Source organism: Schistocerca serialis, chromosome 1, assembly GCF_023864345.2.
Source record: "Schistocerca serialis cubense isolate TAMUIC-IGC-003099 chromosome 1, iqSchSeri2.2, whole genome shotgun sequence".
In the NCBI taxonomy this organism is placed as follows: domain Eukaryota; kingdom Metazoa; phylum Arthropoda; class Insecta; order Orthoptera; family Acrididae; genus Schistocerca; species Schistocerca serialis.
In genome coordinates, this window is record NC_064638.1 from 1,010,377,294 (window position 1) to 1,010,521,472 (window position 144,179).

The 144,179-nt window shown below is 42.1% G+C and overlaps 1 long non-coding RNA gene and 1 other non-coding gene across 3 annotated transcripts; both read right to left on the reverse strand.

Annotated features, from left to right (window-relative positions):
- Nucleotides 1–31,091: 31,091 nt before the first annotated feature.
- On the reverse strand, nucleotides 31,092–31,166 carry Trnat-ugu (transfer RNA threonine (anticodon UGU)). The gene has a single exon. It is a non-coding gene; the product is annotated as a tRNA-Thr (tRNA).
- Nucleotides 31,167–47,819: 16,653 nt separating this feature from the next.
- Nucleotides 47,820–117,885, reverse strand: LOC126458681 (uncharacterized). Of its 2 annotated transcripts, none has more exons than XR_007585685.1 (3): nucleotides 117,774–117,885; nucleotides 111,301–111,408; nucleotides 47,820–48,029 (listed from the first exon to the last, which is right to left on the reverse strand). It is a non-coding gene; the product is annotated as an uncharacterized LOC126458681 (long non-coding RNA). The 2 variants fall into 2 exon arrangements; XR_007585680.1 differs by lacking the exon at nucleotides 111,301–111,408 and adding an exon at nucleotides 110,347–110,495 and having other exon boundaries at nucleotides 117,774–117,884.
- Nucleotides 117,886–144,179: the final 26,294 nt, after the last annotated feature.

Below are 144,179 nucleotides of genomic sequence, written 5' to 3' on the forward strand. Positions count from 1 at the left end.
GAGCCACTCTGTAGCAATTCTGGACGCGTGGAGTGTCGCATTGTTCTGCTGGAATTGCCCAATCCGTCGAAATGCACAACGGACATGAGTGGATGCACGTGATCAGACAGCATGCTTACGTATGTGTCACCTGTCAGAATCGTAGGGGTCCCACACCAAATGCACACGTCCCACACCACTACAGAGCCTCCACCAACTCGAACAGTCCCCTGCTGACATGCAGGGTCCATGGATGCATAAGGTTGTCTCCACAGCCGTACACACAATTCCAAACGAGACTCGTCCGTTTCCAGTCGTCAACAGCCCAATGTCAGTGTAGATGGGCCCAGGCGAGGCATAAAGCTTTGTGTCGTGCAGTCTTCAAGGAAACACTAATGTACTTTCGGATAGAATGGATGGCACTCCTTTTCACCATCGGAGCTATGGAAATGTAGAGAATTTATATGTTTAATTATGTCACAGACAGAATCATATTCTTGAAACAGAATATTTCTCTATTTAACTCATTAATATCTTTTTCCGATTTACAATCGTGTCCTGGTTTTGTTAAGAAAAGCGAAGTGCAGAAAGTCTTCTTCTTGCTACCGCTCCCCTCTTCTGACCACCAAGCTATTAGGTCATTTGTTAGGTTCCGTACTCTTGCTTGAATAATAACTAATACAGTTTTAAATATATTTTCGTTTTTTAACCATATGCTTGATCCCTTTTACTAATATTGTATAAAACATTTATTAATGTTTCAGCTTGTCAGTATCGTTGGAAGTGGTTATTTAGCGCATTATCGTTTAACCATTTTCATTTTTATAAGTCGAGCCTGCACTCTTACATTCTTTACGAAGTACGATTATCACTGATATTATCACGCACATCATGTTGTTGCCGACAATGACTTCTGGATCTAATCAGACATTTCAATAAAGATGGCATGTATTTCATCCCTTAAAACTATTAGACAACGCAGGATAACATGGTTTCAGATTATTTCCAAAACTTAGCTTTTCGTACTGTTACTGTCATGAATGAGATGTAACCTCAATTCACAAGCGTTTTACTTTCAGTTCTAAACATTTATAAAATTCACACAGGATGAACATAAAGCTAGCATTACTGAAATTCCCTTACATAAGACGGGAAACGAAAAGGACACGTAGAAAGGCAGACCCACGATAACCACATCATTTTTCCTTTGACAGTTCACATTAATTTACAGAACACATTGCACTAACAAACCAAATACAATATTAATCAGGCCAAACAATGAGCAACAATACTATTAATTTATTCTAACAAACAGTCGATATAAATCACTAATAAAATGGTCGCAAGCCACAAGCAAGAGATCAGTAATAAATACGAAGTTGTGAGATTATTAATTAAAGAAATTTACCCTTGGAGTAATAAAAGAATAATTCACCCAAACTTTAAGAAAAATTGCCACTTACAATTATTAAAACGGTTTTAAAAAACTTTAAATTACTTTAAATATTAATCAAAATAGCCTTTGAAGGAACATCTGTAGCTGTGATTACTAAATACCAAATCACAAGTCCAGACATTCAGTTTTCAGAACAGACCATCCACGAAAGTTAAGTACCAACAGTTACAATTCAGCAAAATTTTCTTTTACATTTCGGAATGAATACAATATAGAAGTGATGGAAAAATAATTAGCAAACATTGACACTAGAGCAAGTTAGTTCAAAGTTTCCAAACAGTATTAGCACAAGAAGCACAGGCTGAAATAACTTGATTTAGGAAATTTGAAGGTTAATCATATATCGCGTAATATTATCCATTTAAGGAGAGGCATAAAATATTTGGCGGAAAATAGTAACACAAGATCTTGTAAATAACAGCTTAGGCTGCTAAACAAACTTAAGAAATACGCTGCTGGCACGAATATCTCCTCTAACAAAATGTCAGGCAGCCACGACTACTCCCTAAGAACACCATGCTATTGCGTGACTGCAACAGGTCCCTGCAGCCAAGTGTCGCCCCAAACAGCGGACCTGCAACTCGTAAAACTAAGAGCTGATAACAAACGCCACTCAGATTAAACATGAGTCAAGAGAAACAAGTTAAGAATATGAAATTCACCCAAGCCTTAATAAGTTAATGGCATAAAACCTTCAAATCGGCCATAATAATCAAACAATATACTCAAAAGTTGACAGAGCAAACGATAAACAGTAAAATTTAAGGGTGATTCATGCCACCTAGCGGGGCGCCAGCAAATGAAGAGCGGGGTAAAGATGAAATGAAACTTCCAAAGGTCAATTACCCTGGTGACACAATGACTGGACCAAAATTTTGATCCAGTCTATGTGTCACCAGTCTAATGGTAGTTGAATATTCACCCGCGGAAAAAAATCTCAGCACCAAGAAGGAATCGTGTGACTTAAACGAAAATAGGCAGATGTATTTCAACATCAGAAAGATGACGTCTTTTCAAATTTCGCAACAGTCAAATAAGAGTGCCACTAGTAGCACCACGATGAGGATACAACTTCCGGACGGGCTGAACAGCACTTCACTCTCAGTGGCAGAAGAATTTTTGCTGTAGGCCAATCAGCTTCAACATATCACTCGAATCAGGACGACGGTTTGGACACATGCATCGTTTTCTGATGGCGAGTGTGTCCACGCATTGAGTGCACAGGGCACTTGTTACTCAGAAGCTACAACAGCTTGTATCGAAAAGAAGTGGTTCTTGTATGGCTCGAAAGCAGGTTTCACTGTAACGTGCTGATTTACGGCCACTGTGTTGAATCTTACTTTCCATGTTTTGTGATTTATGAGAAAGCGAAGTTATAACATTTTGTAATCCACCTGGTGAGGCAGGTGTTAGTGGCTGACATTTTGTGTTTAGTCTAAGAATGCTTTATTTGTACTTTAAAGCACCTCTTGATGTTTTCGAACAGCATCACTTGCTGCACCTCTTGATGTTTTCGAACAGCATCACTTGCTTGTTCAACTGCATTCAGTTAATATTCGCCAGGCCCAGTCCTGGCTACAAGTTAATTATCTTTAATAAGATTTATTGGTGTAAAATTATTTTGTTTATTATTAGAAACTTTTTTAAATGTTTAGGTCAAGGTTGGCAAACTATTTTTAGACATTTCTGTTATATCATTTAATGATTCTGGCCTGTTGGTTTTTAATTATTAAGAAAGTACAAGGTTAATCTGTAGGGCACTCATTGTGGTAGAGAACTTGTGTTCAAGATTGTTTTAAGGAAATAAATAGACGTTAAATCGTGATCAAAACTGTTACAAACACCTCTCGATCCCAGTACTATGACTCATAAAATCGTTACAAGAGTTATGTAATTAGTGATATTGGTACTTTTGTTGCAGGAGGGAAACTGTGACTATTACTATGTAATTGACCAAGTAGTCCTACACTGGTTGTATAAGTCAAATGAACTGACTACTAAGCGTTGTACTGTCTGTGTTAATAGAATAGTGTTGCAATGTACACCTAAACGTTAGTTGTTAGAAATGCAGAACCAAAAGGAATTTTGTGTTAATATGTATACTAGTACTATATTGACAGTACCGTAAGATAAACAGAAGCTACATGCTGTGATTCTGCACTACTTGAGAAGAACAAGTGTTCTGTAAAGAGAAGGAAGACATTTGTACATATATAAGGATAGGCTCCTTACTGTGAAAATAATACGTTATACTAACTTCCTGGCAGATTAAAACAGTGTGCCGGCACGAGACTCGAACTCGGGACATTTGTCTTTCGCAGGAAAGTGCTCTACCATCTGAGCTACCCCAGCACCGCTCACGCCCCGTCCTCACAGCTTTACTTCCGCCAGTACCTCGTCTCCTGTGAGGACGGGTCGAGAGTAGTGCTTGGGTAGTTCAGTTGGCGCCGGCACGGTAGCTCAGCGTGTTCTGCAATAAAAGAACTGAGTAAAGGCATCAACGATCAACTTGAACGGATGTTATGTGACGTCCGCCCAGACCAAACGCAATGAGCAACACTGAACAAAAAAGAAGCAAAGGCCCCGAGTTCGAGTCTCGGTCCGGCACACAGTTTTAATCTGCCAGGAACTTTCATATCAGCGCACACTCCACTACAGAGTGAAAATCTCATTCTGAATACATTAGACTGTTTGAAATAGCAATTATTTATTGGAAGTAATGTTCCATTATATAATTTTTTCAGTACCTGTAGTAAAAATGAAAGGAAAGACTAGCACCAGAGAGGCATGACGTCATTAGAAATTATATACGGATTTAGTACATGTCATGTTGCTGTATGATAGGGACGGGGAGTTTATTTACTATTAGCAGTATTCAAAGCGAATGAATAGTAATATTAGCCATGTAAGCTGGCTTTGAATTATTACAGCTGTCCTAGCATCTCATGAGTTCTAAGAAAGATGTTCTGCTCTGCTTTTAGCGTGTCTTTTGTTCTTTCTCTATGTTGTGCCGTATTTCGTGTGTGGTTTAGAGTTAATCGACAGTCATATAGAAAGGCTAAGTTTGCCCAAGTACAGGCAATGTTGTCCTAGCCTGCGTGAATGATGATTCATTGAGAACGCTGAAGTTTTACAAAATCCAACCTTTCGTGTAAGAAAACAATTTTATTGACTGCAAATTCCTGTCTTTTTGGAAATAAGTCCTACAGAACGATGTACCGCTTGGTTCTATAATCGCTTTTAGTTGTAACTTGCTTTACTAAAGGCAACTGAGATCTTTGGGGGGACACGAACTCTTGCTGTAAGTAATTTGTACTGGTATGTTGTGATATAGTGATTTCACTTTCGAAAAGGGCATTTGTGTTATTGACTACACGACGAAGGTGTGGTGCCGTGCTGAACAGTGGTCGTGAAAGGTTGTGGAACTGTCAAACTAGCACTGTGTTAGACGTCACGGTGAGCATATGGCTGTCAGTTAACCCCTACGTTGGCGAATTGTCACCTGGGTAAAATTATTGAAATCATAATACGGGCGTGGTAGGTGCTGAGTCAATACGAACACCCTGCCGCAGTCCAAGGTTAAGTGGGCACTGGTCGAAGCCAGGTGCCACAGGCGAGCAAGCGAGCAGTGCATGAAAAACTTGGTTTTCCTTGGCCCTAGACGACAGGATAATGTAATGTAGTCAAGTTAGCTCTGATGATGCTGAGGGAATTAGATTAGGAAATGAGACACTTAAAGTAGTAAATGAGTTTTGCTATTTGGAGAGCAAAATAACTGATGATGGTCGAAGTAGAGAGGATATAAAATGTAGACTGGCAATGGCAATGAAAGCGTTTCTGAAGAAGAGAAATTTGTTAACATCGAGTGTAGATTTAAGTGTCAGGAAGTCGTTTCTGAAAGTGTTTGTATGGAGAGTATCCATGTATGGAAGTGAAACATGGACGATAAACAGTCTGGACAAGAAGAGAATAAAAGTTTTCGAAATATGGTGCTACAGAAGAACGCTGAAGATTAGATGGGTAGAACACATAACTAATAAGGAGGTATTGGATAGAATTGGGGAGGAGTTTGTGGCATAACTTGACTAGAAGAAGGGATCGGTCGGTAGGACATGTTCTGAGGCATCAAGGGAACACCAATTTAGTATTGAAGGGCAGCCAGGAGGGTAAAAATCGTAGAAGGAGACCAAGGGATGAATGCACTAAGCAAATTGAGAAGGATGTAGGCTGCAGTACGTACTGGGAGTCGAAGATGCTTGCACAGGATAGAGTAGCATGGAGAGCTGCATCAAACCAGTCTCAGGACTGAACACCACAACAATAACAGAGGACAGGGATATGACGGCTGGCTTGTGAGCTGCAGGTGTGAAGAAGACTCCAAAAACCGCGGCTGTAGCAAATGGCCGACTATGACTACTTAGTAATATTTTAAAATTAAGTAGTAATTCACTGATTCATCAGATGACAGAACCAATCATATCAGCGTAATCACAGAACTGAGATGGGTGAGCTGACACTTTATTGTCATGTATATTTTAAAAACTATAGAAATTGCACTGGCACTAGAAGTGGATATATCACATAAACCTCTATAAATCAGTAACTGTTAACCACTTCATGCAATCTTTACAAACAAGGTATTGAATGATGGTAAAGGACATTGGCTGTTATTACAGGTAGATGTCCGTATATATATTATTTATTGAATTATACCAGGTTTTATTCCCTTTTAATTATGTAAATGTGACAGAACATCACATTCTTTACACTTACTCAATTCTGTCTGTAATTAAGATACTCGTCACTTCAAAGTGGATCTTTGAATGTAATATGTGATACTACCATTGAGGGTTTTATTGAACAAGTTATCTATACTGTTCATCGTATATTAACAACAACTCCTTTGTCATTTATATTGAGTGTATGTTTGCAAATTTCATGTTATAATTAATTCTACATAAACTATTACAATCTGTCTCTCAGGTGAGCTGACATGTGGGTACTTTTAAAGAACATCTGCCTCTCAGTAACCCTAAGACACAGAGCACTACTACAAAAACGGATTTTAACGCAAGTGTTTATAAAATATGGCCCTTGTAGTGAAACTGAAGACGACACATTGTACTTCTTACTGGAAGACTACCCCCCCTTATCTCCCACATAAGTAAATAAAATAATCAAAAGTGATGATGGGATCTTGTGAACTAGAATGATAGGCGGAATCAAATACCATGACAGATTTATTCATAAAAACATGAGTTCAAATGGAATATGGGTCAACATAATACGTCGATTATACTCTATCTCAAATTCGTAAAGTAAAATGATGAGATTGGCAGTTGACCTAGTTGAACCAAGAGTGATGACTCGACTTTAATTGTGACTTTCAATGGATAACACCATCTGACTGTGTGAACTGAAGCCTAGAAACCAACTACTATAATCCACTTGAATCAGTCAACAACTGCCGCTGCTACGGGTGCGCAGTACAGTAAGAGAATTCACTCTAAAAATTCATAGTACTGGTGCTGCGAAACAATCACCATACACATGTTGAAAACTCGAGATAGAATGCCCAATATGTCTCGGTGTCGAGTCGGACAGTGGGCCGCCGTCGCCTCCTCTCAGATGAATACGCCTTCACTCCCAGACTCCAAGTAAACCAAATCTCCTTTGGAGGACTCGTCCGAACTTCGTCTACACTCGTAAGTGGGTCGCCACCGAATTCGGTCCCCACTCTTCCATGGATCGCGACGAATTCCGCTGCCCCTCGCACTATCTGCCAGACTGCGGAAAAGCTCTGCGTGGAGTTTTTACCAGCCACCTAAACCCGGAAACTCAAAACTCAGAAAACACTCCTATGCAAATTGCGCAACACTTCGCATACATTACAGGCTCACTCCATAATATCCAAGAACAATCGCCGCTCTCAGATTTCTACCCAACTCTACGGAAGAAGTGACCTGTCGAAGCCGTGTCTGCCCGACAAGGAACAAGCGCTGAGCGCCTCCACCTGAAGTAATTGCATGTGTCTTCCTGTGATTGAATTCAGCGTTACAATCATTGTCACACCTTTGTAATAACCTCATTGACGATACATCATGTGATTATCATTTTTATTGAGTAAAAAAAGTAGAAGAAAGGTGGGTCAAAAGGACCTGCTTACTCGTACTTCGACTTAGGATGTTGTGTATGATCTGATGGGGACTAGGAGACAATGCCACTTCTTTCAACATTTATGTTGTGTTTTAGAATCATGTATATTTTAACTGTTGGTCCATATTCTGTAATGTTTGTTGATTGTAAGATCTGGCGGGCAAACAGATGGCTTCTAAGCTCTAGGTTTCTGTGCTGGGTGCTTATTGGCGTAACATGTGTGTCCGCGGGCTGTTAGCCTGATAGATTTTGTACGGCAATGGCCAAGTGATTACTTCAACATTCGTTCATACGTGGAAGGATTTCGGGCTGACCGGGACTCGGAAAGGGAGAACCAGTTGGAAACTTACTTTTTCACAAGTGTCAGGTGATGAGAAGCTTTGAATTATGATCTATTTCAGCTGTGCTCCAGAGCTATTACTGGTTAGCCTGTTTGACTTTACTCACGATTGGGCGAGTTATAATGAACTTGATTTATTCTGGCAGCCATTTTTTACATGGTTTAACAGAATGGGGTTCTATTTTAAGTGAACCAGTGGTGTTTAATTAATATTTGGAGAATCCACTCCCACTTAATTACACAAACATGCAATATTTACTCCAATTCATTGCTGCTATTTTATTTCGTGCTTAAACACATATTTGTATCTCCACCATTTTAATCCCATGTTTTATTTTACTGATTGAATAAATCATCAGGTCGTTCAATCTAAATCCTTTGTTGTTACCAATGATCAATTATTCAAAAGCATGCAACTCTTTTATCCCCTTCTGTTGATATTTTATTTATTTCAGTTTTATTTTATTTAAATTCATATATGCTACTAATACTTAGATACTTCAGACTGAAGGATCAAGAGTAAAAGCAACTTTGCTACGAGTTTAGGTGTTGAGCATGAAATTAGACAGTACACCACTCAACACTATTATGATATCTAGTTAATACTATAAGTACATACATGCATTTTCCCAACTGCGTGTGCGTGTGTGTGTGTTTGTGTGTGTGTGTGTGTGTGTGTGTGTGTGTGTGTGTGTGTGTGTGTGTGTGTGCGAAGCGAATCATCACACTAGTAAGTTGCAACTGATTTTCTGATCTGGATAATGATTTATTGATACAAAGAAAGTAGCACAAACCAATAAACTCACAACTGGTTTCTCGCCAAGAATATGAATTCCGCTCCTTCCCACTCACAAATGAAGTTCTAATTAGCGTTGCTACTATTTCGTGACCTTCAGTAAGGGGCAGTTTTGCATGGAGGCACCAAACTAAATATCTTTCAGTATTTTTCAGCAGTTATGTGTATATTTCTAGTAGAAGTTAGGCATGGGAGAATGAAGTGCGTAGGGAAAGGTGAATTTTCATGAAACAATGGCTATTAACTGAAGCCTGCGACATATACATCTCGAATCTGCATACTGTAATGTATCACACCAAGTATCGGTAGCTAAGATAAGAGTATATTTTATAGGATATATAAACGTTTTCTGAATGCTTACATAGTTCCCGACTTTCCCTACCAAATGGGGTAAATTTGCCAGATCTTCGCCACTATTCTCAAATAGATTGTTTAGTTTTAAAAGATGGGTAGGCTTACAGTTTTTACTTCACCATTGACTATTATTAGGAGAACAATAATACAAAAGAGTGAGATGATGTTGCAATATATCGTTGGCACAAAAATTCCTAATGATATAAATTGAGAAATAAGCAATTATACATGGGTTATTATTTCAGTGTAAGTCATTCACAATTTATCCTCTAAAAACAATATTAAGTCATATACAAAACTCGTTCGTGAAGTTGTGGTCGTCCTCATCACACTCAGCGCACAGTCATGAGCCCAGCGTTTACAGCTCCGACATCTTATAGGCCCAGTTCTTGCCCGCCATTTCAGACTCTTCGTTGAAATGGTGTGGTATTTTGTTGTGCTCTCCCAGCTGGAATGCTAATTAGGATTTATTGCTCTTGCTCTTCGCTGAACATTGTCCTTAAGCTGCCCACAATCCTTTTACAGCCAACTGCACCTCTATTTTTCCGTAGAAATCTTCGTTTTAGATTATAACCTCGAATACTGAATTGTTTTACTGCTGTTGAAAAAGTTATCGTTCCGCATTGCTTCAATTACCTTTTGCATCGCAACAGGCCCCACTGTTATTGCTCTATTTTCTACATGAATTTTCTTGGCATCTTGAAGCTGTTGTAAATCCATGCAGAAGAGCGGTATAACAGATACTAGTTTTGTGTATAAAATGGTTTCTAATGTTTTAATTTCAGTTCTTATACTATGCACAAAATATGGAATCAGCTAATTCTCATTGAGACAAACAAATTGAAAATGAATTGTCGGGAATAGTATTCGTTTGTCGGGAAAAGTGGCCAACTTGGCAACTTTTCCCGAAGTGTAGCGTGGTCAGTTTTCCCGATCGAACTTCATTTCTGTATCAGTGGCTCACACGCGAAACAATGCAACCGAAGGAAACGAAAGTGACTAATATTTGTAAGCCAAAAGGCTTTGCGTGAACCGTGACATCGCAAAACCGTATTACTCTCCATAAAAGTGAAGCAACTAAAGTAATAGTAGTGACAATCGAAAAACCTAAATGTTTTGTCTACATCTACACCCACATCGATACTCTGAAAATCACATTTAAGTGCCTGGAAGAGGGTTCATCGAACAACCTTCACAATTCTCTATTATTCCAATCCCGTACAGGGCGCGGAAAAAACGAACACCTATGTCTTTCCATGCGGGCTCTGATTTCCCTCATTTTATGATGGTGATCGTTTCTCCCTACATAGGTCGGCGTCAACAAAATATTTCTGCATCCGGAGGAGAAAGTTCATGATTGAAATTACGTGAGAATATTCCGCCGCAACGAAAATTGTCATCGTTTAAATGATGTACACCCCAAGTCCTGTATCATTTCAGTAACACTCTCTCCCATATTTCGCGATAATACAAACCGTGCTGCCCTTCTTTGAACTTTTTCGATGTACTCCGTCAATCGTATCTGGTAAGTATTCCACACCACGCAGCATTATTCTAGAAGAGGACGGACAAGCGTAGTGTAGGCAGTCACTTTAGTAGGTCTGTTACATTTTCTAATCGTCCTGCCAATAAAACGCAGTCTTTCGTTAGCCTTCCCCACAACACTTTCTATGTGTTCTTTCCAAATTAAATTGTTCGTTATTGTAATTCCTAGGTATTTAGTTGAATTTACGGCCTTTGGATTTGACTGATTTATCGTGTAACCGAAGTTTAACGGATTCCTTTTAGCACTAATGTGGATGACCTCACACTTTTCATTATTTAGGGTCAACTGCCAATTTCTGCACCACACAGACTTCTTTTCTAAATCGTTTTCCTCAATTTGTTTTGATCTTCTGATGACTTTACTAGTCGATAAACGACATCGTTATCTGCGTCGGCTCAGATTGTTTCCCAAATCGTTTATATAGATAAGAAACAGCAAAGGACCTATAACACTACCTTGGGGAACGCCAGAAATCACTTCTGTTTTACTTGCTGACTTTCCGTCGATTACTACGAACTGTGACCTCTCTGACAGGAAATTACGTATGCAATGACATAAGTGAGACGATATTCCATAACCATCCAATTTCAGTACAAGCCGCTTGTTTGGTACAGTGTCAAAAGCCTTCCGGAAATGCAGAAATACAGTATCAATATCAAATCCCTTGTCAATAGCACTCAACACCTCGTGCGTGTAAAGAGTTAGTTGTGTTTCACAAGGACGATATTTTCTAAATCCGCGTTGACAGTGTGTCAATAGACCATTTTCTTCGAGGTAATTCATAATGATTGAACATAACATATGTTCCAAAAACCTGCTGCGTATCCTCGTTAATGATATGATCTGTGCAACTTTCCAGTCTTTGGGTACAGCTCTCATTAGGCGAACGATTGTTTATAGTTGTTCAGTATGGAGCTATTGTATCAGCATGCTCTGAAAGGAATCTAACTGATACATAAATCTGGACGGGAAGGCTTACTTTTGTTAAGTGATTTATGTTGCTTCAACACTCCGAGGATACCTACTTCTAAGTTACGCATGTTGGCAGCTGTTCTTGATTCGAATTCTGGAATATTTACTTCTCTTCATAGGTGAAGGAATTTCAGAAGGCTGTGTTTAGTAACTCTGCTTTGACCGCACTGTCTTCGATAGTATCTCCATTGCTATCGCGCAGAGAAGGTATTGATTGTGTCTTACCGCTAGCATACTCCACATACGACCACAAGCTCTTTGCATTTTCTGCCAGGTTACGAGACAAAGTTTCGTTGTGGAAACTGTCACAAGCATCTCACATTGAAGTCCGCGCTAAATTTCGATCTTCTGAAAAAGGTAAAAAATCTTGAAGATAGTGCGTCCGTTTGAATTTGGCAAGTTTTTTCGTCGCTTCTGCAACAGTGTCCTGACGCGTTTTGTGTACCAAGGAGGTTCAGCACCGTCATTTGTTAATTTATTTGGAAATCTCCCAACTGCTGAAGCTCTGGTACTTTCCCAACATGTCTAAAACAATTTACGGCTGTTATAATGTGTGTGTGAATTCCTAATGGACCAAACTGCTGAGGTCATCGGTCCCTAGACTTACACACTACTGAAACTAACATAAGCTAAGAACAACACACATACCCTTTCCTGAGGGAGGCCTCGAACGTCCGGTGGGAGTGGCCGAGCTGTTAAACCGATAGTTCCTATATCTACGTTCTTTCTGTGTTCGGCCTGCACCCTTCGTGACTGAAACCCTTTTATTCTCCTGATATCGTCTCAGAAAACGATCAGTCCACGCCACACAGCCCCTGCTACCAGTGTAGCCGCCTCCTGCGTGTAGTGGACTCCTGACCTATTCATGAGAACGCGAAACCCAACCATCCTCTGGCGCAAGTCGAGGAATCTGCGGCATAGATGATCGCAGAGCCGTCAGATCCTCTGATTCAGACCCTCCACTCGGCTCTTTAACAGAGATCCGCAATCGGACCTGTCGATGCAAATGGTGAGCTCTGCTTTCATCTCGCAAGCAAGACTGGCAGCCTTTAACATTTCTGTTAGCCTCTCGAAACCAGACACAATCTCTTCCAATCCAAAGTGACACACATCATTGGTATCAATGTGAGCCACCACCTGCAGTTGGCTGCACCCTGTGCTCTTCACGGCATCTATTCCACGTCTGGCATGACTCCACCCAGTTTGCACACGCAGTGTACACTGGTTTTGTTCCCCGCCTTGGCAGCCATGTCCCTAAGGGACCCTATAATGCGCCTAACGTTGGAGCCCGTAACTATCAATAATCCCACCATGACTGCCCATATCTTACAGGCTGAGAGGTTTCCTCTGAAACAGAACGGACGACTGCATGTGGCTGAGCAACAGTGTCACCCACAGGCAGCACCCGGACTAAGTCAGATTATCTGGGGAGGCCTTACATGCGGCCCCTGGGAAGTCTTTCGCCGCATGCCACGCCCTGAAGCGACCACCAACTCGACCGCAGGTGAGGGGTGAACCTCAGTGCGAGTAGTAAATGGGCTGGCCACCAGTGAGGACCTCTCAGAGGACTTGGACGTTCTGGACATCTATTGGATCCCCTCAGCTGGCCCATAACAGTAGGGCCCATCTGCTGCAACTTGAAGCTGTGTAACCAAAGCCATCACAGCCTGGAGCTGAAAGCGAAGTGTCACCAATTCTGTTTGAATTCACACACAACAATCACAGTCCCTATCTGTACTGAAGAGTGTGGAAAACTACAGTACCCAGGTATATGGTGTATTGGCAGGTGCTGAGGAACTCTACTGTAGACACTGACAAAAATGCAGAAACTGTATCTAATAACTTAGATTAATAAGCAGAGATTCAAAAATCGAACTACCGAAGCACTCAGGCGAGACTAAATAATTCGCCGCTATTTAGGAATTTTTAATCCGACACAAACGAAGACGTGAGAAATGTGGCTATTATATATTAAATTATCAGGCGGTAACTAAAGGACCTTAACTATCGAAACACACAGATGAAATTATACAGTTCGTTCCCTGTTAGGAACTCGTAAAAGTCACAAAATCGGTTACTTCCCTGTTGCTGCGTCTGCCCTGGCCAGCTGCTGCTGCCTGGCTCACAGAAAGTTAACGGAGGAATCTTCTTTTGTCGACGTTACTGACGACACCAATGGTGTCGATTGCAGTTAGTCTGGCCATTTCTCGGTAGGAAATAGCTCTGATAAAGACATCAAATAAGCAGTGGTCACTTTTCCCAAACTGGCCACATGACCCTTCTGCCTATGATGCGATCACAGTGATTTGTTGTGCATATGACTGAGAGCAGCAGCGGAGACATACATGGTGGCTTAAGCATCGACTGTAGCACCAGGGCCTACAGCAGTGACTCTGGTGAAACTCAACTATGGCATTGGCAGAGGTGTTCATTTCAGCAACAGCAAAAGAGAAGAGGTAGCCAAAATGACTGACGAATCAAGTACTGACGTCGAAAGAATTAATGAATGTTAATTCGCAGATTTGACATCAGAAATGGAGGCTGGCGTTATTAACCAATCACTGAGTTTGTATGTGTCTAATTATGCTAGTGGGCCATACCCTCCGAGATCAAAATGTGGCAATGTTGGCATAGAAAATCAGGTAGTAAAGTTAATACAGATGTTTTCCAAATTACAAAATTGTTAAGGCTTTCGTGACCACTTGTTGACTAACTGCCTATTGGCTCTAACATTCTGCATGGTGTCTGTTTGTTCTAAGTCGTGTCTCCCTACCACTTTCGCGCAACGACGCTCTGAGTGTGTTTTTTTAGGGAACTGACTAGTTTGAACCTGGGACCTGTTCCTAGTAAGGAGACGCCAGACCACACATGACATGTAGAGTTCAGAAGAGTTCAGTGAGACTAGCGATGATATAATCAAATACTTAATGATTTGAGCGTCAGCTCCACTGCACTCCCTGTAAAAGAATCTTAATACTAACTAAATTTAGTGGAAGGAGTTCAAGGTTTTCTTATTTTTAGTTAGGTGGTAAAATAACGTCGAAAAAGCAGTTAAGTTTACCATTGGAATTTTTATTCTACTCACAAAACATTGTTTATAAATTGCACTATTGATGAAAGGAAATATTTTAATATAGAATGATAAAAACCAACTGCGTTCAACAAAAATGTAAACTAATATTCCCTGATTGGGTTTCCAAGTTCTATAATGAATCAAAGGATGACCTATGCCATATCACATCTATAATCTAAGTCTGCAGTGACCCTCACTTATCTTTAATTACGTATTTAACTTGTCGTAAATTACAGTGGCTGATGTGGCTTCTCAATAATTATACAACAGAAAAATCATCGCGTTTCAGATTTTTACTTCAAGTAGCAAATGTGAATACCACGAAGTTTAATTGACGATCGACACTAGTATTACGTAAAAAGAGGATGCAACAGATGAGACTTCTGCAGCTCTGAGTGAAGCCTTATGCGCTCTTATGCGGCATCGCGTGCGTTCATTACCTTGTCGGTGGTTAGGCAGCGTCAGGGTCGGCGGGCGGCGCAGCTCCACACACCTCGTCGTCTTGGTAGCAACTCTCTAACTTCTCTTTACTACAATTTACTGGAGTGGGTTTAAGAAAAAGGTATCTGGCTGCGTTTTCAACTGACCAGTCAGGGCCTCAACGTTAACCTTAAGCTCTCCCTACAAAAATTCTGTCTATCCAATGAGCAACGGTATATTTTTCGTGGTGGGGCAATGTTTTTAATGTTTGTAATGTAACAGAGATGCGTGTAGTCTCACGTTAAAACTTGCAGCTGGTGTGGCCCTTTTAGTGTTATCGTAACATCTATAATGTTCTTCTGGAGGGCTCTATCTTTTAACATGGGCTGGGGGCTGCTCTTGGCGATTGGCCAGCGATGTGGGTGTCCGTTCATTATCGTGGGGCCTTCTAGGCTACATGGCTCTGCTCTCAGCTTCTGTTCTCGTTTCTCCCCTCGCAACTGCGCCTGTTTCACGGTGGGAAGGTATGACATGCATTTAGGCGTTCTTGTGTTAGTCTGTGGTATTCTATTTTCTCACTTGTTGATCGTATTACTTTGGTTAATTTAATGTCAGGATTTATTCGGAGCTATGTGACATACTGCCGGATTTGCTATCGCGTCCGGGTTTTCATGGAAGGTGTTGGATATGCCTGACACCTTACATGGCTTCTGTCTCGGGTTCTTTGGCCGACGTTCACCTATTGATTTTACTGATGTTTCGCCAGCACGAGCGGTTGGCATTGTCAAAGCTTCACCCTCCATTGAAGGGGGTGAACTGGAGCCAAGCTCGCGGCCGCAGTCTATATATACCTGGTGCGCCAACGTCTGAGGGCTCCTCCGTGGTCATTTCCGGTGCGGTTCTCCTCTTGATACCTACAGAATGCATCGAGATGACTGGGACAAGATCGACAGCATCACTCACAGCAGCATGCAGAACGAACTCGAGCGCTGCACCGAGCGACAGAAGAAAAAGTTTGAAAGATGCTGAAAGCAGACCGACAAAGCGATTACCGACATGTCACTCACAGTGGTCAACCTCACTGAACGACAATTGACCGAAGAGGAAGTGTCTGTTCTTCAAAAAGGAGGGAATTTTGCTATCATCTCGAGAACTGTACCTATGGAGGACATCATTGCCAACATCGAAGCAGCGATTCGGGCCCATCTTTATGAAAGGGCAGTGGAAATACGCACTGAAACAGCCAGGATACTGCGCCGAGCAAAACCACCGGCTTGCAACCTGAAGAAAGAAGAGGAACAAGCCATTAAGAATCTCAACGCCGACAAGAGTATATTGGTACTGCCTGCCGATAAGGGGAATGCGAGCGTCGTAATGAAGACCGAAGATTATGAGCAAAAGATCCGAGACCTATTAGATCCGACGACGTACCGAAAACTAAGCGCAGATCCGACGCAGCGTATCACATGAAATACGAATCGATTAATCAAGGCGTCTTCTCTGCCGGCGGACACACAGAGAAACCTGCGCAACACAGAAGCCCTACCACCTCGGCTGTATGGATTACCCAAGATCCATAAGAACAACGGTCCATTGAGACCGATCGTTAGCGCTCCTGGCTCACCGACGTATAAACTGGCAAAGCACTTGGCCTCTCTGCTCCAGCTACACGTTGGGAAGATCAACACATACATACATTTCATTGAGAAGCTGAAGAAACTGAAACCTGCACCAAACGACATCCTGGTGCGCTTTGATGTTGTTTCGTTGTTTACGAAAGTGCCAGTCAGTGACGCTCTGGAGCACATCGGTTCCATTTTCCCGCAAGACATCAAAAAGCTGTTCCATGCATGTCTCACCACGAGCTATTTCATGTGAAATGGTGATTTCTACGAACAGCTGGAAGGCGTCGCCATGGGTAGTCCTCTTAGTCCAGTGGTGGCCAACTTCTTCATGGAACAATTCGAAGCACAGGCACTGTACTTGGCGACTTGCAAACCTAAGGTGTGGTACAGGTACGTCGATGATACTTTCGTGGTGTGGAGCCATGGTGAAGAACAGCTCGGTGACTTACTAAGACACCTGAACAGCCTCCATGCCAACATAACATTTACCATGGAAGTAGAAAAGGACAAGAAACTGCCATTTCTATATGTGCTGGTCACAACCTGGGACACAACGTGTATCGAAAACCGACACACACGGACCGATACCTGCACAAACTATCAAACCACCACCCGAGCCAAAAAACAGGCATGATTAATACGTTCGTAACGAGAGCAGGACGAATATGTAAGCCGCAGCACCCCAGACGAGAAATGCAACACCTGGAATGTTTTCTGAAAAGCAATGGGTACTCCACAAGTTATATTAGAAGGATAACGGAGCCAAACCCTCGGCGGAGTAAGGAATCAGAAAAAGAAATGTCGGGTACGGCCTTTCTGCCATACATTCCCAGAGTGACGGACAGAATCGGCCTTATATTGCGCAAACATGGCATAAAGACGATTTTCAAACCGACAAGGAAGATCAAAGTGTGTCTTAGATCGGCGAAGGAGAAAAGGGTCCCACTCGCAATGTCGGGAATATACCATATACCATGCACATGCGGAAAAGTTTATGTCGGAATAACTGGACGATCAATTAACACCAGGATCAGAGTGCATAAGCGACGTTGCAGGTTTGGGGAGGTGGAGAAATCGGCCGTGGCAAAGCACGCACTGAGTGAGACCGACCACGTAATAAAATTCGCCGACACGGAAGTTCTGGATATAGAGAAGCACCATCACACGCGCTTGTTCAGAGAAGCTGTAGAAATACAAAAACACGGGAACAGTTTCAACAAGAAAGAGGAAAGCCTTAAGGTAAACAGATCCTGGCTTCCCGTACTGCAGCGAACGACCGTCGCAGGTAACAACAGGAGAACCGCACCGGAAATGACCGCGGAGAACCCCTCAGACGTTGGCGCGCTAGGTACATATAGTCTGCGGCCGCGAGCTCGGCTCCAGTTCACCACCGGCAGTGGAGGGTGAAGCTTTGACAATGCCAGCCACTCGTGCTGGCGAAACGTCATGAAAATCATTAGTTGAACGTCGGCTGAAGAACCCGAGACAGAAGCCAATAGGCAGTTTGTTTTCAAAATTACTTCGAGATTTAAATGCTAGGACTGCTAATGGAAATGTTAGAAGTACTGCTGATCTCTTTTTCACATCAGTGTCACAGAGAAGGCTCGCACCATTGTAGCTCCTCCTTTAAATCAACGCACGAACAAATACAACGACACATTCTGAAATAAGTGACCAAGGGACAGAAAAGCAACTGAAACCGCTCAACAGGGGAAAGGCTACTAGGCCTGACGGAATGCTAATTCGATTCTATACAGAGCATGAGAAAGAACTTGCTCCTCTTCTAGCAACAATGTGCATAAGGTCTTCTGAGGAGCTATCTTTCTAGAGGGGAAAACATGAAGATAAAATTAGAGATATTTGAGCCCACAGTGAAGCTTACCAGCAATCGTTCTTCCCCTGGATTCATTGCTGGAACAGGAAAGGGGGAAAGTGACACTGGTAACCGAGGCAGTATCCACCTCGCACAGTACGTTTGCTTGAGATGTATAAACGTAGATACAGATTAGAGACGGAATTTAGAGCTAACATTTAAACAGAAAATTCTAAATTTAATTGAAATATTGAGGAGCTAGAATCAAATACTGAAAGGATAAAAACTGAGGTGTGGAAAATTAAAATCAATATTGAAGAATGATAGATAGCAAAATGGGAAACATGCGAACAGAGAAGGGAAATATTTCGGAAGATAATGGCCTCGTCAACGACAGAGTGGACAGATTTCAAAAAAGCGTTGCAGGAAAAGACTGAAAAGGTACATGATGAGCTGAGTAACAATGTAAGAGACTGTGTGAAGAGACAAAATACGCTCGAAGCGGAACAGATAAGCATGCAGCAATTTGTCTGGGAGAATTATAGATTCTTAGGAAGAGAACGTAAAGAACAGGAAAGTTTTGAAGCAGTGATCTATGACGAGGCAACGCAGCGCGAGCAGCAGCTTGCAGATGTACGCACTGAACTAAATTCCTTAGGAGCGGGTCACGTCGCTACGGCCATTAATGTACCATGGATTGGGTAAGGAAAGGCGAAACATTTTGCAAAAGATGGTAGATACCATCCTGTAAATTTTTTCAAGGCTTACAGAAAGATTTTGCAAAAACAGACATAATGTCTTATGGGATAACAGCAACCAGTGATTTTATAAAGTTACTTTAAATCCGACTTGATTGCAAAATTTTTTTTATTATTCATATGACCGGTTTCGGTTCATTCAGAACCATCTTCAGATCTGTAAAAATAATTATACTAATTTACTATTTCACGAAAGCAAATCTTTTTCATCCTATCTTATCAACATCAAATGTACCAGAACGTACCTGATATTTAAGTTACAGGAGTAACCCGTCCAATTCAGCAACTTTCACATGCTACGTCACATAAAGTTGGTTGGCAGAATGCACGTCATTTATATTAATTATAACACTATTACCGACAGGTGGCGTCTGGTACATTTGTTACATTCCATTTACACAAACTTTATTCAGTAGATCTTTTTTATATTAAAAATATTTAATTAAAATATGTAGATGTCAAAGCTAAAATCTGTACTTGTCAGAATTAAAAACCATCTTCAGATCTGTAAAAATAATTATACTAATTTACTATTTCACGAAAGCAAATCTTTTTCATCCTATCTTATCAACATCAAATGTACCAGAACGTACCTGATATTTAAGTTACAGGAGTAACCCGTCCAATTCAGCAACTTTCACATGCTACGTCACATAAAGTTGGTTGGCAGAATGCACGTCATTTATATTAATTATAACACTATTACCGACAGGTGGCGTCTGGTACATTTGTTACATTCCATTTACACAAACTTTATTCAGTAGATCTTTTTTATATTAAAAATATTTAATTAAAATATGTAGATGTCAAAGCTAAAATCTGTACTTGTCAGAATTAAAAAACAGTAAAATTATCATTTTTATACGATCTAACAGGCATAGGGCGATTTATATATCTATGGTGCTGGTGTGAACTTGTTTTCTTCTACGGTCTGCTTCCGTGGTTCCCGCCACTTTGGTGTTGTGCCGCGGTCCGCTCAGTCGTCTGCTGTCCATCGCCGCGGGCAAGAGGGCCGCACAGGAGGGCCCCGTCAACGACGCCAGGCGTTGCACGCGTCTTCCGGCTTCTCCACCGCGTACCATCTCTCATCCCTCGGTCTGGATCTCCATACGCAACAGTTGTCATCTTAGTAGGTCGTCATAAATGCTAAAATAGGCGTTATGATTGAATTCCTAATAGAAGTCAAGAAAGATCCAACCAAGAAATTTCAAACAGAAATAAGGAAACAAATAGATAACAGTGTGTTTCTATTCACAGAGGAAGAAAAGTTTAAACTGAAAGTAATGAATCCGCGAATCCCCGAATTACGATCACAAATAAAGCTCCATAAAGTTGAAAAATCGATTCGCCCGATCGTTAATAACACCAGCAGCCCAAGTTATAAATTAAATAAAGAGCTAAATAACAGATTGAAGGCGGCATATACATATCGTCGGACTTTCAACATTAGCAACAGCTACGAATTTGCCGAGCAAATTAAAGACGTACTTATGCCTCAGAATGCGTCACTAGCTTCATTGGATGTCACCAATCTGTACACAAACATTCCCGTAAAAGAAACGATTGAGATCATTAAGAACAATCTCCTCACTCATGGTAAATTGGCACTGGGGGAAGTGATTGAACTAATGGAAATGTTGGAACATGTTTTGTCGTTCAATTACTTTACTTTCAATGGTAAAATTTATCAACAGAAAGACGGGCTGGCAATGAGGAACAGTTTAACTGGGACGCTGGCTGACATTTTTCTAAATCACTTAGAAAACAAATTCTTTGATGAAAATCCTAATATCGCTGAGAAAATTATATATTACAGGAGATATGTGGACGACTCCATTTTATTATACAAAGGAGATAAAAATGATATCGAAAACTTAGCACAAAAAATGAGCTCTCAACACCCGAAAATTAGATTCACCATGGAATTTGAAGAAAACAACCGTATAGATTACTTAGATTTAACACTAATAAAGAAAAATGGGAAGCATGAATTTAGCATATTCAGAAAACCTACGTGTACAGATCTAGTTATCAATGAGCGCTCTTGTCACCCACCGCGATACAAATGGGCATATTTTACTTCGATGGTATACAGGCTACTAAGATTGCCACTAAGCCAACACGAAGTAGAAAAGGAGTTAAGTATTTTAAAACAAGTGGCCGTAGCGAACGGATATACGTGTAAGCAGGTGATGAATATTTATAGGAAGATAAAGAAGAGGCAAATGGAACAAACAGAAGGAAGGCAAGTAGCAGTTAAGAGGAACAACAAGAAAAAATATGTAGCTCTCACTTACAATGGAAGAATTGCAGACAAAATTGAAAGATGCTTTCGTAAATCCGACGTTAGAATAGGGTTCCGAACAAATAACACGTTAAAATTGAAGCTCCGGCATAGAATATGTAATAGTAGGAATAAATTTCAGGATTCAGGTGTATATAAAATCAAATGTAATGACTGCTGTAAACAATATATAGGGCAGACTGGTAGGAACTTTGAAACCAGATTCAGGGAGCACACCTACTCTCAAAACAAAACAGCTTTTGGGGCGCATATGGCTGCGACAAAGCACTCAGTCACGAATATTGAAAACAACTTAGACATCCTGCATAGAGCTCACAAGGGACGGTTCCTTAACATTTTAGAAGAGATCGAAATATACACCCATAAAAATAAATATCCGGATTTAATCCTCAACGAACAAAGCGAATTCAATCATAACGCCTATTTTAGCATTTATGACGACCTACTAAGATGACAACTGTTGCGTATGGAGATCCAGGCCGAGGGATGAGAGATGGTACGCGGTGGAGAAGCCGGAAGACGCGTGCAACGCCTGGCGTCGTTGACGGGGCCCTCCTGTGCGGCCCTCTTGCCCGCGGCGATGGACAGCAGACGACTGAGCGGACCGCGGCACAACACCAAAGTGGCGGGAACCACGGAAGCAGACCGTAGAAGAAAACAAGTTCACACCAGCACCATAGATATATAAATCGCCCTATGCCTGTTAGATCGTATAAAAATGATAATTTTACTGTTTTTTAATCCTGACAAGTACAGATTTTAGCTTTGACATCTACATATTTTAATTAAATATTTTTAATATAAAAAAGATCTACTGAATAAAGTTTGTGTAAATGGAATGTAACAAATGTACCAGACGCCACCTGTCGGTAATAGTGTTATAATTAATATAAATGACGTGCATTCTGCCATCCAACTTTATGTGACGTAGCATGTGAAAGTTGCTGAATTGGACGGGTTACTCCTGTAACTTAAATATCAGGTACGTTCTGGTACATTTGATGTTGATAAGATAGGATGAAAAAGATTTGCTTTCGTGAAATAGTAAATTAGTATAATTATTTTTACAGATCTGAAGATGGTTCTGAATGAACCGAAACCGGTCATATGAATAATAAAAAAAATTTTGCAATCAAGACGGATTTAAAGTAACTTACAGAAAGAGTTTCGTGACAGAAATGCTGGACGGTGCAAAGATTAAATTCTCGAAGAGGGATTCGAATTTGGTGAACAATCCTTGATAAATATGATGAAGAACTCCCATACTAGTTATGAAGCATTTTAGAAGCGGTTTCCGAACAAATTTTGGAGTGAAGAAAAGCAAACTCAATTTTATAATTAGTTCTTACGGATCGTATTATAACAACGGCGGTATTCTTATTCGGGAGATTTTTGTGCGAGCTTTTTGGACAATTAATGCACAAAAATCGGCCTTTGCGGGTACGAACGGAAATTACGAAGCATAAAAGACGGTTGCTGGGTTGTTTACTGTGATACCTGGTACATAGTCTAACAAATTCTACAGACAAATTCTTAGGTTTTATTGAGAAGCTGGATCAGATGCCAGAATTCAAATCGAAAAATTTCAATAACAGGCAGGGAAATGGAAATTAGAAAATAAACCACAGTAACTGTCATAAACTTGATCAAAATAGTAACTTTCACAGAAATATTAATGATACAATTTTCAGAGTTGTAAAAATCACGATGGGAACATTTTTAGAAACGAAATCGAGATCAGGATCGAAAGCTTGAAGGGTCGATGATTCACGGACGGCAAAATCAAGAAAAGAGGTCTGGAAATAAAGATTCGCCACATCTCAGGTTCTAAAATGGCAAAATAAGTCGACTAAAAGTTGGAAAAGTGTTGAATGGAGATTAATTATGTTTAATGATGTGACAGATGAGCCTAAACTGTCGATGGATATTGTTAAAAAGGCAGATAAATTTTGAAGCGGCACTGCAAAACCGAGAGCGCGCCAAAGGTAGAAAAACGTGCTTTTGAGTTGCATTATGGGTATCTGCGGCTGAACATTTTATTTAACTTAAGGGAAGAAAAATGTAGCACGAATGAATTAAAAATGAAACAATATGTGTCTAAAATAGAGGCAGAAGTAAATCCATGATACAGCTAGATGAAATAAATTTAAAAACGCAGAAGCATCATGTTAAATTTTCAAGAAACGGGAAATTGTGAGATGAAAAGTGCGCTTGACATATGAGGACTTGCAGTAGGCTACCCCCATATTGACCACACAACCCAGCGTTATTGTTCGCTCAGGTAGAGGCAAATTTTCTCTGCGCTGAAGTGACTATGGACTCCACCATAATAACTGTGGACTGGTGATCAGCCATCGTTACGCAGAAACGTGCTAAGACGTGATAACTCTGTCTTCAGATACGGAAGCTTACGCAAAGTTGGAGGTCAAGTTAATTCTTAGAGGTCAATTTCTCAAGAAGAACGAGTGAGACAGGTACTGGAGACGGAAAACTATCCCACGATGCAAAGTTGACCCCTGCACGGTGCGGGGCACATTATTGCGTGCATTATGTAGTCGCCTGCCACCGTAGATAAAAGCCATTACGTATTTCAAGCGGAAATGTCACTAGGCGTCGTCGCAGACCTGGCAGACAGGATTCAGGTCGCAGTTGCGTCGACCTGCTGCACTGCAACAGCGAAAGCAGGCCACAGCACTTCGATAGTGATGCGCACAGTTTACAACAGCCTCAAATCCAAGATCGACGCCCTGAGTAAACAGATCAGTGAACTACTCTTTGACTAGTAAGCTAAGGGGCGTTTCCGTAAATGGTCGAGAAGCCGTACCTCCAAACCTTCTCACCAGCGGCGTCGTACACTTACTGTTATCACCGAAAGTTCTGAGACCAGGCCGACGAGTGCACTTCGCCGTGCTCTTTCCTCAGTCGCAAACTACAGTCAACTGGCCGCACACGATTGTCAGTCGCCGCCTCTGGACCTATTCATAAAATGCCGCAAAACAAGACGAAAACTTTTAGTCGCCATTGGTTCTGATCTATGTATTCTGACGCAAATCCTGTTACAAAAGTATCATCGTCGACCTTCATGCATCTTTCTGCGACTGACAACTTATCCATCACAAATTATGGAACACAGCACGTAGAATTATATCTGGGACTACGACAAGAGTTTACGTGCATTTCTACTGAGCAGATTTGACGGAAACGATTAGGGCCGAATATTTAGAGTATCATCGCCTACTGTCAGACTCGTCGATAGTATCACTGGCCCCTCGACAGCGCAGCAGTACACGACGCCAAAGTGATCCCGTCAACAGGTAGGAGATACCCTGAACCACTGCAGCTGTTCCCAGATATCATGCGTCCTCCAGTCGCCCCAAAACAGGTACATCACAGCACCACTCTTTTTAATACTACCACAGGCCCACAAATTTCATGTAGAAACACACGCCTAGCACCAGACCATTGCGCATGGTGTCCATGCGGAGATTATTGTGCACTTAATTCTCAGACAATACATGATCGTTACCCCGTAGCGTTATTGAGAGACTATGGCCATGCTGCACGTGGCACAACATGTTTAGCGTGTTATAGTACGCAAAAACTATATTCAAATTCCCATAGCTGAGAAAGATATAGCGAAGACGGTTGATATCATGCCGTTTGACCTTTTAGAAAGCCGGTTTAGGTTAAAAAATGCCGCCCAGGCATGGGAACACGTACAGCACTTACTCGAGGTTTCTAGATGCCTAGACAAATACGGTGTCATGTTGACCACTGCCAAGTGTGTTTTTGGGTAGGCAGAGATCACCTTCTTGGGCCACTTTATATCACCAGTGGGATCGTTGCCGTTATCAGAAAAAGTCGAAGCCATGTTACGTGTTCCACTCCTAGAGAACGTTAAATAACTGCGAAGATTCTTAGGAATTCTCAATTTTTATTGGCGCCATCTACCTCATTCAGCAGAACTGTAGGATCCTCTTACTGCAGCATTGTCTGGTCGTAAAGATAAAGGAAGAACACCAATACAGTGGACAGACGCAATGAATGCCGCTTTCGAATTAGCTAAACAAAACATGGGAAACGCAGCACTTCTTGTACAACCGGCATTAGGAACAGCTTGTGCGCTTGTACAACCGGCATTAGGAACAGCTTGTGCGCTTGCAATGGACGCCAGCCAAACCGCAATCAGCGCCGCAGTACAACAACATGCAGGCGACGCCTGGCAGCCCCTGGTGTTGTGTTCACGTGAACTCTCCCCAGCACAGCAAAATTGGAGCTTGTACGACCGCGAATTACTCGTGGTTTATGAGTCCATAACATACGATCGTAATCAGCTGGAGGAGTGGTAATTTGCAATCTATACAGACTAAAACCCCTCGTCTAAAGTAATGGCAAAATAACGAAAAGAGCTCGCCAAGACTGTATATCCAATTGGAGGTCATGGCACAATTTAGCACTGATGTGCGATATACGAGATCTGTTCAAAAAATTCCGAAACATTCGTAATATCGCACGAGGGGTGTGGTGGACCGAAATGCGGTTCGCATCCCATCACACGCCTGCGTTCAACGTATAACTGCCGGAAGTTTCATTACTGTACGTCTCTTAGTTATGCTGTACTGAGTAGAATTTGGAGATGGCAGAGTTACAGGAGCAAAGCATCTGCATTAAATTTTGCGTGAAACTCAAGAAAACCTTTACAGAGAGACACCAAATGATGCAGAAAAGCTTACGGTGATGAGAGCTGAAGCCGATCTCGTTGTTACGAATGGTTCACACGGTTAAAAATTGCTGTACGGAAGTTAAAGATGACCTTCGTTTAAGACGCCCTTCGACGACGCTCCTCCCAGAAACGTCAACGAAATTGTGCATGATAATTGCATACTGACTGTCCGAGAGATTGCAGAAGAATGTAACATTTCAGCTGGATCATGTTATGAAATCCTGACACAGCATCTTGGAATGCATCATGTTGCCGCCAAGTTCATCCCAAGGCTCACGAGTCAAGACCGAAAAGACCTTCGCTTCGCAATCTGTGAAGGGCTTTTGTATCGCGCAAATGAGAACTAGATGTTCCTTAAGAAAGTCATAACTGGTGATGAGATGAGGGTTTGCGATTATGATGCTGATGCAAACGTTAGATGCTTATAATGGGTCGGAGAAAGTTCTCCAAGACCAAAAATGCTTGTTAGGTCAGGTCAAATGTCAAAGCCACAGTGACAAACTGTTAATCGATGATACTATCGGGACGTATTGCGATGCTTGCGAGAAAATGTGAGAAGGAAACGACCTGAAGTGTGACGAAACAATTCATGGCTTTAGCATGACGTTAACGGATCCCCTCATTCATCCCTATTTCACAAAAAGCGAAATCGCTGTGCTGCCTCATCCTCCTTACTCTCCAGACCTGGCCCCGGCGGACTTTTTTTATTTAATTTCCAAAGCTGAAAACCCCGTTGGAAGGAAGAATATTTACAACGATAGACGAGATAAAAGAAAATTCGCAGACGGGGCTTCGCGCGATCCAGCAAGAGGCGTACCAAGACTGCTTCCGTAAGTGGAAACGGCATTGGGAGCGGTGTATCAATTGTAGAGGACAGTATTTCGAAGGAGACTATGCACAATAAGTGAAAGGTAAGTATAGAAAAATTTTGTGGACAAAGTTCCGGAATCTTTTGAACAGACCTCGTATATCATAATCGATAACATAGTGGCGGACTGCCTTTCCCGCGTGAGCGATATTGCGAAGGCGGTAGACATCACGTAGCTAGCCAAGGCACACGAATCTTACCAGGAGCTACCTGGAATTTTTAATAGACAACACATTCTATCTTCAACTGAGACTTAGCGTCGTTCGGGGACGAATGCCAAACCATATTGCAAGGTTTCGAATGGCAGAACTCGTCCTTTCGTACCTTTTGTGTTCTCAAATGTGTCTTCGATTCTTACACAACTTATGTCCCCCCACTGTCATGGCAAGAACTAAACTAGTAACCAACCGCTTTGTATGGCTACGAAATACGAAAATACTGTCGAACCTGGGCTCACGCATGTCCGCGATGTCAGTGCAGCAAGATTTCTCGCCATTAGGAGATTTTCAAGACTCAAGAGCATGTTTTGCAAATATTCACATTAATGTGGTACGACCATTAACCCTTTCAGATACCTTTTGACAGCGATTCACCGTTTTACTTGATGGCCAGAGGCTATACCAGTGGACAACATGTGTTGCATTGGGTATCCCGCTTCGGTTACCCACTTCACATTACGACAGACCGAGGTTTCAGTTCGAGTGCGAATTATTTGCCAAGCTGTGCAAATTTTGCGTCGCGGTGCACCACAAAACAACAAGCTACCACCCTGCAAGTAATAGTATGTTTGAACGATGCCATCTGTCGTTAAAAGTCGCACTAACGTGCCCTGAGTCAAAATGGACAACTGCGTTATCATTAGCCTTACTCGACCTGTGCAACATTTGCATGCCTGACCTAAACTCTTCGCCGGCTGAGATAGTACACTCCTGGAAATGGAAAAAAGAACACATTGACACCGGTGTCGCAGACCCACCATACTTGCTCCGGACACTGCGAGAGGGCTGTACAAGCAATGATCACACGCACGGCACAGCGGACACACCAGGAACCGCGGTGTTGGCCGTCGAATGGCGCTAGCTGCGCAGCATTTGTGCACCGCCGCCGTCAGTGTCAGCCAGTTTGCCGTGGCATACGGAGCTCCATCACAGTCTTTAACACTGGTAGCATGCCGCGACTGCGTGGACGTGAACCGTATGTGCAGTTGACGGACTTTGAGCGAGGGCGTATAGTGGGCATGCGGGAGGCCGGGTGGACGTACCGCCGAATTGCTCAACACGTGGGGCGTGAGGTCTCCACAGTACATCGATGTTATCGCCAGTGGTCGGCGGAAGGTGCACGTGCCCGTCGACCTGGGAGCGGACCGCAGCGACGCACGGATGCACGCCAAGACCGTAGGATCCTACGCAGTGCCATAGGGGACCGCACCGCCACTTCCCAGCAAATTAGGGACACTGTTGCTCCTGGGGTATCGGCGAGGACCATTCGCAACCGTCTCCATGAAGCTGGGCTACGGTCCCGCACACCGTTAGGCCGTCTTCCCCTCACGCCCCAACATCGTGCAGCCCGCCTCCAGTGGTGTGGCGACAGGCGTGAATGGAGGGACGAATGGAGACGTGTCGTCTTCAGCGATGAGAGTCGCTTCGGCCTTGGTGCCAATGATGGTCGTATACGTGTTTGGCGCCGTGCAGGTGAGCGCCACAATCAGGACTGCATACGACCGAGGCACACAGGGCCAACACCCGGCATCATGGTGCGGGGAGCGATCTCCTACACTGGCCGTACACCACTGGTGATCGTCGAGGGGACACTGAATAGTGCACGGTACATCCAAACCGTCATCGAACCCATCGTTCTACCATTCCTAGACCGGCAAGGGAACTTGCTGTTCCAACAGGACAATGCACGTCCGCATGTATCCCTTGTCACCCAACGTGCTCTAGAAGGTGTAAGTCAACTACCCTGGCCAGCAAGATCTCCGGATCTGTCCCCCATTGAGCATGTTTGGGACTGGATGAAGCGTCGTCTCACGCGGTCTGCACGTCCAGCACGAACGCTGGTCCAAATGTGGCGCCAGGTGGAAATGGCATGGCAAGCCGTTCCACAGGACTACATCCAGCATCTCTACGATCGTCTCCATGGGAGAATAGCAGCCTGCATTGCTGCGAAAGGGTGATGTACACTGTACTAGTGCCGACATTGTGCATGCTCTGTTGCCTGTGTCTATGTGCCTGTGGTTCTGTCAGTGTGATCATGTGATGTATCTGACCCCAGGAATGTGTCAATAAAGTTTCCCCTTCCTGGGACAATGAATTCACGGTGTTCTTATTTCAATTTCCAGGAGTGTATATGGAGAAGCTCTACCACTAATGGGTGAATTAATTGACCCAAGGGCAATCATGATAAATATCTGAAATGAATCAGATTTCGTTACTCACTTAAGGGAACGAATGTCACAAATCCGGTCACGTCAAGCATCGCGTCATGAAACTCCATTGTGCATTGAGAATTGCAATCCTGTACACATGTAATGCTGCGCAGAGATGGGATGAAATAAGCATTGACGCCTCCGTATACTGGTCTGCAACGTATCCTTATGAGAAGTGGAACAACTTTAGACAGTCTCATCAACGGAAAACCTAGCACTGTCTCAATCGATAGAGTGAAGACAGCTTTCATTTTACAAGAAACGGCACAACCGAATTCTCAACACAACCAGTCGCAGTCTACGACCGAAAGCCAACAACTTCCGCCGGAATCATCGCCGGTTCAACCACCACCCCATAAGCATTCCGGACGGCGGCACGATTCCTGGGCTGCGCTTCTTTTTCCACGAGGGGGAGTGACACGCAGCAGACCACAGCGACGGCAGGTGGACAGCTGATTCGCTCGACACTTGTCAGCAAGGTTCACACGCTGGCCTCCAGGAGCTCTGTGATCGATTGGTCTATTCTCCTTGCCACAGCGCGAAGTTCTATGACTACTAATTTCTGTGTTTTAATTCTAACTTGGTTACCGAACGAACTTGACGTTATGCGCTTTTCTGTTAATTAGTTACATAACAGTTCTCTGTGAACTGTTCTAACTATTCTGCATATGAACGTGTGTGATTATTCTGAATGAAACATAGTCTCAAGATACTGCATTATTTTTCATATCTGTTGTCCCTGTATTACAACTAAGCATTCGTATTAAGTTCGTAAGCCGAGCAACTGACTGCGACAACCTCTTTATAGCTGTACGGCTACTGTTTTCGCTTAGAGCTCTTGGCGCTTGGTAGCTGAAGGCAATCGAAAGCGCTGCCAGATATCAGGGAGTCCCTTAACATGATACGAGTGTCTTAGTAGTAAAGAATAAATGTATTAAAACTTCATGCATGATGCAACAATTTTTCACGCACCTCACTGTTTATGACATCATTCCTCTTGAACTATGTGTCTTTTATTCTGCAGCATAGTTGGATATTGTCTGCGAAATATGTTGCGAATATAGTTAGTAGCAAAGGAGTAACAAACTCAAACGTCAGTCATGATGTGGCAGTCTCATATACATCGAAAAAGTGTGAAGGATATCGAAACAAAATGGCAACATTTGGCACATCGAAAAGCACATCAAACGCCGAGAGAATTTATGCAGTAGGATACTCAGCGACTTTGCGACCAAACCAAAAGGCAAGAAAGTTTCCACTTATGTTTCCCAAATCGTGAGAAACAGAGTCTGAGCATTGGTATTGATGCAATGGAGACTAGGAGAGATAGATGCATTGAACGCAGAAAATACGCGGCTTCGACAACAAGTGGAAGCACTCACTACAACTACAGGACTCGCACAAAATTAGAATTATATATTATTACCTTCAGCTACTGACGGGAGATGATATATATCAACGGGGATAGGTGAAAATGTGTGCCCCGACCGGGACTCGAACCCGGGATCTCCTGCTAACACGGCAGACGCTCTATCCATCTGAGCCACCGAGGGCATAGGGGACAGTGCGACTGCAGGGACTATCTCCCGCACGCCTTCCGCGAGACCCACATTCTCACGTTATATGGCCACACATTACATTCGTAGTGTCCCTACCCAACACACTCATTACTCGTGGAAGACATTCTTACCAAGTCCCGTAAGAGTTCTGGTAATATGTGTGCATCCACACACAAGAAGAAGGTCATGGCCAGTATTGCCAGAACTGTATACTTATATGGATATGGTGTCTGCTCTTTCGGACATGAAGAAAAAAAGCCTTGAAATTTTAATAAGCTAAAACTCGGCTGAAGGCCACACAGAGTACTTGTAAAATACAAGGAGCGGCTCTCAGAAAGTTCCAAGGTTAGGCCTGGGAAGGTAACACTAAAGCACGTTTAGGTGAGACAGGCAGCCAGGCCGACAACCTCTTAATAGGAAGGCAACCCAACCGAAAGCCAGCCTACGAACCAATCAACAAGATCAGTTCTGCTCCTCCCGACCAGCTAAACGACAACAAGATGTCAATAGCACAACGTTCTGGATACTGGTACCCAATCCAGCCAAGTTAGAATAAACTCCCAAAACTACCGACAGTCTTATGAGGAATCGCTGGTTTGATCGTGGTCCCCTCTCCAGATGAAGTGCGCTGTAACGAGCCATCTTTAGCCACATGCCTGCCCTTATATGGGCTACTGAACAGTCCATCAGGTACTCGGCAGCTCTGCAGGGCCTATAACAGGCGTCTGCTGTTCTGGCGTATCCACAAGCGCCGGAACGTAGAGGAAGAACGCAAGACGAGAGACGACGGTACGGCGACGTCAGCCAATAGCCCACTGACAAGGAGCGACTTCTGCAAGAAGTAAATATAAGCGCTGCTCCTGCCAGCCTCTGACGGACATTAGTGTTCAGTAACGGGCATTAGTGGGCAGGATTCGCAGAGTGTTAGCACAGCCTAGAAGAGAGTGCTACGAGAACAGTTACCAGTGACGTTTGTCAACTTGCAGGAACATTGTGTATAGCTAGGACACGGATTTATGTTGCATGTCGTCCATCTCTTGCGACACGTTTGTACATTAAAGTTTAGTATTGTCAGTCTGCTTTATAGAAATAAAACTACTAATGTTATTTGCTTGAATTGTTGTATAACATTCCGAGAACACAGCATCCCTTAGGCACCCTAAACGAGACGAGTGGGCAAGACCCCACGTTTCCCACCCGCCCAATTCTGTGGAACGAGACTCGACATCATAACCCAAATTCGCCTGCTTTGCTGGCCAAGTACTCCTCTGTGAATGCCACACCCAGCAATTAGTTTCATACATTAGCTGTTTTGTACTACAACAGCGCCAACAGTGATATTTTTGTGTGGCAAAATATACCGTATGTGGAAAAAATGTATAGTCCACAGAGATGAAAGTCGATTGGGTCAGCTGGTCTCCATTCATTCTGATTCCAAAACCGCTGACTGCATCTATGGTCCTGATGTTCTCCATGTCCGAGCCGTCCTCCCTATCTCAGATAGCTTATTAACAATGAAGTGGCCATCAATTCCAGGCAATTCTTGTTCAAGTTGACACTGACTCTTCAACTACTATTGTCTATGGGGAGACATATCAGAAGTTGGGCTCCCCTACATACGGTCTTTTTCTGAGAAGGTAACGCTCCATCGAAGTAAAGGGTCAGCTCAGCTCTCAGGTTCAGTACCAAGCAGTCTCAGTCAGCCCATATCCCAATGGTCGAAGTGACCGAGACCACGAACATCTTGGGTGTGGAACTTGAGATGCACCCAGGACGGGAGAGGATGAATGTTTCTTAACCTTGGTTTGCTTACTTACAGACCACGAACATCTTGGGTCTGGAACTTGAGATGCACCCAGGACGGGAGAGGATGAATGTTTCTTAACCTTGGTTTGCTTACTTACAGACCACGAACATCTTGGGTGTGGAACTTGAGATGCACCCTGGACGGGAGAGGATGAATGTTTCTTAACCTTGGTTTGCTTACTTACAGACCACGAACATCTTGGGTCTGGAACTTGAGATGCACCCAGGACGGGAGAGGATGAATGTTTCTTAACCTTAGTTTGCTTACTTACAGACCACGAACATCTTGGGTCTGGAACTTGAGATGCACCCAGGACGGGAGAGGATGAATGTTTCTTAACCTTGGTTTGCTTACTTACAGACCACGAACATCTTGGGTCTGGAACTTGAGATGCACCCAGGACGGGAGAGGATGAATGTTTCTTAACCTTGGTTTGCTTACTTACAGACCACGAAAATCTTGGGTCTGGAACTTGAGATGCACCCGGGACAGGAGAGGATGAATGTTTCTTAACCTTGGTTTGCTTACTTACAGACCACGAACATCTTGGGTCTGGAACTTGAGATGCACCCAGGACGGGAGAGGATGAATGTTTCTTAACCTTGGTTTGCTTACTTACAGACCACGAACATCTTGGGTCTGGAACTTGAGATGCACCCAGGACGGGAGAGGATGAATGTTTCTTAACCTTGGTTTGCTTACTTACAGACCACGAACATCTTGGGTCTGGAACTTGAGATGCACCCAGGACGGGAGAGGATGAATGTTTCTTAACCTTGGTTTGCTTACTTACAGACCACGAACATCTTGGGTCTGGAACTTGAGATGCACCCGGGACGGGAGAGGATGAATGTTTCTTAACCTTGGTTTGCTTACTTACAGATCCCCTTGGCTGAAGATTTGCTCTTTTTTTGCATAATCGTCTGATCTTCGGCATTTCCAGGGCACCAGCCGTATTCCAGTTGCATTTGGAATTGAATTCCAAATGGAGTTCTGGTGACAGAAAATTATTTGGATGATATCATTGTCAGTAGAAGAAGTGAACAGGATCTAGCAACAGGTTTGGACTCCTCATCCAGTGTGCTCCAGTGGCCTAATTTGAAATGCAATAAGAGAAAATTCTATGTCTTCATGTCGCAAGTGGAAATCTGAGACATGTTTTAATGCATCAGGGACACACCCCACTCCTTACCTTATCAAAGCCATACAAACCCAACAGTCGCCAGAGATGCCAAAAAATTCACATCCATATTAAATTAACCGTACTATTACAGAAAATTCTTTCCTCAAGAGGCATCTATCGCTGAACCACTACCTCAGCTCGTTTGCAAGAATGTTATGATAGTGGTACTCCACTCGAGACAAAGCTTTTCGAGACAGACAGGCTATACTCCCTCCACCGTCCCTTGATAGTCATGCCTTAAGCTTCCAGCTATGGCGTTGGGGTCATATTATCTCGAAATTACAGGGTGAAAATTATTGACCTGTATGAAATAAAATTGTCCTAGCTTGGGAACCGTTTGCCGCAGAGCATGGTTTGATTTAGCGAAGCCCACTTTCAATTGGATGGGTTCGTATGTAAGCCATATTGGTGCATCTGGGGGACTGAGAATCCGCATTTCGCTATCGAGTTCACTCTCAACGGATGACTGTGTGGTGTGCAATGTTCAGTCACGAAATAATCGGTGCGGTATTCGTTTATGGCACGGTAACTACCGAACGGTAGGTGAAGGTGTGGTGTCACCGTCAGACACCACACTTGCTAGGTGGTAGTTTTAAATCGGCCGCGGTCCATTAGTACATGTCGGACCCGCGTGTCGCCACTGTGTGATCGCAGACCGAGCGCCACCACAAGGCAGGTCTCGAGATACGGACTAGCACTCGCCCCAGTTGTACGGACGACTTTGCTAGCGACTACACGGACGAAGCATAGCTCATTTGCAGAGCAGATAGTTAGAATAGCCTTCAGCTAAGTCAATGGCTACGACCTAGCAAGGCGCCATTAGTAACATTGCATGTATCTAAAGAGTCTCACTTGTATCGCCACAATCTCCAGATGTACCAAAAGGATGGATTAAAGTTAAGTATTCCAGAAGCTACGTACTTTTCTTTATAGCATTCATTACGTATCCTGTTTCAGACCTCACGCCATCCTGCTTTAGCTTAGCGCGTGCCTTTCGGCTTCCTCTCATTGTGTCTAGGCTGTCTTGTCTAGACACAACAGAAGGTTTTGGAAGATGATTTCATCCTCGTTATCCAAAGTGTCCCCGATTTCGACAAGATGTGGTGCATACAAGACATCATTGAAGCAGGAGAGTGTTTGATGTTCTGGAGGAGCACTTTGAGGACAGCATGCTGGCCCCGGGGTACCCAGAGGCCACTGGCATGGGCCTCGATTGGCCGCCAGATTCTCCGGATCTGAACACATGCGACTCCTTTTTGTGGGATTAAATTAAAGACAAGATGTACAGCAATAGCCCCAAAACCATTGCTGAGCTGAGAACAGCTATTCAGGAGATCATCGTTAGCATCGATCTTCCGACACTTCAGCGGTTCATGCAGAATTTCGGTATTCGTCTGCGCCACAACTTCGCCAATAATTTCAGGCATACTTAACATGACGTAACCTAAATCCGAATATCTGTAGTAACGTTTACATGCTGAGCAAAGTGTGCGCACACCGTAGTTTGTAACTAATTTATGTTTTTTTCATACACTTCAATAATTGTCACCCTGTACATTCAAATCGAAAAGAGAGCCGTAGTTATCATTTTTGAATTGAAGAAATTCAGCGATTATGTGTACCATGTTAACAGATCATAAGCCCATGATAATACTCTGAGCAGAACTGTCCAGCGTCTACAGAGGCGGGCGCTGTTCGTCTTGGGGTATCATTACGATATCCATTACAGGCCTACACCACAACGTGCCTACACAAATATCCTTTCATGTCTCCCAGTAGGATTGTGCGACTGGTGAAGAATAGTTGGACAGCAGTTTGCAAAACTTTTGAACATTTGGATGTTCAGGACTACTGGTACCACCAACTTGAATTGTCTGCTCTCAATGGCATCCTCTTGCTCCAAGGAGATAGTGGGCACACCAGCGTTGTATTCCACAAACACTCCAACACCACATCTTGTTATAACCTTGTGTAGGTCATTTGGTTATGGTCTCCACCAAATGGTTGGCATGCCAACATGCTATTTTTTTTCTGCCTGATGCGACTTCCCTGTGGTCTTGTATTCATCTAGATACAGTAGGATCCACTCTGGTCTACACTTGGCTGGATGTCATCGGCAGTTATCCAGAGATTTCGCAGAGGAACTCAATGTCGTCAACAAAAGCCATACATATTAATAGAATAAAAAATCCACTTTAGTTGCCAGTAATTTCTCAATTATTGCACGAATCGTTTCGCAGGCTAAATGTTCATCTTCGGGCACCCCCATGCGAACAAGAGGAGGAGATAATATCGTGCAAGAACTAAGGGGACGACATATCAGTGGAAAGGTTTTTCCAGGTGTCGCTAGCAGTGGGCATCAGCTCACATTACACATCCTTTTGGACACAGCAGTGCCTAATGGCTCCTGCTGCAGAACACTTATCAAACAGGTGTGCACACACCCCTCCCAGCACCCCTCATCCCTTGCACCTGGTTGGTTGGTTGGTTGTTTGGGGAAAGAGACCAGACAGCGTGGTCATCGGCCTCATCGAATTAGGGAAGGATGGGGAAGGAAGTCGGCCGTGCCCTTTCAGAGGAACCATCCCGGCATTTGCCTGGAGTGATTTAGGGAAATCACGGAAAACCTAAATCAGGATGGCCGGACGCGGGATTGAGCCGTCGTCCTCCGGAATGCGAGTCCAGTGTCTAACCACTGCGCCACCTGGCTCGGTCCCATGCACCTGCAACTTCCACAAAGTGCCCCGAACTTCAGAGCCCTCTCCCCCTCCTCCACCAGCTCTGCATTTGTGGGTGCAAGACTCCTTCTGCAGTTGATATGCATGTAGTATTTCACTGCCATCAGCAGCCCAAAACCCCCAAGACCTGCCTAAAAATCAGATGTTGTAAAACTACCCTGATCAGGCTTATAACAGCAGAAAAGTAAGTGTTAGCTAGGAAGGCAAATAGAGTGACTGAATGTAACTAATTATTCCTGTGCACAACACACCCTCAAATGAAATAATTCTGAGATAGTGCAAAAAACATGATGTGCACATTGATACCTGAGCTAATTCATGAAAGAAAGACTGTAAGATTCAGATCAATTAATGTGATGTCATATATGACTTCCACATAAAAGTAAGTGTGGGTTAATTTCCACGTATACCCATTTTTGTCTGTTTAGTGCCCCAAAACTCAAAATATATGTCTTAATGGTATATTTCAATGCCTAATTAGTATTAAATTTGTTGTCGTCAAACTGTCCTAACTAGGCTTGAAACTGCAGAGAAAGTTGTGTCACCTAACCAGGCACTTTTGGTCTAGGTGCAGAGTTTTTTATTAGTGGCCCTTAGTCCTGGGTTCAAACCCCAGCACCACTTGCATTGTGAATGAAAATTATCAGCAATGGCAGCTGAAGACTTCTGGTATAAAAAGTCAGCCTCATTCAGCCAACAGCCGTGTCAAAGAGGGTTGAGGTGAGGACAGAGGTTCAGGACACTCTCTTGCCCTTGTGGTGGGAAACTGCCCTTGAAGGCGAATAATCATAAATAATCAACTGCATTAAACCACTGCATTAAACGCACGTAAAATGCAGAAGAGAGCAAATAGGTAGAAAGTATACACTGAATCCCTGTAAGATTGGGAGGACTTGGCTGATGACATGATAGAAGAAGGGGCAGAAGTCGATATAAAACAGCAAGGGGATCCAGTACTAGAATCAGAATTTAAAAGAGCTCTGGATGATCTAAAATTAAATAAGGCAGAAGAAATAGATAACATTCCACCAGAATTTCTAAAATTATTGGGGGAAGTGGCATCAAAATGACTATTCACGTTGGTGTGGGGAATGTATGACCCTGGACGTATACTATCTGACTTTCTGGAAAACGTCACCCACATAATTCTGAAGATTCCAAGAGCTGTGAGCATTGCGCTTATTGCGTAGCCTACTTATTTTGCAGACATTTTAGAATATTTCGACATCTTGGCTGTGGAAAATAATTAATTTATGACTGTGTTTTTTTACTGAGGAGCTATGTGCTAGTAACAGTGAGAACTACTTACTCATGGTACAACCAACGACCTAAGGATTATTTTTCGCAGTGGAGCCATCTTTTGATCTGGCACGATTTTTTCAATGTAGCCATCTACTGGGAGGCAAAACTGGATTTGCTATTATTTCGTGTGTGTTCTGGGTTTCTGGGATGTTATTTAAGGTAAAAATGTTCAACAAATACACATTCCTATTTTGTTATTTGTGTTTTATAAACAAATTTTGGTTCTTAATCGTATATAGAGAAATATCGATTTTTCAGTACAGCCCTTCGCTGGTAATAGGATCAAGTAGAATATGGAAGTGAACTTGCCTCTATTTACATTTTCAGACTTGTGGGGTAGCATTTAAGGTAAAAAAACTCATTTTCAGCACATAAAATTCTTGTTTTGTTATGTATACTTTATAAGCAATTGTTGGTTTTTAATTATTTATAGAGAAATATTCTATCTCCTCATGCCAGTATTCTTTGGCGGATGATATATGGCTTCGAGGACTAGTGAATCAGTCCTTAAGCGAATTTTTAGAACTCAGTAAAGCAAATATAGCTGCAGAGTGGAGACATCAGATGCCAGGTGCGACGTGCGAGGCACGAGTCATGCCTCATGCCCCATGCTATTTCCCCATGCCCTGTACCCCATAACCTGTGCCCCGTGCCCTGTGCCCCATGCCCCATGTGGGCATATGGGCGTGTAGGGATGGGACAGGACAGGATGGCTGGGGCGCTTCATGGAAAATTTGCAAAAGTCTGCGTCTTCGGAGAGGGGGGGCGGGGTGAGAGTGATGATAGCAACGAAATATGATGTGCATGAGAACTGCAGTCGAGTCTCATGACCAAGAATGCAGAGCAGCAGGGGGGAGGGTGGAGGGTAGATTGAAGTGGGGAGGTTTCGCCATTTGTTGGAAATAGGTGCATTCGGGGGGATGTGGGGGGAGGGGGGGGGGCTTCATGCAAGTTACTGGTGTACGGGCTTATGGAGCCCGGCTTGAGCTGACGGCAGCGAAATATGACATGCATGTGAAATGAAGTCAAGTCTTGCTACCACGGACTCAGAGATGGTTGCTTCATGCAAAATTTGTAGAAGTGCAGGGGGATAGGGAGGCGCTCCACTCCTTGACTTTGGCACGTGGCACGATGTGATGTTTCTTTAAACAATCTTGGAGATAAGTGATGACATGTGGAATTGCATGAGATTTCGTTGAATGACCTCTTGGTTGAGGTCAAAGTTACCTCATCTTCTACTTGCCATACCGCTTTCGTCCTCAAGCAATTGCTGAGACTTTGTCTCCACGGCGTAGACCTCCAGGATTTCAATACTTTGGACAAACATAGTGTTTCTGAAGAGACAATCAGTTCCTCGTTTCATGGGCTAACAGTCCATCCTCTTCCTTGACAGAGAGTTAATTGTGAACTACCTCTTGTGTGATCATGCTCTGAAGAAGAGGAATTGAAGTTTTATGTTCATTTCAGTAAACCTGCTTTTCATTGAGTACCTGAGCTTTATTTGTGTACGTCGAACCTGACGTGGACCACTTCACTGCGAAGTGAATTTTCATCCATGTTCATGAAGGCGCTAAAAAACAAATTCGTAGAATAACGTTGTTGTTTATTAGGAGTCAACTAATCTTCAGGAGGCATGAGATGTAAAGCATATCTGAGAGGTCTCCCTATTACTAGCTATTTTATTACTTAACAGTCATAAGCAAGTCACAACGTCTCTTATTTCCTACTCTGTTTTTTCTGTTGATGGCCTTGCTTTAATCGTAACCTATTTTTCAAGTTTTTTCGGAATTATTAATCATGAGATTAGACGTATAGGTGGTTTCATCGAAATGACTAAATTTACCCTCTATTTCTATCCGACGACGTAACTTGAAACAGCCTCTGACAACCCTCTTACGATGTTAATCTCGCCGACAATGACCGTCGTTCTCAGATGAGGATAGTCCCTTCAACACTTGATACTTGTCCCATAGAAAGCTACCACCCAGCTTTGAATTTGGAATTTCCCATGCGTCTGGCACTTTTGAAACTGTCCTGATTAAATACCCTCAGATCTCTAATCCTCCTTGTGTCCAACTGTACTCTGCTGTTACTGCAAGGTCTCTATGTCAGTCATCAAATGGAACATCCGAGTGTTCCACTTGGCGGGGAACATTAGCGATACTCCCCAATGTTATTTTATCTGCAACTCTGCTACTCACCAGTGAAGCTGCACGGTACGGTATCTGAAAAAAAGTCGTAGCCCACAAGAAACTACAGGGTCACTGTAATAAAACTGGCCCAAAAATTGCGCACGAAATATCAATCATTATACTATGGAAAGGGTGTTCGACGCGCTGATGAAGGTATTTTGATGCGTAGTGGCACGTGTTCTGTAAGTTCACCTACGAAGACAGCCCTCCTTTGATAAAATGAACTGTCGAAATGAAAATCATGTTGTTCTGGAAACACGTAGATCCAATTCAGAAACCACTTGCAGAACCTAACCTGCAAGGTTATTTTTACAGATTTAACTGATGTACACCGAAATTTTGTAAAGAAAAATATGCAGGTTCCTTTTGTCAATATTCTGACTCAACGATGTTTAAATTGACTTGTTTACAGCAGACTAGCGCTGCGATATTTCTGGTCTGTTCTACAAGCTATTTTTCACTAGGGCAATACTATCCGGTGTACGTGAGTAGAATTCAGCAGACCAGTGTCAATCTCAATAACTTCCTTATAGGTACTTGATCATGTCAGTTGGCGTATTAAAAACAGTCACAATACAAATCTGCCAGTACGATCATCTTTGTAGCTCTATTTGTCAGGGCGAAGAAACTACTGGGTTTTGAAAATGGTCTTCCCAACGCGCCGTGTTGTAACAATACAGCACATGTACTATAGCCGAATCCATCGGGGATATTCACTTCTAAGAAGTCCGTATGCATGCTCGGCAGCTCTGGCTGAGAAGCGAAAATTGAGAGACTACTGATGTAATTAAACTTCCCAACGACGCGAACAGGAGGGATTGTCCGCTAGAAAGTAGCTCCTTACGACCTCGGTTCTACATTGTAAACCAGTGGCCCCTGGGTACAAATTGCGCGATTCGCTGTTGACTGCCACTCATCCGCTAGAGTAACCCAGCCCGTAGCTGTCAATACACGCATCTTGACTTTGGACATTCCTATAATGTTTCAGAATTGAGATGTCAGTTGTCACGCGGCAGTCGGAAAGGGACGGTACATATGGAAGACCATCATCGGAGCCCTGTAGTTTCGTCACCTCATAGAGATATCCTCTAAGAAAGTTGAAACGTCGGTTTTGTTTTATAACTGTTTCTAATGTTCAAAATGAAGCGGCCCAATCTGCAAAATTATTTTATTCAACTGGTTATGTGATGTTCTTACTCGTTCCAGATACTTTTCTAAAGATGCCTGCGCTGTTTGAATTGCTTCCTTAAGAATATTCTCTGGACTGGCTTTATTTTGACTCCCCTTTATTCTGAAAGTAGCAATTCTCTTAAAATAATTAGTCCCGCCATTTTGCCAACTCTATACGGTGTTCTTTTGCGGTCACAGTGGCAACAGCTTTACTGGGAAATGAAATACATCAGCGAAACAATTAAATGGCGACGCATTTCGCGTCCTGTTTGTGTGAATGCTTGCGGACGTATGGGTGTGTGCTACGTGCCCTCAGGCTTACAAATTCCCAACGTAGAATAAGCGCCACACAGGAATACCTACGCGCTGTTTCAAACAATTCATCTAATCCAAACTGTTACACCATCGTTTTCAGACCATGTGGAGGCAGTATACAACATTCTGCCGTGCTGAAACGTTGTGCGAGATAAGATAAAATAACTGATACTTCGTTGTCATAAAAAACCCGTAATATAAATCTCGAGTGCTCATCTGAGGACCAATTGCTATTATGTGGAGATTAACTGAAATATTCTGGTGCCTGTCGAAACGATAGCAGTATCTTATTTGTCTTTTTCTCCGAAGAAGTTATCGCTGTAAACCTGACTTTATCGTTTCACTATCACCTTGTACTGTTTGACATTACGGTGGGTTTTTCTCACGTGAAATCAGCATGTTGGCAGTCCCACGATAGGAAAATCTATCGCCATTCTAAAATTAATTATTGCTTCAAAGTTCACAAATGAAGTCAAAGGCGAGAGGAATTAATACAAAATTCTTGAAACTCTAGTGGTATGAAACACACGAATTTTCGTTAGAATACTTCACTGCCATTCTGAACTGACATCGTACGTGTTGTGGCAGTTATACTTCTTACACAGTCTCCGACTAGCGGCCATGATAACGTCGATGATGTCATCACAACGTCATCGAATTTCATACTTTCGTATTGAGCTCGCTGCACCCATTTTAAAATTTACAAAGCTGCGCCCAAGCTTTACTGAGTTATATGCCACCATTTTATTCATGGAGTCACTATTCGCTGTTACTTGGATATCCACATTTAGAATACAATTCCTAAGGTATTCATTCTACCAAAACACGTAATTCAGCAAATTCATTTTCCTGTCCAGAGTCTTACGTGATGAAATTTTTCTGAACTTCAGAACAGGGTATTGGATTCTTTCCAGTGTTACTGTCCTCATAAAGCGTTGCCATGATTAGTGTATTTTTGCAATACCCTGATCACAGTCAATAACTCGATGATATGGGCAGTCAAATTATTGGCTCATATTTTCCAAACAAAGGACTCCAACTTTAAGAAGTAACGTATTACGTTTCTGAGGTCACAGAAATATAGTTGATCTGACTAGCGGTTGTAACAACATCTCCTATACCGTTAATAACTTGCACAGGTCTAGACAAACAAGCAGTTGACGTGATAACAGCTTCAGTATTTGATTAAAATAACGTCCATGTCGTCCAGCTTAGCTTCAAAGTGCGGCCATATCAGGCCTCATATTAACCCCAGATGTTTTTAATTACGTACTGCGCTCGCAACTTCAATGTTCAGTTAACCCGTATCAAAACATCCACACTGCAGAAATAGAGCACACAACCACTTTTAAATTTTTTGAACGAACCAAATATAAAAGTTGAAAGATGAAGAAAGATTATGGATTAACATCCAGTCGACGTCAAGGTCGCGAGGAAGCCTATACCCAGATTCGAAATGGATGGGGAAGGAGAGCTGCCGTGACCTTATGAAACCGAACCACCCTGTAATTTGCTTTAAGTCGCTTAAGGACTACCACACAGAGATTTGAACCAATGCGAGCCCATTTACTTACCACTTCGCCACATCGCTGAGCAGAATTGGGGAAATCCGCCAAGGTCATCAATTTGTATACGATACAGGTCTCTAGTGGCAGCTCGGAGTTTAACAGCAGATAGGTAAACCACAATACAGTAAATATCTCGATAATTCAGTGCTAGATTATAACATACTATAGAGAGTCATCCTCTTGGGATAGAAAATCACCGATCTCTGACCTCGAATGATAACAGCAATCTACTTGCATGTGAAACTGCTCACTGTTTTCATCCCTTGGTCTTATCCTCACAGTTTTCATTATCAAATTAAGGCTTCCTTGATGCCTCAGGATGTGTTATACCAATCGACTCGTTCTTTTCTTCGAGTTGTGACACACATTTCTTTTTTTCACATTTCGATTTGGCACCTTGCCATTAATAACTGTATCTGCCCACCCAATCTTCAGGATTCTTCTATAGCACCACTTTCAAAACGTTCTATTTTCTTCTTCCAGACTGTACGACGACCAATCTCTGTGACTCGAATGGCAGAGGGCTATTCGGGGCTTGACAGCATGGTCCTCATAGCCTCCAATGTTTTGTGAATATGTTACCATCAATGTTTGGGTTATATACAAACTACAGAACTTTATCTACGCCTTCAGTGGCATGATTAGAACTAAACGTACTAATAATATGCCACACGTTCCATCCAGCTTATAGAAAGGGATAACTTAACAACTCAGTGAATGATCTGTTAATCTTGTTGTTGTTTTGTCTCTAGCTCTCACTACCTATTTATGACAGCAGATAACCTCGAGGAAGGAAAAGAGTTTCTTTTCTTTATTTTTATCTGTGTATAAAGAATATCAGCCTTATACCCTTCATCCTAATCCTGTATGCGAATCTAAATCACAATAATTTAAGTTAAACGTATTTTCTTGTGGGCGACAACATTTATAGTCCGCTAACTCAGGTCTACCAATCTTTTGAATACTAACACGTGTACGGAGATATTAACTGTAGCAGCATGACAGATGCCATGCTCAGGATGGTCCCGCTAGTTTGACAGCTTTAAGCGGGCAAGCTAACGGCAGACAGTTTTGAAAGACACTCCCTGGGTGATCATTGGGTAAAGAAAATACACTTGCAATTGACTCTCCAGTGGGTATGGTGAAGATTTAAGAATGTTGGTAAGGGAGTTAGTGTTCTAATTAACATTTTCTCTTTCAGTTCTAGGATCTTATTAGAGGTTCTAGTAGTTCAAATGAACACGACATTGCTTTTATGCGAGTTCTTCTAATTTTCGCGGAAATGCTTTGTGTTCAGACCAAGTGGCCACATCCTTCTGATTACACAGAGAGATGTGCTTTTTTACATAGTTTTCAAAGTAAATTCTCTGCTATCATCTAAAATAACCTCAAGGAAAGTTCATAAGTGTGCTTAATAAGCCATCGATAGTCAATATTTTCGTGAGTTAGGGAACTAAGAAAGCTGTTTTAGATGTTCTATCAATGAAGTGGATGTGGTACTGTGGCTGGCCATAAACTTGTAGAACTAAGGGATATCAACAGCAGTACTTTTTATTTACACGATGTGTGCACTCCATGCTGAAGAAATCCGTGAGACCGTTGAATATACATGGTACCTGTCTTGATACACCGAGGGTTGGATATCACCATTCAGTTTGCATTGAGGACTGAAGATGATACCAAAGTAGTGTCGAAACTGGCAGCGTAATTAATATATTTTATAAAAAGTATGCCTTATTTCTACAAGTTTAGAAAGATGTTCCTTCGTCTCGACCTCACTCCCATCTGGGCAGTGTAGGGATCATGTCAGATGAGCTTAAGTCATTAATAACTGTTTCAATTATTTAATGTTGTGTGTAAAATTCCATGATTACTTAATTTTGAGTGTAGTGTTCTAGTCTTTCCTTGTCATTAGATTTATTCAAATTCAGTCACGTGCCCATCAGACAGTGCATATACATCTGTAATGTTTCTCAATGAATAGAACTCAACTTTCTAAGTCTATCTAATACCTGCATGTATGACCAATTTTTATTAAGTTCGAAAGTTTGCAATTTAACTTCGTTTTCGGTGTTCACTCATGTTCAGTCATATGCCAGTCAGATAGTGGGTAGGCACCTGCAATGTTGTTTAACGAATACAACTCAAATTTCTGAGTCTAATACCTGAATGAATAGACAATTTTCGTCCATTAATAAAATCTGAAATTAGCTTTTGTAGTTCACACATATTAAGTCACATGCACATCACATACCGCATCAGCCACTGAAATGTTGCTTGTTGAACAAAATACAACTATTCTGAGTCTACATGCAATGTTAATTTTTATTCCTTTCTAATATTTAACTTAGTTTCTTGTGGTGCACTCATGTTCAGTCATATGTCCATCACGTAGTGTGTAGGCACCTATCACGTTGCTTAATGAATAGAATTGACCTTTATGAGTCTATATAACCCTTATGATCACACGCTTATAAAAAAAGAGCCATACTTTATATGAAAGTTAATTCTTTTTCTCTCAACTATAGGGGACACTTTCATTTGCTAATTTGTGTGTACCTTATGTTTAACGAGGACAACTCCTTTATTTTTCAATAAATTCCATGTGGAGATCATTAGAAAGCTACGACTAATATTTTTATGAATCCTTATCAAATCTCCGTTCAGGTTTATTAATCTGTTGCTGAATTCGACCCTGGCTCCGTGAATACAGGTTGGTCACGATCACAGTTAAAAAATGTATAACTGTAGCACTAGACCGGGGTGTTATGCGGTATTATGTAAGTCGTTGTCTGTTGCCAGCCTCATTAAATATTTACCTCGTGAGTGCGGTCAGGATGTCCTCCTCCCCCTTTTTCTCTGTCAGCGAGTATCGCTCATCCCTCATAATAGCACGATTAATAAACTACATTACAAATTGTATAACAAAATTAAAGGATAACTTTTTCTAAAATTTGAAAAAGTTTGAAGTTTGGCTCAAAGATACCTACAACGTTTCTCTGTAAGGGTGCAAAAGCGTGGCACCCTGCGAAGCCATCGTCGGGTTCGGCGATGCTTCAAAAAGCATGGAATCGAGACAAGTGAAAGAAAGGCCGCAGCTAAGAAGTTTATATGAGCTCTAAGGTGAGGTAATGATTTCATACTGGCACCATATTTCGCCGCAGTTCTGCCCGACGTCACTGTGGACGTGTCAGACCCTCCTTACACACATTTCTCCCCTTTTTGACGCCTCTGCGATGGAAGTCTGAACCGTTACACCCAGCGTTGAAATCACGGCGAAGGTTGTCGAAGGGATTGCCTAATCCTCAGGTGCTAGAGCAGCCACCAATCTTATTTAGTGCTTAAATTTTGTAAAGTGATCTTGAAGCACCACTGAAGTAGAGGGGGCGTCGCAGGGTGCCACACTTTTGCACCATTACAGAGGAAAGTCTAGCCACCTTTGAGCCAAATTTTCAATTTATACGATGCAATGGAAGAATTTATGAGGTTTCGAAAAAATGATCCCTTAATTCTGTTGCGCAGTGTATATACTCGCACATTGATAGAGATACAACCGAAGTAGTAAGTGGTATAAAACGGTATAAATTGAGCATAAATATTAATAGTATACATAGTGTGCAACAATAAATGACAAAAATCTCCGTAGAAGTGACACCCCTTGATTTGGAAAGTGAACAAAGCACTTATAATTATCGTGAAGGTGCACATTAGAATGGATTTCTTGATCAGGACGTGTATGTCCGATAAAGCTGCCTTGTAAAAAGACGTCGAATTTCTTACCTTTAACTTCATTAATCTAAAATACGAACTGTGTAATCTACTGTCAATAATAATTACAATTGCGAAGTCAAATTTTCTATGTCTGAAAGTGACACAATACTGCGCAATTTACCACTTAGGTACCAAATCTCAAGAGTGGATCACAGAATTCTAATGACAACTGTCAGCCATTGTGATAAAACCTGATCCATTTCTTGGAGGTTTCGAGTGGTGTACTTTCATCTCCAGCGGAGATTTTGTTTGCAGTGATTACTATTAACATGTTCTTCAAGGTAATGATAAGGCTGTCATCTGTCATCTCAAGCCATCCGCTACCAGCTCTTTAGTTGTATGACACGTTACGACATACACTCAGAGCTCTATCGTTTCATTTTATGATAAGATAACAAGACGATGGCCCAGGAATACTGGATCTGTTGGATAATTCTAGTGGCGCAAAAGCAACATTAAGCCACTTTTGCTTGTGCTGTAATCAACTCTAAGTATATAAGACTATCGTACCGTCATACAATGCTCTCTGTATTTCGTATAGGCGGGTAATAGAAAGGGTAAGAACGAAAAGGCTATATTAATGCTGTACAAATGTCGTTCAAGAGTATTTATTTCTCATGGATAAGGGGTCCACAAGTACATCAGTATATTGTCGGCGACAGTGCACTGCATAAAAATCAGCGCATGGCACAGCGTCCGTGGTGGCGTCGGATGTGCTGGAGCGTCGGAGGCAGCGTAGGTGGACAGTGACGTGCTTTTAGCCCCGGACTCCACGCACACCCGTTCCGTCTCGGACACGACGCTTACGCGTTCTGCAAAGACAAAAAAAGAGTCGTGTCAGTCGTGATGTAAGCCTTGATAACCACGAAATATCATTTTGTCGGTGTTCGTGCTAAAAGATATTCACTGCTCCAGGCTATGAAACATCTAGGGTTTTCACATCACAGTGCAGCAGAGTGCAAACGCGAAGCGAAGACACCGCTCATTGTCTAACAGTTGGCGTCGTCCGATCGCAAGGATGTTTTGTTTTGTTTAAGTGCCATACCGCGGTGGCAAAAAGTGACTCTTGTACCAAATTAACATGTAGGTTAGTAAAATGGAATAGCCGTACATCCACTACACTTCTGAGAGACAATAAACAGTTGATTGTGATGAATAACGCTGGAGCTTTTCCTGCGGGGTTACAGGAAACTGATGTATGTAAATCCAGAAACTGGTTAATTGTGTCCCAGCTTCCAGTCTCATTATACAATGGACAGCAGTGATATTTCAGCAAGTATGTGAAAGTTTTATATGACTTTTATGACATTGCAACGCATGCTGCGAGAATCGTCACCCGGAACTGCTGCTATGATCTTACGGTGCTTTTATAGAGTGTAAGCTGTTCATCTCAATAAAAAAATTCATTTTCGATAGTTACTTTCAAAGTACTTTACCATTTGCATATTTTTCAGCCTAATAGTTAGAGAACCTTGTGTGTTTCTCTAGTGCCTGCTCGTCAGCAAGGACATTAGAGGTAGAAATCGGGGATGCGCAGAGTTGGGAACAACAGCAGTCTTTTTATATAATCGTCGTGGTGTTTTTCTACATTTATCTAGAACGTCTACAGATATGCAGACGAAGACTGGTAGTCAGAGGCTAGGACATTTGGTATCTCCAACTTCTGCTGTTTCTTTCTTGACCAGATTTAAGCACGGAATAATTATGGCCAAGTCCGAGCAATTTACATGTTAATATGCAAAAGAAATCAGCTATAACGTACTAGGCTCTGGATCTTGCCGACAGACTCAAATCGTGTGCTTGACCGAGACTCGAACTGCAACTCTTTCGACAACCTATACTGAAACGTCTTAGCTATCCAGACACGTTCCTAAATCTGACTCAAAGCGAAGCTGCCTGTCATTAAATCTCCAAATCTGATTCCGTAGTATTATGTCATTTTCACTTAATAATACGCCGAGACAGGCCGTACTCCATCATTGCAATCTAACCCCAGTCTCAGGTTAAAAATTCGATTTATAAGGACACATAAATTAATAAAGCGATATTCACTTATACTCGTACACAGGGACATTTATTTCTTTGCGTTGTTGAACTTAGCTTACAAAAATCCTTAACACTGTCAATCACCATCATAGCATTTTTATGACTAGTATCGCTGAAGTCCAGATATAGAGAACAATCAACGAAACACAAATGGGAGTAATATAGGGTGTTTAAAAATGTGACACATATTCTTACAGGTAGCGGTATTGGTCAAAACTGGAAGAAAATTTCCAATTATTAAACGTGCAAAAACTAATACGGGGCTCTCATCTCGTACGTAGAAGCAGACCCACAGGCAGTGCCGTGTGTGGTTGCCACACATCTTGAAACATCATTCAACCTTCTTCACAGTGAGTCTTCCAAATACAAAGGTTCCATTCGAACTGCGTGATATGCATTGGCCACAGGCTCCTTAATGTCTGCACATTGTCGATGGGTTGGGCATACAATAGAGCCTCTAAATGTCCCCAAACCTATAAATTCGACAGATTCATATCCGGTGAACGGGGAGGCCATGCTACCGGACCGGACATCCTCGACTACATCACCACCCGTGAATCGTTGCAATGAGGTACCGTCGCAAGGACTGTATAAAATGCACCGTAGGGCATAAACCACAGTCGTTGTCTTTCTGCGAGGGTAACGTTCTCCAATAGCGCAGAGATCGATGATACACAGCACCTGTTAATCTCTTTGGTAAAGTGTATGTCCCTATAAATCTGTCAGATACAATTTCTGCCCATTTATTAATACTATAGTGATCCTGATACCTTACCCCTATGATTCCTCGAAGATTTGCATCTGCCTACACGTACTTATTGAGATAGTTCATTATGTCATTTCTTCTGACTCCTACCTACCGAATACTACACAATACCCGTCACAAGTAAGATGGCCCATATCTCAACAAATACTTGTTTCCATGCATATAATTATAGGACTTTTCTTCTAGTTTTAACCCGTAATACCTCATGTAGGAATGTGTTACCCATTTTTTTTAAACCCAAGACGGTATTGGAGTATCAAAGGTAAGCTCGTGGTCAGGTAGGATTTTCGCTTTGAGCACCAATGACGAAAACAAAATAAAATTTCGGTAGAGGAATAAAAGTGCAAGGGAAAAAGATATCTACACCTAACATCTATCTACACCTAAGTTCCTGCAGGACTAAGTCTCTTAGAACGGGTGTAAGGAAGCCTCGGATGACTAGCTGAGAGGCCTGTACAGCACATTTGACACGGAAGATGGCTTAAGGATGAACTACGAAAAGACGAAGTGACTTATACTCTTATAGGAGAGGGAAGTTTTCTTCATGAACGATAGCAGATACTGAAATGGGTACGAGTTACCTGTAAGTTTTTCAAATATAGTGTTAAATTTTATCGAACAGATAAAATACGATATGAAATCGTGCTAAAAAGAAAAGTCAAAGAAGACCATTGTCAGTAAAAGGAAGGAAAGGAAGAAAGATTTTGGTGTAACGTCCCGTCGACACTGGGGTTGTTAAAGACAAGGCATAAACTCGGAGCGAAGTCGACCGAACCCTTTTAAAGAAACCAACCCAGAATTCGGCTGACGCGATTTAGGGAAAACAAGGTCGCGGATTTGAATGGTCCTCCTCCAGTGTCCAATATACTACCTTCTGTGGTTGGAGCTCACGAGGAATAATGGGCTGCCATTCACACACCTCACTGAAAGTGTCCCCAGTAAAGCTTTTGCAAAGGCGAAGGCTGCATGCTCCCCATATTAATGTCCACTAGTGAGTATCCGCATACTTTTGACCAGATAGTGTATACGTGTACAATGCTGGAGACAAACAACCTGGCGTGGCCATACCTTAGCAGCAGCGCCTCCCAGCTTGTTGAGCGACTCCTGAAGAGAGGCAGGCATCTTCTCCCCGAAGGTGAGCACCTTGCCCGTCTTGACGAGCTTGGGCGAGTCGCCCACCTTGGAGCCCGCCCTCCAGTAGACGGTCTGCACGGCGGCGCGGCCGGCGATGTAGCGGCAAGCGGTTCCCACGAGCATTCTGGCGGCGTGAGCAGCTGAGCGTCAGTCGGGCTGCGGGTCTCAGCTAGTGTGCTCTGCGTCTCGTCCGCCGCCCATATATAGCGCTCGCTTACTGCTTATCGATGCACGAGAGCCAGCCGGTAGGTGGAATTACCCAAGTGGCCGCGATAGCGCACAGCGCACTCCTGCCTTTGTGCTGCGACAAGGTGTTTCCTCGACCGTGTCGCACGTTGCGAAATGGAAGCGTAGCGGCAAATACCCAGTGGGAACAGTTGTACACCTTACAGAGCAGCTTCTCTGTGTTTCACCGTGACCCTTGGTAGCTTCACAGTCACAAAGGATCTACAAGAGACTTAATTTAGTTCTGCTGAGTGTCAGAGACAGCAAAGGACTTGGAAGAGCAGTTGAACGGAATGGACAGTGTCTTGAAAGGAGGATATAAGATGAACATCAACAAAAGCAAAACGAGGATAATGGAATGTAGTCGAATTAAGTCGGGTGATGCTGAGGGAAGTAGACTAGGAAATGAGACACTTAAAGTAGTAAAGGAGTTTTGCTATTTGTGGAGCAAAATAACTGATGATGGTCGAAGTAGAGCGGATATAAAATGTAGACTGGCAATGGCAAGGAAAACGTTTCTGAAGAAGAGAAATTTGTTACCATCGAGTATAGATTTAAGTGTCAGGAAGTTATTTCTGAAAGTATTTGTATGGAGTGTAGCCATGTATGGAAGTGAACATGGACGATAAATAGTTTGGACAAGAAGAGAATAGAAGCTTTCGAAATGTGGTGCTCCAGAAGAATGCTGATGGGTAGATCACATAACTAATGAGGAGGTATTGAACAGAATTGGGGAGGAGTTTTTGGCACCACTTGACAAGAAGAAGGGACCGGTTGGTAGGACATGTTCTGAGGCATCAAGCGATCACAAATTTAGTATTGGAGAGCAGCGTGGAGGGTAAAAATCGTAGAGGGAGAAAAATGGTTCAAATGGCTCTGAACACTATGGGACTTAACTGCTGTGGTCATCAGTCCCTTATTTTCGTTGATGCTTCCGATGGTACTTAAGGAATTGGCACCACTGAATTTCGTTGTTCGTCTGTGAGCCTTATATTTCTGTTTACAAAGCTTTGATCATATCTTTAAACTGTGGTGAAGTTATTTTGCTGCACGGCTTCATTTCTAAGAGATCGGGTTCTTTAGTGTCCAGCTGTATGCTTTCTTCATATTTTGTAGATGTAGACAGGTGAATTTACCATAGTGGAATTTAAGAAACTGAAATGCTTCAGCCTGCTGTTTCACGGGAAACCTACTGATACTTCAGCGTGGATTTCTTATCCACCCAGAGGGAGGTGATAATGGCAAACGAACTACAGAAGAAATTTAGAAATAGCAGTATGGTAGCGTAGAACTGAAAACCACCGTTGTGAACTTCAGCGATGGCGAGCGTCAGATTTTTTGTGCACATTGTACTTTTTCTTTTTCCAAATAAAACTGGATAAGAAAATCTTGTCCCGAACCAATGGAGTAGTTGATTCCATCTTGCTTGCAGTCAGCAGACGTATAATCTGCCTCTGGGTTCAGGAAAGTATTCATCTCAAGGGTGATGGTCCGAATTCACCCATTACAAATGTGAGAACCATTCCATTCGCTAGTTGTTTACTTCATCAGTCATTTTATTAATATTAAGTTCATTATCGATATCATCACTTGTGATTTTATCTCGTAAAGGCACACCCCTGGTCTGCTGCAAAATCTCATTTATATTACTTTCGTTCTTCTCTTGTTATGATGGTTTAATATTTACGTCCCGCTTCCATAAAACAGGATAGATCCTTTTCTTTTTCTGTTGTCATGCGTTACATCTTGCTCGGCCTTTTCTAGATAGATTTGGTCTTCCAATGCATCTTTTAGCATATGGTATATAGTACCAAAAATGTAGTGCTAATCTTAACTCTTTCATTCGCAGCAGATGGACATCCATTTTTTCGTATTCTCTTCATCCTTTTGGCTTATATAAAATATTATCAATTTCTTCCTAACATCTATAATTCTTTTATCGTCTAACTTTCTGTATGCTGCTATGTTCCTGAGAAGTTTCATCTCGTTGGCCTACAATACTATTTTATGATTTACTCATTACTCAAAATTCACTTCCTTGCAGCAATGTTGAGACCCGCTCACTTCATAAGATTTAATTTAAATTACTGTTCTTATTTTATTTTGCAGAGATCTTCTAATGGTACCCTCTAGGCTGCTCAACTTCTCAGTTTTGTCTTTTTGATCTAGATCTCCTCTGTACATTAGCATGGTCCAACAAATTTACATCCATCTATTTGCTCTATGAGCCTGTATTCTACTGTTGTTTATGTTCTTTTTGGGTTTTTCCACAGAAAGCCATGAATTTCCTGTTTTCTATTGAAATTGACATGGTACGTATCTGACAAAAAGGTTTAACACCGATTTTGTACATTCTGATTTTAAGGTCTTTTCTCATACAGGTATATTTTCCAATAGTACCTGTTAATGCTTCCATTGTTTGTTGAATTTTTTCAGCCTCATATGTAGATATACACTCCTGGAAATGGAAAAAAGAACACATTGACACCGGTGTGTCAGACCCACCATACTTGCTCCGGACACTGCGAGAGGGCTGTACAAGCAATGATCACACGCACGGCACAGCGGACACACCAGGAACCGCGGTGTTGGCCGTCGAATAGCGCTAGCTGCGCAGCATTTGTGCACCGCCGCCGTCAGTGTCAGCCAGTTTGCCGTGGCATACGGAGCTCCATCGCAGTCTTTAACACTGGTAGCATGCCACGACAGCGTGGACGTGAACCGTATGTGCAGTTGACGGACTTTGAGCGAGGGCGTATAGTGGGCATGCGGGAGGCCTGGTGGACGTACCGCCGAATTGCTCAACACGTGGGGCGTGAGGTCTCCACAGTACATCGATGTTGTCGCCAGTGGTCGGCGGAAGGTGCACGTGCCCGTCGACCTGGGACCGGACCGCAGCGATGCACGGATGCACGCCAAGACCGTAGGATCCTACGCAGTGCCGTAGGGGACCGCACCGCCACTTCCCAGCAAATCAGGGACACTGTTGCTCCTGGGGTATCGGCGAGGACCATTCGCAACCGTCTCCATGAAGCTGGGCTACGGTCCCGCACACCGTTAGGCCGTCTTCCGCTCACGCCCCAACATCGTGCAGCCCACCTCCAGTGGTGTCACGACAGGCGTGAATGGAGGGACGAATGGAGACGTGTCGTCTTCAGCGATGAGAGTCGCTTCTGCCTTGGTGCCAATGATGGTCGTATGCGTGTTTGGCGCCGTGCAGGTGAGCGCCACAATCAGGACTGCATACGACCGAGGCACACAGGGCCAACACCCGGCATCATGGTGTGGGGAGCGATCTCCTACACTGGCCGTACACCACTGGTGATCGTCGAGGGGACACTGAATAGTGCACGGTACATCCAAACCGTCATCGAACCCATCGTTCTAACATTCCTAGACCGGCAAGGGAACTTGCTGTTCCAACAGGACAATGCACGTCTGCATGTATCCCTTGCCACCCAACGTGCTCTAGAAGGTGTAAGTCAACTACCCTGGCCAGCAAGATCTCCGGATCTGTCCCCCATTGAGCATGTTTGGGACTGGATGAAGCGTCGTCTCACGCGGTCTGCTCGTCCAGCACGAACGCTGGTCCAACTGAGGCGCCAGGTGGAAATGGCATGGCAAGCCGTTCCACAGGACTACATCCAGCATCTCTACGGTCGTCTCCATGGGAGAATAGCAGCCTGCAATGCTGCGAAAGGTGGATATACACTGTACTAGTGCCGACATTGTGCATGCTCTGTTGCCTGTGTCTATGTGCCTGTGGTTCTGTCAGTGTGATCATGTGATGTATCTGACCCCAGGAATGTGTCAATAAAGTTTCCCCTTCCTGGGACAATGAATTCACGGTGTTCTTATTTCAATTTCCAGGAGTGTATTAACAGATACTGTATATTGCCAACCAAGATTTAAATGAAGTTACCTATTGTATTATCTCTAAATTAACCATATTTTAGTCATCTGTAAACATTTTGCTATTATTGCTATAATTTTCGCGTTGCTGGTCTATATTTTAACGTTATAAGAATCCTACCACGTTGTTACATTCCTTTGCACTTTGTCTTCTGAATCCGTAATTACAGCTGGACAACAGCGAAGCAGAGTGCCGTAATACCATTTTGAATCTACTGAAGATTATCATTAAAATTTAATTTTTCCGCTAATAACTTTGTTAATTAGCGTGCTTTGCAGCAATAGCAGTCAGCAGAAAGAATAAAAGTAGCAAACCAATTCCAATGTGGATCAAATAAAACATAAAGAACGAAGTATTGTTGAATCTACCGCTGACAAAAGAAGAAGAAAATGAAGAGCCAGAAGTTGAGTGAATGATAATTCTTACAAATTCTTTACATCTTCTAAGTTATACATCGTTATGAAAAATAAGAGAGTTTCGTATTAAGTATTGTTTAAACCATGATAGTATCACTAGTTTTAATGCATCTTTTATCTTGGCACGTCACGTTGTTTACCTATAAAAGCCTTATCATTGAATTGATTCTCGTATCACCCTTGTGAAAACTGCGTTCCACGTGAGGTGACGCCAGCTCGTATCTCTTATCGTTTACATTTTTCAAGGGCATTTTATGTGTTGTTATTAGTCATCGGATTTTCTCGTCGTATCTTGTGACAGCTGTAAAGTGAGATACAAAACTAAATGTTTTCTACTTTTTGAAATTTCAAGTTTTTCTCTCCAGTGAGCACCTGGGAATGAAAATTCTCGAGTCTGTTTTTGTGGTTCTTTACTGTATTTCACTTTAGTTGACGGCAACGAATCTTCCAGAATCTTAGCACCATAAAAATGACTTCACTGTAGCGAATAAAATATGATTAAGGTAAGTCACAATGTTGGGATCGGTATTCCAAATATTTCGATGCCTCCAGTAAATCAGGATAGATAAGGACGGATTTACAGGGCTTCTGACGGATTTTCAGTTTGTTCTGTAATTCACATACTGCATACTTAGCTTTTGTTACAATTGTCACATCCTTTATTGATACTAATTATTGCTTGTGTAAGTCATTATAGATTACACTGAGATAATGAAAGTCGTCGGATAGCGATATGCACATACATAAATGGCGGTATTATAGCTTACACGTGGTACGAAATGGCAGCGTACTGACGGAGCTGTCATTTGCACTTAGGTGATTCACGTGAAAACATTTCCGACGTGCTTATGGCCGCACGACGGGAATTAAGAGACTTTGAACGTGGTATGGTAGTTGGAGCTGGACGCGTGGGGCCAGCCGCTGTAGCCGAGCGGTTGTTGGCACTTCATTCCGGAACCGCGCTGCTGCTACGGTCGCAGGTTCGAATCCTGCCTGGGGCATGGATGTGTGTTATGTCCTTAGATTAGTTCTAAGTCTAGGGCACTGATGGCCTCAGATGTCGAGTCCCATAGTGGTCAGAGCCATTTGAACCATTTTTGGAAGCATGGGATGTTTCATTCCGGAAATCATTAGGTAATTCAATATTCTGATATGCACAGTGTAAAGAGAGTGCCGAAAATACCCAGTTTCAGGCATTACCTCGCAACATCGACAACTCAGTGAACGACGGACTTTACTTAACGGCCGAGAGCAGCGGAGTTTACGTAGAGTTTCCAGTGCTATTAGACAAGCTACAATTCGTGAAATAACAACATAAATCAATTTTGACGTATGATGAATGTACCAGTTAGGACAATGAGAGGAAATCTGGCGTTAATGGACAATAGCAGCAGACGACCGATGGGAGTACCTTTACTAACACAACATCTTCTGCAGAGCCTCTCATGGGCTCGTGACCATATCGGCTGGACCCTAGACGCTTTGAAAACCATAGACTGATCAGTGAGTCCCGATTTTAGTCGGTAAGAGCTGATGGTTGTGTTCGAGTGTCGCGCAGACCCCACGAAGACATGCGTCCAGGTTGTCAACAAGGCGCTGTGCAAGGTGGTGGTGGTGGCTCCGTAATGATGTGGACTGTGTTTTAGTGGTATGAACCGATCATTGACTGGAAATGGTTGTGTTCTGCTACTTCGAAACCATCTGCAGCCATTCGTGGAATGCATGTACCCATACAACGATAGAATTTTTACGAATGAAAATGCTGCATGTCACCAGGTCACAATTATTCGCAATTGGCTTGAAGAACATTCTCGACAGTTCGAGCAAATGATTTGGCGATCCATATCGGCCGACTAAATCCCATCGAACATTTATGGGATATAATCGAGAGGTCAGTTCGTGCATAAGATCCTGCATCGGCGACACTTTCAAGATGATGGACGACTGTTGAGGCAGCATGGGTTAACATTTCTGCAGTGGACTTCCAACGACTTGTTCAGTCTATGCCACGTTGAGTCGCTGCACAACAACGGGCAGGAGGATGTCCGACACGATATTAGGAGGTATACCATGACTTTTGTCGTCTCACTGTCTAGGCGGACAAAACGCGTGCCGACGTCATCAAGGAATTGCATGGTAAGCGACAGAGTATAACCATGTTGTTTATAGAGGCCACGTAATGACTTCATCATGGTTGTTGAGATGAAGTGGAGGGGGCGGCGGTGGGTTGGGGCAGTGGAGTCAGTTGAGCAAACCTCCTTCAGTATTCTATGTTTTTAAGTTCTGACTGAGCGATAACTTCATTACTTGCGTTGTGATACAATCAGAACGCATGCGAACGTATCGTTTGATTATCCACCCTGTAGCATGTTTTGATTTGTGGGAATGGTATCATGGAGAACGACAGAAATGTAACAGAGACAGTTCGTACATGCCGCGTGATGTAAATATCCAACCGAGGAAAGTATTTTGCGCTACATTTTTGAAAGTACACATTGGGCACATGGTAACACATTAATCTTTTCACGTCGCTGCGTCATATCCACTTGTATCACGTCGTAACATTAGATATGATGCCCACAACACTAACTGTTTGCTATGTTAGTTACTTTTGGAGTCGTGGGTGAAACGAATACGGGTGCCCTTGGGTCTCTATTGTTGTTGTATAACGTATAGGCTGGGTACTGCGTCAGACAGAGCATAAACATTGATTTTTTTGGGAGGGGGGGGGGGGGGAGGATAAATAGATGGTACTCTTTATAAAGGAATTCCCAGGATTTACCTTAACATTTAGGGAAACAGCGACATTCGTAAATCTGGATGGCTGCACAGGAATCTGAACCATATTCTCTCGAATGAGAGTCCAGGGCCTTAAGACTAATTTACCACTCTTGTCAACATATTAGAGACAACGGCCGAAAAATCAGCATAGAGCATGCTTGTAATTCTCTACTGACAACATATCCATAACAGTTCTGTTTTAACAGACTAATTAATCTTACGTGGTGTAGAAAATAATGTTTCTGTGAGAATGGGTTATCCTACTATGACATTCTCAACACTGCAGACTGCAAGTAGTGCTGCACTTACAGTATCTCCAATTCAAAGGACACACAGTTAGCTACAACACTGCCATTGTAGTGATTCTTCATACGAGTTTTGGAAGAAAAACAGACAACGTTTTGGAAAAAAGTGACATACTACGTTGGAGACTAAGTGAAAGGCTTAAGTTTTTTTTATTTTTTTATATTTTACCGCACAGTCACGTGAAAATTTCACAACACCATAATCAGTTTCGATCAGCCAGTTGCCATCTTCGATATCAAAAGATAAATAAACGAAACAAAGAATCATTGTAAAATCTATAAAATATCCCAAGTAAGTATCTACGTAGCAATAAAAATAATAAGCTCATAACTAAAAGAACATGCTGCAAGCTGTTTAAGTCTCATTGTCAACAAATCTGAGGACTATAGTCCTTAGAGGACGACGTTTTGCAGTCACAGTGAAATCCTATCTTTGTCTATTGATAAATGTCGTATTCAGGAACGAAATATCCGCTTTGGCAGAATTTATAGTTACATTAGAGTAATGCTGTACGATTTTTACGCCACGGGTGAGAAATCCATTCCATCGGTTTCAGCACGATTGAGCTATCGAAACCCTCCAATAAATATAAATTGTTGCGTGGTGAATCCATATAAATTCTTGCTATCTGAAAACAGAATTTAACTTGAATCAACTGAGTTACACAGTTCATCAGTTCGTAATTTTTGCGTTGTTGTGTCTAAGAATTCGTTGGCAAAGTCCTTCACAGATTCCACGCTCAAATGAAAACACATCGACATCGGTTAAAAACCACAGTTTTACTGGTGTCGTTTTGAGCATTGTGTCCCACGATAACCCATTTGATGTGTAGTAATAGTCAGGATACGGCCTATATGATACCAGGTATACACTCCGGAAATGTCCGATTACATCTGCAAGCTGAACATCGTGTCCGTGGAAAGCCTTACATGTGCCCCAAGTGAGAGATATTAAATTCCTGCTAAACACAGATTGCATGCTCATATTCTGCGCCTGTTACAGTATCACCTGTAAGTTTACTGGAGATGCAGATGTATCAAAGAGTGTGGTTCATAGAGCCTCTCCACCGAATCCAAATACTCGTACAAGTGATCCTTTCCTTTGTAACGAGGCGAGACTTAGCATCATCGGGACGTGCAGCTTATGAGAGAGCTAGATCTACTCAATCACAGAACTGGCACTGACGTATCGTCTGAAAAAACGGATCGAATTTTATGAAATATTTGACAGACGAGTAACAGTTAAATAAACTCAACATTGAAGAGCATTATAATGTAATTGTTAACACACAGACCATTATTTAAATGCAGGAAAACAAAACATATTCACTATCTGATACATATTTCAGGTAAGATTAGCTTTCCAGCAGTAAATCAACGTGCAAGTAATCAGGAAAATTGAGGTTGTTAATTATTCGTTTTAAAAACACAGTTCAAAGTCCCTCGGGAAATTCTTATTTGTTATTTTTATCAGTGGAATAGCGTACACAATATATGTAATTGATGCATTAAATATTAACTGCCTCGTTAATTCTTATTACGTAACGTGAAGTGGAAGTCCGTCACAGTAATAACGCGGAACCTTTTTACTGCAAAAGTAAACTATCGAGTTAATGTTGTGAGTCATGATGCGAATGTGTTGTCTTATGTTGTTCTTGTGAGTTAGAATGGCGGAAAGCAAGGTTCGTAGTATGTACACTGATAGAATTTTTGAAATCTCCAGTAATGTGTATAGCTCGTGCTAGTTTCTAATTCACCCATCACGTCAGACAATTCTGCTCAACAGAGTTTATAACTCTCTGTCAGGTGTAGACTCTGTACAGTACGCTTAGATTCCTGATTCTGCTAAAAACTATTTTATTTTTGTTCAGTTTGGTCTAGACAATGAGCTGTTTTGTGCACCGTTATATTTACTTCATAAAAGGTAGCTCAACAGACTTCAAAATTCGGTGCTCAATATTTAAAAAAAAAAAATAAAAAAAGCTCACACGAATTGTTCAGAGCAGTACATAGTTATAAATAAGGTGTAAGTGACTATATAAAAATTATAATTGTACATCCAGATAATAAGGCACTAAATATGCTTACGTTATTTCTCAAACGCCAACGTAAATAAAATTACTTGCAGTGGCGTAAGACTCAATCGGAATACCTCCGAAGAGCTATAAACTCACTGCTCAAATAACTAAAGTCAGCTGACATGGTTGCGTTAAGATTGCAAGTAACTATTTTCTTTGATATACGCTTAAAGCTGAACGTTCTGCGTTTCTGATACTTAAATCGCGCTGGTATATAAAGCGACTGTCTTTTCATTGTTCGACAAATCCTTGACAACACCAAACGTAGCTGTCTCTCTACAGCTGATTCAGAGGCACATTACGAAAGTCCCCTAATCTGTAACTACATACTAAGGTGACATAAATGTATTAATATCTTTGTTTTAAAATTCAGGTTATTTAGCAAAATTTGAGTGAATACTCGTTTCCTCTCATTCCAAGATGTAATTAATTCCATTCCAAATGAATCCACTATGCTATCTCCGTCTGTTATACTGAAAAACGTTGAACCACCAAACAAAATTACAGAATTAGTAAATTTTCCTACATCTCGTCGATTACGACACCACGAAATAATTGACATTGCGCTGAACAACATCAAACGTGCCGCAGAGCGCCGGAGAAGACAGCAAAAACAGGTTTGTACACGCCGAGACTTTCACATTGGACAGAAGATATTAGTACGTACACGCTATTTATGCAGCAGAGTAAAAGGTAAGTGCAGTAAATTTGAACTTCTATACGCAGGTCCATATCGGATTCGCAGCATTCCTCACCCCAATGTTGTACACGTCGAAACTCTAAGAACCAGAAAAAGTAAAGGCAACCACCATGTCGTTAACATTAAACCCTTTATTGAATGAAGAGACTTTATGATTTAACATGCTATGATGCGCATTTACACATTTTATGACTACTTATGCAATTATACTCACATGACTACTTATTGATGATTATCGTATTTTTTCTTGGCAAGTGCCTGGCAAGGTAAGGTTAGCAGGTCGCTTTTCTTGTCGTTACACATCAGACCGTGCACAATTTCTTTTTTTTAATGTATGTACGATTGTTTTCATGTTTTGTTTGTATGCACTGTGAAATAATTAAGATATAGCAAACACCAGTTGACTTTGACATTTTTTGCCCTATGACATCTCAAGATCGTGACTGTTTTACATTTTTTGTTGCTGCATTGTGATATTCTATGTACATTTTTGCCTCTGAACACTGTCAATGTCTTTGACATATTACGTTTTCTGTCATGGAATGCTGTATCCTCAAATTATGTTACTATAAACCAGTCATTATTTAATGGGCATATGATTTAAATGCAAGACATTAATCTTTGTTCATCATTTGCAGAAAGAAATAACGTGTAAAGGAAATGAATTAAACAGAAATGGGAATTTCACCTACGGAATAAACGAAAGAAGATGCAAAAACCTTATGAGGAAGAGTAAATGGATCAGAATTAACAAGCATTAACAAGAATATACTATACACATCGTAGAATAGCAGTCTTAACTAATTTAGAGCCACGACCGCCTTTAACATTGAACGGATATACACTGGTCTTGGTCACCACCACAATTAAAAAAAAAAAAAGGCATCTCACCATTACGCATTTCGGGATATCCCCATCATCACATCTACGAGATAAGCATACAAGATAAGACAAGAAATGAAACTCAGGTTGTGCACTGCCGGTCAGACGGAGTATAATAGATCGTAACGTAGTACTGTATATAATTTTTGTCAGGTACGTTTGGCAGCTTAACTGTGTTATTGAAATATGTGTCTGTAAATTTTATTTTTGATATTGTATGTTTACACGAAAGATCTGTTGATGGGGATATCTCAAAATGTGGAATAACGAGATTTTAATAAAAATTCTATTGATGATCAAGAAAAATGTAATTTCCAATCAAAATTATACTTTGTTCAGACCAAATTCAAATGGCTCTAAGCACTATGGGACTTAACATCTGAGGTCATCAGTCCCCTAGACTTAGACCTACTTAAACCTAACTAACCTAAGGACATCGCACACATCCATGCCCGAGACAGGATTCGAACCTGCGACCGTGGCAGCAGAGCGGTTCCGGACTGAAGCACCTAGAACCGCTCTGTCACAGCGGCCGGCTTCAGAAGATCCCTTATAAAGAGTTGTATTACGTACTTCATAACAATCTTATGTGTCACTTTCAGTTTTAATAGAAGAGAGAACTGTCAACAAATCTGCTATACTCACATAATTTCTGTAGCTCTAAAGTCGTAAGCTTTAGAAGTGTAGACTATAAAAATTGTTGTATTAGACTTGTAAACGTAATTATCTGAAACAAACTGTACATCTAGTGCAGAATAGTCGACTGACGGAAAAAAATGGCAGCACCATGAAGAATTTGTGCGACATAAACGGAAGTTGGTAGGCGTGTTTCTTCATCTCAAAGATGATATCTATTCGGATTTCGTGCCTGTCGCATAAGTGTGACGCTAGTAACGCCACTATGAGGATAAAAATGATATTTGCCTTCAATACATGCTGTAACAATCGTGAGCGTTTGTTACCTTTGAGATTGGACGTGATGAGTTGATGTTAGTCAAGTGTGCCTTCAAGGTGACAAAGACTCCATTGGCAACACCTCACTGAGTTTTAACAAGGTCACGCAATAGGGCTACCAGAAGCTGTATTTTCTTTCTGCGATATTGCAGAAGGACTTGGCAACAACCTATCTACTGTACATGATTGCTGGCAACGGTATTCAGGAGAATCTATGATCTATGATCTTAAGAAGGCCGGGTTTCGGGCGGCCACATGCCACTACCAACAAGCAAGACCATCGTGTTCCCTATGTGTGTCTGTCACAACGTACCGTATCTGTAGCAACAATCTGAGCAACAGTTGGCACCATAGTGACACAGCGGCCTATTACAAATCGGTTATTTCAAGGGCAGTTCCGAGCCAGATGCTCTTTAGCGTGCATTCCACTGGCTCCAAACCATCGCCATTTGCTACTTCAGTGGTGTCAAGCGAAAGCTCATTGGACGGCAGAGTGGAGGTCTATTGCGTTTTACGGAGACAGCTCGTTGTGCGTCGGTGTCAGTGATCGCCGTGTGTTGGTTACAAGGAGGGTAGTTGAGGATCTTCACCCAACCTGTCTGCGTGCTAGATACACTAGAGCTACTTCTGGAGATATGTTCTGAGGTGTGACTTCGTTTGACAGCAGGAGCACTCTCTTAGTTATCACACGAACCCTGAGTGCAGAACTGTACGTTAATCTGGTGATTTCGACCTGTTGTACTGCCATTCATGAACGGCATTCCAGGGGTTGTTTTCCAGCAGGATAACTCTCGCCCACGTGCCGCTGTTGTAACGCAACATGTTCTACATTGTGTTGACGTGTTGTCTTGGCCTGATCGATCACCAGATCTGTCTTCAATAGAGCACATATCGGACATCGTCGGACGACAACTGCAGCGCCATCCACAAACAGCATTAACCGTCCATGTACTGACTGATCCAGTGTAGCAAGAAGGAATAAACCTCAGTTAGTGAACTAATACAGAATGAAATATCAAAAATATTGTTATTGTTTTGAGAGGAAAAGTCGGCCTGGGTGGCCAAGCGGTTCTGGGCGCTTCACTCTGGAACCGCACGACCGCTACGGTCGCAGGTTCGAATCCTGCCTCGGACATGAATGTGTGTGATGTCCTTAGGTTAGTTAGATTTAAGTAGTTCTAAGTTCTATGGGACTAATAACTTCAGATGTTAAGTCCCATAGTGCTCAGAGCATATTGTCTTTTGTGGCAGTATATTCTACACAGTTTACCAATTTCTCTCATTAATCGTTCACAAGGGTTCGAAGAAGCATGGTACTTGGATATATAAATCGGAGAAATGTTTCTAGCTCGTAACATGCGTGTCCATATAGCAGAACGAAATTGTGATCCATTATCGGAAATTACTTTCAACACATGCCCTACATGAAATAGAAAATGTTTTACAAATGCTTTCGAAACAGTTTTAGCAGTAGCTTTGCGTAACGGAGTGAAAGTAACAAATTTCGAAGTGAGTTCAACAGCGACAAAGATGTAGCAAAAACCTCTGTTAGTTCTGGGAATCGGACCAAAAATGTCTACAGCGGTCATGTGTCTTAATTTAACAGGTACAATGGGATATAATGGAGGAATATGTGAAGTCGTGTCTGATTTAGCTTTCTGGCATATTTTACATGACGCTAAAACTCGTCGTATACGTTTTTCCATGTTGGTAAAATAACAGTTCTGTCTCAGTATAAGAAAACATTTTCTGGCTCCGTAATGTGCGTAACTTAAATGGGTATACCATATTAATTTGTTAACCAGTTCGTCAGGAATGCATAATAACCAATTGTTGCTGTCTGGATGAGAGCGGTGAAACAGAATGTCATTGCGTACAGTGTAGTGGTTTCTAATCGTAACATTATTCTTATCTTGCCAAAGGTGTTTAATTTCTTTCCATACGTTGTCTTTACTTTGCTCTTGTGCTATGTCCTGTAATGACGATGAAATAAAATTTTCAAATGCAACTTGTTGGATGTACATCACGCTGAAATATGCTTTGCAGAAGTTGGTTACGACGTCTTGCTGATTGTTGCTGAGAGAACGGAATAGTGCGTCTGCTATAACATTTTGTGTGCCGGGAATGTGAACAATTGTAAAATTAAATTCCTGCAAGTAAAGTTTCCATCTGCTTAATCTGTCGTGAGTAAATTTCGCCGAAAGTAAAAATTGTATCGGTCTGTGATCTGTGTATACGGTGGTATGTTTGCCATAAAGAAAGTGCCGAAATCTTGTAAAAGCCCATACAACACATAATGTTTCCAGCTCTGTAACGGAATAATTTCGTTCAGCAGGCGACAAAATGCGGCTTGCAAATGCGATGTTTTTGATTACTGTAGAGCCATCTTCTTCAATTTCCTGAAAAATATGTACGCCTAAAGCGGTGTTAGAACTATCGGTGGCAACGGAAAATTTTCTGGTAAGGTCTGGGTGCAATAAAAGTGGCGCATTCAACAGAGCATGTTTCAGGTTCATAAATTCAGAATGTGCTTGCTTATCCCAAGACCAAATACTGTTTTTACCTGTTAATTGGCATAATCTAGATGTGTCTAAAGCAGAGTGATGAATAAATTTACGAAAAAAGTTAATTAATCCCAAAAAGCTGCGTAATTGTTTCTTCGTCGTAGGAACAGTAATGTCACGTAGAGCTTGAAGTTTTTCCGGATCAGGCGCAATGCCTTCTGCTGAAATTAGGTGTCCAAGAAATTTTATAGAAGTTTTGCCAAAGTGCGATTTACTAAGATTAACTTTAAGTCCTTGTGCATGAAAAGTTTCTAACAGACGTTCAAGAATCATATTGTGTTCAGACCAGTTAGCTTCTGCGATAAGAATGTCGTCTACGTACTTCGTGATTCTGTCTTTAAGTTCTGTCGGAAGTATCGTGTTCAAACCGCGAATAAAAGCTGCAGAAGAAATAGTCAAACCGAATGGTAATTTGCAAAATTGATAACAGTCGCCAAAACAGAGAAAAGCTGTATACTTTCTGCAATTCGGATGAAGTTGAATTTGCCAAAATCCCGATTTCAAATCTAATGTAGAATAAATAGCAGTACCGTGAAATTTCTGTGGCAGTTCCTCTAATGTCTGTGGTCGATCTGTTTCATTAATAATAATGTCATTGATGTGACGTGAATCAAGTACGAGGCGAAGTGAGCCATCTTTTTTCTTAACAATATGTAGCGGGTTTATGTACGGACTAACTGCTGGTTCAATAATTCCTTGGTCAAGCATATCCTGCAATTCTTTCTTAACCTGTTCTCTATGTATATACGGAATGGGATAATGTTTGGCTTTAAATGTGTCGTGCTGTTTGACTTGAAATTCATACATAAAGCCGGACATAGTACCAGGAATGTTGTCAAAAACTGGAGCTTGCTGTAAAAGAATTTTGTGTAGTTGCGTGCGTTCGTCGTCTGTATTTGCACTACTTTGTTTAACTTTATCAGAAGTCATCTGCATTACGTCGTAGTCAGCTTCGTCTGGAGTATTATAGTTATGTACTTACGTATCAGTGAACAATGTGGAATTATAGTCTATGTTACGTGTTGCGGAAATGACCTCTGTACGATTAATTGTTTGTTCTTCCGCAGATAAAGAATGCTGAAATTCTAAAGCCAATTGCACATTTTCATCCTTCAACATTAAATAGGAATTTTGAAAATCAATAACTGCGTCGTGTTGTACCAGAAAATTATTACCTAAAATAACGTCTGTTGTCAATAAAGGAACAATCCAAAAATTTGAGTGAAATGTGTGACCTGCAATACAAAATGATAAATGCGTCTGTAATTTAACGTCTTCTCCTTTACTCGATACTGCTCCTTTTACTTTCGTTTTGCCTAATGGTAATGTAGGATAGGTATTCTCTTTGTTACACTAGTTGAAAGTTTCCTCTTTTATAACTGACATAGGTGATCCGGAATCGATTACTGCTGAAAATTTCGATGAACCAATTTTAATTTCGATGACAGGGTGTGAAATGGTTTTCTGAACAACTGGTCTTTCCTGCAAAAGAGTGTCTCTGATATCGTCAAAAGTAATAACATTTTTGTGAACAACATTCTGCGTGTCTAAAGTAGTGCTTGTGTTACTGGAAGAAGCGATCTGTACAGTATCTAGTCAGATTCTATTCTGACGTGTTATTATTTTCTGGAGGATGTTGTGGCATTTCTATTATTTGAACTGTTCTATTACTTTTTCCAGACGTATTACGCTCTGGATGATACCTACTGTCGGGTTCATTCATGAGAATATGTTCTTGCGGATGATTTTGCTGTTCGTAAGACCGACTGTTATTATACGTACGTTGATAATTGTGCTCATCGTTTTTACGTCTGTCATGATAGTCATTCCTATACGGTGCATTGCCATAGGAATTGAAGTATTGTGTTTTCTGTACGTAGTTGTTTCTTTGCTGCCGTACGTTACTATTTGTTGTACCTGGGACTATACGTTCACGCGGCGAAACATTAAAGTTAGGTTGACCTTGTGAATTACATTGTTGGTTAGGTATGCTAACCGGCTGGTTTTGTTGCTGTTGTTGTGAAAAACCCCTATTGTTACTAAAATGTTCCTGTTGCTGAAAATTTTGGTGATACCGATAATTAAAATTTTGCCTGTTATTAACGTTCTGGTAGTTGTCGTTCCTAAAGCGTCTGTTACTTTTACTATTGAAATTACGTGGCTGATCGTAATTACTGTACGTTTGTTGGCCTTGGTTGTTATATGAAAAATTTTTGTTTACGAAGGAATAGTCTGATTGCTGCACTTCTAAAAGCTGCAGCAGATCCCTGAATGCCGAAATATTTTCTTTTTGCTGACCCGTTAAAAGAGACACACGTAATGATCGTGGCAATTTAGAAACACATAATTGAATGAGTGTAGATTCACTGTAAGGTTCACTTAAATACTGGTTTTGTTGTACCATATGCTCAAAAAATTGCGTCACACTGGGAAAATTGGAGTTCTCATAATTTGGCAAACTAATAAGTTGATCTTTAATTCCGCGCTGTGTCATCTTCGACCAGTACGCTGACAGAAAAGCATTTTGAAATTCTTCTACCGTGTAGCATTGTCTCGCGATCGGCCTCATACGAGTTGCCGGTTCGCCTTCAAAAAAACTGCAAATAAATTCAAGTTTGTGCGTTACAGGCCAAGTCGGTGGAAAAGCAAAGCTAAACTGTTATAACCAATCCAGTGGGTGAATCTGTGTTCTGTCATTTTTAAACACTTTAAATTTTCTTACTGATAGGAAATGTTTATAATCGAAATTATCGTCTCTGTATGACGGAACAGGTTCATGATTGTAAGAGAATCTATTTGTCTGTGTCTGTTCGGAATCTAAGTCCCGTACTCTCTGTAGATTACTCAAATTATATGCGGCTGCGTGAGTCTGAAAAATGTTCACAAAGTGGCGTCTGCTGTGATGTGTTATTGACTGAAATACTTTTCACCTCTGTTACCTCTTGCTGTAAACATGACAATTTTCTACGTAAGGTGTTATTAGATGAATCTATCTCATTAATTGTCTGCTGTAAATTTTGGAATTCAGGTGTTTGGTTAAACGAAATCGGTGCAGTATCGTCTGATTTATTGTCATTAGTACTTTCGATAACATCATTACGACTGGCCAATTCATCATATTTTTCAGTCAGTATTTTTACCTGATCATCGGTTTTAGTGTCAGAGGTATTAATCTGTTTTTGCAATTTACGTGTAGTTTCGTTCAGTTTTTTAACGTCAGCTTTGACGACATCGGAATCCTGTATTAGTTCTAATTGTTCGAGTCTGTCGGTCACTGTTTGAAAATCTGTTGTGTATGTGTCTGTTTTCGATTAAAGATCGGAAATTTCGTCACGTAATTCTGTCTTCGACTGTTTGATGGTATTAATTTCATCGGACACTGCAGCAATATTATTGTCTACGTATGTTTTTGCCTTCACAAACAATTTACGTTTGTCTTCTTGTCTCTGTGCTGTGATTGTTTCCATTACTTGACGTTTTACTTTATTTTGATCCTGAATAAATTTGCGGAAACGCGTATCACTGTTTTGTATGTGGTGATTAAAACGTTCGTCAATCTGAGTGTTCTGTTGGTCGAATTTCGCGTCTATCTTTGCATCCATTGTGCGCGAAAGTTCTGCTGTCATTAATTTAAACTCGTCGCGTGATTGTGTAGCCTTTTCAGAGCATTGTTTAGCGACTGCGCTAATTTCCGCTCTAGGTGTTTCTGTTGTAACTGTTTGCATATCCCTTAATTCTTGAGCAACAGATCTAATTTCTTCGCTACTTTTTCTTGAACAAGCCTCAATTTCCTCGCGTAACTGTTCCTTAGTGTCATGACACTGCGCGGCAACGGCTGTAATCTGCTCGCTAAGCTGTCTGGAATTGTTGTCTAATTTTTCATTTAACTGTCTGGAATTGTTCTCTAATTTTTCATTTAACTGTCTCGAATTGTTGTCTAATTTTTCATTAAAGTTTTGTTTGAGATTTTCGTTATCTTGTTTGTTCTGTTCTCTAAGTTGTTTGAAATTTTCATTAAATTGTTGTTGTAGCAATTTTGCCATAATTTGTTCAAAGTTAATATTAGCATTTCTATTCTCCGTGTTGTTTAGTGGTGTACCTGCAATTGTCACATTTTGTGTGACCATTTGGTCATTCTGTGACTCACAAAAAGGTCTGCTTATCGAATGTGCACTGTGCGTCGCTATTTCGGAATTAAATGTACCCGTCGTACTTTCAGTACACTGTCCATTTTCATCAGAAAAATTTGTCTGTACGTTACTTAAATTTTCCAAACCGGGTGTGTTAAGCTGGGCAGCGCTCATTACAATAGAGCGTCCCGCATCCTCAATTGTCGTTAAGTCAACAGACGACACAATTGAATTCGTCTGTTCATCACTAGGATCTATTGTCAGTAAACGGTGGATTGTCATCATTATATTGCGTGTCGCAAGTCCTATCGGTGAAATTATTTAATTCGGCTATTTCATTCATTATACTTCGCGATACACTATTCACAGTCTTTCGCGGCATTTTTACAATAGTCACAATTATTCACTAATGAAATAAGCACAATGCAAAAAGCAACAAACAAAAATACAACAGAGCAACGAATTGCCGATGATCTGAGGAAAGAAAGTCATAAAATTAGTAAAAGCGTTGCGCCAAATGCTAATTATATTAAGTAAATAAGAGCAGATATCTGACTACTTTTCAGAAGATTCTCAACGAAATACGATCCTGGACCGGATGTCGCCAAGTGTAACCTCGCCACAAAATTAAGAAAAAGATAATATTCAAATGAAAATGGATATAGAGCCAAATGTTACCTCCCCGTAATTATTTTTAAATGAAAAGAATAGAATAAGAATTGCAAACAGTGCCAAATGTTAGCTTCCCACAGTAGTAAAACTCAATGATAATAACAATGTGCAAAAATATTAAGTCCCCACAAAATTAACGTTATGATCAACCTGATAAATTTTATAAGGTCATCTGCGCTGACCTTAGGCCCTGTGCAAATCTGATAAATTGATTCTGGTAGGAAAAGCATAGGAAGTATTGTTTCAATTGTAATGATTATTTTTTTAAAAATTGCTTTCAGAACAAAATTATTATTGGGGCAATTCTTGAACAAATTAATTACAGTTAAGATACATTACATTATCAGATGTGCGCAATGCTACTTCATTACCTTATTTAAAAATATACCTCATCCTGAACCCATGTCGACGCCCGCCGACTCCTCACACACAACTCCGACTGTCTCTCGCGCGCTACTAGCATGCTCTCGCGACTCGCTACGTACAACAACTTTCTCGCAACTCGCAACTGCCACTACCGACTCCCTACATACAACTGAACTCTCGGGAGGTCAAGCGCAGACTATCAACGATAAATAACTCTCTGGTCAGAGATTCTGTCATGCCTCGCCATCGCTGCTACTGAATACGAATACATACGTGTTTCAAGGGATGTATCAGTTGTCCTCCATTCCTGAGACTCATGATACACTGATGTTAGAAAAAAAGGAATTTCTGTTGCATTTTCTTTGTAGAAACGTTGTGGTGTTTCATTAGGCCTAGTTGAATTTTCTGTGTTGAGCTGTTTTAATTGATTTTCCATTCTAGTTTCAATAGTCGTGAGACATTGCTGGAGGCTGCACAGAAGTACTGAGTGACCCGTTTGGGAGATGCTTTCTGGTTTGCAGGTGCAGCGTGGAGACCCGGTCTCCTCATAAGTAGTTACTACTAAATCCACAGACCCAGTGTAGTGAGGAAAGAGTAGTAATTTATCGGTTGAAAAATAAAATATCCAAAATCTGTAAGAAACCTTCAGATAGCAAGTAAAAAAATAGCACTTCTGTCGTAGATAAGCCTAGTGGTAGTGTTACTCCTTACATTACTTTCTTTTACTTTCTGATCTCCCCCCCCCCCCCTTCACTTGCCATTATTTTGTGGAGAAACTGCATTCACGAAGCACATATAAACATTCAAATACACAAAATCTAAACCTGTACAATTTTACAAAATATGAGTGTTTCTACTAACTAAAATATGATAATGCGTAGGGTTAAACACTTTATTACCACTTTTTTTTAAAGAAAAACAGTCTTGGCTGCAATAATTGTGTTTAGCCTTTTTATGGCTTCATAGGATCACCTACAAGCACAGAGGAAAGGAACATCTAAGTAGCTGGATCCTATCAAGCACTGCTCGAAGTAAAAACATCAAAGGAGCGTCTATGAACCATTAAAAATAAAACTTGCGTTTGGCATTATTCTGCAAAATAAGTATACGTCAAGATCAAGCTAAACAGGGCGTGTACTTTGTAACGTAACAGCTTAAATTTCATAAAAAATTTAATAAATTCCTTCAATGAAACTGTGACTACAAAAATCGGTACATAAAACTATTGATTTTTTCGAAATTATGTTAAAATTTTCAATGCGTGCGACGTATGTTAAATGTGAAACTTCCTGGCAGATTAAAACTGTGTGCCGGACCGAGACTCGAACTTTGGATCTTTCCCTTTCGTGGGTAAGTGCTCTACCAACTGAGCTACCCAAGCACGACTCACGCCCCGTCCTCATAGCTTTACTTCTGCCAGTACCTCGTCTCCTACCTTCCAAACTTTACAGAAGCTCTCCTGCTAACCTGTATAGTTTGGAGGGTAGGAGACGAGGTACTGGCAGGTCAGGCTGTGAGGACGGGGTGTGAGTCGTGCTTGAGTAGCTCAGATGGTAGAGTACTTGCCCGCGAAAGGCAAAGGTCCAGAGTTCGAGTCTCGGTCCGGCACGCAGTTTTAATCTGCCAGGAAGTTTCATATCAGCGCACACTCCGCAGCAGAGTGAAAATCTCATACGTTAAATGTGTTTTATAATCTGTAGAAAGTAAATCAAGTAGTAGATACTGTTTAAAGAAACCGGAAGTATTATAAGGTATGTCTTTTATAAACATACTGACCCTTATATGCATAGGTTATTTAGAATTGTAAATGCATTTTGACAAGGTAACCAAGCTACTCACCGTTGCTTAGATGACATTGGTGCTTGTGGCGCGGGGATGGAACACAATGGAAAGACAGCAATCGCAGACAGGGTAGCATTGCATACGTATGTGGCTGCACTATATCTAGCGATGTCGTAAACGGTACTTGGTCGAGTGAAATTTTGGGTGTCAGTGGCGTTTGTGTGCCAAAGTAGTCTCCATAACTTGTGGGTTTAGGGCAGCAAGAAAGGCGGGCTCCTGGTACCAACAAATTAATTCCACACTGCAGACATGAAAAGCCTACCCAGTTATAATTCTGCAGCCGTCATCTACAGCACCACAACTAATTTGATAATCAAGGCAAGACATGTTATTAAATCCAAGTAATCAGAAGTGTAATGGATTTGGCAGTCACAAGCGTCGTATCTAATTACTGAATAGATTAAGTTTTTTTCTGGAGTGTTTGTTAAAGTCATTCTCCAAAAGTAACAAACTGAATCCTGGTTTTTCTTATCAATTTGGTTAAATAATTTCGAGTAAATCTGAACGATCAAAAGATGATATAAAATAATTTCAGAATCATGAAAATGAAAAACTGTCGGAGTATGTATCTCTAAAACAAAGCTTTAAATTTATTTCTGTGACTATGAAATTATTTGGTTCCATTGCTGGTTCATTTAAGGCTTCAAATTCTGGAATTACTTTCACTTAATTTTCAGTTATCCAATTTTCAATCATACATCATGCTAATTTTAAAGATGTAGCCATTGTGACAGCTTGCATCCATCTTTATTCCAAATAAATAATTGAAAATTAATAGTAATAACGTAAATCAATTTACATAACAGTTAAGTAACTTCTGAAAAACTAAAGTTAAATAGTTTCGTCAGAACTGGTGACTACACAAATCGTCGTAGTATTAGAGTCTTTTTCAGAGGAACTGTCGTACCGTAAAATATACCAGTCTACAATCCGTTCGCCACTAGGGTGCGGGTAAAACTACCAGATAGTCAGTGAACCGTATTCAGTGTAATATTCTTTGCTGTGTGCCGAAACTACTGCGTATCTAGCTTCGTTATTCTCATCGTGCTTGGAAGTAAAGTACAAAACAAATTGTTGCCCAAAATTAAGAATATTCCGTTAAGGTACACATAGTCAGTTCATTAATTAAATATTATTACAACAAGCACAAGTAATAACAGAGATATCGTGCTGATTTAATGCTAGCCCTTAAATGAGCGAATGGAGGTCTGTATTTTTCTGAGGAGAGAAACAGGTTATTCGCAGAGGCCGCTTTTTGTGACGATGCGCGAGACAGAGGCGGTGTAGTGGGTCGCACTGTCGTAAAAGCAGCCAGTTTTTCAATAGGCGTTGAAGATTTTTCTTTCCAGCAACTTAAGGCATTACTCTGTACCCTATTAAGCAGCACTTAAAGCAAATACAGTCAATTCAATAACTAAGAATCGCCAGTTTCGTAGTTAAAAAGAAATACTTTTACACGCGATTCGTATACTCTGAAATTAAAAAACCAATCGGTCACGCGTAGAATAGCCTGTATAATAAATATGAAGCAATAAGAAAACTTTTAAAGAACGAGGAAGAAATACAACAGCAGAGGCAAAATGAGAACTACAAACCTTACCTTCGATACACACATAACGGCAGGCACGCAGTACAGCGATAGGACCACACTTCGAAAATTGTGAACATATATGAGCGGCCTTATAATGAATGATAAATATGCTACTTACGGAGGGTATAAATTAGAATGTAATGCCTATCAAATGTTTCACATTGGGCAGACCGGTAGTACGTTTAAGACCAAATTTCACAAACATTTGTTAACAAAAAAAGCCAGGTGATACGGCATTCCGCCTTTGCTGAACATTTGAAAGCAACGGTGCAACAAACACCTACGGTGGACAAATTCCAGATTTGACATTACACTCAAAAACACAAGAAGCTCAATCTGCTTGAAGAACTGGAAATTCTTAAGCGTACATGCGCGGTTAATGATGAACTGCTTAAGGATCAGCTAGTTAGTAAAAATCATAATTATTTCGATTTCATTTGGTCAATTTTTAAAACATTTACGTAGTTGGTCTTGACTTTAAAAAGTTTAATTTTAAAGGCGGTCTCTTGTAGCTTATTATATCTGTTCTGCAGGCTTTATGATCGCTACATCTGTTTACCATTAAATTCTTACTGCTGTTTTTAGCTGTTTCAGTTTAAATCATTTATATTTTTAAGCCTTACTAGCATTGCCCTGGCAGTATCTTCTTTTTAACGTGTTTTAATTTCTTTTGTGGCTCATCTCCTTCTTATACGCTTTTACACAATTTTTTTATTTTTATAGGATTTCATCTACACTGAGGGAAAGAAATTCCAGCACCGAGAGGGAGTTGTACGGCCTAAATGAAATTACCTAAATGAAATTTGTTTCATTTGAAGGATGATGTCTATTCAGTTTTGCAGAAATCGCGTAAAAGTAGCACTAGTAGCACCACTATGATCATGTAAATACGTTTTCTTTAAATATAAGCTGCAACGGTCGTGAGCATTGCCTACCTTTGGGATTGGATGTGGTGAATTGATGTTAGTGAAGAATGAAGGCGGCGAAGACGCCATTATCAACACCTCACTGAGTTTGAACGAGGTCGTGTAATAGGGCTAAGAGAAGCTGGATGCTCCTTCTGCGTTACTGCAGAAAAACTTGGAAGGAATCTGGCCACTGTATATAATTGCTGGCACCTGTGGTAACGAGACTGTACAGTCGCAAGAATACCGGGCTCCGGGCGGCCACGGGGAACTGCTGAGAGCGAAGATCTTCGTGTTTGGCGTATGGCTCTGGTGCGTTGTACTGCATCTGCACTAGCAATTTGAGCAGTAATTGGTCCCACAGTCACAGAAAGAACTGCTATAAATTATTTACTTCAGGACTAGCTCCGAGCCAGACGCACTGTAGCGTGCATTCCACTGACCCCAATCCAACATCATTTGCTACTTAAATGGTGTCAAACGATTCATTGGAGACCAGAGTGAAGGTCGATTGGGTTTTCTGATGGAAGCTGATTCTGGTTCAAAATGGTTCAAGTGGCTCTGAGCACTATGGGACTCAACTTCTGAGGTCATCAGTCCCCTAAAACTTAGAACTACTTAAACCTAATTAACCTAAGGACATCACGCACATCCATGCCCGAGGCAGGTTTCGAACCTGCGACGTAGCGGTCGCGCGGTTCCAGACTGAAGCGCCTAGAACCGCTCGGTCACTGCGGCCGGCAGCTGATTCTGCCTCGGTGCCAGTGATACCTATGTGTTCTTCAGAGGGAGGCCAGTTGACGATCTGCGACTACCCTGTCTACGAGCTAGACATACTGGACGTACGCCTTGTTGTGGTCTGGGGTGCGATTTCGTAAGACAGCAGTAGCACTCTCTTCGCTATCCCAGGACCCTGAATGTAAATTTGCTCTTCGGTCAGGGGATTCGAAGTGCTGTGCTGTCATTCATGAACAGCATTCCATGGTGCGTTTTCCAACAGGCTAACGCTCGCCCGCGTACTGCTGTTGTAACCTAACATGCTCTGCAGAGTGTCGACTTGTTGCTTTGGCCTGCTCGAGCACCAGATATTTCTCCAGTCGAACACATATGGCACATCATCGAACGACGACTCCAGCCTCATCCACAACTTAACCATCGCTGTATTGACCGACCAAGTGCAACAAGCATGGAACTCGATCCCACAAATTGGCATCCGGCGTCTGTACAACACACTGCATGAACGTCTGCATGCTTCCATTCAAAATTCTGGCGGTTACACCTATTATTAATGTACCAGCATTTCATGTTCTCGATGACTTATCTCGCTCTTACATCAATCTGTGATCCTGCAAACATCAATCACTTAAATCAATTACCTATACAGATGTATTCCCGTTATTTCATTACCCTATATTAATAATTTTTTGGCGATGCGATATTTTTCCGTCATAGTGAAAATGAATTGAAATGATCGTATGGCACTGTTGGCCGGGAGGCCCCATTCGGGGAAGTTCGGCCACCGTATTGCAAGTCCTTTTTAGGTGACGCCACATCGGCGACTTGCGATTCAATGATGATGAAAATGATGATGAAGGACACACAAAGCCCAGTCACCCGGCCGGGAATCGAATCCGGGCCCCCTGCGTGGTAGGCGGTAACGCTACCGCAATGCTATGGAGGCGGATTACGTCACAGTATTTCTGTTCGTTAGAACTGATTTTATCTTCACAATTTAGCGCTTTTACAATTATTTCATCCATTTTTACTCACCTAGTGCCGATTACTTTTTAATATATGTTTATTAAGGCTCACATCAATTGTCATTCCGTGCTATTAGACTCGTGGCCTGCTGGTGCTTTCCGAGTGTTCAGCTTCTAAATATTTATACAGTATATCGTGTCATAATAAATGAAATATCAAATATCGTTCATATTTTACTTTGTTCATTTATTTAATGGAAACTGTTGCATAGCCACTGTTTCGAATATAATATTAATGTTAAAATGCAGTACTACCACACTCTCAAAGATTGCATTTACTGTATGTAAATGTTCCCTCAAACGCCTCCATTTTCCTGCATGTATTTATTTCTGTTTATGTTAGTGATATTGCTTAAGTTCCTTATGTATTCTGTAGTTACATTGATAATTGTTTCTTCTTTTAATTAATTTGTGTATCACTTTCCATGTTTCATACCTCCTGATGGAAACCTTGTCCAATACTTATTTTATTTCATTAGTTTTGTCTATTAATAGAAACTGTTATGTAGGCATGTTGTTCCCATTTTGTACTACAGGTTTTCCAGTCTACTCCATTGTTATTTGTTTACTGTTAATTTTTTTTTACTTTTTCATTGCATTACCACCATACTGCCAAAGTTTTTGCTTACTGTATGTCAGCCCGCCCGGTTAGCCGAGCGCTCTAACGCACGGCTTTCCGGAGCGGGAAGAAGCGCCTGGTCCCGGTACGAATCCGCCCGGCGGACTTGCGTCGAGGTCCGGTGAGCCGGTCAGTCTGTGTATGGTTTTTAAGCGGTTTTCCATCTGCCTCAGCGAATGCGAGCTGGTTCCCCTTATTCCGCCTCAGCTACACTATGTCGGCGATTGCTGTGCAAAAAAGATCTCCACGTACGCGTACATCACCATGACTCTACCACGCAAACATAGGGGTTACACTCGTCTGGTGTGAGACGTTCCCTAGGTGGGGGGTGGTGGGGGGGGGGTCTACCGGGGGCCGAACCGCACAATAATCCTGGGTTCCGTGTAGGGCGGCGGAGCGGCGGAGGGGTGAAGTGGACTGCGGTAGTCGTCGTGAGGTTGTGGAACACTGCGGCTGCGACGGGGACGGAGCCTTTCCGTCGTTTCTAGGTCCCCGGTTAACATACAACATACTGTACGTTTCTGCTTCAGTCTAGACGTGTTAGGTCTCTTTGTATGTTGTTTGCGAACATTGTAACTTCTTTGGTGACAATGCTCAGTAAATATCTGAAGATAGCCTTGTAAGCCGAAAACCAGTTAACACAATAAAAGTAATATTGTAGAACAAAAGCAAACTCGTGCTTTTCATTTATTATAATGTTGTTCTACCAAATGGTTCAAATGGCTCTGAGCACTATGGAACTTGACATCTGAGGTCATCAATCCCCTAGAACTTAGAACTACTTAAACCTGACTAACCTAAGGACATCACACACATCCATGCCCGAGTCAGAATTCGAACCTGCGACCGTAGCGGTCGCGCGGTTCCAGACTGTAGCGCCTAGAAGCGTTCGGCCACTCCGGCGGGCTTGATCTACCAAGACCCGACGGAAGATTCCGTTAACGTGTATCATATCGTGTTTATTTATTATTTTAATGTATTCTTTCTTTAGAAGATCTTATTCAGTAGCCTAAGTTTTAATTGCTGTTATATGTGTTTCATTAAAATTTGTGCACGTAATGTGGGAATGTGGGAAACAGCCTAAAAACCACATCCAGACTGGTCGGCACACCGACTGTCCTCGCTTTGACGGGGCAGGTACCTCCAGTATCAATCCGCTCTGTAGTCTCTCACTTGATATTCCTCCTACAAAAACACTTAGAAAGGCACAGAATAAATTATGAATGTGATAAGCAGAACTTGGTATCACTCCAGTAAACAGCTTTTTGCTTCAGCAATATATAAAACAATTATACAATTATTTCCATTACTAAACTGCTAACCCGGTTTCAGCCGTGGCGGGTCCATCTCATTTATGTCTGTCTTTCCGGTGGCTTCTTTCACTGGTCACCTGATAGGCGGCGTGAATTTAACTTGCAGTTTTCATCGATGATGGCTGGCTCAGAAAATTTAGAAATAGGCCGGCGGTGGGTTGTGAGGTAAGAACGGGCAGGGGTGGCGGAGTGTACGAGTATCACGCGTGGGTTTTCGTGCGCTGCGATCCCTGCAGCCGTTTTTTCCATTTGTACTCCTTTGAGTTGTGGCAATCACATTGCTTTATCGACGGTGTTCTCCTACGGCCTTCAGTGGATATGCGTTTCCATGTTTATCGGTTCTGTGTGGACCTGGACGCTTGCAGTTTTGCCCTCGTCGTTTCCGTGTATGCAATGACCACGGAACGTTGAGACAGCTCAGGGCTCGTACGACAGGGACAGTTATCACCACGCACTCTAAATGAGCTTGAGCATATACATTATTGGCAGGTACAATCATCTACAGAAACCTTGTTTCAATCTATGGAGCGTGTTCGTAGTGTTGCCTCTGCCTCGAAAAGGAAAGTTACTGAACAAGATAGCGTTTCAAGCATTTTGGAAGGCATGTGATCGGAAGATCGATCACGTCCTGTCTTTGCCAGAGACCTACCTCCTTTCCTGAGTTAAATGAATCAGCACTTAGGTTCGCAAATGAGCAACGTGATCAGGATAAGGGCTTTCAATCAGTCTCTCCTACTCGAAGTAACAAATATTGTCAGTTACCTACTAATTCATTCGCCGGTAAAGGTTGTTTTCGATTTGGTTTCCATTGCCATTTAGTCGATAATGTTTGTATAGGTGTGGGCCTGGACCTAACAGTTCACGCCGCCGGTCGGGAGTAAAACTCCTTTGAGCAAGCATCCCGCGCATTGTATGCGTATTTGTACTCTATATAAACATGCTCTTCCATATGTTCGCGCCCGCTTCAACCGAGAACCTGTTTGTGACCTCTTGGATTCTGGAAGTTCGGTTTTATTGCTTGTCTACAGGTGGTATCTCGAGTTTCGAGATTTGTGTAAGTTGTTTCCGATATCGTCCTCCTCTCAGAGATGTGGTGACGCGAATGGGCGGGAATTGCCTCTGGTGGGTCAGGTGCCGGGAAGTTTATCCGTTTGTAATGTTTCTTGGCTCGCTAAACACATTGTAGTTCAGAATCTGTCAGTGACCTTACTGTTGCGGTGTGATTTTATTCAATGAACAGGCTTGCTTCTTGACTTTGCGGGTGACACCTTTTTCTTTAAATTTTGTCCATCTCAGAAAATAGCCCTATGTTCTCATCATCTCGTTAATACCAGTTCTGTAAAACCAGGGCGGTCGGAATTCGACCTTAGTCATATTAACAGCGGTCAGGCTAAACAGTTAATGAGTATTTAGAACAGTTTCTCGAAGTACTTACTAATAAATCGGGTGTCACCGATCAAGTACAATACAGAACCCCTTTGGTCGATGATATTCCGGTGCGTCATACCCCAAATCGTCTCTCAGCCTCTATGATGAGAATATTGAAACACGATTGACGACATGCTGCAGAATGGAGTTATTAGACCTTTTCTGTATACATCATCCATATTTGTGGTGCCTAAGGGACAAGGCGAGGATTACAGGCCTGTTGATTATTGAGCCCTTAATGAGAAGATAACCTTGGAATCAGTCCCCTCACTGATCCTGGTTCAAATGGTTCAAATGGCTCTGAGCACTATGGGACTCAACTGCTGTGGTCATCAGTCCCCTAGAACTTAGAACTACTTAAACCTAACTAACCTAAGGACATCACACACACCCATGCCCGAGGCGGGATTCGAACCTGCGACCGTAGCAGCAGCGCGGCTCCGGACTGGAGCGCCTAGAACCGCACGGCCACCGCGGCCGGCCTCACTGATCTGGATAACTGTTTAACTTGGTTTGCTGTTGCTTGCTATTTTACGGTACTAGATTTGAATCAAGTTTACTATCAGGGTACGGAATAGAATCTGTATGAATGTAATTGGGTAACTTTGGCGTGGCTACCACGGCTGCTGTGTTTTCTTAATTTTTAGATCATGTATTGGATTATCTTAAATTTGGTTGCGTATATAATAGTCTCGATGACATAGTTGTTTATAGACGCTCGTTTCATGGAAACTTTTCTCATATTGAGCAGGTTTTGTTGAAGCTTCATTCCTCTGGGTTAAATTACCAAAAGTTACTCTTAATAGGCTTTAGATTTCTTTCTTGGATCAGCTGGTTTCCAGGGACGGTATCGCGATAGACTAACAACGTACTTCAGATTTGAGAAAGTTTGCTCCCCCGAAGAATAAGAAAGAGGATGCCAGATTCTTCGTTATGCCCAACTATTTTAGGAAAGTCGTCCCTAATTTTGCTGGCCCCCTTAATAACTTTAGTAAAAAAGGGGAAATTATGCTTTGGGAGGGGGAGGGGGGGAGAGAGTGTTAGCAAGCCGCCTTTGAAGCCATCAAAACTGCCCTTAGTAACCCTCCGGTATTGGCTATTCCGGATTTTGGAAGAGGGTTGTAGTCCAGACTGATGCTTCCAATGTCGGTGTTGCCGCTGTGCTTCTAAAGCAGGATTCGGATGGAAGGTGCCCTCTAGCTTTTGTCTCGAGGAGGTTAGTAGGTCCTAAACTGAAATACTCAGTTTATGAATGTGAGGCTTTGGCTGTCTTATTTGCCTTCAGAAATTTAAATTTTATCTCGAGCACAACGAATCTGATTTGGAGACCGACAGCCAAGACTTGAGTTGGGTTTTCTCAAGTCCCAGAAAAACCGGCAGGATTGCTAAGTGGGCCGTTCGTACATCCGCCTTTCGTTTCTGAGTATACCATATTAAAGGCTCCGGTAATCTGGTTGGTGATTCGCTTAGTCACATATTGGATTAAGGAACTCAGGAACATGAAGGGTGTTCTGTATTGGTGAGTTCTCCTATTTGTAGCGTCTTAACCGAGATACCCCGACTCTTTACCGATTTCAAGATTAAACAATATCTGGAACCCTATTTTGGGCCTATTAGAAAGTATCTGTTGGATGGGTAGTTGGTTTGCCGTTATTGGTTGAGAGGTTGGTAAATTAGCTAAAACTAAAATTTCTTTACCTATGGAACCTGTGCTCTCCGTCTTTCATTATTTTCGTGATTCATTGTTGGGTGTTCACACAGGCCTTTCTAAGACCCTTGCTAAGTTTCGCTACCACCTCATGTGGCCTTCATTGTATAAGTATATTCGTCGTTTAGGCAGCGAGTGTGGATTGCGTAAAAGGGGTAAGCCTAACACTAACTCATGCAAGAGGCTCTTACTATCTGAACGTGAACAAAGCGCAGTAGATAAATCAGTTATTGATTGTGTGGGTCACCTTCCCCGTACTAAAGTGGGACATCATTGCATATTGGTTTTTTCCCGATTTATTCGGTTGATTCCGAGCAGAGGAGTCACGGCTTCCTTAACTATTCGCCATCTAACTACCATTTTTTCATGGTTCTGACAGCCCAAGTCTCTTGTTAACGACAGTGCACTGGTTTTATCTCTAGAAGTTTAAACAGTTTTGCTTTAGTAAGACCATTAAACATATTACTAACACTCCCTGTTACCATTAGCCTTACTTTTCAGAGGTTTAATAGGAACTGAAAGCCCACTTTGGTAATTTATCGTGCCAAGGCTAAAAATGGGATTTTCTCTCCCTCGGGTTAATTTCACCTTTAATTCTGAGCAGCATAAGGCCTTGAAGTCGGTTCCGGCTGCTCTTATTTTACTTACACCCTTAATTCCCCTATAGCTAATTTGTGGAACATAAATGACCTTTTGCCCGAGCGTACTACTCCTGAGATTATTAAGCAAAACTGGGGTAAGGCTAGGAAGAATAAAGAGTTAGCCCATCGCCATCAGGAGTGACGTTATAATCAATTGATACAACTATTTAGAGACTGCTTGGGAGATAAGGCTTTCGTCGAAAATTTTAATGTTGGTGGCGGACATCATAAGTGTATCACAGGGAATATTGCCCCTCGATTGTCAGGGCTTTTTTCTAGTCTCAGGGTCTTGAGTCCCGTTAATTTGCTTATTCGTAATCATGCCACGGATAAAACCTTTATAGTCTACGTCAGTCAAGTGAAGCTGGCTAATTAGTTCCCTTTCGGTCATCCATTTGGGTGGGGGGCGGGGGGGGGGGGGACTTGAGGAAATTATTGGGGGACAGTTCATGGTGCATGGCCGAAGTTGAGAGCTGCCTATCTAACACTTCGACGGGCAATGAAAATTTGATTTTCAGTATTTCATTTTATTATTTACCGAACCTACAAATTTTGAATACTGTCATAACCTACTCGTTAAGAGGAATAACCTTGTGTTAAAAGTTTAAAGAGCTGTGTGCCTATCTTGCGGCAGCGTAACTCATGTCGCGCAAATTGCCCTGCCTATACTCATCCAGTATTTGAAAATGTAAGCGTTTAGCGACTTCCAACAAACTTTAATCATAATTTTCTCGCTTACCGCCCTCTCCTCTCACTCCTTTCCCCCAACGCCCCTCCCCCCTCACCCTTACACACACAAAATGATGAAAGAAGTCTATCGCTGTCTATCGCTTACTACATTTTTACTGTCCATGCACTAAAATTTCTGCGTCAGACACGAAGTTTTACTTTATACACTCCTGGAAATGGAAAAAAGAACACATTGACACCGGTGTGTCAGACCCACCATACTTGCTCCGGACACTGCGAGAGGGCTGTACAAGCAATGATCACACGCACGGCACAGCGGACACACCAGGAACCGCGGTGTTGGCCGTCGAATGGCGCTAGCTGCGCAGCATTTGTGCACCGCCGCCGTCAGTGTCAGCCAGTTTGCCGTGGCATACGGAGCTCCATCGCAGTCTTTAACACTGGTAGCATGCCGCGACAGCGTGGACGTGAACCGTATGTGCAGTTGACGGACTTTGAGCGAGGGCGTATAGTGGGCATGCGGGAGGCCGGGTGGACGTACCGCCGAATTGCTCAACACGTGGGGCGTGAGGTCTCCACAGTACGTCGATGTTGTCGCCAGTGGTCGGCGGAAGGTGCACGTGCCCGTCGACCTGGGACCGGACCGCAGCGACGCACGGATGCACGCCAAGACCGTAGGATCCTACGCAGTGCCGTAGGGGACCGCACCGCCACTTCCCAGCAAATTAGGGACACTGTTGCTCCTGGGGTATCGGCGAGGACCATTCGCAACCGTCTCCATGAAGCTGGGCTACGGTCCCGCACACCGTTAGGCCGTCTTCCGCTCACGCCCCAACATCGTGCAGCCCGCCTCCAGTGGTGTCGCGACAGGCGTGAATGGAGGGACGAATGGAGACGTGTCGTCTTCAGCGATGAGAGTCGCTTCTGCCTTGGTGCCAATGATGGTCGTATGCGTGTTTGGCGCCGTGCAGGTGAGCGCCACAATCAGGACTGCATACGACCGAGGCACACAGGGCTAACACCCGGCATCATGGTGTGGGGAGCGATCTCCTACACTGGCCGTACACCACTGGTGATCGTCGAGGGGACACTGAATAGTGCACGGTACATCCAAACCGTCATCGAACCCATCGTTCTACCATTCCTAGACCGGCAAGGGAACGTGCTGTTCCAACAGGACAATGCACGTCCGCATGTATCCCGTGCCACCCAACGTGCTCTAGAAGGTGTAAGTCAACTACCCTGGCCAGCAAGATCTCCGGATCTGTCCCCCATTGAGCATGTTTGGGACTGGATGAAGCGTCGTCTCACGCGGTCTGCACCTCCAGCACGAAAGCTGGTCCAACTGAGGCGCCAGGTGGAAATGGCATGGCAAGCCGTTCCACAGGACTACATCCAGCATCTCTACGATCGTCTCCATGGGAGAATAGCAGCCTGCATTGCTGCGAAAGGTGGATATACACTGTACTAGTGCCGACATTGTGCATGCTCTGTTGCCTGTGTCTATGTGCCTGTGGTTCTGTCAGTGTGATCATGTGATGTATCTGACCCCAGGAATGTGTCAATAAAGTTTCCCCTTCCTGGGACAATGAATTCACGGTGTTCTTATTTCAATTTCCAGGAGTGTAATTTCTTTACCACTTTCTCTATTCACAACACATTCCGCAGAGAGCATCCACATGTACTACGGCATGTACCTGCAAAATTATATTATTGTACGACACATAGTTCAGAAAATATGCTGTTTGATAATGAGAGTACTTAGCGACCTTCAACAAACCTTTTATGAGCGTTTTCTGTCTTACATGCCTAACTTAAAAGATTTAACACACTAATTCATTTGTAAAGTAACCAGACGCTTTAAGTTATTTTACATATGGGAGTTGTATTCTTTAAAGAATGTTTACAGCTTTAGTGGTTCCATAGTGTTAGCAATTATAGCGAGCTGAGCAGAGCGAAAAAGAACTTTTAATTTCATTGTTGTGGCAGTTTTATTGCCGTTTACTTTTGTAAGCGTTTAATTCCCATTTATTTGATATTTATCTCCTTTGTAACTTGAATGAACGCAAGCTTCCTAGGACAAATGGCATATAACTACAAACTGGGAGACGCAACCACGCCGTACGGCTAGATACTAAACTTGAACTTGCAACGGAAATCGCCTTTCAAATGCTGCTGAGGTTCTTCACCGGTGGCTGTGGGACTACTACCTCCGGGAGAAGGTTGCAGCAGGAAATGTTGGCATCTGCTCAGTGTCCGGGTCGTTATCGATAATGTATTATTCTGCTTCGCGAGTATGGGGAGTAGGTTGAGTGCTAAAGGTTTGATAAGGCCCCTGAGGTTTCATCGGTTGGAGCAATTAATATTGTAATACTGCACTTACCACAAAGGACAGGTGTCTGGGGTCGAGATCCAGTGAGACATAAAATTTTAATTAACTGCGTTTAACTAATAGAGCATGGCATACACAGAAAGTGTAGAACACTATTTCACCTTTTTCTAATAAAGAGGCAAACTTCTCTATATTATGTATATACCGAAGGTGCTGGTGACACCGCATGAATCTAATTGCATGTCTTTATATCACGCTGTGGAAGACGTAAACGTACGGTAAGAACAATGGTCTGATTGTCTACCTGACAAGAAATCGATGAAAACAGGTGCAAAGTAACTACTTAGATATTTCGTAGATATCCCTTGTAATAGCAAACGATATGGTAAATAAACACATAAATAGTTCGCACATTATCCCACCTTTAAAATATGTCAAATGCGGCTTCCGAAGACCATTGTAATAAAAACAATTTATCAATTAATCAAAGTTCGTAGTTAATTTCAGTGGTGGTCTTAAATAAATGTATGGAGTGAAACGTTCACATAATACCTCAGCAGCCTGAAAATTAACGTTTAAAAGAGTATAATTCTGTAGTTTCTATAAGCAACACTAATGTTGTGATAAGAACGTAAGTCATAATTATGCTGTGTAAGTAACCTCCTGGAAGCCTTATGAAGAGTTCGGATGGCCATAATCTTTCATTGTGGTACTGTGCTGAGGTCGTTAGAAACGCTCAAGGCGAGCTACGGCGGCAACACACGAATCAAAGCCGCCTACACGATAGATATATTTGTGACTATACACCTTGCCCAGGAAAAGAGCTTAGTCATATTTAAAACTCTGCAGCAAACTTTTTATGAATATGTACAGGAATTTTTTACGCATTACGACAACTGCATCTTTCTCCTGAAGGCTACTTTTAGGGGACAGGAAGCCTGCAGGATTAGGTGTTTTAAAAGCGTACACAATCTTCTTGAGCGATAAGTTCAGAAGGAGGAGCACTGATATCGCAATTACACACTGCTATCGTCATATGAAAATGCATTAATTTGCGCTTCTTACTTTGTTTCTAGCGTCTGAACAAATTCTTCCACATACGTATCCAAACAAAAGAAAAACCTACTGACATATTTCTGGATCAAAAATGAACCAAGCAGCTCTCTGAATATAAACAATAACAGAAACAATAATTAATAATTAGCAATTATTAATGGCCGGATTGTCTGCCTTATAACAATAAGTCAAGAAAAATAGGTTCAAAGCAAAGTATTCAGTGGACTTGTTTCGTAGGTATCCTTGGTAATTACAGTCGATATAGGCAATAGACACAACTTTCCGCATCCTGTATTTTTTGCCTGTTACCTTCAGAATTTCAGACTGTATTCCCGTCAAAATTTTCTAAATCTACAAATGCTATAAATGTATGAATAAGGTACCCAAAAGAAATAAGCTAATTTTGTTCTTAACTATCCAAACTAAACAATTTTACTGTCTCTTCCATTTACGTAACAGGTTTTATTGTATCCAATCAATTTGAATCGCAGAATCTGTAATCCTTAAATGATTTTTGACGATCAGAAACAGTGTGGTTGTTGTGGTCTTTGGTCCTAAGACTAGTCTGATATAACTTTCCGCAGTAGCCTCTCTCCAAAACTATCGCAACCCATGTCAATTTGAATCTACTTATTTTATTCAAATTTTGGTCTTCCTCTACAATTTTATCCCTATTCTTACCTCCATTGCTAAACTAGGAATGCCTTGATGTCTCCCGATATGTGCTATCAACAGATCCCTACTTTTAGTAAAGTTGAGCAATAAAATTCTTTTTTTTTTTTTTTTTTGTTCAGTTACAGCAGGACTTCCTCATTAGTTAGTCGACCTAACTATCTAATTTTCTATAGTACAACGTTCCTAAAGCTTCTATTCTCTTCTTGTCTAAACTGTTTATCGTACACCTTCATTTCTGTACAAGGCTGCACTCCAGACAAATACTTTCGAAAAGGACTTATAAATTCATAACAAATTTATGTCCGATGTTAACAAATCCTTATTTTTCAGAAATGCTTTTCTTCTTATTCCTGCTCTGAATTTTAGAACCTCTCTACTTCGGCCATCATCTGTTGTTTTGCTGCCAAATAGTTAAACTCATCAATTACTTTTAGTGTCTCATTTGTTAATCTATTTCCCTTAACATTTGCTAATCTATCTCCCATGACTTTTCTATTGATGCAGGACACTATCCATTCCTTTGAGATGCTGTTCCAGGTCCTTTGTCATCTCTGATAGACTTACAATGTCATCGGCACCTCGATTTTTTATTTCTTCCCCCTGAACTTTAACCCTCTTACTAAATTTTTCCTTAGTTCCCATGATACTTGCTCACTGAACATATTAAGAAAGATCAGAGAGATGCTACAATCCTCCCTTATTTCCTTTTCAACAACTGCTTCCCTTTCATGTCCTTTTATAATTGCAGTGTGCTTTCTGTACAAATTGCAGATAACATTTTGCTTGCTGTACTTTTTCCCTGACAGCTTCAATGTTACAAAGAGTGTATTTCCGTTAATATTGTCTAAATCTACAAATACTGTCAACGTAGAAATAATGTACTCAAAAGAAATCAGCTATCTATGTTCTCAACTATCTAAACTGAACAATTTTATTGTGTCTTCCATTTTCAACATATAAGCTAGACACTTGTTGTACAGACTTTGGTAGAAATAACATTCTTTATTGTTTAACATTAAGAGGGATCGTACTGAATGACAGTTTCTGAAAATAACATAAAATGGATGCAACGGTGACGATTATTACGCAAAAAACTTAATTTACTTCGTGCAGAGATGCAAAATGACTAAATGTAGTGTACAGTAATCTCCTTGTAATCACGGCAGTTATAGGGACACAACGATTGCTTATTGGCTAAAGTTCTTCAGTCAGAATATTATTCTTTGTTGTGATCGGATCAGATGTGCAAGAGAAAGTTATACCATATTCCCTCCATGTCGGTCAAATATAAGGCATTATTAAACAAAGTTCATTATCGTTTTATATTTACGACAGTTGCTAACGATCAAACAAGAGGGCAAAAATGGAGGATAAGCAATGGTATTCTGTGGTGCCTTCGCAGCTCATTTTAAAGCTAGACGCAGGTTCCAGTAGAAGATGGCCGAATACAAAAAGCAAGTTTAATCTTCGCCAGGCGCGGCAGAACGGCGGCGAATATTTCTCCATTTGGTCGGCAGGCACCCAGCAGGTAAGGGATTAAACGCTAGCTCCTGAACGAGAAAACATTCGCTCTAAACTCCCGTGTCTGCGCCGCCTGACGTATGGGCAGCATATTTCAAACGCAGAACAGACGCACTTTAGTTCCCTACCGTGGCGGTATTTGCGTCGGCGGTCGCTGCGAAGCTCGTACAGACGGAGCGTCGGCCCCTAGCGGTAGGCCACTCGTTTAACAGCCCTGTTGCGCAGTGCGTCTCAGAATACGAAAGTAGGCGCGGGCGGTAGAAAGGAGGGAAAGCGTGCCACGTCCCTAAGGTCGGTGGCTTGGTGGCAGCTGATAAGAGCAAAAAGTGCCAGGCGCGGAATGCAGTTGGGAATAGCAAATCTGGAAGGTTTCTCGAAAACGCCTACGCAACATTATTTCCGATATACGTGCGTGGAATGTATGGCTGTATGAAAAGGCGTAGATGGCACCGTCTGCAGCTCGCATTTACGCCGTAAGACTCTGCACATCGAAAGTGAGTTATTGCCAGTGAGGATCATAAAAAGCGAATGAAATACTCTGCAGAAAGTCTCAATTAAAATAAAATTTCATCTCTAGGAAAAGAGCAAACGAGTAGTCAAGAGGATATGCAAAATTATAACAGTATTACAACCTTCTCTAAATATCTTTAGGAAACAATCGGCTCCAAAGACTTCTAATAAACTACTGAGAAAAATAAAAGGAATACAAAGGAACTGTGCCCCGGGACAATTAAGATACAAGCACTGTCAGACGAAGAAAAAGAATGGAGGCTAATAATGTTCGACTAAATCTTCAGGCTTTCCCGGAGATCTAATGACGTGTCGTCGGGTGTTCTGCCGGATATCAGCGCCGTACTTGCACGATATTTCGGTAATGTAGCTCGTAACCTTCATCAGGAATGACCTGAGATTGCTCCTCGAGTGAACCTAGTCCAGTATTTATGTCTGTGGCCTTCACCCTCCACCGGGGGGTTGCAGGTGCTCCCTCTGCGGTCGGCCCCCGCTCGCTGCGACCTTTTGGAACGTTGCCGTTCCGTTTCACGCCCGTTGCGGTTCTGGGTGTTCCCTCTGTGATCCGCGCCCACCAGAGCCGCTCCTGGATGTTCGCTCTTCCTTCTGGTTCTTTTGGAATTCTGACTGAGGTACCAGGCGTTCCTCCTGGGTCCGTTCCCGCTGACTGCGATCTGCTGGAGCGTTGACGGTCCGCTGCGGTTCTGGCTGCTCCCTCTGCGGTCTGCACCTATCGGACCCACTCCTAGACGTTCCATCTGCGGTCCGCTGTGCCTGGCACTCTGTCTGGTGATCCATCTCCACATCCACGCCTTCCGTTCTTCTATTCCTGGAGTGCTGCAGCTGTCTACGTTGCTCCTTTGACAATTCCAGAGCAGTATCCCATGCTCTACTTACCTGGTAACCCATGTCGCGGTTATGAGATTGTCAGTCACTTTTATCTCTATCGATTCCCTTATATCACTGTCCCAAGGGAACACCCGGAACCGCATCAGGCGGAAAACAGAACAAAAACGTTCCAGAAGATCGCAGTGAACGGGCGTGGACCTCACAGGGAAAGCCTGCAACCGCCGATGGAGAAGGAAGGCCACAGACATAAATACTGGGTCAGGTCCACTCGGGGAGCAGTCTCAGGTCGCACCTGATGAAGGTTACGAGCTATGCTACCGAAATATCGTGCAAGTACGACGCACATATCCGGCAGAACACCCAACAATTTTCGACTATGTTAGAGTGATTAACCAACTGACTTACATAATAAATGCCTTATCTGTCACAGTTGTTACAGATGGATCAGCACTTCAGTTACACAACACCCTCAGACTGCGACCTTGATGAAACATCTGCTGCTTCCCAAAGGAGAGAGATACTGTCAGGAATACGGCTTGGAGCGCGGGTCACAAGCAGTTTCCCAAATTTGTTGATAATGAATTATTCTCCTAGGACTTGTACAGTCACAGGTGGTGTAAAATTTTGTAAAGTTTACTAATTCAGTAGTTTATTATATATTTAATATACTTTTAAGTTTAATGCACTACTATTGTGGTTGTGCCGTGGCTGACTGAAGTCCGTTCTCTACGGCTCAAAACCAGGCAACAATTGCGCCTGACACGCCACCCAGTGTATGTAAGAAGATGAATTTCAGGACACTGTATAGCTGCTGTTCTTCATTTCTTAACAATAAATTTTGTTAAGGTCTTATTTTATTAAAAATGTTTAAAGTAGAGATTATTTTCACGTGATTTTAATCTCCCTAGCATTGTCGGCAGGTTTAAATTGTTATTCGTCATTCAAACAACATTCATGGTCGAGTTCGGAACACACAATTCATCTTTAGAAGCATTTGAGAAACTAATTACATCTACACAGTTAGGTCTCTGAATGGATAACCGATAGCCATCGGTACCACGTAAAGCACCGGAGGGTGATTCACATGGTAAGATAGCACGTCAGGATACCGCTTGTTATCGGCTATCTATACACTAACATATCCAACTGAATCGATGACTATAGTGCACCATTCCTGACGGCTAATTAAGATAGTGTTTTGCAGATCTCTCCACACCCTTCGGTAGCGCTTGAGAAACCCGTAAAACTTTACTGTTCCGTGGATAAACTTCATTTAACTTTTTTTACGGTAGGCAAGTGAGAAAAAAGACATATAGATAGTGTGAGGGAATTGCATGCGTATGGTAAATCCCTACCCTCGAAAATTTCCCTCCCTCATATCTTCTCTGAGTTACCACAGATGACTTGTCACTGATCTCATTTGTACTAAAACAGCAATACATGCGAGATGGATAGTTGTCTCCGCCGCCCTGAGGGTAATGCTTAAGTTCTGAATAATGTTCGCCAACCTGCAGCCTTCTATAGTTATCCTCCCCTGCGCAGAAAACTGCACGTAGGTCCTGAGTCGGTTATCTTGAGACCGTAATGAACTGTTAGCGAGGAACTGGGATTGCACAAATAATTAAATTTTGAATTGGTATTATTAAACGGAATACCACTCGCTTTTTATTAGAATACGAGAAACTGCACAATTAAATCCCACTTTGTGAGTCACAAATAATCTCCATTCTTACCATTTTCATAGAAAATAGACAAATTAATGAATTGCATATTTGTGTAGTTAATGTCAAATTGTTCTTAGTTACATGTCCAAATAATCAGAGTCCTTAAACGATACCGATCAAGGCAGACAACACGTTTGTCCTCCGAGACTGCCGAACCAGCTCTGATCTTGCAGCCAAACCACTTCGCCCGGCATCCAAGCTACGCGCGATCCGGCGATCTCCAAAGTGCTTCGTCTGCCTTTCCCTTCAGCAACTGTTTATTATTCTGCTGTTAATTTAGACTTTTGAAATAATGAAATGATAGCATGCCAGAGAGAGATGCTTTTATATGAAATGCAAGTAAATTCACTGTTAATTTTTTTCTAATATTAATAACAGTTTATCATTTTGAAGCGCTACTTCTGAACGCAGCGGCCAGTCGAAGAGGAGGACCACAATTTAGGCGGTCTTTCTCACGATACTCCTACCGAACAAGCCATCTGTCACCGACACCTCGCACCACATTAAGTCATCTTCCCACTGCTGCCTTCACCACTGCTCTAAGAATAGCTTCTTGTAGCTGAATATGATGTCTGCAAAACCAGCAGTATTATAAAGACATTAACTAATTATGGGTTTCAAAACAAGAATGTCTCCTAAAGCTTTCTTTATGTCAATTGCCCCATTTGAACAGAAATTGTCTGTTCAATAGCATAATTGGCTTTATCCTAGCTCACCTGGTACTGATTGTGATTATTCGCACAAATTCGGGATACTTCCTATGTTCCAAATGTTCAACAAAAGACATTATTATTATAATTCTGCCTCCTAATTGGCTTGAGAATTCCCTTTCTAAGCCAAGCGACTGACTCTCTTACCCGTTCAGCTCAGCTGGTTTCTCCAGCTGCTACTGTCCCTGTCCCAGTCATAGCTGAGACCTATGTAGATAGTCTGCTAGCTTATTATTATTAATTAGTCTATAGTTTGTAAATTCTATCACAATTCAATAAATGTAAATAAAATGAAATGGTGATAATTATACTCAGTTCATTTCTAGATGTCATCTATACAGGGTGTTACAAAAAGGTATGCCCAAACTTTCAGGAAACATTCCACACACACAAAGAAAGAAAATATGTTATGTGGACATGTGTCCGGAAACGCTTACTTTCCATGTTAGAGCTCATTTTATTACTTCTCTTCAAATCACATTAATCATGGAATGGAAACACACAGCAACAGAACGTAACAGCGTGACTTCAGACACTTTGTTACAGGAAATGTTCAAAATGTCCTCCGTTAGCGAGGATACATGCATCCACCCTCCGTCGCATGGAATCCCTGGTGCGCTGACGCAGCCCTGGATAATGGCGTATTGTATCACAGCCGTCCACAATACGAGCACGAAGAGTCTCTACATTTGGTACCGGGGTTGCGTAGACAAGAGCTTTCAAATGCCCCCATAAATAAAAGTCAAGAGGGTTGAGGTCAGGAGAGCGTGGAGGCCATGGAATTGGTCCGCTCTACCAATCCATCGGTCACCGAATCTGTTGTTGAGAAGCGTACGAACACTTCGACTGAAATGTGCAGGAGCTCCATCGTGCATGAACCACATGTTGTGTCGTACTTGTAAAGGCACATGTTCTAGCAGCACAGGTAGAGTATCCCGTATGAAATCATGATAACGTGCTTCATTGAGCGTAGGTGGAAGAAACTAAAATGAGCTCTAACATGGAAATTAAGCGTTTCCGGACACATGTCCACATAACGTCTTTTCTTTCTTTGTGTGTGAGGAATGTTTCCTGAAAGTTTGGCCGTACCTTTTTGCAACACCCTGTAGAAGCAAGCTCATTCGAGACAAATTCATCCAATCACCCTTCTCTACAATTTTTTTGAAATCAGGAGTGAGATTCTGGCTGAGATACTGCTAGATAGTCTGTCAACGAGCCTCCATACTGACTCATGTTCATCTTCAAGTAAGAAAAACTTTGCTTATAAATATGTGAAGAGCTAAATATAGAGAACATACTCCCACAAAACTTCTTTATGGATGGAAATTTTTCAGGTAACGAAGATTTGTAAAAGTCAAGAAATTTCACTGCATAAAATAGCAGCCGGCCGGAGTGGCTGTGCGGTTCTAGGCGCTACAGTCTGGAGCCGAGCGACCGCTACGGTTGCAGGTTCGAATCCTGCCTCAGGCATGGATGTGTGTAATGTCCTTAGGTTAGTTAGGTTTAATTAGTTCTAAGTTCTAGGCGACTGATGACCTCAGAAGTTAAGTCGCTTAGTGCTCAGAGCTATTTGAACCATAAAACTGTACTTTCACTGTGCGACCTGGCCGCACGTCAATAAGTTCAAGATGTAGCTTCTCACATGCAGTGTCAACATCATCAGACATGGGATAAGAGAGCAAATTGAATTTAGGCTCAGTTTTCTTACAGTCCTGAAATCATCGTATGACTCACTCCTCCAAACTCTGCACACTATCTATAAACATATTAGAAATACATTCAGGAACACTGTTTTCCTAATAAAGGTAGATGGCAAAACTTGGCTTCACTCGTTTTCCTTGCTAATAGACCTGCCTGAAAGATCGTATCTGCTCCTGCTGTTCATGAGCAAACGTGCAATGTCACATTCAGTTCATTAAATTTCTCAGATATACCAGCCAGCAAATATCATCTCTTATCTCCACTTCTCGCAAAAAAAAAAAAAAAAAAAAAAAAGAGAGAGATTTCCTTTGTATCCAGAAATACGAGGATTTCAGTCAGCAATTCTCACACCTTTTCAACACTTTAGCAAGGCTCAACCAACTCAAGCTACTGTGGTAAATTACGTTTTTCCTCTGTACCTCCATATCTCCAAGAAAAGATCTGAACAGGCGATAGTGCAGCTCTGATTGTGTGCACCACACCAACAATAGAACCTAACTCTATGACATGCTTTTCAGTCCAGCGCTGTTTTACAAAGGCTCTCCTGATGCAAAATGCAACGGAAAGACAATATATCACTGTCTGTGTCTTGTGCTCCTCGCTTAAAAACTGGCCCCATCTGTTGTAATGCTTGCATTGTCATCATTTCCGTGCGGATGTCGCATGACATCTCTCATATTCAATCAATGAAAACCTAATTCCGTCTTTTTGTTACAGAGGATGGGCAATCCCCTAACCGAATAAGCTACTGTGCCAACACGTGTGTTCATGACGTCCACATAGAAGCTAATTTTTCATCAAACGATTTTAAGGAAATCGTTCGGTCATAGTCTCATGTCGCTGATTCATCACGGGCTAGTTACTTTTCCACTATTGTGCGCACTTTTTACGATTTTCCGTAAAGTAGCCCATTCTTAGAGTTTCCCTTGAAAAATGCTGTCGCTCGCATTTTGTGTGTGGTACTGCTGTGCATTAAATCTGGATAAATATTGATATCGCTGCTCTACAAAAAAAAATTTTCTATTTCTGAAAAAATACATTGTGATCCTAGTTGTACTTCGAGTGCTGAATTCAAAACTGTTTTTAGTTTTTTTTCTGTCAGGGGTAGTTTATGAGTAATCGCAATTTCATTTCTCTTTTCTGTTTCTGATACTCTGCAGCAAACATGAGGTGAAATTCTATAAACAAATTCACGTTTTTATGGTGTTATAATTTCATCACATTTATGGAGGGTGAATGGTTCAAATGGCTCTGAGCACTATGGGACTTAACTTCTGAGGTCATCAGTCCCCTAGAACTTAGAACTACTTAAACCTAACTAACCTAAGGACATCACACACATCCATGCTCGAGGCAGGATTCGAATCTGCGACCGTAGCGGTCGCGCGGTTCCAGACTGCAGCGCCTAGAACCACCGGCCAACCCGGTCGAGAATGGAGGGTGAGATCTAACATATAACACAGTAATCTTTGTGTATATGCTTTGCAGAATTATCTGACATGCGAAAATACAGAAAATTGACAAAAAATGAGTCACTGTATTGTAATGCACATCACTTTTTTTATCTTGTATTGTGAATCTTTCTTCTCTCGAATTATATTCCACTAATAATCTGCTAACATAGAAGGTACCCACTTCCTTTCATAACGCCTTTCTATGGTCGAAACGTCTTTAGGGACTCTTTCGCCATGTTCATCCAATACGTCACTACAACTCTATGAAGTAGTCATGATGGGAGTCCATCATATGCACCTTCAGAGACATATTGCATCCCAGATCTCTATATGCTTTGATCATATCATTCACCTTTGCTTTGTAGTTAGTAGCTCTTCTTCTGCCCAGGAAGTTTTCTGACACCATCTTGAAACAGTCCCATGCTGTCTTTTCTTTGTCAGTTAAATGTGCTTCAAAATTTGCATCTTTCTGCAGTTCCTTGATTTGTGGGTCCACAAATACACCTTCCTTTATTTTTGCATCTGAAAGACGGGGGAATCTACTTGCTGGATATGCAAATCCACTGCCTGTTGAATCCATGGCCTTTACGAATTGTTTCATTGGGCTAAGTTTGATGTGAAGCGGGGGAAGTAGTATATCTTCAGGAGCTACTACGCTTCCACATTGTACATTCTTTTCGCCCACTTTCCATCTCCACTTAGGCCATTTCTTTTTCACGTAGTGAGAATTTCTGTCTCGACTATCCCATTCACAAAGAAAACAGACGTACTTCGTGTAGCCTTGTTGCATTCCCAGTACCATAGCAATTACTTTTCCATTTGTATTCATTGTATTGTAATGCATTTAGCATCCTTTGTACGAATTGTTAATTTTCTTTGGTCAAGCTGGTACTGGTACAGAGGGTATTTTATTTCCATTACGGAGAAAAACACCCTTGAGACTTGTTTTTGACAGATCTGTGAAAAGTCTCCACTCCTGTGAAATTTAAGTGACGTTGAGCACTTTCATTAGGGCAGAAACGTCAATGCAAAATGTTAGTGCTCTGTCAGTTGCAAAATAGGAAATAAAGGCGTGTTCTCTGTGCCTGAACACACTGATTTTAGTAATTTGGTGGAGTAGATTATACTCTTGTAATCTTGAACCAAGCAGCTGCGCCTTTTGTTTACTTAGTCCTAGATCACGTACTAAATCATTTTAATCGGATAGTATTAACAAATGTGGCGATGACTCACTTGTGCAGTGATATAAAGGATAATCATCTGTGATTTCTTCAGTACTACTTACTTCACTGTCACTCCGAATTTGACCTGGAGCTCTTGAAGGTACGCCGGCCGAAGTGGCCGTGCAGTTAAAGGCGCTGCAGTCTGGAACCGCAAGACCGCTACGGTCGCAGGTTCGAAGCCTGCCTCGGGCATGGATGTTTGTGATGTCCTTAGGTTAGTTAGGTTTAACTAGTTCTAAGTTCTAGGGGACTAATGACCTCAACAGTTGAGTCCCATAGTGCTCAGAGCCATTTTTTTCTTGAAGGTACTGGAAGGCTGTCATAATGTTGCACTCGCATTCTTGCTGAAGGCAGATCTGTGTAAACAATGTGCCTCTTCGATTTTTTGTTTGTCAAACCCTGAATTTTTGTTAGACAGAAATAAAAATCAGTAACGTGGTCATTAGGTTCTCTCCACACCATGGGCACAGTGAACAGCGCCACATTCTCTTTACCTTTCAACCACCGAATTAGTTTGCAGTAACATGTAGAACAACGGAAATGTAGTGCCCATTCTTTATGTTGATCTCCTACCTCTACTCCAAAGTAATGTTTATATGCTTTCTTTATAGCTGTTGAAATTTTCTTCCTATTTCTGACAAAGGTCAACTTCCCACAGATATAGCAGAAGTTGTCTGGTTTATATCGACATCAACGACGACGTGACATTTCTGAAAATTTCAAAATACCTCTTCAGTAATACACCTCTACTACACTAATACTAGAGAACTAGAGAAACGCTGATATGTAAAAGCAAGCAGTCAATTTACCTTCAGCACCAGGCTAAATCAGTTTAAATACAGGAACTTATAAGTTCAACTGTGCTTGGAAATATGACAGAGATAGTTACTTGTCAGCCAAAACACCCACTTCTTAAGATTGACACAAATTACTGCTAACACCACTGTTGTAAACTCGATGCACCTGCCTCTGGAAAGCGTGAAGGTTTACTGCCGAGGCAGCGACCGGCTGTCGCCGTTTGAGTTAATGAGTTATTGCAGGTGGTCTTAATGACATAGGTGGGGCGGGGGATAGCCCAGTGACATCTGATTCTTCCCACCTACTGTTGAACAAGAAATTGTCACGTTCCATCACTACTGGATGCGGCAACATACCCGTATTTCTCTATAGCGTCCCTGTGTTTGCCATGAATAATATATATATATATATATATATATATATATATATATATATATATATATATATATATATATATAACAAGTATCCCTAACAACGTATTTTGTTTACATATTTGAATTTCCCACAGTGAACTGTTTTAGAAGCACACACTTTAATACCAGAAATAGAACCTCTTTTAAGGTTTAAAGCAGAGTCATACCCATTATCGATCTAGACTTAATAGATTTTAAATAATGAAGGTATGCCCTGATGAACTGCCCTTGAAGCTGTGTATAAAGACTGTTATTTATCCCATGGTATATTTATAAGCACAAGGGATGTTCCATCTTGATGTCTGTAATGTGAAAACTTTATTCATAAAACATTTAGTAGCTGTTACACCAATTTAAGGAGACTCCCAACTTCTTTTATTGAAAGTGCCAACATTTATTGATAACCACATAGGTTTCCCCAGAGTGCTCTTTCTTATCTGCGCCCTAAATATCTTTTATGTAAATGAATTCGTCTCTCTTCCTTTCTTCGTTTTCTATTACAGTTAGTAATCTTAATTCTTCTGTTCAGGCAGTAGTTTTAGGATACCATTTTCTCCCACTGCCTCTCTGAATAGCGGAAACCATAAAATATTGGCTCAGCACGTGTATATCCTTCTGAGTTCTTCGTTTTCCTCACTGTCATGTTTCCAGGATTCGATATCAGTAATAGTTCCATCACTGTGGCAGGTCTTACAGCTGATGAGAAACTGAGATTTTGCACAATTATTTTGAATATTAGATGATTCAAACTATTTTGAGACGGAAATAGCAAACATGTTGTATGATCCAAAAATGTTCAAATGTGTGTGAATTCCTAAGGGACCAAACTGCTAAGGTTATCGGTACCTAGACTTACACACTACTTAAACTAACTTATGCTAAGAACAACACACACACCCATGTCCAAGAGAGGACTCGAATCTCTGGCGGGAGGGGCCGCGCAATCCGTGACATGGCGCCTCAAACCGCGCGGCCACTCCGTTCGGTATGTGTGATCCAAATTAGGGAAACAGTTAACAGAACCGCGCGGAGTGGCCGCGCGGTTTGAGGGGCCATGTCACGGATTGCGCGGCTCCTCCCTCCCTCTAGCATGGGTGTGTGTGTTGTTCTTAGCATAAGGTAGTTAAAGTTAGTTTAAGGATTGTGTAAGTCTAGGGACCGATGACTTCAGCAGTGTAGTCCCTTAGGAATTCACACAAACATTTTAACAAACAGTTAACAAAATTTGACGTCATCCTGTAACCCTTCAGTCAGTAGTAACACGTCAGAGAGCAAGAATCAACTCCCCACTGTTACGGAAAAGTGGTTTGTGCTGTTTACACAGGCACTGGGTACTTTAGCGTTCCTGATCAGCAATGTTGCGATATCTCCATCTTCTCGATACAGATTTACGGACAAAATGTCACTTGTGAGAATTCGAAGTAAGTAATGTGATTATTTTTGAGCAGTTACATCTGCAAAATAATTAAATTATTCCCAAACAGGTTAAACAAAGTGCTTTGCTTTCAAAAGTTTCGATTAATAGAGAAGGAGAAATTGATTAAATGCCAAAAATCTGGACCCACGTCTGCGCTAAAAAATGTCATTCTCATTCTTTGTGACACATACACCGCTGAACGTTGTAATATAGGAGTCTGTCCTTTGTGGGGCGACGTATAATTACGACTGACTAACGTGGATATTTCGCTAATCCGCGCTCAAGTCTTCAGTCTGTGGTACCGCTGCGGCAAATTTCGCTCTAGTGTGGGCCATATGATGAAACGGCACCGCCACCGCTCTCACGCTGACGCAGCATCGCCCCTCTAAATTTCGCACATCAAACAACGGCTTCAGCGGTGGAACGTCTAACACAGCATACTACCGTGCTATCGAAATTGCTGTCGCATATTACACTCTTGTTTCTCATGGCCTTTAAGAACTTCCTATGAGACACATATTCGCTTCAGAGAAGGCCACCCCTAGACTTGTCTACAATGAAGTGCACAGTAGTGTGTGGTATGGGACACGAATGTGTGGCGAATTACTCAGTATGTTATAGCTTTAACCTTGACTTGCTGGTGCATCGTTCATCTTGTCCCTCACATACCTGGCAAGTTTTAGAAGGAGTACTTGTACAGCTGGTATAGGAGACATGTAATAACCTTTCAAGTTCACCAAAACCAGTAATCGACAACAAGCGATCCTGACTAAGAAGTTCACTTTCTCTCAAGTAATTAATACAGATCGCCACTTACCAGTCATGATGAATAAACTAATAGATATGTATTTCATGTAGGCTCAGAACGCCGGGGAGAAATTGAGAGCGGGATCAGAATAGTATTTCCAGTTTATGAACACTTCGCTTCGTACTCACGAGATCGAAAGCTGTAGGTATGATCGGCCATGTGGAGGTTTTCTTCCCGAACGTTAGGAACATCTCTGGACTCCGATGATTTTATAAGTTAGAGTATTCTTAAAAATATTCAACTCCAGAGATGGAATAAAAAAACAAACCGTCATATTTTGGACGTGGTACTATAACATATTCGCTGTAAACGGAGAGGGGACAGACAATCGATCTACCGCGAGTGTATTCCCATATTGGCATCCACCATGCTGAAAGTAGTCTTAGCGAACAAAGCTGCATCCACAGCAACTGTTTTAGATACGAAATTGCCGTATACAGACCACTTTTTCAATTCTATTCAGTACCTCCTCATTAGTTATGTGATCTACGCACCTAATCTTCAGCATTCTTCTGTAGCACCACATTTTTTCTTGTCTAAACTATTTATCGTTCACGTTTCACTTCCATACATGGCTACACTCCATACAAATACTTTCAGAAACGACTTCGTAACAGTGAAATCTATAATCGATGTTAACAAATTTCTCTTCTTCAGAAACGCTTTCTTTGCCATTGCCAGTCTACATTTAAATCCTCTCTACTTCGACCATCATCAGTTATTTTGCTCCCCAAATAGCAAAACTCATTTACTACTTCAAGCGTCTCATTTCCTAATGTAATTCCCTCAGCATCACCCGATTCCATTATCCTCGTTTTGCTTTGTTGATGTTCATCTTATATCCTCCTTTCAAGACACTGTCATTCCGTTCAGCTGCTCTTCCAGGTCCTTTGCTGTCTCTGACAGAATTATAATGTCATCGGCGAACCTCAAAGTTTTCATTTCTTCTCCATGGATTTTAATACCTACTCCAAACTTTTCTTTTGTTTCTTTTATTGCTTGCTCAATATACAGAATGAATAGCATCGGGGATAGGCTACTATCTTGTCTCTCTCTTCCCAACCACTGCTTCCCCTTCATGCCCCTCCACTCTTATAACTGCCTTCTGCTTTCTGTACAAATTGTAAATTGCCTTTCGCTCCCTGTATTTTACCCCTGCCACCTTCAGAATTTGAAAGAGAGTGTTCCAGTCAACATTGTCAAAAGCTTTCTCTTAGTCTCCGAATGCTAGAAACGTAGGTTTGCCTTTCCTTAATCCATCTTCTAAGATAAGTCGTAGGGTCAGTATTGTTTCATATGTTCCATCATTTCTACGGAATCCAAACTGATCTTCCACGAGTTCGGCTTCTACCAGTTTTTCCATTCGTCTGTAAAGAATTCGTGTTAGTATTTTGCAGCCGTGTTTTTTTTTTTAACTGATAGTTCGGTAATTTTCACATCTGTCAACACCTACTTTCTTTGAAATTGGAATTATTATATTCTTCTTGATGTCTCATACATCTTGCTCACCAGATGGTAGAGTTTTGTAAGGGCTGGTAGCTTTCAAAGGGCACTGGCTATTTCCTTTCCCATGCTTGATACAATCCGAGCTTGTGCTCCGTTTCTAATCAGGTCGATGTTGACGGGACTGCGATTGTAGGGGAAGCAGTAGAGTAGAAGAACTGATTACGGGAGAACATGGACTTGGTAGTTCAATAAGAGAGAAGAGTCTAATTGACTTCTGCGATAAATGTCAGCTACTAATAACGAATACTCGGATCAAGAATTAAAGAGGATGAGATATACGTGGTAAAATCTAGGACCTCGGGGGAAAACTGCAATTACATTAAATCATGGTCAGTCAAAGATTCCGAAATCAGATATTGGATTGAAAGGTGTATCCTTGAGCAGGTATAGAGCCAGATCATAATCTAGTAACGTTGAAGATTAGGCCGACATTTAAGAGACTAGTCAGGAACAATAAATTCTCAAAGACCTGCGATACGAAAGTACTAAGGAATGAAGAGATAGTTGAAGTTCTCTGAGGCTATAGATACTATGTTACTGAATAGCTCAGTAGCCAGTTCAGATGAGGAATGGGCATCTCTAAAAAAGGGCAGTCACAGAATTATGAAACAAAAACTTAGATACACGGAAGGTAACTGCGAAGAAACCACGGGTAAGAGAAGAAATATTACAGTTGAGCGATGAAAGAAGAAAGTAGAAAAATGTTCAGGGAATTTGGAAATACAGAAATACAAATCACTTAGGAATGAAATAAATCGGAAGAGCATGGAGGCTAGGGCTAAAAGGCTGCATGAAAAATGTGAGGAAATCCAGAAAGTGTTGATAGTTGGAATGACTGACTTAACAAATAGAGAAATCAAAACAGTCTTGGCTAAATTAATAGCAAGGGTGGTAGCATTAGGAGTCTAACTGGAATTCCACTGTTAAATGCAAAGGAGAGATCGGGTAGGTGGAAAGAGTACACCAAGGCCTCAATGAGGGGGAAGATTTGTCTGATGTGATAAAAGAAGAAACAGCAGTCGATTTAGAAGAGATAGCAAATCCAGTATTAGAATCATAATTTAAGAGGGCTTTGGAGGGCTTAAGATCAAATAAGGCATAAGGGATAGATAACATTCCGTCGGAGTTTCTAGTCACTGGAAGAAGTGGCAACAAAATTACTATTCACAGTAATGCCCGTTCGTGTATAGAATGTACGAGACGGGCGATATACCATCAGATTTTTTAAAAATCATCCACACAATTTCGACGTTTGCAAGAGGCGACAAGAGCGAGAATTATCGCACAGTCAGCTTAACAGCTCATAAATCCAAGTACCTGACAAGAATAATATACAGAAGAATGCAACAGAAAGTTGGGGATGTGTTAGACGACGATCAGTTTGGCTTTAGGAAGGATAAAGACACCAGAGAGGCAGTTTTGACGTTGTAGTTGATAATGGAAGCAAGACTGAAGAAAAATCAAGACACTTTCATAGGATCTGTAAGCCAGAAAAAGCGTTCGACAACATCAACGTCAACGTGAAAGATGTTCGAAATTATGAGAAAACAGGGGTAAGCTTTAGAGAAATACTGGATGTATACAATATGTTGAAGAACGAAGAGGGAAAAATAATACTGGAAGTCCAAGAACGAATTACTTGCTCGAATAAAAAAGGGTGCAAGACAGGAATGTAGTCTTTCGTCCCTTTCGGTTCAGTGTGTATAACGAAAAAGTAATGATAGAAAAGAAAGGTTTAAGAGTGGGACTAAAGTTCAGGATGAAAGGTTATCAATGATTTGCTGATGACATTGCTATCCTCTGTGAAAGTAAAGAAACATTACTAGATCCCCTGAATGGAATGAACCGTCTAACGATGAGAAAAGAATGTGGATTGAGAGTAAACCAAGAAAGATGAAAGTAATGAGAAGTAGCAGAAATGAGAACTTAGAGAAGCTTAATATCAGAATTATGGATCACTAAGTAGACGAAGTTAAGGATTTCTGCTACCTAGGCAGCAAAACAACCCATTGTGGACAGAGGACATAAATAACAGGCTAGCACTGGCAAGAAGGGCATTCCTGGCCAATAGACATCTACTAGTTAGTATCAAACATAAACTTTTTTGACCATGTTTGTTTGGAGCACAGCATTGTATGGTAATGAAACGTGGACTATAGGAAAACGAGAGCAGAAGAGAATCGAAGAATGGCTTCGCCGCCTCGCTCGTTGAGTTCGAAACTCCTTTTCTTTCCTCATGCCACAAGGCTACTACCCTGTACACATTTGTAAATTATCGTCTGAATATTCTTGCTTTTATCAAATGACTGAGTGCAGCATTTTGTTTCCGAAGACGCGATACTTGTAGGTTCGAATTCAGAAAGTGTTTAAAAAATACGGAGCATTTCTGTCTTCTAGCAATTACATTATTCGTCAAAGCTGCGTAAGATACTTTCTGTTGTTCAGGTCGCTTACATGAGAACCAGTAGTGGTCAACGGCTGCAATGCAGCAATTTGAAATAATGTATGACAACGATGCGTCCCCATGGGCGGGATTGACTTCTTGAAGTCGTCTGTATGGTGATGTACGTTAAGGTACTAGGTATCTCACCCTGCAGCCACTCACCATGGTTAGCCCTCGATTGCGAGTAATCGACAGAAAAATATCGTAATTTTGAGTGATGTAAGTACTTAAAATTTATACCAGTTTCTAGGTTGGAATTTTAGCATAGTGGTTAACACACAAGCCTGACGTCCCGAAAGTTGTGGGTTTGAATCTCATCACGTGCTTTAAAATTTTTAACCCATTTCCGAAATTACGTTTGTCATTGTATGATAGCGGAACAAACACTGGTAGCAGTTACTTCTGTAAAATAACTGGGAGTATGCGTGCGGAACGATTTGAAGTGGAATGATCATATAAAATTAATTGTTGGTGTAAGGCGGGTGCCAGGTTGAGATTCATTGGGAGAGTCCTTAGAAAATGTAGTCCATCAACAAAGGAGGTGGCTTACAAAACACTCGTTCGACCTATACTTGAGAATTGCTCATCAGTGTGGGATCCGTACCAGATCGGTTTGACGGAGGAGATAGAGAAGATTCAAAGAAGAGCGGCGCGTTTCGTCACAGGGTTATTTGGTAACCGTGATAGCGTTACGGAGATGTTTAATAAACTCAAGTGGCAGACTCTGCAAGAGAGGCGCTCTGCATCGCGTTGTAGCTTGCTCGCCAGGTTTCGAGAGGGTGCGTTTCTGGATGAGGTATCGAATATATTGCTTCCCCCTACTTATACCTCCCGAAGAGATCACGAATGTAAAATTAGAGAGATTAGAGCGCGCACGGAAGCTTTCAGACAGTCGTTCTTCCCGCGAACCATACGCGACTGGAACAGGAAAGGGAGGTAATCACAGTGGCACGTAAAGTGCCCTCCGCCACACACCGTTGGGTGGCTTGCGGAGTATAAATGTAGATGTAGATGTAGATTATTTTTATTTAAAAATTGGTTTAAATATAGTTCTAATTCTTCGTCATGTCATTTTAATCATCGTAACATCTTTTTCATTCTTTTTTTCGTATGGAATCATTTATCTATCTCAGTAGTTAAACGTTTGAAAATGTCGATGTATCGTTTAAACAACAGAAGAAATCATCTGTTTATATTGACTGTGCAATGATGTCGAAAATGTTTTCTTTTTATTACGTACAACTCGTACATTTATTTGGATGTTAATCGTCATACAAACAATAAAACATTAATTCTCCTTGCACTATAGACAAAATAACGCAGATGAAGATTTAAACGAATTGCGAATAAAACGATATTCAAGCAAACTGGGAAACAGAAGTCATGAATGCCATAACACAGACAAAAATTTAAGATGATCAAACGGAAGAAATTAAATCGAAATTTAAGCAAAAAATAATTAAAATCACAGATTCCAAATACAACAAAAGATACGAAGAAAAATAAAGGCAAATCATTAGGTTATTATAAAGATTAAAATGACTTGACAAAATATTACAAATTTTAAAAAATTATATTTGAACCAGTTAATCGAATAAAAATAATGATTGAAATCACTTCGATGAAGAATTAAAAATTTTGAAGATCCTGACGGAATTTGAACCCACAGCTTCGTTCTTGGAAGGCTCGTATGTTAACCACTATGCTGAAACGCCGACATACGGAGTGCTCTGAATTTCAAGTCTATCGAAAATTACAGAAAAGTACTATTTATTTTCTTCTATTAGTCGCAATTGAAGGCCAACCAGGGTGAATGGATGCAGGGTGAGATACCCGGGACCCTACCCTACATCACCACACAGATGGTTTCAAAAACTCGATCCCACCCTTGAGGCTTCTCCTTGTGAGTTTGAAATTGGTTACTCAAAACAATTAAAATAAATGCGATAGCTGCTTTCGTACTTTCCGTAATAAACATCTCACAAATCTTTCACACTAAAAAGCGTCAAACAATTTTGTGATTATTTCAAATGCTAATGAAATTTTAAGACCTTTTTTTGGTCATCAGTCTACTTACTGGTTTGATGCGGCCCGCCACGAAATCCTTTCCTGTGCTAACCTCTTCATCTCAGAGAAGCACTTGCAACCTACGTCCCTCAATTATTTGCTTGACGTATTCCAGTCTCTGTCTTCCTCTACAGTTTTTGCCCTCTACAGCTCCCTCTAGTACCATGGAAGTCATTCCCTCATGTCTTGCCGGCCGCGGTGGTCTAGCGGTTCAGGCGCTCAGTCCGGAACCGCGGGACTGCTACGGTCGCAGGTTCAAATCCTGCCTCGGGCATGGATGTGTGTGATGTCCTTAGGTTAGTTAGGTTTAAGTAGTTCTAAGTTCTAGGGGACTGATGACCACAGATGTTAAGTCCCATAGTGCTCAGAGCCATTTGAACCATTTGAACCTCATGTCTTAGCAGATGTCCTATCATCCTGTCCCTTCTCCTTATCAGTGTTATCCACATATTCCTTTCCTCTCCGATTCTGCAAAGAACCTCCTCATTCCTTACCTTATCAGTCCACCTAATTTTCAACATTCGTCTATAGCACAACATCTCAAATGCTTCGATTCTCTTCTGTTCCGGTTTTCCCACATTCCATGTTTCACTACCATACAATGCTGTACTCCAGACGTACATCCTCAGAAATTTCTTCCTCAAATCAAGACCGGTATTTGATATTAGTAGACTTCTCTTGGCCAGAAATGCCTTTTTTGCCATAGCGAGTCTGCTTTTGATGTCCTCCTTGCTCCGTCCGTCATTCGTTATTTTACTGCCTAGGTAGCAGAATTCCTTAACTTCATTGACTTCGTGACCATCAATCCTGATGTTAAGTTTCTCTCTGTTCTCATTTCTACCACTTCTCACTACCTTCGTCTTTCTCCGATTTACTCTCAAACCATACTGTGTACTCATTAGACTGTTCATTCCGTTCAGCAGATCATTTAATTCTTCATCACTTTCACTCAGGATAGCAATGTCATCAGCAAATCGTATCATTGATATCCTTTCACCTTGTATTTTAATTCCACTCCTGAACCTTTCTTTTATTTCCATCATTGCTTCCTCGATGTACCGATTGAAGAGTAGGGGCGAAAGGTTGCAGCCTTGTCTTACACCCTTCTTAATACGAGCACTTCGTTCTTGATCGTCCACTCTTATTATTCCCTCTTGGTTGTTGTACATATGACCCGTCTCTCCCTATAGCTTACCCCTACTTTTTTCAGAATCTCGAACAGCTTGCACCATTTTATATTGTCGAACGCTTTTTCCAAGTCGACAAATCCTATGAAAGTGTCTTGATTTTTCTTTAGCCTTGCTTCCATTATTAGCCGTAAAGTCAGAATTGCCTCTCTCGTCCCTTTACTTTTCCTAAAGCCAAACTGATCGTCACCTAGCGCATTCTCAATTTTCTTTTCCATTCTTCTGTATATTATTCTTGTAAGCAGCTTCGATGCATGATCTGTTAAGCTGATTGTGCGATAATTCTCGCACTTGTCAGCTCTTGCCGTCTTCGGAATTGTGTGGATGATGCTTTTCCGAAAGTCACATGGTACATCGCCAGACTCACATATTCTACACACCAACGTGAATAGTCGTTTTGTTGCCACTTCCCCCAATGATTTTAGAAATTCTGATGGAATGTTATCTATCCCTTCTGCCTTATTTGACCGTAAGTCCTCCAAAGCTCTTTTAAATTCCGATTCTAATACTGGATCCCCTGTTTCTTCTAAATCGACTCCTGTTTCTTCTTCTATCACATCAGACAAATCTTCGCCCTCATAGAGGCTTTCAATGTATTCTTTCCACCTATCTGCTCTCTCCTCTGCATTTAACAGTGGAATTCCAGTTGCACTCTTAATGTTACCACCGTTGCTTTTAATGTCACCAAATGTTGTTTTGACTTTCCTGTTTGCTGAGTCTGTCCTTCCGACAATCATATCTTTTTCGATGTCTTCACATTTTTCCTGCAGCCATTTCGTCTTAGCTTCCCTGCACTGCCTATTGATTTCATTCCTCAGCAATTTGTATTTCTGTATTCCTGATTTTCCCGGAACGTGTTTGTACTTCCTCCTTTCATCAATCAACTGAAGTATTTCTTCTGTTACCCATGGTTTCTTCGCAGCTACCTTCTTTGTACCTATGTTTTCCTTCCCAACTTCTGTGATGGCCCTTTTTACAGATGTCGATTCCTCTTCAACTGTACTGCCTACTGCGCTATTCCTTATTGCTGTATCTATAGCGTTAGACAACTTCAAACGTATCTCGTCATTCCTTAGTACTTCCGCATCCTACTTCTTTGCGTATTCATTCTTCCTGACTAATGTCTTGAACTTCAGCCTACTCTTCATCACTACGATATTATGATCTGAGTCTATATCTTCTCCTGGGTACGCCTTACAATCCAGTATCTGATTTCGGAATCTCTGTCTGACCATGATGTAATCTAATTGAAATCTTCCCGTATCTCCCGGCCTTTTCCAAGTATACCTCCTCCTCTTGTGATTCTTGAACAGGGTATTCGCTATTACTAGCTGAAACTTGTTACAGAACTCAATTAGTCTTTCTCTTCTTTCATTCCTTGTCCCAAGCCCATATTCTCCTGTAACCTTTTCTCCTACTCCTTCCCCTACAACTGCATTCCAGTCGCCCATGACTATTAGATTTTCGTCCCACTTTACATACTGCATTACCCTTTCAATATCCTCATACACTTTCTCTATCTGTTCATCTTCAGCTTGCGACGTCGGCATGTATACCTGAACTATCGTTGTCGGTGTTGGTCTGCTGTCGATTCTGATTAGAACAACCCGGTCACTGAACTGTTCACAGTAACACACCCTCTGCCCTACCTTCCTAGTCATAACGAATCCTACATCTGTTATACCATTTTCTGCTGCTGTTGATATTACCCGATAATCATCTGACCAGAAATCCTTGTCTTCCTTCCACTTCAGTTCACTGACCCCTACTATATCTAGATTGAGCCTTTGCATTTCCCTTTTCAGATTTTCTAGTTTCCCTACCACGTTCAAGTTTCTGACATTCCACGCCCCGACTCGTAGAACGTTATCCTTTCGTAGATTATTCAATCTTTTTCTCATGGTAACCTCCCCCTTGGCAGTCCCCTCCCGGAGATCCGAATGGGGGACTATTCCGGACACTTCTTCAATTACAGGCCACATGTCCTGTGGATACACGTTATGTGTCTTTTAAGACCAGAGATCAATAAATCATCATAAATTACGGTCGTATCTGAACTTCAGTTTCGATTCTGATCTACCAATGCATTGAGAATTTTCCAGTAGAGACGCATCAAACATTTCAAGAAAATGATATTCCAAAAATTAGTCATACAGCCACTAATGTGTTTTAAACACTTCTAATAATAATTTATTACACTTTAGCGATGTTCAAACTACTGACACGTACTACAAATCTTACCTTAATTAATAATCATATGCAAGAAAAAGTGGCCGGAAAAGAACTGAGATTATATGAACGATTACCTCATTCTCTTCTTTTTTCTCTTTCAGGATTAATCAGCCGTTTTTTTTAACACAGCGAAACGCATCTTCTAGAAAGGAATGGCTGTCGCGTCGGCTTTAACTTGGTCCGGTATTTCGAAGTCCGCAATCCGTGCCAGAAGATCCATTAGCTGATACAAAGGCTCCGCGTCGACCACGAAACGAATAGAAAAAACACAAACCTTTGGTATTACTTTGCGAAGGACACTTAAAATAATAAAATTAGTTGGCATACATTGAAATAAGTTACGTAATGAACTTAATAATATATCGTGAAGGTGGCATAACCCATAGTGGTTGAAACACTACAATTCTCAAATAATCCTAACAACGTTCTCCATCCTGCACATACCGTGAAAGACAAAACCCCGTTTTGTAATAACAGGTCATCAAATTTATGATAGCAAAGTTTTATGTATTTTTTTATTATTTCCAGCTATTATCATTAACGTCAAGATATTTATTCCTTGAAGCGATCTTCGCTGCCCTCTCAATTGATCTCGTAAATCCCTTTACAGTATGTAGTTGTTTTGTGTTTGCTTTAGGGAAACTCGAACGATAGACAGAAGGACTGAAACGTAGTAACACGCTTAAACACCTGAGAAACGTGGAACATAAATCGCATTTAGCGGATGTGAACTGTTTCATTGACGAAGAAAGAGAGGAAAAGATTCTGTAATAACGAATAGACTAGTATGTATACTTGTCTGAAGTCTGTGACACACTAGCTATCTTCTCGCTTTCGGGCGTAAAAGATGGATTGCATGCAATGATGTCGATAACTGACTGACCTCCGCATACGTACTACTTTCGATTTGCATCTAAAGTTCAGTATAATTCAATTAAAATTTTACTGTCTGTAGCATATAGTTCTAGCAACGTCACAGTGGTGTTCCTAATTTTCTCTGTTTTTCATAGCAAAGACAATGTTCTTACCTGGCCTTTATCCCGTATCTTCACGGGGTCAGCATGTTAATTACTGGATCTATAGCGTTAGCGGTAGTCGCTGGCCCAAAGCGACTCCTGTCACCACCGCCCCACACCCTGCAAATGAAACAATATCATGGAGGTATAATAAAGGAAGGTGGCGCCACAGACTCGCCCCTTACATTGCTTTGAAGCTGTCGCCGCCGTTTTAGTCGGCCCTAAACATTAGCAGACTACTGTTTGCAGTTGCTCCCTGTATTTAATTCCAGCCTTGTCCACGCAAAAGTTGTTTGAAATGGCAAATATTACAGCGCTTTCATTAATACCAAAGTGTCCGGACAGATTTTTCGGAGGTTTTTCTGGTCTTAAAGGCATATTAGCTCAGTAATAAGACGCATTTGACCTCATTTATGTAATTTTCTTTTTGTTAAATGTTTATAACGACCAACAAGCGATGTGAAAAGGCTGCTTTCGTAATCCAGCATTTACCTTAGTAGATACGAAATGACGTAACTGATGTCCGGTATACGTCCTGTTCTGAAAATACTGAGAATATACACATCTCCAAAAAAAGTTCCGAGAGTTCGGTACCGAGAGTTCCGGAACCTGTACAGAGAATTGGAGTAGAGATCAACATAAACATCATTTCCGCCCTTTTTATTGCTCATGAAAACCTCACACTGGATGTTGTACTACCATACAGCGAGACTTTCAGAGGTGGTGGTCCACATTGCTGTACATACCGGTACCTCTAATGCCCAGTACCACGTCCTCTTGCATTGCTGCGTGCCCCTATTCATAGTGGCATACTATCGGCAAGTTCATCAAGGCACTATTGGCCCAGAATGTTCCACTCCTCAACGGAGATTAGACGCAGATCCCTCAGAATGGTTGGTGGGTCACGTCGTCCATAACTAGTCATTTTCAATCTATCCCAGGCATGTTCCATAGGGTACATGTCTGGAGTACATGCTGAACGCTCTAGTCGAGCGATGTCGTTATCCTGAAGGAAGTCATTTACAAGATGTGCACGATGGGGGCGCGAATTGTTGTTCATGAAGACGAATGCCTCGTCAATATCCTGCCGATATGGTTGCACAATCAGTCAGAGGATGGCATTCACGTCTTATACAGCAGTTTCGGCGCCTTCCATGGCCACTAGCGGCATACCTCGGCCCCACATAATGCCACCCCAAAACAGCAGGGAACCTCCACCTTGCTGCACTCGCTAGGCAGTGTGTCTAAGGCGTTCAGCCTGACCGTATTGCCTACAAACACGTCTCCGACGATTGTCTGGTTGAAGGCATATGCGACATAATCGGTGAAGAGAACGTGATGCCAATCCTAAGCCGTCCATTCGGCATGTTGTTGGGCCCATCTGTACCGCGCTGTATGGTGTGGTGGCTGCAAAGGTGGACCTCGCCACGGACGTCGGGATTGAAGTTGCGCAACATGTGGCCTATTGCGCACAGTTTGAGTTATAATATGACGTCCTGTGGCTGCAAGAGAAGCGTTATTTAACATGGTGGCATAGATGTGAGGGTTCCACCGAGTCATAATCCGTAGATAGCGGTCATCCACTATAGTAGTAGCCCTTGGACGGCCTGAGCGAGGCATGTCATCGACAGTTCCTGTCTCTCTGTATCTCCTCCATATCCGAAAAACGTCACGTTGGTTCACTCCGAGACGCCTGGACACTTCCCTTGTTGAGAGCTCTTCCTGGCACAAAGTAACAATGCGGACGCGATCGAACCGCTGTATTAACCTTCTAGGCATGGTTGATCTACAGACAACACGAGCCGTGTACCTCCTTGCTGTTGGAATGACCGGAACTTATCGGCTGTCGGACACCCTCCGTCTAAAAGGCGCTGCTGATACATGGTTGTCTGCATCTTTAGGCGGGTTTAGTGACATCTCTGAACAGTCAAAGGGACTGTGTCTGTGGTACAATATCCACAGTTAACATCTATCTTCAAGAGTTCTAGGAACTGGGGTGATGCAAAACTTTTTTTGATATTTGTATATTTGCTATATTTGTTATATTTTGTCACAGCGTTGAAGCAGAGACGTTTTGGAGTCTAACTTAACAAGCCAAATTACAGAAATAAAACAGCTGCAGTAAAACAAACCAGCCCAACTACAATTCATGTATATAGAAGAAAACAGCGCCTGAACCAGTCCACCTACGAATGACATGTGATCGTTTTACACTTTAAACTACACTCCTGGAAATGGAAAAAAGAACACATTGACACCGGTGTGTCAGATCCACCATACTTGCTCCGGACACTGCGAGAGGGCTGTACAAGCAATGATCACACGCACGGCACAGCGGACACACCAGGAACCGCGGTGTTGGCCGTCGAATGGCGCTAGCTGCGCAGCATTTGTGCACCGCCGCCGTCAGTGTGAGCCAGTTTGCCGTGGCATACGGAGCTCCATCGCAGTCTTTAACACTGGTAGCATGCCGCGACAGCGTGGACGTGAACCGTATGTGCAGTTGACGGACTTTGAGCGAGGGCGTATAGTGGGCATGCGGGAGGCCGGGTGGACGTACCGCCGAATTGCTCAACACGTGGGGCGTGAGGTCTCCACAGTACATCGATGTTGTCGCCAGTGGTCGGCGGAAGGTGCACGTGCCCGTCGACCTGGGACCGGACCGCAGCGACGCACGGATGCACGCCAAGACCGTAGGATCCTACGCAGTGCCGTAGGGGACCGCACCGCCACTTCCCAGCAAATTAGGGACACTGTTGCTCCTGGGGTATCGGCGAGGACCATTCGCAACCGTCTCCATGAAGCTGGGCTACGGTCCCGCACACCGTTAGGCCGTCTTCCGCTCACGCCCCAACATCGTGCAGCCCGCCTCCAATGGTGTCGCGACAGGCGTGAATGGAGGGACGAATGGAGACGTGTCGTCTTCATCGATGAGAGTCCCTTCTGCCTTGGTGCCAATGATGGTCGTATGCGTGTTTGGCGCCGTGCAGGTGAGCGCCACAATCAGGACTGCATACGACCGAGGCACACAGGGCCAACACCCGGCATCATGGTGTGGGGAGCGATCTCCTACATTGGCCGTACACCACTGGTGATCGTCGAGGGGACACTGAATAGTGCACGGTATATCCAAACCGTCATCGAACCCATCGTTCTACCATTCCTAGACCGGCAAGGGAACTTGCTGTTCCAACAGGACAATGCACGTCCGCATGTATCCCGTGCCACCCAACGTGCTCTAGAAGGTGTAAGTCAACTACCCTGGCCAGCAAGATCTCCGGATCTGTCCCCCATTGAGCATGTTTGGGACTGGATGAAGCGTCGTCTCACGCGGTCTGCACGTCCAGCACGAACGCTGGTCCAACTGAGGCGCCAGGTGGAAATGGCATGGCAAGCCGTTCCACAGGACTACATCCAACATCTCTACGATCGTCTCCATGGGAGAATAGCAGCCTGCATTGCTGCGAAAGGTGGATATACACTGTACTAGTGCCGACATTGTGCATGCTCTGTTGCCTGTGTCTATGTGCCTGTGGTTCTGTCAGTGTGATCATGTGATGTATCTGACCCCAGGAATGTGTCAATAAAGTTTCCCCTTCCTGGGACAATGAATTCACGGTGTTCTTATTTCAATTTCCAGGAGTGTATAATCGTAACGGCTAGTACACCTGTAAGTTATGCAAGCTGACATTTTTCATCAAAACACTTCCACCAGGAGCTAATGTTTAGTTTTACTAACATGGCGGACGTGGGCTTCAAGTTTGTGACGTCATGGCAACACCCGTTATTATACTTCCACGAACGATATATTTCAATTTGTGTAACCTTTGCAACCTATCCTAATAGATTCGCTAAAAAAGTGTTTAAAATACAGACTTAGCAATAATAATGACAGGAACAAATGTAAAAATGAAATTGTGAAGTTTAAGACCAACTTTCCATTAGCATAAAAATGTACAACAGCTCAGAATTATCATTTGTAGGAATAACTTAGTAATTAGACCTAGAAGAGTGTCACCTCTAAAAAAATATTATTTTTATCCTAAGCTACTAAGTCTGTCTGTTCACCAGTGAGCACAAGGACTCTCAGATATTAATTGTGATTAGTGAAAGAAAGGATTTGACACGTGAGAAGGTGGCTTAGGTATTTTGGATAACATAGTCGTAGAGAGAGAGAGAATACAACCCTGTAGAGTTCGGTCTCTAGGGATGGACATAGTTATTTGGTCAATTTCCGTATCACGCTGTTAGCGTCTCCCGTGCTTTAAGGTTTATTAATGTTATTTTTATTAGGATACTTGACAGATTTGCCTATATTTCCACATGCCACATCATGAAATAAAAAATGTTCGTGGTGAATTTGTATATTCACTAATGCTCAACCTTAGCACAACACAGTTTATTAATTTTCTTTGCTCATAGGCATATCCGTAACACAGTTTATTGATTTTCGTTGGTCGTAGAGTGCAGCCGTACACTGTGAACACTACAATAGATCGTACCGGAAATTATTATCTACTCAGGTAGCAAAAACATTAAGCGCCCCTCTATAGCTCCTATGCGATTAGTACTGTGTATTAGAAAGCTCGGTTACAAACTTCCTCTTGTCATATACTAGAGTTACTGACTCACTGGTCTACGATTACTCTGATGACAAATTTTACTATTTCAGACTGTTGAATGTCTTTGACAGTTTGGCTATGGCTTTAGGCTCGATTAAATTTTATCTGGCGTAATGTTTAACTGCGTGATAGTTTTGTGATGTTTCTTTCTTACGATTAATTACATCTGTTACCACACGACTTATCCCGACTTCACTACTGTGATGACATTCCTAAATATTTATCTCACGGCAGCGTCTATTAGGAATTTTTCTTGCTATTTCATCTGTTTGTTTACGTAGAAAATCTCCACTTATTTTATTCCTGCTCGTTCACTTGTCAGATACACACAGAGTTGGAGCTAATAAATATACTGCTCATAGTCAGAGACATGACGCCCTATAACCATTACCTACCGCTTTGTCCGTCTGTTAAATATTATTTATCCTAACTCTCCCTCTTCTCGCTTTAGCCACTATTAGTATAGCTTATCATCTTCAGATACAAATAATTTGGAAAACTTGATTTCCATTAGATACCAGAAAGACTAAATCGCTACCCCCGGTTGTTTAATGGTTCCGTATCTTCAAGAAGTTAGATATTTTTAACTCATAAACTTCTAATAGAAGAATTTCCATCATTAATATGAGTGGCTACTTTGCTCTTTCAGGATTTTACCTTGATTTCCCCAGGTTGAGACAGTATTAACTGGAAAACCAAAAATTTACCGCAGACCAGAATTGTTCCTCTCTGACCAAAAGAATTTCTTCACATTGATCACCCTTTACGTGTCGGAATCTTCTTTCAGACCAGGGTCACTATTAAAAATACGAATATATTTCTTCTCAGTATCAATAATTCACATCTATGCCACAGTCTAATACGTACAGTCAAGTCACTCGCTTCTTCGAAACGTTGTTACCGTCTGACAGTTCGAGCGACAGTAGCGCTCCAAGCGGTAACAAACCAGTCACATGCTTCGTAAGGATGTTTGTTTCTCATCCACTTCCTAAGTGGTTTACGTAATATATATTTTACTTTTTTGCCTCCGAGAGTTTGTGCAATATCAGAAGACATGAAGGATAGTGAAATAAATGTAAAAACAGACGAATTGCACTGATTCAGTGACATAAGTTTCAATTTACTCATGAGGAAATACTTACGAATATATTTATAATTGCAGCTTGTTCCGCTCAAAGCAAGAGAATATAAACACATATTTCATGCTTAAGAAGCATATATTTCACTAGTTATCTGTTCTTATTGCGACAGGCGCCTTCCTTGTTAAGTAAAAAAAAGTGGAGTCTAATGATTAGCTCATTCTCACATTTCACTCGATTTTTTTTTAATATACGAATATTTTTGTAAATATTATTACTTTTCCTTCAAATTGAGGGTGTTGAAGATTCTTGCAATTTGTGACTCAGATGAAGCATCAATTGTACAACTAGTTTCCCCAGTGTTTGGGAACAGCTTCATTGCTTTTGACGTTTTATCATGATATCTATGTGGTTTTACGTTCAGCTAGAAGTGTAGCGGCGTATTTGGAACGCTAAATAATGTAGGTACTACATTCCAGACACGTTTCCTACGTTCCAGATTTCCTGCTTTAGCTGAAAATGTAGTGTACAGAACTTCGCGTTGTTGGGTAGATATACAATGTCTTTCTGCAAAATGTCTGGTCTTCTGATGCATACAGCCACCATTTGTTAGTAAGCAAAAACAGCGTTCTTTAGTAAATATCTGTACATTACAAGAGAATCCAAAAACAGTCCTTAGGAAGCTAAATAATGACAAATGTGGCGTTTTTCAGTTATTGTCAATTTTTATGGTACTACACACGCTTCCTATTGTGTAAACTATGTTACAGATCAATGTACACACCTGTTATCATATTCAAAAGTGTCGCTTGCTGACCACTTGGAGCGCTGCGATCGCAGTGAGTAGCAAGAAAAGAGACGGAGTGTTGCGACCGCTACGTTATACTCTGTCTATACCAACTCCGACAATCTAGAGCCAAAGAAGCGCGCTTCTTATACCCTTTTTAAAAACACTTTTGACCTTTGCTGATGGCTATCGTAGCTCCCGCCTCTGGCCAACTTCTCGGCTTCCGGTGATAACAGCCCGTCAAGGATTTTTCACTTTTCCGTGTCTCTCTCGCGTCAGCATTGGCGCCAGTTCCGCTTTCTCTTACTTATCCGTAACATCACACACACACGTACCTAAAACATTATCACTAAAAATTTAATCATTTACTCTTCCTCCTAAAACATTGACACTAAAACTTTAATCATTTACTCTTCCTCAGTCTGTAAGTCGTGCTATAACATTGGTATTATGCTTATTACCATCCACAGTAACATAACCAATCCACTTTGGATGAGCAGTGAGTTCTGAATAACTTACCACAAACTCAAAAATACGCTCGCGAACATTCTCAAAATCCTGCAGACAAAATACCCAGTTGCAAGTCACATTTAATAACTGTTAATGTTACGTGTGTGGCTAGAACGAATTCTCGTTTGTTCGGCACTATACGAGTAAGTTCTCATTTCTTTTATATATTTTATGTAGTACCAAAATAAAGTTTAAAAGTGCTGGCGTCATAAACACGATTACAAAGTTTATAAGAACTGGCGTTGTAAACACCATTATACGCAAGAAGTAAAACCAGAAGAACAGTTCAGTTTAGTAATTTTACTTAAGTTTTGAGTGATACAGACGCAATTATCTCGATTATAATTATGGTTCGAGTCCAAATAAGCACTACCTGCAGCAACACCTCATTTGCTAGCGAATACAGTACTCTTCTATAAAAATACTTTCGTTCGATTCTTTACAATATTCAAACCACAGTGGAATGAAGCACTTTTAGAAATATTACCTCGTTCCGTATAATATGATTTACATTACGATACGACACTGTTAGCTGTCCACGAAATTCGCGACACATGCTGATTCCCTCATGTACGTGCTGGCGAAAATGGCCAGTTCCGGCGACCATCACTCAGGTTAAATTACAAGCAACGGTGCGCTTCTTAAATGTTCAAGTTCTGCTTAAGTTGGGGTGGGAGTAAGCTCACTACTCGCTGCCTCATCATCAACAACTCTTCACGCACCACGACGCTTTCAGCTTAGCAATGAGTAAAGCGAAAGAGAAAATAATAGTAAACAGCGCTGCAGTATCACCGTAATCCTGTAATTTTATTGGTAGTAAGACGGAGAAAAGCAATATTGTGCTATAGAGCGAAAACGAAGGGTACATTGGTTTGACATCGGATTCGCAATCCCGAACACGGACAAATCATTTCGCACTACAGCCCACGTTTCGGCTGAAGGAAGAAGGAGACGAGAAAAGCTAAAGGGAACAGGTAGAATATGGAATGGTTGTAAGACGGAGAGAAGAAGAAAATGAAAGTCGCGTTCTTAGTTTCTTTATATCGACTGATTTCTTCGTCAAATGGTTTGATTGTTGACTCTATTATCTGACATGCTGTCCTCTATAAGTTATTGGTATCTATGCGTGATATAACTTCAACTCTATGGGCATTGTCCTCTCCATCGTACTCATATTTTCCCTTTATTCAAACGAAACTTTATCTGCTCCTCAGGCATGTTTTTGAAGCTGTTTGAAAACTAAAAAATGAAGTTCGTTATACACTGAGGCACCAAAGAAACTGGTATAGGCATGCATATTCAAATAAAGAGATGTGTAAATAGAGAGAATACGGCGCTGCGGATGGCAATGCCTACATAAGACAACTGACTGGCGCAATTATTAGATCGGTTACTGATGCTACAATGGCAAGTTATCAAGATTTAAGTAAGTCTGAACTTGGTGTTACAGTCGGCGCACGAGCGATGGGACATAGCATCTGCGAGGTAGCAATGAAGTGGGGATTTTCCAGGACGATCATTTCACGAGTGTACCGCGAATAACAGGAATCCGGTAAAACATCGAGTCTACCAAATCGCTGCGGCCGGAAAAAGATTCTACAAGAACGGGACCAACGACGAGTGAAGAGAATCGTTCAACGCGACACAAGTGCAACCCTTTCGCAAATTGCTGCATATTTCAATGCTGGCAGTATGCGAACCATTCAACGAAACATCACCGATATGGGCTTCCGGAGCCGGAGGCCCCCTCGTGTACCCTTGATGACTGCACGACAAAAAGCTTTACGCCTTGTCTGGTCCCGTCGACACCGACATTTTACTGTTGATGACCGGAAACATGTTGCCTAGTCGGACGAATCTCCTTTCAAATTGTACCGAGCGGACGGACATGTACAGGTTTGGAGACAATTTCATGAATCCATGGATCCTGCTTGTCATCAATGCACTGTTCAAGCTGGTGGAGGCTCAGTAATGGTGTGGGGCGCGTGCAGTTGGAGTGATGTGGGACCCCTGCTACGTCTAGATACGACGACAGGTGACACGTGTGTAAGCATCCTGTCTGATCACCTGCACCCATTCACGTCCATTGTGCATTCCGACAGACTTGGACAATTCCAGCAGGGCAATGCGACACCCCACACGTCCAAGATTGCTACAGAGTGGCTCCAGTAACACTTCCGATGGTACCGAATACCACAGACATGAACATTCTTGAGCATATCTTTGCTGCTTTGCAACGTACTGTTCACAAGAGATCTCCACTCCCTCGTACTCTTACGGATATATGGACACCACTGCAGGATTCATGGTGGCAATTCCCTCCAGCACTACTTCAGACATTAGTTGAGTCCATGCCACGTCGTGGGGGAGGGGGGGCGGGGAGGGAGTTGAAACAGTACTTAAGAGTATAAAAAATTTTTAGCCAGAGTTACAGAATAATAAGTGTCTACTTTTATACATGTATTAATTACGAGGGCTGTCCAGAAAGTAAGTTACGATCGGTCGCGAAATGGAAACGATAATGAAAATCCGATAAAGCTTTGCAAAGATGTGTTGGGCAGTGTCTCTAGTATGACTTCAGGTAGAATTATGTCGCTCATTTCATTCCTGAACTCTTAGTGAGCGCGTAAAGATGTTATAGAAAATAGTGTCTCCCGCCAAGTACGAGGGCCTGGTGAGAATTTTCCCCTGAAGCTATGCAACTAACATTACATAACTGTCGTGCGGTTTCTTCTTCAAGACAATTCTCAGCCTCATTCTGCAGGGGCAATGGAGATGTTCCGGCATCGTTTCAATTGGAAATGTTTGGTTACCCACAATACAGCCCGTAATCGTCTCCCACTGAGTTTCATCTCTGCTCAAACGAACCGCTGGCTATGAAGACAACATTTTGGCACAGACAACGAGTTTTAGGCCAGCGTAGAGAATTGGCGGAAAGCACTGGCGGCTGCCTTCTATGATGAGGGTATTGGAAAGTTGGCACAACGCTACGACGAATGTCTGAGTCAGAACGGCGACTACGTAGAGAAGTAGCTGAAAGGTGTAGCTAACTGTTACAAATGAAACATTTCTGATTTTCACTGTGGTTTTCATTTCGCGGTCAATCGTAACTCACTTTCTGGACAGCCCTCGTATCTTTTACTTGTTTGGAAGTTTTTTTTAATGACATTGAATCTATCTGGAAAAATTTCCCAAGGAAACCGTAGTGAAGGGATCAGAAAAGGGTGCTCATTTTACCAATATTTTTTAATTTACGTTTTGACAACTTTTGTGGGAACGGAAAGAACGGCTTTTAAATTTAATATAGAGAACAACTTCAAAGAAAGAAGTTTTATCAAAACTCTTATTTTTGCAGACGACAAGAGTCTAGATAGGGTAACAAATTTGCAGAGGACGCTTTATGAGCTTTGTAAAACAGTAAAGCAACGTAATTTAACTACACTCCTGGAAATGGAAAAAAGAACACATTGACACCGGTGTGTCAGACCCACCATACTTGCTCCGGACACTGCGAGAGGGCTGTACAAGCAATGATCACACGCACAGCACAGCGGACACACCAGGAACTGCGGTGTTGGCCGTCGAATGGCGCTAGCTGCGCAGCATTTGTGCACCGCCGCCGTCAGTGTGAGCCAGTTTGCCGTGGCATACGGAGCTCCATCGCAGTCTTTAACACTGGTAGCATGCCGCGACAGCGTGGACGTGAACCGTATGTGCAGTTGACGGACTTTGAGCGAGGGCGTATAGTGGGCATGCGGGAGGCCGGGTGGACGAACCGCCGAATTGCTCAACACGTGGGGCGTGAGGTCTCCACAGTACATCGATGTTGTCGCCAGTGGTCGGCGGAAGGTGCACGTGCCCGTCGACCTGGGACCGGACCGCAGCGACGCACGTATGCACGCCAAGACCGTAGGATCCTACGCAGTGCCGTAGGGGACCGCACCGCCACTTCCCAGCAAATTAGGGACACTGTTGCTCCTGGGGTATCGGCGAGGACCATTCGCAACCGTCTCCATGAAGCTGGGCTACGGTCCCGCACACCGTTAGGCCGTCTTCCGCTCACGCCCCAACATCGTGCAGCCCGCCTCCAATGGTGTCGCGACAGGCGTGAATGGAGGGACGAATGGAGACGTGTCGTCTTCATCGATGAGAGTAGCTTCTGCCTTGGTGCCAATGATGGTCGTATGCGTGTTTGGCGCCGTGCAGGTGAGCGCCACAATCAGGACTGCATACGACCGAGGCACACAGGGCCAACACCCGGCATCATGGTGTGGGGAGCGATCTCCTACACTGGCCGTACACCACTGGTGATCGTCGAGGGGACACTGAATAGTGCACGGTACATCCAAACCGTCATCGAACCCATCGTTCTACCATTCCTAGACCGGCAAGGGAACTTGCTGTTCCAACAGGACAATGCACGTCCGCATGTATCCCGTGCCACCCAACGTGCTCTAGAAGGTGTAAGTCAACTACCCTGGCCAGCAAGATCTCCGGATCTGTCCCCCATTGAGCATGTTTGGGACTGGATGAAGCGTCGTCTGCACGTCCAGCACGAACGCTGGTCCAACTGAGGCGCCAGGTGGAAATGGCATGGCAAGCCGTTCCACAGGACTACATCCAACATCTCTACGATCGTCTCCATGGGAGAATAGCAGCCTGCATTGCTGCGAAAGGTGGATATACACTGTACTAGTGCCGACATTGTGCATGCTCTGTTGCCTGTGTCTATGTGCCTGTGGTTCTGTCAGTGTGATCATGTGATGTATCTGACCCCAGGACTGTGTCAATAAAGTTTCCCCTTCCTGGGACAATGAATTCACGGTGTTCTTATTTCAATTTCCAGGAGTGTACATCGACAGATAAAACCAAGTGCATAGCATTCCAAAGCACACATCCTTTAAGTTGCAAATTCATATTAGAAAACCAAACTATTTAACAAGTTCACTTCTTCGGATTCTTGGTCTTTGAAAACTAATACCTTGGTGAAGTTGATACTGAAATAGGAGACTGGGATATTCGGTATGATATACGGCACCATCAAAAGCACGTTCAGGAGAAAAGTACGAAATGACATTATGCTAAAATTTTATGAGATTCTGGCAGTTCTTTGTGGACTATATAAATTGAGAACTGGACTGTGAACTCTAAAACGCATCGTAACCTCCAAGCAGCCGAGATGAGATTTATCAGAATAGTCTATCGAGTAACAAGAAGAGGGATTAAAAATTAAGACCGTACGGCGGAATGTAAGAATTTAAAATTTCATATGAAAGATTAAGGAACATACAGAAAGAACAGACGATGACTTCCACAGTACGGGAGAAGAAACATCGGTGGACCAAAGACAAGATGGATGGATCACCTGGTCTAACGACTGAGGGAGAAGAGAAAGAAGAAGAAGAAGAAGGATCTGTGGAGATTGTATTTGGAACTACTGTTAACAAATACTATTTCCTCTAATATAAAGTTATGGGATTTCCGGCCATTTTAGTTCGTCGAAACGGGGCCACGTTCGATGAGTCACTCGTATAATCTTCTGGCCAGAAGGCATACAGAAACAGAAAGAACATAAAGATGATACAACAAACCAACCTTGGAGAGAAAGCTCTGCGAATAGAGAGCGACCTTCTGAAGCTATCTGAATTCGGTCTGATAGCTACGTAAACTTTGTAGTTACATGCAGCGGGCCTGTGAATAGCGCAGCATTGTCGCCAAACTGAATAGGAGCCCTGTTTCTGTTCTGCATTTCCAAGGTGGTTGTCCTCGATTGTGCCATCTGGAGCAACTCCCAGTGTACTCATCAGACTCACAGTTGACGGCTGTGAACTTGTGCATCTCACACATTTCAAGCATTAAATAAGGAGTATGTGAAGACAACAGGGGAATTGCCTTTCCAGAACATAGCATTGCACTTTCGACGCGAATTTAGTATTTACGTTTGAAAGTAAAGGAATTCACCTTCGGAAAAGACTACTTTCAAATGGAGCATAGAATAAAAATTGACAACGAATTTGCCTCTCACGGTATTACACGACGCAGTTCACAAATCTACATCTTCATCTACAGGGATTCTCTGCAAATCACATTTAAGTGCCTGGCAGAGGGTTCATCGAACCACTTTCACAGTTCTATATTATTCCCATCTCGTATAGCGCGCGGAAAGAATGAACACCTGTATCTTTCCGTATGAGCCCTGATGTCCCTTATTTTATCGTGTTAATCGTTCCTCCCTATGTAGGTCGGTGTCAAGAAAATATTTTCAAGTTCGGAGTTGAAAGTTGGTGAGTGGAATTTCGTGAGAAGATTCCGTCGCAACGAAATCGCCTTCTTTCTTTTAATGATGTCCAGCCCAAATCCTGCATCATTTCAGCGACACTCTCACCCACATTTCACTATAATACAAAACGTGCTCCCCTTCTTTGAACTTTTTCCTGTCTGGTAAGGATCCCACACCGCGCCGCAGTATTCTAAAAGTGGACGGACAAGCGTAGTGTAGGCAGTCTTCTCAGTAGATCTCTTACATTTTCTAAGTGTCCTGCCAATAAAACGCAGTCTTTGGCTAGCCTTCCTCACTACATTTTCTATATGTTTCTTCCAATTTCAGTTGTTCATAATTGTAATACCTAGGTATTTAGTTGAATTTATAGCTTTTAGATTAGACTGATTTATCGTGTAACCGAAGTTTAACGATTTCCTTTTAGCACTCATGTGGATGGCCTCACACTTTTCGTTATTTAGGGTCAAGTGCCACTTTTCGCACCATTCAGATACCTTTTCTAAATCCTGCCGTACTCGAGGAATAAGCCACGTGAGGTGCTAAACCTCCTCTTCTCTTTATCAAAGTTAACATTGTAAAATGACATTCATTATCAACGCGTATATGATCAAAACCTTATTTTTCTTTTGTACAACAGTGCATCTTAGAAGCTAACAGCCTTCTCTATACACGGTCCTGCGTAATTAAACATGCCTTGCAAGCGATTTAGTCTATTTATACAGGTCCAGTGTAAGGAGTATGTCAAAACTCTTCATTACATTGAAAACAATATAGCCAACTTAACACTATTCTTTGCTTTCTGTAAGCACTCACATATCGATAGTAACAATCTGGAGGCGAAACATGGGAGCGCAATTCTAAGCGTTGTTGTGAGACGACGTCTGTCTGCGAGAGTGGAAGTAGTAGTATCGGTCGAGAGCTCGGTGACAGAAGGCGTGTCACGCTGCCCTCACGTCGGTGATGACAGATGTTACCACATTAGAGGCCTGATTCCATTTATATAGCCAGGAGAGGTTTAGGTAGCTTAACTATGCTTGAAGATGGAATTCAAGGTAAAATTCGCAAGCATAACGCAAAAGCAATTGCAACGTTAGGCTCGTGATTATTAGTCCGAGTTTGCAATAATCCCATGTTTTGCTTGTCAATTAAAGAAGCCTCCTTATCCTCCAAATAATAACCATAATTATTCTCCACATCTAATTAATAAATAAATGCTGCTTTTGTTAAATGTTAACATAACTTCGAAGTTGAAATAATTTGTTAATGTGGCACTCAGGCATTATTGATACCTATGTCACTGTAATTAACATTGTCTGTTGTTGGTCATGATGATTCTCAAGTTTTAAATAGGCTTAATTTCTGAAACCCCTTCTCACAAGTTATTTAGTAATCAACAGGACCCAAGCAAACTCTTTTTTATTAAATTCATTCTTAGTAACAATAACCTTTAGCCGCTGCTGCTTCGAATTGCCATACACCGCATGGAAAAAGACAATCATATAGAGAAGTGAGTGCAAAACTTAGGGCCAAAACAGAGACACTGACACACCAAAACATGTCATGTACTCTAATCCAGTAAATTCCGTTGCACAAGTCAGATTCTGTATCACTTGTAAATTCTTGTTCAAAAACGCAGTCAGATAGCTTAGGCTTTTTTTTTTTTTTTTTTTTTTTTTTGGTACGGGTTCATTTGTTCCTGGAGGTTTTCATTTTCATATACGCAGTCAGACAGCTTATCCAAATTACAGTTTTAAGGTTTTCATTTAACGGTCTGTTGAGGGCTTCAAGGACAGTGAAACTGATATTCATACAACATACACACAGTGTTATGCAGGTTAGATTCCGTTTACTGATAGCTCAGGTCGCTTATCGAGTCAATTTTCACAGACGAACATAGGCATTTTGGTTGCAGTTAAGTTACACCAGTTCGTGCAATAAGCACTCACAGACGGCAAGCAGCAACACTAGCAGTGGAGCGTATATAAAGTGTGTCGGTGGACGTGGAAAACAGCGAGGTTATAGTCGTAATACGTAAAGGGAGCGATTTATCTGACTTACAAAATGTCATAGTCATTGGCTTTCGGACCAAGGGTGGAAGCATTTTCGAAACGGCTAAGTTCGTAAACAGTTAGAGAAAGGCCATGGTTAAATTATACTGTGCATCCTCAGTTGAAACTTCCGGGCTGAGAGGCCGTGGTCGATGCACAAAATTTCCACCTAAGTTTCGTCTCCATCTGCGGGAGACATATTCTGAGATCGTCCGGCTACTGCCACTAAGGCTCTTTTTTTTCCTTTATTGTTATTTTTCACCTTATACAAAGGTGGGCTGGCAGCGGATAAATGTATTCCGCTCTTCAATCACAAGTATTACAGTAAAAGAGAAAATGAAGAAAGAAAAGTAACACATAGGCGGTTAAAAGAACAGTAGATACAAAAATTAAAAAACACGAAGCCGTTCACACTCGATGAAAAAACACCAAAAACTGCCGGCACTGCGCACAAACACTGATGACTTAGACGGTGCAAGTGAGCAAAGGAGCGTGGCGGCGAAAAACACTAAATCACAACATGATGGCACACACACGAGAAACTGAATGCCCCAGCGCGCGAATGTCCACTGAACGTGTGTGAGTCCGGGGACCTGCCAAGAGGGAAGAAGTGGGCAGGGGAGGGAGAGGGGAGAGCAAAGATGCCAATGTCAGAGGAGATAGTAGGAGGAATGGAGGTATGGGGGTAGGGGAAGCCTGGGTGAGGAGGGGGGAGAGAGGGAGGAGGGTGGGAAGAGGGAGAGAAGGGAGAGAGGGTGCCCATAGGAACTATCACAGGAAGAAGGAGGGGAGTATCAAAGTTGGTAGGAGGGGTAGATGGAGGGGAGGAGGGCATCATCAGGTAGGGGGAGCTGGCGGAAGCCACCTTGGGAGAGGGTAAGGAGAGTGGAGAGATGGACAGCAGGTGGGACGTGGAAATACAGGCCCAGCAGCGGACAGGGGCAGGAGAGGATGGGAGAGATAAGTGGGTGAGGAGGATCGAGTTTACGGGAGGTGTAGAGGATCCGTATCCATTCGAGGAAAAGGAGGAGGTGGGGGAACGGAATAAGGTCGCACAGGATCCATGTGGGGGAGGGGAGACAGATGCGATAGGCGAGGCGAAGAGCATGGCGTTCAAGGATCTGAAGGGATTTGTAAAAGATAGGAGGAGCAGATATCCAGGCAGGGTGGGCGTAGCAGAGGATAGGGCAGATGAGGGATTTATAGGTGTGGAGAATGGTGTAGGGGTCCAGACCCAATGTATAGCCAGAAAGGAGCTTGAGGAGACGGAGTCAGGAGCGTGCCTTGGCTTTGATTGTCCAGAGGTTGGGGGTCCAGGAGAGGCGACGGACAAGGGTGACGCCACTGAGGCTCCAGGTACTCTCGCATTTATGGAGCGCCTAGAGGGCACCACGATTCGTCACGTGATGCCGACGGTATGCCTATCTTTGGAAGGTGTCACCATTGTCGATTAAAAGTAATCGATTGTCATTCTGCTGGCACAACGTCGACATCCATATTTTGTCTAAAATTTCCTCTTGTCTACAAAAATTGTTATGGTGTTTGTGGATCTCTATTGCTTCTTTATACATACGCGCATGATAATGGAATGTTCGTGCTAGAACGCTTGTCTCATTAAATTTAATTTCGTGGTTCCCATCTCGAAAAATATGCTCAGCTACAGCCGATTTTTCGATGTGTCCTAAGCGACAGTTTCTTTTGTTTTCGGCTAAGTGGGTGTTTACACTTCTTTTCGTTGTTCCAATATATACTTGTCCACAACTGCATGGAATTTTGTATACCCCAGGTGTTGTTAGGGGGTGTCTGGCGTCTTTTGCAGTTCTTAAATATTCCTTAATCTTCTTGGTGGGTCTGAAGATTGTTTCGATCTCATACTTGGCCAGAACTTTCCCAATACGGTTCGTGACTTTATTAATGAACAGTAGGAGAACTTTTCCAGTAGGTGACCGTTGTTGCTCTGGACTTCTGGCTTCTTTTCTTCTTTGATGGAGGGCTCGATCAATTTCCTTGCTGGTATATCCGTTTTTCATGAAGGCTGACCGTAAGTGATTTAGTTCATATTATAAGTAAGTTGGCCCACCGATTTTGTTGGCTCTGTCTACCAATGTTTTCATGACACGTCTAGGTTGATGGTTAGATTCCTTATGGAGGTATCGGTTCGTGTGAGTGTTATTTCTATATACATTGTGGCTCAGCGTCCCATCCACCCGTTTAATTACCGACACATCTAGGAAATTGAGTTGACCATTGCTCTCTTTCTCCATCGTAAACTGTATCTTCGGGTTAATACTATTCAGATACACCAAGAAGACATGCAACTCTCCTTCATCATGAGTCCACACTACAAACGTATCATCAACATAGCGGTACCATATAGCTGTATTTTTACTGGCAGTTTGCAGCGCTCGCTGTTCGAAGATCTCCTGCAGATGGAGACGAGATGTTAGGTGGAAATTTTATACATCGACCACGGTCTCTCAGCACGGAAGTTTCAACTGAAGACAACACCGGCCATGATAGCCTACATTGTATGATTATACTGTGCATGGCAGAACGGCAATATCCCAACCGGCGCTGAGCAACTGTTGTGAGCCACGAGCTATTGTAGGCAGGGATGGACGACGGCTGTGAAGAAGTGCACGGGTGAATAGATGTGCAACTGTTGTTGAACATATGGGCCTCTGCAGCAGGCGTCTGTTTCAAGCACCCATGTTAACAGCTTCATCGCGATGTAGGCCGGAATTTACAAAAAAGTACCGCAACTCTTTGGCGACCTGTGACCTTTTCCGACGAGTCATGTTTTACACTCCATCTGAGAGATGTCCAGTGGCATGTACGGTGTGAAATATACGAAAACAAACACTCTGCATGCGTTATGGTGTTGGGAACGCTTTCATTGCATTCCCTGGTTGATCTAGTAATCCTGGAAGGCACAGTGGATCAACATAAGTATGCATCTATCGCTGGGGACCATGTCCACTCCTACATGCAGATTATTTTTCCTCGGCATGATGGCATTTACCAGGAGGACAATACAACGCGTCACACACCCGTAGTGTATGTGTTTGAATCGAAGAGCACCAGGACGAGTTTATCCTTTTCTCCTGTCTACCATACTTTTCACATCTAAACCCGATTGGGAATCTGTAGGACCACCTCGATTGGGCTGCTCCTGCCATGGATCCTCTGCCGACAAACCTAGTGCAGCTGGCCACGCCACTGGAGTCGGCATGACTAAACATCCCTGTCGGTACTTTCCAGAACCTCACTCTCTTCCTGCACATCTTGTAGCAGTCTGCTTTGCAAAAGGTAGTTATTCAGGCTTTTGGCAGGTGATCACATTAATGTGACTGGACAGTGTACTTACAAAAGGCTATTAACTGCAAGCTGCAGATATCTTTGCTGTTATAGAGGCACCACAATTTAGGATAGGAAAAGTTAGTTTTGTGCGATATTCTGAGCACAAGTTACAGCCAGGTGCGGGCCGGATTGCCGTAAGTTACGCTGACCAGCGGTTGCGAAGTGGAATGGAGGCCACAGGGGCCATCGAATGGCTGAAAAGCGTAAATGCAGCTGTTTTCATGTCGTAAGTTACAGGAAGAAGGGGCCCACTGGCGCACCCAGGGTGTGGTGCGTATGTGGCGCAAACTGACGCGTAAGCGAAACAGAGCCACGCAGCCGAGTATAAATATGCGTTGTTTTCTAATGAGAGTCATTGAAGTGTGACAGCTCTCCTGGATGGCGGGGCATGTCGCACCACCGGCTACAAGCTGAGCAGATGGGGTGCCAGTATTCCAGTCCATGGTGGGTCACTGATTCGACCCTCTGAGGCCAACACATGGCATTCAAGTGTGGCAGCTCTCCTCGATGTCGGGGCGTGTCACCACACAGGGCTACACGCAGCAACAGATGGGGAGACAGCGTCTCAGTCCACGGTGGGTCGTTGGTTCGACCGTCTGAGACCGACGCAGGTTCCACAACTAGCCAGGGTGAGCCACTCTTCAGCTCGCTACAGCGAACCGTCGTCTCGGCTCCCGACACACGCTGGTGACTTTGGAGGCGAGGGGCCGCAGATTCCGACGCCGGATCGCGAGCAGTCGTTACCGCCACGTTCCCAGCTACGCCAGCCGAGGAAGAAGCAGCGGCGGGGCCGGACTACGGCTCCCCGTGGAGCAGCACGGAGTCAACAGGGACGGTGGCCACTGAGTCGGCTGCGCCGGCACGACACAGCGTTGCGTTGCACAGGTCGCTGGGGCAATGGCCTCAGCATTGCGGGGCCTGGGATGCGGACCAAGGTCAATGAAGCCCTGTAGTGGAAACGAATAAATCATTTGAAAAGCTCGACCGAGTTTTAATACCGCACCTCCTGGCACCCACCCACAACACTGTATAGAGCTGCTAGTGTATCTGGTCCCACTGGGCTTCCTTGTCGTATCGTAATATATTGGTTTTGGGTGAACGAATGTACTCATACATCGTTTATCAAACATGTAATCCTGTAGTTAAATGAAAGACTATTACTACTATTGAACTTTAGCATTGTATATTCTCTTATGAACAGCGCACAACATGTAGTTTTAGGCAGGAAGTAAACACAAAAATCAAGATTCTAGAAAGTCTCGAAGAAATTGTGTGCGAAATACCAAGTTCAATGTTTACTGAAGCTCATTTGAAAGTGTTGTGTTAACAGTTATGGCAGGAGAAATTATGGCTGCTAACGACTCACCATGTGCATCAGAAGGACGCCAGAAAATGTGTCTGGGAGGTACAGAGATAAACCTTCTATGGGATGTTACACTTCACAAAACTGAAATTATCGACATTCAAGAAATGTTCGGAATAAACCATTAACTTGCGCAATGAACAAATAAAAAATGGCGCGTCACAGTGATCACAAAGATTCGCACCATCAAGATCAAAGGCGGACTTTTGGGAGTTACAAACGGTACAGGACATTCAGCTAGGTATCGGCTGTTAACTAATGCATATAGAATCACATTGGTGTAACGGAGTGATGAGAATTGACGGAATGTGACTGCTTGCAACCGAATGCGAAACAGTCTATTGTGGAGCTTATCGTGAAGCTGACTATCCTTTACGGCGTAGCTGCAAACAGAGCTATAATATGTTTTATAAGCACGAAAAACCACATCCAGAGGCTACATTCCTCCAGTGATTCCAGGTAGTATGAATTGCAATGTCGCACACTTTTCAGTACAGCTAGTTTTGTCTAAATGAGTATGATTTTTATACGCAGACCAAGAATCAAGCAAAAGAAAGTTATTTTGAATAGCTATTGACCGAACGCAGTAATCTCCACCTTCTCGCAGCACAATAAAAACCTTTCAAGGAAATTTACCATACAGATTAACAGTCAGCATAGTTGCGAACGAATGCGTTAAGACACTTATGTTAGTTAAATCTTGATGCAACTCTCTTGGTACCCCTAATTTCCAGCGTTCCTTTCGTATGCATTTCTTTCAAATCTCGACTTGTCGGGGTCGAGAACAAATTCGTTACTGTTACTGGGATAAGTTTCCTAATCTCATCTACAAATTTTCGAGCCGATTCCGCAGTTTGTTGTGCATCGTCAAGTTGACGCTTTCCTGTTTCCAACACTGTAACACTGTCTGAAGTTATGCCAGCTTCCACTGTTTACTTTGAAATCACTGCAGTCTGTCGCGCAGAACTTGATGTGCATAACGTTGTAGGTCACCATAATGACATATTGTAAACTTCATGGAGCATCCTTGAAACGCGCAAATACCATTTTTTGTAGTAAGCGAGCCTTACTCTCCCTTCAATATCCGTAGATTTTCTTAAGCACTACATAGTCGTGTTGCTGTGGATTTACTCAAAATCTATTCACAATTAGTTTTTTACTATGCTATGGCTGATGTTTCTTGTGCGCAATTAAACTTTAGTATTCGCTTCTTTCCCGCCCGGCTAGCCGCGCGGTCTCACTCGTTGTTTCCTGAGCGGGAAGGCGTGCCGTCCCCGGCGCGAATCCGCCCGGCGGATTGGTGTCGCGGTCCGATGAGGCAGCCAGCCTGTGGATGGTTTTAAGGCAGTTTTCCCTCTGCCTCTGCAAATGCAGGCTGGTTCCCCTTCTCCGACTCAGTTACGTTATGTCGGCGATTGCTGTGCAAACACTGTCTCCTTGTAAGCGTGCACCATAATTACTTCACGCAGAATGGGCCTCAGTCCATTATACCTAGTTTTGAGAAACCCCCCCAAAAAAAGTCTAGACACTAGAGTATGAGATCAAAGCTAAGAGAAAAAATATATGATGTTTATCGACCGAGTATCAAGGTCTTTACAGAGCTTACAGACATTTAAAGCGTTTTAATTTAGGGAAAAAGGAATGTTTTTTGGTGATGGACTGAAGTCCTTTCTGCATGGACCAAAATAGATTTTCACACTTTTAGTAGTTTCATGAGGAAAATATAACGATTCCTTTATTACTTTGAGGATATGCTTATAGTTTAGGAATGTGAAAGGATCATGAGCATTAGATAAAGCAAAACAACTCGTTTTCAATCAATGTTTATTAAGAAAATAACTGAGAAGAAAAACAATTCAATACATCATTTTGAGTTTCTGTAGTCATCTTGCTCTTCACTGTTAACATCACTTGTGGGCCAATGTGTCAGTACGTGGTAGAATTCTTCATGCTCATTCGGTATATAAGGTAGTAATCTAGTAATAGTCCGCCCCCGGTAGCTGAGTGGTCAGCGTGACAGACTGTCAATGCAAAGGGCCCGGGTTCGATTCCCGGCTGGGGCGCAGATTTTCTCCGCTCAGGGATTGGGTGTTGTGTAGTCCTAATCATCATCATTTCATCCCCATCGACGCGCAGGTCGCCGAAGTGGCGTCAAATCGAAAGACCTGCACCAGGCGAACGGTCTACCCGACGGGAGGCCCTAGCCACACGACATTTCATCTAGTAATGTCCTTTATTTTTGCTGCTTTGATTGGAACTTTCCCCGTGGGATATGCACAGTTGGGTGGAAAAGTATAATCTGACATATGGCCAGGTTGAAACAGACAGAATGTGTGTTTCACAATACCAGCAATACACTGGGATGTTATTATACATCCATAGAGTTGGCTACTGTATGAAATGTGCATCATTCTACTGATTTCGAAATCTACTTTCTGGTCTCGTGGTACTGACTTCGGTATAGTTTCTTCTGATATGCAGTTTCTTTTATAAATAATTGGCCACCATACTTCAAATTTCACAGATGAGCTACTTTCTATGATCAGTCTGGTTATTTCATGCACACAATATAGTCGAACATGCCTTCTAATGGTGCGTTTGATTGTAGCAAAATCCTTGACACAGGTCAGAAAAAATGACCTCTGACTGGAAAGAATTGCTCGATTTGTTTAAATCGGCCAGTGTCTGTTAAAAATAGAAGCAGCCTTACTAAAGTATGGCTCTTATTCTGCCCTGCACAGTTATCCGAATTCAAATGTAGCTCTGTAATTTCAGCAGGAATGTCCTGCAGGTAATTATACAAGAAAGAACATACCTCATTACATCCTTTCCTGGCAATTCTTGCGTGATAAATGTATATTTTTGCTTTATTTTTCTCGATATCAAGAATGCAAAAGACATTAGTAGCCAGCTGGCGCATGTAGAAAGTTTTCTGGACAGGGATCACTGGTAACTGAATGTTCTGCATAAAATCTATTGACAGAGATAATACATGGTGTTTATCTTTCATTTCAGTTTCCGCTTCAAGTTCATTATAGAATTTTTTAGCCCGTAGCTACATTTAACGTCAGTATGTTTCTCCTTGAACATTTTATATATCAACTTAATATTGAGTCTTGAGTCTAAATACTTGGTTGTTCTCCCACTTTAGTGGCTTTCTCTTACTGGGTAGCTATTAATGTATTCTCTCATGAGTTGTCTGACTTCGGCTGACAAAGCGTTTACACTGGGTGTTTTCCCCCCTGATCTGATATAGACAGCTTTCTCAGTCGTTTTACTCTCTTGTCACTTAAAGCTAGAAGAGCCAGAAATGCTCTGCAATATACCTTCCTTTTGGTGTTACCCACAATTACATGAAAAGTAAATACTTTGTCCACTTATCGAATTGAATCGTCTTTTCTAGGTCAACGTCGCTTGACGTTATATATGTCTAAAAGTGACTGAATAGAAGGCAAGTTATGAAACCGTACTAAAATAGATTCCTTTTCATCTGTACTGATGTCTTGAAAGCACGTGAACCTCTTGCACCTGAAAACATGAAAGTATCCTATACAGAAACATATTCTCAATTGACTGCCATACCAGCAGAGGCGATGCCAAAATGTGTGCAGTGAACAAGAGCAGCGTCATGGACGATCCATAATAAAGTTTAGCCCAAACACTAGTTACAGTGTTCAAAAAACTGTCAGTAACATCGAATATAGTTAAAAGTTACCTGCAGTCACATCCTGTAATTTTAGCTGGTATGCGTTGTCCCTTATAGTTAATATATTGCCCGCATCTCGTGGTCGTGCGGTAGCGTTCTCGCTTCCCACGCCCGGGTTCGATTCCCGGCGGCGTCAGGGATTTTCTCTGCCTCGTGATGGCTGGGTGTTGTGTGATGTCTTTAGGTTAGTTAGGTTTAAGTAGTTCTAAGTTCTAGGGGACTGATGACCATAGATGTTAAGTCCCATAGTGCTCAGAGCCATTTGAACCATTTTTGAGTTAATATATTCTTGGCCTTTTAGCTTTGCTGTTTTTGAAATATTCCTCTTCCATGTTGAAGGATTCCTTTTCCTTTTCTTCCCTTGTCTGCTTTCTTCTTGTCGAATTACAGTGGCGCCTTCCATCGCTTTCGGAAATAAAATTGGAAATATTGTCAACAAACGAATGTGTAGGTTAACAACGTACACTTTCAGCTGTTTCGCTGTGTTGTGCAGGTTAGCCAACATGCTCTGCACATTGAAGTTAACATTTCCGTGTGAAGTGTCCAACTTCGTGGCTGAAATGCAGTTGCTTATCAAGAAGGGCTTCAGTCCTGGACTGAATTCCTTTCTGCATATAACTGACCGGCCGGAGTGACCGTGCGGTTCTAGGCGCTACAGTCTGGAACCGAGCGACCGCTCCGGTCGCAGGATCGAATCCTGCCTCGGGCATGGATGTGTGTGATGTCCTTGGGTTAGTTATGTTTAATTAGTTCTAAGTTCTAGGCGACTGATGACCACAGAAGTTAAGTCGCATAGTGCGAAGAGTCATTTTTGCATATAACTCAAAACAAGAAGCTTCAGTTTGTGTATTTCCAAGCACTGGACGGAATACATTTTGCTCAGAATGATGGGAACATCGATAAAGATACGATTTCCATCATAATCTCAATTTTCACAATTCTCAATTTTCACAATTTTGTGACTGAAGCCCTTTCTGCATGGAGCGATGCAATTACTGTACCACGCAAACATTTGTGGTTACACTCGTCTGGTATGAGACGTTCCCGGGAGGGATGTGGGGTCCACTGGGGACCGAACCCTACAATAACCCTGGGTTCGGTGTGGGGCGGCGGTGGGATGGGTGGACTGCTGTGGCCTGTTGTGGGGTTGTGAACCACTGAGAGCTAGGCAGGATGAAGCCTTTCCGTCGTTTCTAGGTCCCCAGAGTCACACACACAATACACATACACCTGCCCCTTGGACAACGATCGTAATTTACCACGTTTCACTGGAGATGGGATATGTTCGACAAGGATGAACTAAATGGCTTGATACCTGTTTCAGTATCACTTTCACTTGTTAAGCACGTATCGTCATCATCATTCTAGTCCTCATGAACACTGTTCCCACAGTCGAGCGCATACCACAGACAACACGCTTTCCACTGACTCATCTTGCAGAAATGCCATTACTTCATCTGCTATTTCTTTCTCACTCTGTGAAATTCATTGGGTTCCCTTCTGACAAAAGGTCATCTTCGGCAACTGTTGTAGATACAATGAAATGTTTGCTTTGTTTTTCGTCGCCATTGCTCTGCTTTGTGTCAACACTACTAGCACTGTAGCACTGTTATGAGCAATACGCCGACTAAGCAGTTCAATTACACTGGGTAGCCCCAGGCTGTGCTCACTAGATACCTCCATCCCTCTCCCTCTTGCCATTAGCAGGCAATATTGTAATTGCATGCTAGACAGTATGTGGGGCTTCGAATGCCTTAAACGTCAAGTATTACATTCCATCCCATGCATGAGCGAGAGCCGTTGCATAGCCGCCGGTAAGGTCGCTTTATTACAACATGTTAACAGTCGCGGGAATTCTAAGCAACGTTCAAGATGAGATTGCAAAGAACTAAAAGTGAAATAACCTGCATAAAACTTGTCGCGTATGTTGCGTACTCATCCGCTTCTACAAGAGCATCCTTTCCTTTTGCTTTGTGGATGCATTTATTTATTGCTCTAACATGCTTCCAGAAGGACGGCGTTATGAGGGAAACGAGTTATATTTTCATCAGGGGGAGCGCTATTACGTACGAAACGAAAATAAAAACTAAAAGAAATCACAGCGCGAAATGAAAGATCCTCCTCGTTCACTAATTTCGTTTCCTGTTTTATATCTGTTGTAGTTTCTTCTTTATCCTTACAACAAAATGACACATAAATTCCGCTGTAGTTGAATGTCTCGCGAGGAAAACTATGCATAGCGCTGCCCTTGCAATTCTGTTATCACGTTTCGGCAAAGGACAGTAAATTCCAATCTGTGGCGCTAACTGTGACTACCAAGAGATGAAGCAAGGAGCGAGGGTTTCGGCCGAAATACAAGAGTCAGCTGTACACTAACGAGCAAGGGGAAACAGTCGCTGCTCATTCTGCAGCGCAATTGCTCCTCGGGGAACACAGTCACATCCACGCTCACGTTACAGAACATATGCCGTGAACTAGATTTGTCAGGGTCCTCGCCACCCACAATTCACAAAAAGGAATCAGGCGGCTTATTTCCCGTAGGCCACACAATCATCAGAGGGAATAGATCAATGATAATGTTAAAGAATCTTTACTTGTAAATTACCTACTCTGTCTTGTTCAGCTTGGAAATCCCTCTTGAGTTCTTTCCGTGTTTGTGAATTAATTCCTTTTAAACTCCACCTTACGTAAAACACACTGCATTTATTTTTATTTATCCAGAAATGTTTCGACACAAGTGTTTCATCTTCAGTAGATCTCTTTTTATTTCTGTAAAATGTCATACAAAGCTCATGGTTGTTTTCCTGTTTTAGACCTAAAAGCTATAACACATGCAGTTTGTTTCGATTGTTCAACTGGAATTACAATGCTTGTCAGAACTGACTTTTACAAGTTGATTTTTATTGTACCTTGTATCATTTTTAAAGCCTGCCATCTGCAGTGTGGTTATGCAGAAATCTGATCATTTTTAAATACTTTTTCATGAGCAGTGGTTCTGTATATTAATATACTTACATTTTCCGTCAACTTGTGTATCTCTGGTGGTTTCTCTTTCTTCTGCTATTGTGTGCACAGTATTCCACAATTTCTCTTTTTTTTTCTTCACAAACAGTATTTGAGTAAACAGTTTCCTCTCCGCACTCAGAGACGCCAAGTTTTTGTCGCCGCTCACTTGCTCATCGTTCTGCTTTTGTTCAGTGTGGCGCTAATTTTGAATGTTTTGGTGAGAATTATTGTTGTGCGTCTGCTGGGGAGAATTTATGTGAAATGATGTGTGTGTGTGTGTGTGTGTGTGTGTGTGTGTGTGTGTGTGTGTGTGTGAGTGAGTGAGTGAGTGTGTGTGTGTGTGTGTGTGTGTGTGTGATGAGAGAGAGACAGAGAGAGAGAGAGAGAGAGAGAGAGAGAGAGCTGTAAAAATGGGGGAGGGAATTACGAAGCAGATGCTTTTCGATATTTGAGGTTTTTTGATTGCTATATTTTGGTTGGGAAAGTTTCTTTGTATAATACATTGAGTGTTGCAAGGATTGTTTTGTTGTCCAGTGTTGTGTTTTAGTTTAAGACTTTCTTCCTTGTCTCACTGCTTTTTTGTATGTGATGGTTTTCCTCTGTTCTGAGTTTTTGACAGACATTATTCCTTTTCCTAAGGATCTTGAGAACTGTCTCAATGTTGTTTGGGTGGTGGCTTTCTTGTACGAGATAATCTGCAAAAGTGGAGTGTGTGCCGTAATTTTTTAAGACTCTGGATGTGAGAATACCTAGCTTTCAAATTTCTGCGAGTTTGGACTATGTGTACAGATTGGCATGAACTATAGATTACCTGATAGATTCCAGCTTTGGAAAATTTGTTTGTGTGGAACGATATATGTAGTCCTTGTTTCTTCAGAATGTTCCCAGTCGTGCTGACGTATCTGATCGTGTATGTTAGTATCTGCCATACTGTGTTCTTTGTAAGGTATTTCTGGTTCTCTGTGTTTGTTCTGTATTGGTGTTCCTCGCTCTTTGTTGTGGCTGGTAATTTATTCACGGTTTGTTCCTTTTTAATTTGCTTCATGACTTTGTTGTTCAGTTTGTTAATTATTTATATGTCTTACCCATTCTCCCTGGCTATCCTGTATACTGTGTTTAGTTCCTGTGTGTAGCTGAGTCCGTCTAGTGGAGTTCTATTAAGCCTGTGTATAAGCTATCTGAAACTTTAAAGTTAGTGTTTCTGTGGGTAATTTGAATGGCTGTGAAGGGTTGTATTTGTAGGTATGGGTTTCCTGAATGTTCCAAAATTGTTTGTTGTGACTCTTTTCTGGTGATGTCTAGGAAATTAACTATCAAATATGCTTATGTCACAGTTGCTAATTTTTTATTTAAGGTGAACTGTATTTATGTTATGGCGGGATCACTAACTAATTTAACAATGTTTTATTCTAAGAATTCCTTTGTTTTGTCGCTGTATTCTGTTTCACTCGTAAGTACCACGGCATCTCCTTCATCTGCCTTTATTATGACTGCTCTGTGCTCTCGTAGTTTTTTGTCTAATTGCCTGGAGGTTTCTGTTCTGCTGTTTACGTTTTTGACCTGATGTTGGTCTTGTTCTCCTTGATTGTGCGTTTCATTTTTTCTGCTACCAGCTTCCTTGGCAAGCTGGTATTGAATTTTCTGTTTTCCAAATTTTGTTCTTATATCTGTGATCAGGTTTTCTATTGTTTTTTGCAACGTTTGTATTTCTATTGTGTTTCTGTTGGGCCCCTTTTCAAGTAATTCTATTTCTTGTTTCGTTCATTGTATGTCAATTAAATTGGCAAGTGTCTCATGGAACTTGTGTTGGGTATCCATTCTCTCTTCTTTGTTCATTCGTATGGTGATTTTCATTATATGATTTAGTTTCTTTATGTGTTTCTTTCATCGTTGTCGTCATTAGTGTTTCTTTGTATGTCTTGACTCCTTGTGCGATGAAAAAGTTGGCTAAGTGCGAATAGTAACAGTGAGTAGTACAGTGTTACACGTCATCCATCTTGGCAAGATATCGGTCCCAGAAACTCGAAGACTGTATAAAAATCCCCACTAGCGAAAACATACAAAAACAAGCGAGCAGAGGACTTCACTTTATAAGTATATGTAGATACAGAAAATTTAAGGAAACATTTTATTACTCACTAAAACATGGATAAAACTTACTTTTTTACTTCCTCTAAGGCTTTTGACAGTTCATGCATGCAACATATATTCTAATAGCAAAACGATATTTTTATGTGATATAATTACAATGTAAAAATTTTCGGATTTTTTGCTTTACTTGTCCTGTGAAACCTTGCGTATTGCCAAATTTAGTGATTCTCGGGTAACGGGAAGTACACTACAAGTTTTGATGAGTGACTTTCCGAGTATCATTATGCAACTTAAATGACCATATCTTTTGATGGAATTGACTTAGAAGCTTAAAATTTTTAGTGCCAAGAGACCATATACCTTAATATGTGACATAAATTAGAAGTTTATACGGCTAACCTTTCGTGAGAAAAAAGGTTGTTAACAGTCTTACAGATAGATAGACACACAGGCAGATGGACAACAATGAGTCCGTTTTTAGAGTCTAAGACACGGAATCCTAAAAGGAACTAATGTTTTCGTGAGCTTATCTAACTGAAGGCGTGTTTTATATACCTGAACAATGAGCTGTCGTTTCTTAGCGTACAGAAAACGAATTTCTTGTTTTAACCAAATAATTTCTAATTTTCTTTTAGCAAGTTGTGCTGCAAGTGGTTTGCTCTTTACATTGACTTTTACGAAACCGGGAATTATATTATCACTCAGACGGTATTTGTTAAACCTAATGGTGAGAAGAGTTTTCGCAACTCTACTGCTCTTTACATAAATTTATAGTAGAGCTTTGTAGAAAATGCTTTACATGGCTTTGAGAGAGTCATCTTTTTCACGTAGGAAGCTTCTGTTGACCTACAAACACCCTCAAATATACAAATCATCTGTCTCTCACTCCACTCCCTCCTTTTTTCTAGCTCTCTTTCTCTCATTCGGTGCACACATACACACACACACACACACACACACACACACACACATACACACACACACCACACCACATCACGTAAGCTCTACCAAAACAGGCACGCGACACAATAGTTCTCACCAATGCGTGCAAAACACTAAATACTAGCACGACACTGAACAGAAGCAAAACGACAATAATACAGCGCCTCTCAGAGTATGGAGACGTAACTGTTCACTGTAATACTGTTTTGCGAAACATAAATATGATGAAAGAAAAGGTGAGAATGAAATAAAAGAAAAGGCGTGGAATATAATGCACACAAGAGCAATAGAAAGATAAATCCAGGAGAAAACAACTGGACAGTAAATGTAAGTACAGTGACATACGCAGACACAACTGATAAAGAAGTATTCCAAAATTAAGCACATTTGTTCATGACTACACTGCTATCATAAACAATAAAAAGGCACAAAAGAGCCGACCTGTAATTTTTTTTTTTTTTTTTTGTCATCAGTCTACTGACTGGTTCGATGCGGCACGCCACGAATTCCTTTCCTGTGCTAACCTCTTCATCTCAGAGTAGCACTTGCAACCTACGTCCTCAATTATTTGCTTGACGTATTCCAATCTCTGTCTTCCTCTACAGTTTTTGCCCTCTACAGCTCCCTCTAGTACCATGGAAGTCATTCCCTCATGTATTAGCAGATGTCCTATCATCCTTTCCCTTCTCCTTATCAGTGTTTTCCACATATTCCTTTCCTCTCCGATTCTGCAAAGAACCTCCTCATTCCTTACCTTATCAGTCCACCTAATTTTCAACATTCGTCTATAGCACCACATCTCAAATGCTTCGATTCTCTTCTGATCCGGTTTTCCCAAATGGCTCTGAGCACTATGGGACTCAACTGCTGAGGTTATTAGTCCCCTAGAACTTAGAACTAGTTAAACCTAACTAACCTAAGGACATCACAAACATCCATGCCCGAGGCAGGATTCGAACCTGCGACCGTAGCGATCTTGCGGTTTCAGACTGCAGCGCCTTTAACCGCACGGCCACTTCGGCCGGCCCGGTTTTCCCACATTCCATGTTTCACTACCATACAATGCTGTACTCCAGACGTACATCCTCAGAAATTTTTTCCTCAAATTAAGACCGGTATTTGATATTAGTAGACTTCTCTTGGCCAAAAATGCCTTTTTTGCCATAGCGAGTCTGCTTTTGATGTCCTCCTTGCTCCGTCCGTCATTGGTTATTTTACTGCCTAGGTAGCAGAATTCCTTAACTTCATTGACTTCGTGACCATCAATCCTGATGTTAAGTTTCTCTCTGTTCTCATTTCTACCACTTCTCACTACCTTCGTCTTTCTCCGATTTACTCTCAAACCATAATGTGTACTCATTAGACTGTTCATTCCGTTCAGCAGATCATTTAATTCTTCTTCACTTTCACTCAGGATAGCAATGTCATCAGCAAATCGTATCATTGATATCCTTTCACCTTGTATTTTAATTCCACTCCTGAACCTTTCTATTATTTCCATCATTGCTTCCTCGATGTACAGATTGAAGAGTAGGGGCGAAAGGTCGCAGCCTTGTCTTACACCCTTCTTAATACGAGCACTTCGTTCTTGATCGTCCACTCTTATTATTCCCTCTTGGTTGTTGTACATATGACCCGTCTCTCCCTATAGCTTACCCCTACTTTTTTCAGAATCTCGAACAGCTTGCACCATTTTATATTGTCGAACGCTTTTTCCAAGTCGACAAATCCTATGAAAGTGTCTTGATTTTTCTTTAGCCTTGCTTCCATTATTAGCCGTAAAGTCAGAATTGCCTCTCTCGTCCCTTTACTTTTCCTAAAGCCAAACTGATCGTCACCTAGAGCATTCTCAATTTTCTTTTCCATTCTTCTGTATATTATTCTTGTAAGCAGCTTCGATGCATGATCTGTTAAGCTGATTGTGCGATAATTCTCGCACTTGTCAGCTCTTGCCGTCTTCGGAATTGTGTGGATGATGCTTTTCCGAAAGTCACATGGTACATCGCCAGACTCACATATTCTACACACCAACGTGAATAGTCGTTTTGTTGCCACTTCCCCCAATGATTTTAGAAATTCTGATGGAATGTTATCTATCCCTTCTGCCTTATTTGACCGTAAGTCCTCCAAAGCTCTTTTAAATTCCGATTCTAATACTGGATCCCCTCTCTCTTCTAAATCGACTCCTGTAAAAATAAGTATCCGGAAATAACGTAATCCCAGGCGAGCAGTTGAAGCAAATTAAACAAAAAGCACACGTTACAGTTTTTAGACCTAAAATTAAAGAAAAGACAGCCATGAACTTCGTATGATATTTCACAGGAATAAACTGAGACACACAGAATATGACACATAGGTGTCAAAATACGTCAGGGTAAATAAAAAAGTAGTACACTGTGTTTTGCAAATGGCAGAGTTTAAAAAATGCCGAACGTAGTTATTCCGTCATGGAAATGGGAGATTTTAGTAACCTGTGATTGTTGTAGTCCTCTTTTTTCCTGGCTTTTGTGGTTAATGGGAGAGGGTTGCCGTATGCATTCTTGTTTTGACGACCAATCCCGCTCCCTCCCACCCCCCACCCCCTCCCGCTTCTCTCCAAGGGATGTTTCGTGTACCCGATCTGGCTGCGTCTAGCGCTAAATCGTGTGAAAGAATGTGAAGGTTTTCTAAAGATCTGCGAATCGTGCACCTGAGGTGGAACGTCACTACCACCCTGGTATTCACCTAGCCGGATGTGGGAAACCGCCCGAGAACCACATCTAGGCTGGCCAACTACGCTGATCAGCCTATAGACCCCTCGTTGCGACGTAAGCAGGGACAGCCAGTGATATTGCCCAATGACAAGTGTGGGCACTGAAATGGACCCACGCTGTCTTCTCAGACGAGTCTCAGTTCTGCTTACGCCATCACGAAAGAAGCATCGGTGTGTGGAGGCTACGTGGAGAACGTTACCTTACTGCACTTGCCATCGTTACACGGTCTCAACACTTGACGTGAAGGTATCAAATAGGACTGCTGATATTTTTAAAAATATTGATATCGATGTATCCTTGGAGACGATCTCTCCTATATATCGATCGTTACTATGAAAAATGTC